Genomic DNA, 139,506 nt, shown 5'->3' on the forward strand with positions numbered 1-139,506 from the left:
ATCTCTTCAATGTCCCATTTTTATTTCCTTTGGATATAAGGAAATAAAAGAAGTGGAATTGCCAGATCATATGGTAGTTCTATTTTTAATATTTGAGGAAACTCCATTTGTTTTCCATAGCAGTTGCACCAGGATTTGGAATTTTACTCCAAATATTACTGGGAGGAAAGTACTATGTGAAGGACAAGATCTAATTTACTTTTGTAAAACCTCCTCCTACCTGATTAATGGAAATATTATCATAGGGGCCAGAAGTAGAAATCAGAGCTATATGAATATCTGGGGAAAAGAGCATTCTAAGCAGAGGGAACAGCAAGTGCAAAGGCCCTGAGGCAGGAGCATCTCTGGATTATTCAAGGACCATCAAAGAAACCAGAATGAGCACAGGAGATGAGATCAGAAATGAGAAGGGAGGGACAGATTTGAAGGTGATTGTCACTAGGTCTCTTGCAGCCTTAAAAAAATAACGCTTTTCTTTTAATGTCAATAGCATTGTACAAGGTGCTGAGTCCTCTCTTAGTTTCTACTAAACTAACAGAATTAAAATTAAAAGCAAAGTCCTAGCTCTTATAACCCTGTCTGAGATTTTTATATATTCAATACCTCTCTGTGTGATTAAGTCCTAGGAATGGTTTAATTGTCCTATTTTTTTATTTTTTTGCAGTACGCGGGCCTCTCACTGTTGTGGCCTCTCCCGTTGCGGAGTACAGGCTCTGGACGCACAGGCTCAGCGGCCATGGCTCACGTGCCTAGCCGCTCCGCAGCACGTGGGATCTTCCCAGACCGGGGCACGAACCCGTGTCCCCTGCATCGGCAGGTGGGCTCTCAACCACTGCGCCACCAGGGAAGCCCCTGTCCTATTTATTTGATCAGCTTAATTTTATTAATATTTGTTCCACAGAGCTGCATGGATATACTTCAATCAACTTCTAGGATTCAATAAGTTTATGTTGTCCTCAAACAACAAATTCATTTTCATAAGAGTTAGTAGAGGACCCCCTAAGAGTTTCCATCCCACACCTGGGATTGATATTTATTTTGTTGATTTTCAAATGGCATATCATTTCTATAATTATCTTACATTTCTCTTCGGTCGTTTTCTTTATTTGCAAGTGTTCAATACTTTTTATTTTTTTTTTTTCTGGAAAGTATAAATTTGTTTCCTTTTTTTAATTTAATTTTTTATTTTATATTAGAATATAGTTGATTTACAATGTGTTAATTTCAGGTTTACAGCAAAGTGATTCAGTTATACACATACATCCATTCTTTTCCAGATTCTTTTCCCATGTACGTTATTACAGAGTATTGAGTAGAGTTCCCTGTGCTATACAGTAGGTCCTTGTTGATTATCTATTTTTTTAATTAATTTATTTTGGCTGTGCTGGGTCTTCATTGCGGTGCATGGACTCTAGAGTGCACAGGCTCAGTAGCTGCATCGTGTGGACTTATTTGGGTATATGGGATCTTTGTTCGCTGATCGAACCCGGAGCCCCTGCATTGGGAGCTCGGAGTCTTAATCACTGGACCACCAGGGAAGTCCCGATTATCTATTGTATATACAGTGGCATGTATATGTTAACCCCAATTTCCTAATTTATCCCTCCCCCTCCCCTTTGGTAACAATACTTTTTATATATCAAATTATTGTCAGCTTTAACAACTGAAACATTCCTTTCTTGTAAGACTGAATGAAGTGTTGATATCCCTGTTAGAACTGCATTTATTAAATCCAAATCCTTAAAAAAAAAAGCACACACATAATTATTTTCTAATGTTAACTCCTTTCTCGTAATTTTTATTGAGAAGAATTTACAAGACTTGACATGATTTTCAGGCTGCTCTTACAGCTGCAACCCCTCAGGTTGTCCATCTGGATCCAAATACTCTTCTTGCTTTCACTTTTTCAATCCCCAGCTTTTTAGATATGTTGGTTTATCCTCTCTGTGTTTATTGGATGTATGGTGGCATACAGAAAATTTTACAGAAAATGTTTAAAGTGTTTCATTTGAATTATATCTTTTTTGAATCACCCAGAGATAACTGAACAAAGAGACTTCAATGAAACCAAATTAAAATATCCAGGAAGTTTTGTAACTTTTGCCTGAAACCCCAAATTTATATTATATTTGTATAAAAGCCAAGAAGATATTCATGTGACTATCTTTCATTGAGAAGACGTTTCTAAAATACCATCTGATCATCTCAGACATCATTTGACCACATTTCAGAGTCAGTAAATGTAATTCTGTTTTTTACTTTTTTCCAATTTTATTTCAAATGTTCTGAAATAAATCACAAGCTCATGTGATCAACAAACTTAAACTACCTTCAAAGTCTTGAATTTCACTTTATAAATAAATTGCAGGGGAAAAAAAGTTAGTGACACTGATGAAACTTCATTGGTAATGGCTGAAATTTTACTGACCTGATGTCGTTTTCCAAAAAGGTATTTTCTCTTTCCAGTAAATGGGTTTTACCACAAGCAGGTGCATGTGTCAGAATGGCAATGTCATGCCTACGTCAAAATTACATTTTTTGGAATTCTGTTAATTATTTCATAACTGAAAAGTCTCAATTACTTTTAACCATACACTAGAGTGTTTTAAAAGTCCTGTATTACTTTCTAAATGCTTTCTGTCTGCTTTACCAACATATAATACTTTGATATAAATTTTTCCCAGAACTTTCTGTTGTTCAAACGCTTTTTAGTGTCTCACTGAATAATGATGTTCTTTTCATTTTTCCTCATTGACCATTACAAATTTTCTTTATTTGAGCCCAAAAGGAACAAAACATGATTGCTATTCAGATGAAATATTTAAGTATGAGCACTTCCAACTTTAATGAATGGTTTTGAATAGCACTTGGACCCAATATTTATATCACCTGTTACCATAAACTACCCATATTTTTATTTTAAAAAATTGTTTTTCATTCCAAAATTATAAATTAAGTGTTACATTTTACAGTGAGCCTTACACAGTAGCAAAACTATTCCAGGTTGCTCAACTTCTGCAGGTATCAGATGTTCCAGGACTGCTATTCACTGTGAATATCATTTCTTTTCTATTCTTCCACAAATACAGCAATATTTAAAGGGAACATTATCCAATCTTTGTTGCCTTTTCATTCTGGATGCTTTCTTTTCATGTTTATTGTAAACTTTTGATTTTATAATTATGAGAACATTGCACACTGACAATTTAGACAAAAACTACAATGCACAAACAATAAAAACCAAAGTAAATCTTAACTATTTAAAACCAGGACCAACCTCAAAATTTGAGGGTAATGATAAACTGGTACTTCTCCTATAGCACAGATAATTTTATAAGCACACAGCCACACTGCTCACAGTGACAGTAGCCAAACTGGCAAAAAGTTTTGCAAATGTTTCTCAGATGTTGCCCATGTTTCAAAGTTCATTACAACATTCAACAACAGTAAACTTGGAAGTGTGTTTATATTATTTGTATTGTTAATTAATTTTACTATTCTTTGGATGTTCTTTAAGGGTATATTCCAGCCTCTGCTGAATCTTTCTAGATTTTAGCAATGGGACTAGTGTGCTGGTGCATACTGACTCTATACTAGCCTTGTATTAGCAATAGGAGGTCGTGGTTGCTCTTGACATGCAAGGACAGGCAATGTTTTTGAGGAGTATGAGATCTAATGGAGCAGAGAAAGGGGAGTTGTAGCAGGAGGGCTATTTGGGACAAAGAAGGGATTCCTTCAAAAATAGAAGATTTTTTTGGAATCCTTGCATTTTAGTTTGAAATCTCCCCAAAGCATGTTCTGAGTCAAGAACTTGAGTGCAGGGCTTCCCTGGTGGTGCAGTGGTTGAGAGTCCGCCTGCTGATGCAGGGGACACGGGTTCGTGCCCCGGTCCGGGAAGATCCCACATGCCGCGGAGTGGCTGGGCCCGTGAGCCATGGCCGCTGAGCCTGCGCGTCCAGAGCCTGTGCTCCGCAACGGGAAAGGCCATAACAGTGAGAGGCCCACATACCGCAAAAAAAAAAAAAAAAAAAAAAAGAACTTGAGTGCAAATAGTTTATTTGGGAAATAATCCCAGGAGACCCAATGAGTGTTTGGAGAAAGGAGGTGTGGATAAGTAGGTTCCCACTCTTGGCAACCGAGGGGTCATCTTTCTAGGGATCCTTGAGAGAACACACCCCAGAACTGCTTCACTCAGAAGTGATGAAGCCGGGACATTCACCCAACATGGCCTGTCCCTCACTGGCCAAAAGTCACTCTTGGGGTGCCAACCCCCAACACTTCCATGTTACCCTGTGTGCAGGCTGAGCCTACTCTGGTGACCAGATGAAACCTTGGGGCATAGAGATACACGTGATGGAAGTGAGAAATGGTCAGTGTGCTTGGGAGCTGTCCACCAAACTCCAGGTGACATCTTGCAGGTGGGCTGTGGGGAATGAATGGTGTGTTCACTGATGGAAATGATGCAGCAAATGGTGGGGGAGGGTCCTGTTGCAGGAGGGAGTGGGAAGAGCTGATGAATGGCTGAACTAACAAGAGGGGATGAGATCCAGGGTGCAAAGGAGAGGCTGGCCTTGGCCAGGACCCTGGACAGCTCCGCTGTGTCATTTCTGATTGATTCAGGATGGCCGTTGAAGGGGCAAATCTCACCCTGGTCTCTGAGTTCCTGTTCCTGGGCTTCTCGGAGGACCCCAAGCAACAGCAGCTGGTGTTCATACTCTTCCCGAGCATGTACCTGGTCACAGAACTGGGGAACCTGCTTATTATCCTGGCCATTGCCATCGACGTCCAGCTTCCATGTACTTCTTCCTGGCCAACCTGGACTTTGTGGACATTTGCTACACCTCCACCACCATCTGCAAGATGCTGGCCAATCACATGTCAGGACACAAAGGGATTCCTTATGCTGGCTGCCTGACCCAGACGTTCTGCTTCACGTTGTTCGCCAGCATCGGCAGCTTCCTGCTGACCGCCATGGCCTACGACTGCCATGTGGCCATCTGTCACCCTCTGCACTATGCCACGTCTGTGATACCACAGCTCTGTAGCCTCCTGGTGGCAGCATCCTGGACTGCAACCTTTGGGAATGCCTTGACCTACACGATATCACTGACCCACCTCTCATTCTGCATCCACAACCAGGTCCCCCATTTCTTCTGTGACCTCAGCCGTCTGCTGAAGCTCGCATGCTCTGACACCTTTCTCAACAATGCAATGGTGTACACCGTGGGCGCCCTGCCCATCATCACCCCCTTTATGGGCATCTTGGTATCCTACACACACATCTTTGCTGCTGCGTTGAGGATCCCGTCCACCAGAGGCAAGCGGAAGGCCTTCTCCACTTGTGGCTCTCACCTCTCTGTGGTGTCCCTGTTCTACGGCACACTCATCAGGGTTTATTTCAGCCCCATGTCCTCCCGCACGGCCCAGAAGGACACAACCGCTGCAGTGATGTACACCATGGTCACTCCCATGCTGAACCCCTTCATCTACAATCTACGCAACAATGACATGAAGGGCGCCTTGGGGGCCCTCATCAGCAGGAGACCAGTTTTTATTCGGTGACCACAGCATTGGAATGCCTGTCCCAATACAGCTCCCATCTGTTCTGAACTTCCGGGCACAGTCCCAGTCTTAGATAGTTCCTTCATATCACTCTTGGTTCATTTGTTTATTACCTCATCCTTCCAACAGATATTTATTGAACATCTGTCACATTTTACTATTTACTGTTTAGTATTTACAGTCTTTCAAGAGTCTGGCAGAGAACAAACAAAATCCCTGATCTTGTGGCACTTAAACTGCAGCCTAAAGGACACATAATGGTTAAAAGGAAGTACTCTGGGGCTCCCCTGGTGGCGCAGTGGTTGAGAGCCCACCTGCCGATGCAGGGGACAGGGGTTCGTGCCCCGGTCCGGGAAGATCCCACATGCCGCGGAGCGGCTGGGCCCGTGAGCCATGGCCGCTGAGCCTGCGCGTCCGGAGCCTGTGCTCCGCAACGGGAGAAACCACAGCAGTGAGAGGCCCGTGTACCGCAAAAAAAAAAAAAAAAAAGGAAGTACTCTGGAAACGAGAGAGATCAGGATTCAAGCCCCACATTGGGTTAAGGGTCAGGTTAAGCTGCTATAAGAAAGAGACCCAAGGCAAAAGCCCAGAAGTCATAAGATTTTGCAGACTGAACTCGGAATTTTTAGCAACATTGTTGCTTCAGAAAACTTAGTAGACATCTGGTCTAGTTGCTTCTAGCTAGTTCCATTGCTAGAACATTCCGTGTTCTTTTCTAGCCAGAGTTCTTGTGTCTATTTAATTTGCAGTATTTGCTTCATTGAACTATCTACATTTTTGTTATTCTCCATTAATGGTCATCTGAAACAGCAGCCTTGGGCAGGCTCCTTGTTTATACTGTTTAGGGGGCGAGGAAGCTGTTGGTTCTTCCAAACTTGTGATGTTCCTGACTTTGAAAAGTGGCCCATTCTTGTGTAAGAGCATCTCTTTCTTGTGATTTCTTGCTGAAGGCAGCAAGGAGCATCCCACTTACAGTGACATTCTAACACTTTACAATCTTTACAATCACTTCTAGAAACACAGGCTTAGTAGACATACGATCTAGCTTTCAGGTAGGTGATCGCGGGTGATGACATTACCAAATGTTGTTCTTTGGCATAATGAGGGTCAGTTATCCAGTCTGCAATATTTGTGACCTTACCAACAGGTCACTAAGCTAATGCAACTAATTTTTTTTTTTTTTTTTTTTTTTGCAGTACACGGGCCTCTCACTGTTGTGGCCTCTCCCGTTGAGGAGCACAGGCTCCGGACGTGCAGGCTCAGCGGCCATGGCTCACGGGCCCAGCCACTCCGCGGCATGTGGGATCTTCCCGGACCGGGGCACGAACCCGTGTCCCCTGCATCAGCAGGTGGACTCTCAACCACTGCGCCACCAGGGAAGCCCTGCAACTAATTTTTGATTTTTGTGATTGCAACACCCCATTCCTGATACTAATTTTTGTATTAGGTAGGATGAATAGCCTACCTGCTGTATTTGGGCTTCTATAACAAAATACCACAAATTATATGGCTTAAATCACAGAAATTTATTGTCTCACAGCTCTGGAGACAAGTCTGAGATCAAGGCATTAGCAGGTTGGTTTCTTCCAAGGCTATAAGGGAGAGTCTGTTCCATGCCTCTCCCCTCACTCCTGGTGGTTTACTGGCTATCTTTGGTGTCCATTGACTTGTAGATATCTGCCTTCATCTTTACATGGCATCCTCCCTGTGGGCATGTCTATCTCCAAATGTCCCCTTTTTATAAGGAAACCAGTTACCTTGGATTAGGAACTCACCTTACTCTAATATGGCCCCATCTTAACTACTATATGCAAAATCAGACACATTCTGAATACTAGAGGTTAGGATTTCAACACATAAATTTGGGAAAGGGATGTAATTCAATCCATAACATTTGCTTAAACAAAAGACTAAATGAATAATGGGGACACCCCCCTGGTGGCACAGTGGTTAAGAATCCACCTGCCAATGCAGGGAACATAGGTTCGAGCTCTGGTCCGGGAAGATCCCATATGTCACAGAGCAGCTGAGCCCGCGTGCCACAACTAACTACTGAAGCCCTTGTACCTAGAGCCCGTGCTCCGCAACAAGAGAAGCCATTGCAAGGAGAAACCAGCATACTGCAACAAAGAGTAGCCCTGGCTCCCCACAACTAGAGAAAGCCCGCAGGCAGCAACAAAGACCCAACACAGCTAAAAATAAATAAATAATTTTTAAAAAATAAAAGAGTAATGGCTCAAGCAAAGTAGAAGTTTATTCCCCTCTCAACTAACAGTCAGAGTTCTATATCAGTGGGTGACTCTGCTCCTTTCAATCAATCAGAAACCTCGGTTCCCAATGTTCTATTTCTTGTCTATTTCCCTGAACATTATTATTGTCTGTGAGGTTGAAGCTGTGAACTCTAGATTGAAAAAAAGAAGAAGAAAGAAATCAGCGAGCACAGGGGAAGAAAGTCCCTGATCTTGAAGTGTCACGTACTTTTCGCATTCCACACTGGGTAATACCTAGCTGCAAGAGAGGCTGGGAAATATGGCATAGGTGGTCAGCCATGTTGCTAGGCTGTGATTCTGTCATTACAGTAAAAGGAGAGAGTAGATTTTTGTGGAGAGCTGGCAGTCCACATTCCAACCCTCCAGCCACCGAATACATGAAAGCATGCTTCTCCCCACCCATAGAATCCACTTATACCCTGCCCTGAAGAAGATAACCTAAAGTCCCATCCAGTGATGCTTTCAGCTCAGAGTCCAAAATCTCTGCCTGATACACAGTCTTCTTCAGCAGAACAGAATGTTTATCCCATGATCTAATAATTTTTAAACTAGAAGTTTATTTATCTGGCCCTCCTCTCACCCATAGTACAATATGAGACCAGCTACTGGTCCATCATAACGATCAAATCCCACAGGGCAGAATCTATTTAAGATTTCCCTGCTTATGAAGTGGAATAAGTTCTTTGGCTGTAGAGGGGAAACCTCTTTGTCTGTTATTCACTGCAGTCTCTGGTTTTGCCATCTGGGATATTCTTCCTTGTCCATTACCCTCTGTGGCCACCGTCAATGAAAAATGAATCAGTTGATCTAAGAAAGAAATGGAAAATTTTATTTGAGCCAAATTTGAGGATTATAACCCAGGAAGAGCATCTCAGAAGGCTCTGAGAACTGTTCCACCTGTTAGAAGTCAAGGCACAGTTATATAAGTTTTTTTGAGACAGAAGGCTGTACATCAAAAGGTGTATTATTGACAGTTTACATAATCCAGATCTAAGTGTCATTGTGGTGGGTCACGTGACCCCTGATAAGCTCAAGAAGAAATGCTATCTTTTTTTTTTTTTCGCGGGCCTCTCACTGTTGTGGCCTCTCCCGTTGCGGAGCACAGGCTCCGGACGCGCAGGCTCAGTGGCCATGGCTCACGGGCCCAGCCGCTCCACGGCATGTGGGATCTTCCCGGACCGGGGCACGAACCCATGTTCCCTGCATCGGCAGGCGAACTCTCAATCACTGCGCCACCAGGGAAGCCAGAAATGCTATCTTTGAAGGAGTTCTCTGGTTGATGCTAGGAATATGTTGCTCTTTACGGCAGGTATTCCTGCCAATGGGGGAGGTTTGATGATGAATAATGCACATACACAATGCACAGTTCGGCGGAGAGACAAGGCCAAAAAGCAGAGGAGAATTTTTACGGTTGAATTTTGCTTGTCTTGCCATAAAGTATGAATTTTATTTCACACCACATTTGAAGTAAACATAGAAGGAAATACCCTTCTTGGGAATTTTACAGCCATCATCGCCTGATTCCTCTAATGCAAATTAGGGAACCTGGGAATTTTTTTTTTTTTTTTTTTATAGCTGCTCTGGATCTTCGCACGGCTTTCTCTAGTTGCGGAGAGCGGGGGCTACTGTTCGTTGCGGTGCGCAGGCTTCTCATTGCGGTGGCTTCTCTTGTTGTGGAGCACCGGCTCTAGGCACGTGGGCTTCAGTAGTTGCGGCACACAGGCTCAGTAGTTGTGCCGCACAGGCTTAGTTGCTCTGCGCCATGTGGGATCCTCCCGGACCAGGGCTTGAACCCGTGTCCCCTGCACTGGCAGGCGGATTCTTAGCCACTGCGCCACCAGGGAAGCCCGGGACCTGGGTATCGTTTTAAGGCTCAAACAGGCACAGACTGGGTGCATGGTTTCGAAATAATTCTCTGGAACACTTCACAGGCTATTTGTTCCCAGTCAGTAACCATACCGGAAGCGGAAGCTTTTTCCCAGCCTAAGTTTTTGCATTCCTTGATTTACCCGGGTCTCTTTATCATGTGAATGGTGGCTACCTGAGGTCCTTTGAAACAAAGGTCTCGGGTGAGAAGGTGTGTCAGTCTCAGCTGGGAACACCTGGGGTCACCCACCTGGACATGTAACACTTGTAGGGACCCCCACAGACATTTCCGCAACCAACCAGAGCCAATGGTGTGGCTGGACTAGCCCTTGTGGTTCTTATGATTTCAAGACACCTCAGCAACAACCATTGGGGAACTTTGAAAAAAAGATTTCTTACAGGTCCTGGAGGGTACAGGACACACCGAGGGCCACACAGTGAGGTCACAGGTAGAGAGACAGCACAGACCTGGGGTTCTGCCTTTATTAGGGTCCAAGTGTGGGGTGCCTGGGGCGTTGCAGATTCACTCTTTATTGGCTAGTTTAAAGCCTAATAACAAGAATTAGGGCACAAGAAGGGAGAAGTAGGGCCACGCAAGTGGTCAGTTATTTAGGTTACCCAGGGCTTTCTGAAAGGAGAGCCTCATGGGTGGGGCAGCCTAGTTCCTTATCTGGTTGTTTATCTGGTCCTTATCTGGTAGCTGTATCTTACAGCTGCCGATATGTTTATTCAAGATGAATGAATTACTATTTGGCCATAAAAAAGAAAAATTCTGCCATTTGTGACAATTGGACCTTGAGGGCATTATGCTAAGTGAAATAAGTCAGACAGAGAAAGGACAAATACCGTTTGATGTCCTTTATACAGTTATATGTGGTATCTAAAAAAACAACAGCAACAAAATGAATTCATAGATACAGAGAGCAGATGGGTTTTACCAGAGGCAGGGAGTGAGTGGTAGCGTAAATGGGTGAAAGTGGTCAAAAAGGACAAACTTCAGGTTATAAACTAATTAACTCAGGAAGTGTAATGTACAGCGTGATTTGTATAGTTAATAATACTGTACTGTGTATTTGAAAGTTGTGAAGGGAGATCTTGAAAGTTGTGAAGAGAGATCTTGAAAGTTCTCTTCACAAGAAAAAAAAATTGTAACTATGTATGGCGATGGTTGGGTTTTTTTGTTTGTTTTTATTAAAGTATAGTTGATTTACAATATTGTGTTAATTTCAGGTGTACAGCAAAGTGATTCAGTTATACACATATATGTATACATCTATATTCTTTTTTTTATTCCATTATAGCTTATGGTGATGATTGTGCACTAGACTTACTGGGGTGATCATTTGACAATATATACAAATATGGAATCATTATGTTGTGTACCTGAGTGCTGCCTGGGATAAGTCATTTCACCCCTCTGAGTCCCCATTTTCTCATATGTAAAATAAAGGTAATAATGCCTAGTGCAAGGGATGTTAGGAGGATTAAATGAGATAATACAGTTCATGAATGACTGGCAAGCAAGATGACTGTAGATGTGAAATGAGGACTCTCCTGGCAGTCCAGTGGCTAAGACTCGGTGCTTCCACTGCTGGGGGCGCAGGTTCCATCCCTGGTCAGGGACCTAAGATCCCATGTGCCGTGTGGCAGGGCCAAAACAATTAAAAATAATTTTTTTAAAGTGTGAAATGGATAAACACATTTTACTTAAATGTGTAGAAAACACAACTGGTACCTCAACCCTGCACTATGATGAGGCCAAAGAAGTTATTTGAGTTTTTTTTTAATCGTCAGCTGGTAATAACAACATAAGGGTAACAATATGAAGAAATGTTTTAGAACCACACTCCCAACAAAGAACACCTAAAAAAAACAAACTGCGTTGCCTTCTCAACAATTTCTCACTTCACTGGTCATTTCTAGCTGGAGACACTTTTTTTTTAAGTTTTTAAAGTCATGTTTATTGACGTAGAATTTACATTCAGTAAAACTCACTCTGACGTTTGACAAATGCAATGACCACCATAACCAAAGAGTAGAGCAGTTCTTCAGCCCTGCTGACTTAAACAATATTCACAACCTAAAAGCTGAGAGTCATGTTTTATTCGGCGGGAATTTTTAGGACTTCAAGCCCGGGAAGCAGCATCTCAAGTAACCCTGAAAGAACTGCTCTGGGGAGGCCAGGGGGAAGCCAGGTTATACAGGCGTTTTGCAACAAAGGGCAGATGGTCTGAACATCGAAAGATTGTTAATTAAAGAAAACCAGATATGTCAAGTTAAGGAATTTAGTGCTTTTCTACGTATAGGAAGATACAAGAGTCTGGGCTCACTGAAATCATTATTTTGATATGCACCTCTGTTATGTGGGGCCAGTATCCTGTGTTTTCACATCCTGAGTTTCCACAGGGCTCACTGTGGGGAGGGGCTGCAGTCTGATGGCTGCTAGATGGCAGGTATTCTTTCCTTCCTTAGTTCCCTCAGGGCTCACCGGCTCACGTCGTCGGAGGACTGCAAGCACTGAAGACTGTGACATCCTTCGTTTACTGATACGGCAGGCAATATTCCATTTATCAGCCCTGACCCCCCACCCCAAAATCCTATGCAACAAACTCTTCCTGATCCTTAGGAACGCACTGATCTGTTTTCTGTTGAAGGGGTTAAATTTAATCAATAAAATGATCTACTATAGAAAAAAATTGTAAGCACAAAGAAATAAGTTTTTAAAAGGATGCTTTGAAACAAACAATCTTTAACATAGTCAAAAGAATGGAATTTAAATATAATCTCTGTAAATTAAAGCAGTTGACAGTTCTCTTAAGATAGTTGTAGAATAAATAGCTAGTCTAGTTACTGTGGCAAGCTTCAGGCTGGGGCCAGTTAGTAGAAAAACTATTTTATTGTATTTATTTTTTTAAAAACATTTTTTATTATTTTTTGGCCCTGTCAGGTCTTAGTTGTGGCACTCGAGATCTTCATTGCGGCACTCGGGATCTTCGTTGTGGCATGTGGGATCTTCCTTTGCAGCGCTTGGGCTCTTCATTGTGGTGCGCGGGCTTCTCTAGTTGCAGAGCACAGGCTCTCTAGATGTGGTGCATGGGCTCTAGAACGCGCGGGCTGTAGAACGTGCAGGCTCAGTAGTTGCGGCATGTGGGCTCAGTTGCCCTGAGGCACGTGGGACCTTAGTTCCCGAACCGGGGATAGAACCCCATCCCTGCATTGGAAGGCGGATTCTTAACCACTGGACCACCAGGGAAGTCTCCTAGAAAAACTATTTTAACTAATGGAATTGAATTCTACAGAAATTCTCTCAGGGGCAGATATACGTTCTTAGATATTTGGCACCTTCTCAAAAGTTTACCCTGCTACCACCATGAAAGGGACAAAGAAAGCAAAAACCTTTATTCTATAAATATCAATCGTCACATGTTCAAATACACTTTAACTCCTTGAAAAGCTTCTTTCAAGCACCAAAATTCTGTCTTTCAAGCACCAGCCCTGAAGTTTGTCAGCATCTTGAACTAGACTGAACCGAGTCACGTGCCATGGCCGAAAAGTTCTAGTTGAAGATACTTTGTTTTGTTTTGTTTTAATTTTATTGAAGTAGAGTTGATTTACAATGCTGTGTTCATTTCTGCTGTAGGACAAAGTGATTCAGTTATACATATATATTCTTCTTCATATTCTTTTCCATTATGGTTTATCACAGGATATTGAATATAGTTCCCTGTGCTAGACAGCTTGTTGTTGATCCATTCTCTATATAATAGTTTGCGTCTGCTAACTCCAAACTCCCATTCTAATAGACATTTCTCCAAAGAAGATATACAGATTGCCAACAAACCCTTGAAAGAATGCTCAACATCACTAATCATTAGAGAAGCGCAAATCAAAATTACAATGAGGGGGTCAGAAGGGCCATCATCCAAAAATCTACAAACAGTAAATGCTGGAGAGGGTGTGGAGAAAAAGGAACTCTCTTGCACTGTTGGTGGGAATGTAAATTGATACAACCACTATGGAGAACAGTATGGAGGTTCCTTAAAAAGACTAAAAATAAAACTACCATACGACCCAGCAATCCCACTACTGGGTATACACCCTGAGAAAACCATAATTCAAAAAAAGTCATGTACCACAATGTTCATTGCAGCTCTATTTACAATAGCCAGGACATGGAATCAACCTAAGTGTCCATCGACAGATGAATGGATAAAGAAGATGTGGCACATATATACAATGGAATCTTACTCAGCCATAAAAAGAAATGATATTGAGTTATTTGTAGTGAGGTGGATGGACCTAGAGTCTGTCATACAGAGTGAAGTAATTCAGAAAGAGGAAAACGAATACCGTATGCTCTCACATATATATGGAATTAAAAAAAAAATGGTTCTGAAGAACCTAGGGGCAAGACAGGAATAGAGACGCAGATGTAGAGAATGGACTTGAGGACATGGGGAGGGGGAAGGGTAAGCTGAGACGAAGTGAGAGAGTGGCATGGACATATATACACTACCAACGTAAAATAGATAGCTAGTGGAAAGCAGCCGCATAGCACAGGGAAATCAGCTCGGTGCTTTGTGACCACCTAGAGGGGTGGGATAGGGAGGGTGGGAGGCAGATGCAAGAGGGAGGGGATATGGGGATATATATATATGTATAGCTGATTCACTTTGTTATAAAGCAGAAGCTAACACACTATTGTAAAGCAATTATACTCCAATAAAGATGTTAAAAAAAAAAAACCCTCCTAATCTATCCCTCCCCCATCTTCTTCCCCCTTGGCAATCACCCGTCTGTTCTCTACATCTGTGAGTCTGTTTCTGATAAGTTCATTTGTGTCATATTTTAGATTCCACATATAAGTGCTATCATATGGTATTTGTCTTTCTCTTTCTGACTTATTTCACTTACTATGATCATCTCTACGTCCACCCTTGTTGCTGCAAATGGCATTATTTTATCCTCTTTTATGGCTGAGTAATATTCTAGTTGGAGACACTTTGGAGCAGAGTAATATTACCTCCTTTGAGCATGATCCGCCCCAGGTGTTTTCCTGACTTTGTTTTAGAATGAATCCCTCAGCATCATCTGATATAAGGTTTCTGTACTCATTAAAACCAATGATACAGCCCTCTATCTGCATACTCACTTGCTCATAAAGCTACAGTTGAGGGACTTCCCTGGTAGCACAGTTGTTAAGAATCCACCTGTCAATGCAGGGGACATGGGATCAAGCCCTGGTCCGGGAAGATCCCACATGCCGCAGAGCAACTAAGCCCATGCACCACAACTACAGAGCTCGCACTCTAGAGCCCGCGAGCCACAACTACTGAGCCCACATGCCACAGTTACTGAAACCCACGTGCCTAGAGTCCGTGCTCCGCAACAAGAGAAGCCACCGCAAGGAGAAGCCCATGCACTGCAACGAAGAGTAGCCCCGGCTCGCCACAACTAGAGAAACCCCATGCGCAGCAACGAAGACCCAACGTAGCCAAAAATAAATAAATAAAATAAACTTATACTAAAAAACAAATAAATAAAATAAAGCCGGACTTGAATCCGAGATCTCTTTTGCAAGTATCTGAAAATGATGGGGTGCACTGTCACCTTCTGCACTTTTTGGTTCTGACCATGGTACCCCATGGTGGATGCTCACAATGACTAACCCACCTGAGATTTTTTTTTTTTTTTTTTTTTTTGCGGTACGCGGGCCTCTCACTGTTGCGGCCTCTCCCGTTGCGGAGCACAGGCTCCGGATGCGCAGGCTCAGCGGCCATGGCTCACGGGCCCAGCCGCTCCATGGCATGTGGGATCTTCCCGGACCGGGGCACGAACCCGCATCCCCTGCATCAGCAGGCGGACTCTCAACCACTGCGCCACCAGGGAAGCCCCTGAGACATTTTTAAATGATAGATTTAAAGAAAAAAAATCAAGGAAATGATAGAACCTTTGGTACACAGACATGGCTTTAGCAGCCACTGTTGGTGACCTCTCCCCACATTCCTTCAACACACCCGTAGTTCACCTGCAGACAGTTCCCATCACATGCCAACGACTTCTGATACAGAGTGTTCTTGGCCCGCGTGTGGCAGACCAGAAGCTGCAGGGTGTTAATGCCCAGGGTGTAGCCATCAATCTCTGAGGGTCAAGAGTTGGTGGGCAAATACCCCCAGCATCCTGACCTTTCAGTTGGATGACTCTAAGATGACTTCAGAGTAGACGTCAGAAGTGTTCATAAGATCCCTAGTGGAAACAACCCCTGGTTGCCCGCAGCGGTAGCCACTCATGAACGTACCTCCTCTCCCTGTCTCCTTTCCCCACTCTCTCACCAGGCTTCCAGGAACCACCTCCCACAAACTCTTGTTTGGGGGTCTACTTTTGGGGAAACCCAAAGTAAGACATGGGCAAAAGGGTAGAGGTGACGTGGGGATAACTAAAGTTTGTAAACTCTGAGATACTGCATCTAAAACACACGGGGCCTGGTGCATAGTAAATACTAAACAGATGCTATTGGTTGTTTTGTTGTTGTTACTTTTTTAAAATTGTGGTAAAATACACATAACATAAAATTTACCATCTTAATCTGTTTTCAGTGTATAGTTAAGTAGCATTTCATCTCGCAAAATGGGGACTCTGTCCCCATTAAACACTGACTCCCCATTTCCACCCCTCAGCCGCTTGCACCCACCTTTCTACTTTCTTCTGTCTCTGTGAATTTGACTACTCTAGGGACCTCATATGAGACGAATCATACAATATTTGTCCTTTTTGTGACTGGCGTATTTCATTTAGCATAATGTCCTCAAGTTTCATCCACATTACAGCTTGTGTCAGAATGTCCTTCCTTTTTAAGACTGAATAATATTCCATTGTGTGGGTGAACCATATTTTGTTTATCCATTCGTCCACCAAAGGCCATTTGGTTTGCTTCCACCTTTTAGCTATTGTGAATAATGCTGCCATGAACATGGGTGTACGGTGTTGTTGTGACTTTTTATCATTTGCTTGTTAACTCATTCATTGTTCCAAAGTCACGAGACTTCCAATATGCCAGTGTTCATACTGAGAGTAATCTAGGAATCATTTCTATATATTGATAATTTGGGAGTGGAGAAGGATCTCTCTGAAAAATAGACTCCCTAAGACAAAGAAGGCAGCTTTTTCTGTTGCCTAAGCTGTCGGTCCTTCCTAAAAGGAGTGGTTCTCAACAAGGAGGATGATTTAGGCCACACACCAGGGGGCACTGACAATGTATGGAAACATTTTACCTTGTCATGGCTGGGGGTGGGGTGCTAATGGCATCTAGTGAGTAGTGTCCAGGGTTGTTCCTCAACATCCTACAGTGCACAGGACAGCCTTATACTATAAAGAATGATCCAGCCCAAAATGTCAACGGTACCAAGGTTGAGAAATCAACCTGAAAGAATGACATGCTTCACGTCATGTCATGCCTCACGTTCCACTCTGCACCAGGTCAGAAAGGCAGCAGCAGAGGTGAAACCTAAACAGGTTAAATCCAGGATCCCTGGTGAGACATCTTGGTGACAGGTGGCATCATAGAGAGAGCAAATAGGTATCTAGGACTGTGAAGGGTCTGAGACTTTACCTGTAAGCTGACAATTTAACCTGCCAGTTTCATGGATGCTGGCAGAAGATACGAGACTCCAGGGTCAGAGACACAGGACTTTACTACTCACAGCACAGCAGGCAGTATGAACTTCATGTTTTTGCTGGTTCCTCTCAAATGCCACAGAGACAATGCAGGTGCACGTTGGGTTTGCACCACAGCTGAGTAACTCTGAGCTCAGAAACTCCTGTCTTTTCTAGTGGACTGTGAACAAACCTTTATCTCAGAGGGAAGCATTAACTTGGTTACATGGACAGCAAACAAACCTGCCCTCTGCCCCAGAGCAAGAAATTCTCTCTATCTTCCGGGGCTGCTTGCTACACGAACATTCTTGAAAAGACAGCCAGAACGAAAGCTGTTCACACCCCTGCTTGTGAGTTGTATGGAAACACCCGGGACTCACAGAGAATCATCTCTCAGTAGTGGTAGCTCTGACACCCAATGGGAAGCAGCTGTCATCTGCAAAGGTAATTTGGGCTGGAGGTCAAGCAGATGAAGCTGTTCAGGGCATAGTACAGAGGTTCAGGGTGTTAACTCTGGAGTCAGACAGCCTGAGTCCAAATCTTGATTTTGCCATTTTCAGCTGTGTGGCCTTGAGCACGTTTCTTGACCTCTCTGTGCTCCAGTTTCTCCTGATGTAAAATGGGAATAATAATAGCCCCATCTCATAGGGTTATTGTGAAAATTAATATATGAGCTTATATATGTGAGGCATTTAGAACAGCGCAGGCAGATTGAGGGAAATGTCAGTGTTAACCATAATTATTATTAATTATTATGATGATGCCATAAAGCTTGTGGTCATGCCTCTTTTTCAGCATTTGTGGGCAAGGTCTGTAATCCACACAGTTCCTTGGAGTCTGCCTCAGAGAATTTGGGGAGAACACGGGGCCCTTTGCTCCCTCCTCCCCACACTGGCTCCTTCCCTGGTGATTCTTAATAAACAGGGCAGCAGGGCTGGAGCAGTGGTGGTTTCAGGGTCAGGGGAAATCAGACAGATTCAGGTTCAAATCGTGGCTTTGGCACAGTGCCAGCTGTGTGACCTTGATAAGCAACTTTCCTGCTGAGGGGACTCCAAGTACACACTGCACAAGGGTCTCAGTGAAGGGTCGAGTTCCCCATCCCCGCCCACCCCTTGCCCACGTGCTGCACGTGACCGGCTCAGCACATCTGTTGACGCTCTGGGTCATCTTTAGCCAGTGCCATGTCGATTATCATCCTTGTTATATTATTATTCAGTGAGCAAGATTCCATAGGATGCAAGCTGAGACCATCTTTGCTCTTTTCCTCCAGTACTCGGTAAATTCACTCTGGCCCCTCGGTCTCTCTGCATGCCTCAAACTCCAGGAGAGATTTGGAGCAGGGGAGAGGCAACCCCCTTACAGTCCTCCTTCAGCCCTCACCTCAATTGCCACCTCCTCAGGGAAGCCTTCCCTGATTTCCACCCCAAATTAATCAGGTCCCCCTATACCAAGGGCTTTCTTCTTCCAGCACCTATGCATGGTGGGGTGCGGGGGTGTCTTTCTCCAGCTGCTGAAGCTGGTGGTGGCCCTATATCAACACCCCAGGATCAGCCTTCAACCGACAAGGATGGGAATTGGTAGATAAATACCCCAGCTCCTTCACCCCTCAGGTCCTCAAACTCTGAAGGGCATGCTCTCTGCTGCCCCCCAGAGGTCCCTGGTGGCACTGTGCTCCAGACTTCCAGAGTGGTAACGCTTCTCACTTCCCCACCCGCTACCTGTGTCTCTTTGGGTAGCTTCCCAAATAAATTACTTGCTCTCGAATTTTTGTCTCATGTTCTGCTTCTGGGGGACCTCAACCTAAGACAGCAGTTTGCCTTATCCTAACAAATTCCACAGGGGTTTGCAGGTATTGGTTGTCTCTCCCCACTGGGCTGAGTCATGTCTAGCATCATGTCTCCGAAGCCTGCACAGTGCCTGGCATGTAGTAGGTGCTCAATAAGTGACCCTGAGTCTCAGGGCTGTGAGGTGGCCTGATGGCAACACAGAGCTCTTCCCCCACCCCGGTTCTCAGAAGTCCCCAGTTGGAGAATGACGGTGCAGGAGGGCAGCCCACTCCTTCTGAGCTATAAATGGCAGGCTTCATCCACCTCATGCCCCAGGCCACGCAGCCTGGACAGCTGGACCAGAGTCCCCAGGGGCCAGGAACCCCAGATGACCCTTCCAGTCCTGGCCAGGAATTCTGGGGTGTCCCTGGGGCAGATACACAGAGAGAGCATAAGGTTACAGGGCAGGGGGCACAGCTGGGCTCTAACACCATTCCTAGCCGCCTTCTCCCCTCCCCGGCATCAGATTCCACCTCTGGGAGCTCCCTGAGCAAGAGGCCATTCCAGGGACAAGGGTCTACCCTACAAGGACGTGGAGCGAGCCCGCATCTCCTGGGGGAGGGATCCCTTTTTGGAGCCGGTGGTGTCAGGCCTGGAATTAGCCACACCACCTGCGATGAGGCTGGTTCCAGGGTCTCCTGGGGGGACATCAGGAGTGGAGAGAGCTGACCTCTGATGACTCAGCCTAAGATAGTCAGGGGATGGGAGTTGGGGGGCAGGAAAGCATGGTGGGAGGTGGGGTCTTAGAACTTCCCTCCAGCTCTGTTCTAGAGTCAGCTGGGTCGAGTGTCAGCTCTGTCACTCACAAGCTGGATGACCCCGTGTGGGTCACTCTGGGCCTCAGGTTCCTTTTCTATAAAATGAGAATAAAAACAGTCCACTACCTCTTAGGGTTCAGGGAGGCTTAAGTGAGATGCTGCGTGTCCAGTGCTCAGTGTGGTGTCCCTCACGTGGTACTCGATCAATGAACAGTATTCCATGGTCTACCTAGTGTCCTTTAATCATCACTGACATTCTTCAAGATGCAATTATGACACCCTACTTTTATCATAAGAGGAAAGAGTCTGCACAGCCAGGGCATGGGGCGGGGGTGAGATGAGGAAGGCGGACGGAGAACTGAGCTGGGGAGGGGTCTAGGTTGAGCTTTCTTAGCTCCTGAACACGGGGAGAAACCAGTATCCTTGGAGTATGGGGCTGGGGGCGGGGGTGCAGGGGAGGTGTTCTCACCATGACAGAGAAAAGGAAGCTGGCTTAAGGGACAGTGAAGGAATCAGGAGGGGGCAGAGAGGTGCTGGGAACTCTAGATCTCACCCCTCATACTCTCCAGCAGCGCTGCCCACTGCCCAGTCCCTTTATCTCACTCCCTCTGCGGCCTCAGGCAGGAAACACAGAAGCCTCACTACCTGCACTCCATACCACATAGAAGTCTTTTTTTTTTTTTATAGGTCTGGGATTTTTTTAAATTAATTAATTTTTATTGGCGTATAGTTGCTTTACAATGTTGTGTTAACTTCTACTGCACAGCAAAATGAATCCACCAGACCTAAACATACAGCCCCTCCCTTTTGGATTTCGCTCCCATTTAGAACGCCAGAGTGCATTGGGTAGAGTTTCCTGTGCTATACATATGTTCCCATCAGTTGTCTATTTTACACATAGTATCGATAATGTATATGTGTCAATCCCAATCTCCCAATTCCTCCCACGCCACCCCTCTCCCCCTTGGTGTCCATATGTTTGTTATCCATGTCTGTGTCTCTATTTCTGCTTGGCAAATAAAGTCATCTGTACCATTTTTCTAGATTCCACATATATGTGTTAATATACGATACTCGTTTTTCTCTTTCTGACTTACTTCACTCTATATGACACTCTCTAGGTCCATCCATGTCTCTACAAATGACCCAGTGTCATTCCTTTCTATGGCGGAGTAATATTCCATCGTGTATACCACATAGAAGTCTGGATGCAGGGCTAGGTCTGGGGCTCTGTCTAGGAGTCCAAGAGGGTTTCTTGGAGGAGGGAGGCATCTGATCTGAGCTTTGAAGGATGAATAGAAGTTTCCTAGTTAGAGAGATGGGTCTGTGTGTGAATGTGTGTGAGAGAGTGTGTGAGTGTATAGAACGAATTGTTCATTTTAATTTACAAGGACTTTCTGATCCTCTGGGGGGGTGGGTGCATTCAGGGCACCACAGATAAGACCCAGGCACAGGCCTGCCCCAAAGCTGCTGATGGTCCAAAACAGATGATCAAGTAATAACAATAATAGTAATGGCTCCCACATTCCAAGCCTGTGCTTCTGGGGCTCAGCACGTGAGAGGTATTCTGTGTTTCTCAAGTGAATGAATGAGTGAATACATCTTTCTTTCTTTTTTTTTTTTTTTTTTGCCATACGCAGACCTCTCACTGTTGTGGCCTCTCCCATTGCGGAGCACAGGCTCCGGACGCGCAGGCTCAGTGGCCATGGCTCACGGGTCCAGCCGCTCCGCGGCACGTGGGATCCTCCCGGACAGGGGCACGAACCCGCGTCCCCTGCATCGGCAGGCGGACTCCCAACCACTGCGTCACCAGGGAAGCCCTCTTTTTTTTTGAATACATCTTTCTGAAGGCAGTGAGTCCCTGCTCCAGTTGCTGGAGGGAAGGCAAAACAGGCAGAGGGGACCGAACATGCAAAGGCCTGGAGGAGGGGAAATGGCAGCCCTGCCTGGAAAGCAGTGGAAGGAGCTGAGCTGAGTGTGGGGAGAGCTGGGGGTGGGGGTGAACAGGAGTCTTGAGTGAGAAGCTAAGCCGCCTCCTGTTCCTGCCGGTGCTGGGGAGCCGGAGCCAGATTCGGAGTGGGAGAGGGAGGGGGCAGGATCTAAGGAAGGCATCAAGGGTCTGGTCTGGGCCCGCCTTGGCCTCCCAGAGTTTCCGAAAGAAAGACAGCCCGGGTCCATCTCGCCCCTGTGGGCCGGATCCACAGGGGCAGGTGAGATGACAGAGAGAGACAGAGACATAGAGGAGGAGATAGAGAGAGAGAGAGAGAGATACAGAGAAAAGGATACAGAAAAAGTCTGAGAGAAAAAGACCATAAGAGACGGGGAGACAGAGAGAGGGAAATGGAGACAGACACAAAGAGACAGAGAGATGGAGAGAGACACAGAAACAAAAAGAGATGGAGAGAGACACAGAGACAAAAGAGATAGAGAGAGACAGAGACAGTCACTGAAAGAGAGAGGGAGATGATGAGACAGAGACTGGTCAGACAGGTGGGAGTAATCCAGGGAGTCCCCCAGGGGTGGTAGCAGATGGGATGGGGTCCTGACCCCCCAATACCTGGAGGGACCCAGAGGGGAGAAGAAGGGAGGACAGGAGCCCCGTCACCGCACCACACCCCTACTCTGCACCCCCCCACAAGCCCTCTTCAGCCCACCCAAGCACAGATGGGGAAACAGACCAGCCGGCAGGCCGCCCTCATCCTCCTGGGCCGGCGCCGTTCCTGCTCGCGCACGCGGGACCTGTGTCACCAGGTTAAAAACGGAAACGGGTCGGGCCTTTTTTTTTTTTTTTTTTCCTTTGAGAAAATCCTAGACCCAAATAAGGCGAGGGCTGTGGGGAGGCTGGTGAGCTGGCCAAGTCCTCCTGAACAAGCAAGCGAGTGGTGGCTGGCCCAGCCGGCCTGAGCTTGGGCCTCCTCCAAGACTCGCCCCGAAGCAGGGTGGCGCACCCTGGGGAGCCTATAAGGGCCTCTCCACCACCCTCGCCGCTCACTCGATCCCGCAGCCCTTCCTGCGCCTTCGCCCCCCGACTGCCCAGCCATGGAGGCCATCAAGAAGAAGATGCAGATGCTGAAGCTGGACAAGGAGAACGCCATCGACCGGGCCGAGCAGGCGGAGTCGGACAAGAAAGCTGCGGAGGAGAAGTGCAAGCAGGTGACGGACGTGCCTCTGCTGGGCTGCGCCGGGCAGCCCAGCACCCTCTCTGAGCTGGCGAGCTTCTGGGGCCGACGGTGGGGGTCTGGGAAATCTTAGTACTCGGAGGTTGGGGGAGACACAGGGGGTGATGCTCCGGCTGAGAAAGAGTGCTGCTTCGTCTTCCCTGGAGGGGTCTCTGGGCTGGGAGAGAGGGGGCCAACTGGACCCACTCCCGACAAAGCCAGTGGGAGCAACGCGAATGAGAGAGAGAGAGAGACTAAGAAAGCGTGTGAGGAAGAGAGGGGTGTTTGTGTGGGCTGGTTGTGTGTGTGCAAATGTGAGGGTGTGCGGATGTGTGTTGGGGTGAAGGCATCAGTGTTGGGGGGTATCCTAGAGGGGGTGGTTTGGGGATGCTGTGTGTGTGAAAGGTATTTGTGTGTGTGTGAGCATTTGTGTGTTCACATGTGTTGTGTGTGTGTTTCAGCTCTCTGGAGGGGTGAAGGTGACTAAGAATGTGTGTGCAGAGGGAGGCCTGTGCGTGCAATTGTTGGAAAGTGGGTGTGGAAGAGTACGGCTATGTTTGTGAGTCTGCGTGTGTTGTTGGTGGTATCAGCAGGGGTTTGGGTGTATGGGGGAGAGGCTGGCTGTGTGTGTGCTTGGGCAAAAGTTGACATGACATTAATGGAATGTGCGGGTGTCAGGGTGAGTGTGTGTGTGTGTGTGTGTGTGTGTTAAGGTGACTGTGTGTTTGGGCTGGCGTGCGTGCATGTGTGTCAGGGTATGTGTGTGCCTGTTGGGGTACCTGTGTCAGTGTGGGTGACCCGGTGCCCGTGTCAGAGCACACTCAGGTGTGACTGTGCGTGACAGTCCGAGGAGAGTGGCCAAGTGTGGGTGCATGGTGGGGCTGGCTGTGACCGACTGCAGGGGCAGCTGAGTGAGGGGCTGGGGGGCTAGGGCGGGTAGAGATTTGAGGGTGAACCTGAGAATCTCAATGTGTCTCTGTGTATCTGGGGAGCCCTTGCTGTGAGCCTGGCAGGGGAAGGCGGGGATACCTGTGGAAGGCAGAGGCCCCAGACCCAGAGCTTTGGGGACAAGGTTCCCGGGAGGCCCAGGCAGCCAGGACACATCAGAGAGCTAATGGAAGTGTCCTGGGCTGTGCCGTCCCAAGGCCGTGGCTTGGGACACAGCAGAAGTCAGCTGTCTGTGTCTGGGTGGCCAGAGCCGCCAGGGAGAGGAGGGAAGGGGGTCCTGAGCCCTCCCACAGTGCCCTGCCCCCCACGGCTCATCTGCACCCTTGGGGTCAACTGCCAAGCCCTCAGGAGCGTCAGGGTCTCGAACCAGCCCCAGGAGGCGCTTAGGACGGTACCACCAAGGGCCCAGCCCTGCCCATCCCAGGAGTCAGGCCAGCTCAGCAGGTAAAAGTGCGGGCTCTGAACTCAGGCTGGCCTTGCTCACAGCTTAGTCACTGAGCACCCTGGAGCAAACACCTTCACCTCTCTGTGCCTCGGTGGCTACCTGTGTGAAATGGGGAAGTGAAAGTGATGCCTTCCTCACCACCATGGGAGGACGAGGGGTGACTAGGCAGGTGGAGCCCTTGGCCTGGGACCCGGCACAGTGTAAGCGCTCAATAAACCCAGGATTCTTTCCCGCCCTGCCCTACCTCCCCTTTGGGCCTCCCCATCCCCCAGTGTCCTGGGGCTGCCCTAGGCGCCTGTGACACATCCGCACAGGACAGCCCCACCCCAGTTCTCCCTGCCATAAACTCTCCTCCTCCCTCCCTGGCAAACACAAACACCCATCCTGGGCTGGCCCTGAGCTGCCGGCTTCCATCCATCATTTAGCCCTTACCAAGAGGGGCTTAGCTAGGAATTCAGAAAAAAAGCAATTCTATGGCTCTAATTTTCACTAAGGTGTGAGTGACTGATAGAGCACACTCTACCAAGGCGCACACAAGTTCAAAAGGGAAGGCTCCTCAAAGCATCCAGCCAGCTGCACGGCCAAGGAGGCAGGGACAGGTTCTCTGGTCTCCAGCTGCATTTTCATTCTGTTCTCTTTTTTTCCACAAAGCTGCCCACTGGGGTGGACTTGTGCTCAAATCCAGGCCGGATCATCTCCTAGCTCTGTAACTCAGGGCACATTGCTGCCCCTCTCTGAGCCCTCAGTGCTCTTATCTGAGAAATGGGGGCAAACAACGCCTTCTGATGGCAGGGCACCCAAGATTCCAGAGGTCCAAAGCAGAAGTCTGAGCCCCATAGCGCAGATGGCCATTTCTGCCTGGGGCAAAGGCGGGAGATGGTGAAAGACTCAATTTATCTGGACTGCCTTATGCTTCAGGAGGCCAGAGAGCATGGGTCTTAGGCCAGCCTGACCCTCAGGGAACCTGCAGTAAAGTCCCAATTCCAAGCCCTCTCTCTCCAGTATGGAAATGGGACCAGGAGGCCCAGCCTGCCCACATCCTGCCCGCTCCCCTCCCAGGGCAGCGACATCCGCCCCAACTGGCCTTTGACCCCACATCCTGCCTCAGCCCTGCCCAAAGGCCCCATTTGCCGGGACTATGGTACGCAGCCCATGACCCTCCTGGCCAAAGTTTTACAGGCAGGGAAACTAGGCCCCAAGAAGGAAGCAACTTGAGGGAGACCTTGCAGAGTCAGTGCAAGGCTCAGCGCCCCCCCCGCCCCAACCCCGGCAAGGCACCACGCACCCGTACACACTTTGTGTGTGGAATTCGGACAGAGGGAAAGGAACCCGATCTGTGTCCACTTTATTTATTTTTCAGACCCAGCTCCAACCACTGAGGGGTTTGCAGTTGTGTCATTGATTCATTCTGCAAACTTCCCCCGGGGTTCTGTGGCGAACATCAGGCCCAGTCCCATACTGGGTGATGCTGGAGCCCAGACTGACCTCAGCCCCAGGCCTGTCTCGCAAGGAGCCCCAGGCTGGGGGAGACAGAACCAGACACGGAGGGCACCCCCTGCCTCAGGGGTCAGGGTTGGGCGAGAGGGTGGGACAGGGACTGGGGGCCCAGGGCAGCAGTGCAGGCCACCCAGGGGAGGGGGCTGGGTGTGGAGGGTCAGTGGGAGGAGGGCGTGATGGGCAGTGGGCACAGTATAGCCTACCAGTTTTGGAATCAGTCTGACAAGGGTTCCAGTGCCCTATCCGTATGGCGTTGGGCAGGTCCCTTTCTTGTTTAGGGACTCAGTTTACCCTTCTGTGACACGAGGCTTCAGGGGGACGGTATTTGTAATGTGTCTGGCACATTCTAACTGCTTCATAGGACTCTGCCTCCCTTATCACAGTCCCCACTCCTTGTTGTCCAAACTTTGCCAGAAAAAGTCGTCAAAAACAATCTTGACACCCAAATGAGCCCGACGCTGCAGAACCTGCCCTCACTTTTTCATGTTAAAAGAGCGTTGTGCCTGGCACACAGTTGGCACCTAGGAAATGCTCTACCACACAGATCTGGAAGGAAGTCAGGTGGACGCTGGGTCAGGCTGACCTGTCTTTAAGGAAACTGGCTCATTTTCTCAGTGAAAGTGGAAGTTCAAAAGCAGTAGCCAGGGCGCTCAGAGACCACCACGTCAAGGCTTCCATTTTGCAGATGAAGAGACTGAGGCCAGAAAAGGGGACGGGGTCATACAGCTGGGATTTGGAGTCAGGCTTCCGGGCTCCTTGCCTAGAGGTCAAGTCAGGGTCGGTGGACCCTGTCTTAGGCAGGAGCTGCGGGAGCTGCAGCCACTCTCCTCCTCCTCTGATCTCCCACCCTCTTTTCCATTCCCCAGCTCAGCGGTAGGACACTCAGTAGCCCTGGAAATGGGAGGCTGGGTGGGAGATTGGGATAGCAGCCCTTTTAAGAATTTGCACACATGCACGCGTGCACGCGCGCGCACACACACACACACACACACACACAGAGAACCTGGCACATCTTGCACATTGTCTCAGGCGTGAACATGAGCAAGTTAGGGAGGGATGCAGAAAAGCAGGCCTGTTACGAGGGCCTGTTCAGATGTGGGTTCAAATCCTGTTCTGTGTGATCCGTGGAAAGTCACTCCACCTCTCTGGGCTTCCTGCTGTGAGGAGGAGGAGGATGCAGGGCCCATGGGGGCTGCCTGCCCACGTTGGGAGCATGAACAGGACCAGGGGTCAAACCACCTGAGACATGAAATCAGATCAAAGCCTGATCTGGACTGACCACCCCAGCCTAGAGTTACTGCAGGGGAGGGAGGCGCACAGAGGGAGGGAGGGAGGGTGCTGAGAAAGCTTTCTGAGCTGACCCTTGACTGGTGTGGTGGGGGGTGATGGAGAGGTGAAGGGGTCTGTGGTTTGTATCCCACAGACCTGACCTTCTCAAACTGGGGGTGCCAGGAGGCTGGCAAGACTCTTGGGATAAACAAAAGAGGACTGAAAATGTGGGGAATGCAGGAGACACTTTTATTAAAACGAACACAAGCCAGATTGCAAGAATTTAAGAGATTTAACCTGAGCCTTCCAGGAAAGTGATCTTTAAGGAGTAGCTCTCTTCTAGTAAGCCCCCAAAGTCCAGGAGTGGGGGGCGGGGGCGGGGATTGAGCCTGTCAATCCTTCAGGGTATTTTGTGAGAACCACTCTCTTGGGCAATAGGGAACCATGGCAGGTTCTAGACAGAGGGAGGGTAAACATACTTAGGAAGATCCTCTGCTGCCAGTGTTGGGAAGGCTGAGGGTAGAGGGATGGTCCAGGCCCAGAGTATGAGACTCCCCTGAGGAGGCTGCAAAATTGAACGCGTGTTTGTAGGAAACTTGTCGGGACTTGTTTCTCAAAAGCTGTGATCCATTCTGCAAGAGTATTGGGGGACTCCAAAAAAAGATAAGCACAGCTGGTCCCAGGATAAGGAAAGGATGTGAAAGTCATATTAACAGGTATGAGTGGTGCGTTTATTGAGTGGTGCGTAACATTGTTACCCCTGTTTTACAGATGAGGAAACCTGGACTCCTATGAATGCGGGGGACGCCCCTGCGCCGCGGGGACGTGGCCCCCAGGCTGATGCGTCCCCCTATCTGTCCCCAGGTAGAGGAGGAGCTGACGCACCTCCAGAAGAAGCTGAAGGGGACGGAGGATGAGCTGGACAAATACTCCGAGGACCTGAAGGACGCGCAGGAGAAGCTGGAGCTGACGGAGAAGAAAGCCTCCGACGTACGTGCCCAGTAATGGGGGCGCCCGTGGCAGGGCCGGACAGGAGCCCCGGGGCCGGGCGGGCGGGAAGCGCTGGAGGAAGAGGAGGAGGAGGAAGAGGAAGAGGAGAAGGCGGTGCCTCCCGGCGCTTTCTCCAAATAAGTCCCGAAAGAGGGCACTTTCCAGCAGCTGCGGCCAGCGGTGCCGACGTCAGGCCCTCCCCCAGCGGTGCTGACGTCGGCTGCCCGGCCGGGTGACCTCATCGCCCCGACAGCGGCCGGGCCGGGGGCGGAGAGAGGCGGGGGCGGCCCTGGCGCAGGCAAAGGCTCTGGGGCCGGGGCGCGGCTGCTGCAGCTCTCGCCGGAGCCGAGCCGAGACGAGCGCCCGCCGCTGCCCGCCGCCCGCTGCGTGCGCCTCCGCGCCATGGCTGGCCTCAACTCCCTGGAGGCGGTGAAACGCAAGATCCAGGCCCTGCAGCAGCAGGCGGATGAGGCGGAGGACCGCGCGCAGGGCCTGCAGCGGGAGCTGGACGGCGAGCGCGAGCGGCGAGAGAAAGTGAGAGCCTGCGCGCCGGCTCCTGCACCCCCGGCTGCGGCGCGCCCTCCTTTCTTCCCTTATCCCGGCGCCGCCCGCTTCCCGCGCTCCCTGCGCGCCCGCCGCTGTCGCCCCCCATCATCGCCCCCATTATCCCACCTTTGCACCCTCGGGCCCCGGCGCTCCCGATCGCGGACCCGCAACCTGGGACCCTCTGCTGAGACCCGTTCCTCCATCGCCATCCTCCTTCCCTAGCCTGGGACGGGGGAGGGGGCGCCGCATCCGGGTCGGGCGGGGCCGGCCGAGCGGGAAATGGGGGGATGGGGCGGAGCGGGGGGGTGTACGCGATCCTGGAGTAGGGAGAGGGGGTAGGGGGCACCCTGCTGCCTTCCGACTCGCCGCTGGCGCCGGGGTCCGGGCGGGGGAGGGCGGGGAGCTGCTGCTCCACCTAGGAGCGGGAAGTGAGAGTGAAAACGTTGAACTTCCATTGTCTAGGGTTGGACAGGCCGAAACCGGGAGTGGAGCTGGGGGCGTCGCACTTTCTCGCCTCTTACGAGGCTTCCCGGTTCCTGCCGAACTTTCCCAGCTGTTCCCAGGGGCGCGGCGGCGACGTGTCTGCTCCAGACTTGGGGCGGAAGTTCAGTCCCGAGCCGCGGGCCTTTCCCTCCCCAGCTGGTCCCTGTGGGAACGCGGGCCGCGGAACCCGCCTTCCTCTAGAAGACCCTTGGAATGTTAGCATGGGGCCCCCGACCCAAGATCGTTTTGTGTGCGGCCGCTGCAAGTTGCGGGGCTTGAGGCAGATAATGGGGCTGAATGAGGAGGGGGCCTCACCGCCCCCTCTCCGCCCCCTGATTGCCCCTTGGGACGGGACAGGTGGTGGCCACCAGTGGGGCTGGAGAGAGGTCTGTATTGGTGTACTTAACTGCTAGGAGCGTGTCTCCATCTACAAAGTAGGGATGACAATAATGCTGACCCCAAGGATAGTTGGGAGGGTCTCAGGAGTAAAACCTCCCTACATGGCAACTGGCATATAGTACGAGCTCTATTACTGGACTTTTTTCTCCCCTCGTTCTACCCCTAGAGGAGCTCACAGCCTAGTGGGGGGGGGGGGCAAGGAGAGTCAGACAAATAAGGCTGATTAACATTGTGGGCGGGGTGTGTCTGCGTACTGTTATGGGAGCATGACAGAAGTAGAGAACCAGTGGGGTAGGCTTCAAAATGGAGGTTGAACAGTCTTATAGAATAAATAAGAGTTTTCCGGGACAAGAGACTGTGCAAAGACTCAGAGGAAAGAAAGTTGGGGGAGAGGGTGGAAGCCCAGGGTCCCTGAAAGCTGGAGTGCTGGGACTCAGGGTGGGTACCCCAAAAGTGGAAAAAGTGCCCAACCAGATGGAGCTGCCATGTGTATTGACAGGTCTGGGGAAGAGCCCCCCAGACTGTTTCTCCGCTGGCCAGAGTCAAAGCATTTAATCCTGTAAGGGCTGCTCTGGCGTGAAGAGGCCTCAGAAACCTGGTGTAAGCCTCCAACAGTAGCCAGTTTGGCCTCTTTCGCACACGTAACCGGCATAACCCTCCCTCTGATCTCATCCCAAGTCATCTCTGGAGGACAATTACTTCTGCTTAAAAATGGCCCTCAGCCGTGAGCCAAGACTCAGGAGCGGGACAGTCCAATATGGGAGGAGAGATGTTTTTGGAAAGTTTCGAACTTCTTAAAAAGTTCACTTTTCAAGGCATGCTTCTCTTGATCAGGAAAGGGGAAAAGCCTTAAGAAGGTTCCTGGGCAAAAGGAATTGAGCCCAGGGGGGAAGGGGGGGGCACTTTTTCAGTCTCTTGTAGAGAAAGCCAAGAGCCGGCGTGTGGCAGACTTCTGGGTCTGCCTCCCAACAGCTGGTTTCGTTTAGATTTTTGTGTGATTAACCGACATCTTCCTGTTCCTTTGCCACATGTATCTAGCAAGCCTCTTTTACCTTATAAGGGAAATCCTTTGTAGCGTGTAGAAGCTTTGATTGCAGGAAGGGGTGGAACCGAAAATGACTAGCAGTGACTAGCAGTTTTTCAAAAATACATATGTATGTATGTATGTATGTACATATATGAATGTATCTCAGAACTGTCTCGATTCCAGATAGTTGAAAATGTGCCCAAAGCTTGGTTGTCGGGATTCAGAATCCCCCACGTAAAGAGGCAGTGTTTTGTTTTTTTTTAAGACTACTCGTGAATCAAGCACCTCTGCATGATCTAAAACGTCCGTTCCTTGACTACTAACGGGTATGAGGGTTCTTTTCGGGGTGACAAAACGTTTGGAATTAGATAATGGTGTTGGTTGCACCATTTTGTGAGCGTACTAAAAAACACGGGGTTGGGGGGAAGTCAGTTCCTGCCCCAGTTGCTGAAGGAGTTAAGATTCATCTCATTTAAAAAGAATAAAAAGCACCCACTCGTTGGAACGAGTGGGTGACATTTCTTAAAATAGTTCATCAGTGGTTTAAATGGATTCCCCAAACTGATGTTGCAGAGGAAGTTGCAATCAAAAACACCTGTGGGAGCTTCTGCTCCCCCTGCTGCTAGGACTCCGGAGCTAAGAAAAGTTTCCTGACTCTGTGCTTTTCAGCAACTCTGGCCTTATTCTATTACTCCACGGATTTTTACAGCCTTCCCCAGTTCGGAGATTCTCGTCTTGTTATGAAGAAGCCAGGGTAGCTTTATATTTCTCCCGTCGGTTGAGCTCCATTTTACCAATTTGCAATATTCCTAAGTGTGTGGCCTCGAAGCCCCTGCAGGACTCAGAGCACAGGTTCGGCGAGGGAAGAACCCTGGGCTGGGGCTCAAGAAGCCGTTCCCTACCAGCTCTGTGACACTGAACCAAACTACTTCGCCTCACTGGATCTCTCAATTTCCCCAGCTGTAAAATGGGTGAGATACGTGAGGATTAAATGAGGTGAAACCGTGGCAGTAAGAACTGCACTTTGTGGGACTTCCCACACGCCAGGTGCAATGCCATACCCTTCCTTTACAGTCCCCACAGAGGCGCGAAGCAAGCAGGCCCTGGGATAGGGAGGCTCAGAGCAAGCCGTGAAACGACCTGCCCAATGCCACGTGGCTATAAACTGGCAGAGCGGGGATTCTGACCCAGCACACTGTGATCCTGGAGTTCTTGCTTTTATGCACGCCACCATATTCCCTTCCTTGTAGGTGAAAACATCTTGAAAAGCCACTAACAACATTCTGACATCCCTCCCATGCCTGTAACCAAGTTTTCTTTCCTTTCCTTTCTTGTATCTTTTTGTCCCAACATCTCTCAGCCAGGCTTGGTTAAGGACGGCGTTCCAACTGGGCCGCCCCCAGCCTCCCTCCCAGCTGTATGGCCAACATGTAACTGAGGCGTCCAGATTCTTGCATTTGTCTTGCCATTCAGGTGGCTGGGAGCAGACCTTATGTGACAGGGTGAGCTGGCCACTGGTGGCCTTGCTCTCTAGCAATACCACGGAGAGGCCAGCACCGTCCTCTTGGAACATACAGCTTACTTATCTCTCTCTCCTGTATTGACTTGACAGACTGTCCTATTGTGGTAGATGTTTGCTGACATTTGGGGGAAAGATCATATGGAAAATTCACATTCTCCAGATGAGACAGAGTGTGAACTCCTTATCACCTGGATTCCTGGGTGGGCTTTGGCAGGGGAAGCGGGTTAGCTGGGGGAAAGGGCACTGTGTGAGTGGAGGGCTCCTGCTGCTAGCTGACCCGTTTCCTTCTTAACCTGGCTGCACCTCTGACCTCCCTAGGCTGAAGGTGATGTGGCAGCTCTCAATCGACGCATCCAGCTCGTTGAGGAGGAGTTGGACAGGGCTCAGGAACGACTGGCCACAGCCCTGCAGAAGCTGGAGGAGGCAGAAAAGGCTGCAGATGAGAGTGAGAGGTAAGGACGCTTTGAACCCAGTGGCATTAGCGCTTGCTTCTGGGAAACGGGGATCGTGTTGTAGAGCGGACCTGCCAGAGCTGGGGTGAGAGTAAATGAGATCACACAGACCTGCACGTGTGCACATACGTACAAATGCGTATGGTGTGTACGTAGGTGCAACGCCTTGTAAACCATCATGCTGTAGGTAGGGGCATTTGATGTGGTGGCTCCAAAGGAAAACGAACAACAGGCAGAAGAAGGCAAAAAATGGACACGTATAAGATTGCAACTGCAACTGTCACTGGCAATCAGTTTGCAGAACGCTGCTTCTCACATTCTCCCTGAAAGTCGCTGTGCGTCTCGTCATCAGTGTTCTCAAGACATCAGTTTCCAGGGTGATGTGAGAAGGCGGGGGATGAAAATTTGGAATAGGCCATCTACATAGATGTTCGCTGGCAGTGCTTCAGGCTTTGGGCTACTGGACAGCTGTGTGTCAGGGACATGCACGAACCAGTCCCATTAATATATTTGCCACTGACAGAGCTACGCTGCCTCCAGAAGGGTACTGTGTCCTCCAGAGTGGGCAAGTTCTCTGGCACGCCTTGGCGCAGGCTCTGGAGGACTGAGGGCAGATTGTGTAATTCACAGAAGCAGCTGTCTCTGTGTGGTGGTAAATGGGTTCCTTGTGTGGTCATGGTGTGGGCTGGCCCATTGGGCCTCGTGTATCTGCCACATCTTCACAACAGAATTCTCACCGGACCCATCCACCATAGTTTTCTGGTATATACTCCTCCCAAGGGTTCATTCCCGATTGTACTGTTGTGACCATACCCTGGAGAAGCAGAACCAACCGGGGAATCTTGGAGATTGACTTTTCGAGCTGCCCAAGTGGGAAATTTCTTCCCGTGCAGTGGAATAGTCCTACCCAGGGCACAGATCTCTGCTTCAGCCACTTAATAGAGGGAGAGGGTGGCCGCTCAGGGCAGTCACAAGGAAGTGTGAAGGATCCAGTCACAAGTTGCTCATGGCTGTGCCTGGGGCCTAGATTAGCTGCTACCGTTGTTCACAGTCAGACCAGCCTGGCCAGATTGTCTCACTTCTGTGACCTCCCCAAGGCAAACCACTAGAGCCTGGGAAAGCCCCTCACTTATTGGTATCACGTTACCAGAGGCCTTTGATGGTACCCCTGTTAGACACTGCTGTTTAGGTAGAAAGAATCTTATACTTGGGAGATGGAGAATCTAGATTTAAGTTCTTCCAAAAAGCCACTGCCATTTACTGTGTGGCCTTGGACAAGTCACTTTGATCTCTCCACTGCTGCAGAGGGTTTTCCAAACTTGACGATCTTGAGGACTGGTACAGGCATGGACAGTGTTTTGATAGTCAGCTGAGAATGGTAGTGATAGTCCGAATGCAAGTATTTGTTAGAAGTATATGGTGGGGGTTGGGGTGGTGTGATGAATTGGGAGATTGGGATTGACACACGTACGCTAATATGTATTAAATGGATAACCAATAAGAACCTGCTGTATAAAAAAATTAAATGATTCAAAAATTCAAAAAAAAAGAAAAGAAGCATATGGTCCTCTGCTGTGGGCAGGCACAACACACGTCGATACGTTATCCAGCGCTGGCCTCTTCTTTGGAAGTATCTGATCTTACCTTGTCCACCCCAAGCAGTGCAGGCTAGAGTGAGCTCCATTTCATGGTCAAAAGTTGTAGGAGACTTCCAGCCATCCCCAGGACGCTGTCCTTTCCAAAGTGGACTTCAGTTCAGTATCCACTTCAGTTCAGGCCTTCCTCACCCATCACTTTGTGGGTACCTGCCTCTTACCTGGTCTTCCCACTGCAGTCCATCCATCATTCTAGTTTCCACTCACTCCTGCTTTTGAAACCCTCCTGTGGTTCCATGTCCCCTTGGCATAAAACACTTAGTGTGTCGTTCAAGCAGCCTATGGTCCAGCCACCCTGACCTCCCTGCCATATTCTTTCATTCCTCTGGGGCTTTCTTGTACAGCCCCGTCTCACTGAAGAATACCTTTCCCCTCCTTGTTCATTTGTGGACTCTCTTCTGGGAAGTGCCTTGTCTCTCTCTCTCTCTCTCTCTCTCTCTCTCTCTCTCTCTCTCTCTCACACACACACACACACACACACACACACACACACACACACCACTTCACTGCAGCAGAATTCATCATTCCAACAGCCAAGCTGGGCCCAGACCTCCGATCACATCGTGGTAACTGCTGGCGTACAAGTCCCCCTTGTTACTAGTTAGTGAGAGACTCTATAGGATGGGAGCGTGGACTCGAGCCACATCACCAGTTTGAATCCCAGCTCTGCCACTTACTGGCTGTGTAACCTTAAGCAAGTTATTTGCTTAACTGAGTCTCTCTATGCCTCAGTTTCTTCCTCCGTGAAATGGGGATGATGTACCTACTCTGGGGGCGGGGGTTGTGAAGTTTGAGGCACTTAGTGCCTGGCGTTTGGCAAAGATGAAGTGAACGTGAGCAGCTCTACAATTTCCTGTTTGGAGTACGGTTCTTGGTAGATGTCAGAGAAGTGTTTAGATGAGCAGATGCATGGAGGTGTGTGATGAGGCGGTAATGTATGGAAGTAATGACGAGGTTTGCTCCTTGCAGAGGAATGAAGGTGATAGAAAACCGGGCAATGAAAGATGAGGAGAAGATGGAGATTCAGGAGATGCAGCTCAAAGAGGCCAAGCATATTGCTGAGGAGGCTGACCGCAAATACGAGGAGGTGAGTTGGGGTGAGTGGGGCTGGTAGATGGCAGCAGCAGGAAGTGGGGAGGAAATGGATCTGTGATAGGGAGAACCCTGGGGCCGCCTAAAGGAAGTTCTTGGTCAGCTCAGCTGTCCTTCTGTGTCCACATCTGTTTTCCTAAGACAGCCACTTGGCTAGGAAACCATATCTTCCACGACGCCAAAAGTCCTGGGAAATTCTGTGACACTCAGACAAGTGGGGACTTAGACTTAATGCGGAAACCAAGTGATCAGATCCCTTTTTTGTCCTGCAGCTTGGTGTTAGGCTAACATGGGGAATTGTGGTCCCCAGTCGTGGGTCTTCAGGCCATGAAAGCTCAGTTGCTCCTTCTGCCTGCCCTCATGGTCCCATCTCTTCCTTCACTTCCCGGGGCCTGAGGGAGAGAATTTAGATTTTCCCTGGGACTGTCTGAGTCGGAGAAGCAGCTGAAAGCCCCGCGTTGCAGATGGTCTGGGCGTGGCCTTGCTGTCTGCACGGGGGAGGGCATTGAACTAGACGTGGCTCTCAGGGGTCAGTCTTCATCGATCCTTCCTGTCTCTGCAGGTAGCTCGTAAGTTGGTCATACTGGAGGGCGAGCTGGAGAGGGCAGAGGAGCGTGCCGAGGTGTCTGAACTGTGAGTGGCAGAGCAAGGCTGAGTGGCGCCCAGCTCAGCTCCGGGGCGGGGGTGGAGCTGGGAGGGAGTTGGTTGTGTTGGGAATGGATACCGACCAGGGCCTCTGGTCAAGTGGACGGGCATCTGAGACTCATTGCTCAGTGCCTCCTCTTTGCCTCCATGGCTGACAAAGAATGATGGGCAACTGTTTGTTCTTACTGCCCTGGGCAGTGCTGCCCACGTGTTGACTCTTCCCACAAAGGTATTGGGAAAGATGAGTGAGACAGGGAGAGCAGAGAAGCCCAGAAGTCCGTTTTCCCAGAGAGGATCCCTCAGGAGGCTGTGCCTTCTTTTTTTTTTTTTTTTTTTTTTTGGTGGTACACGGGCCTCTGACTATTGCTGCCTCTCCCGTTGCGGAGCACAGGCTCCGGACGCGCAGGCTCAGCGGCCGTGGCTCACTGGCCCAGCTGCTCCACGGCATGTGGGATCCTCCCCGACCGGGGCACGAACCCGTGTCCCCTGCATCGGCAGGTGGACTCCCAACCACTGCGCCACCAGGGAAGCCCTGTGCCTTCTTAAGGAAACACTGAGGGCAGGGTGCCATGTCAGTGTTTAAATGCCTTGTTCTTGATGTCATTGTTGGATTGGGACACATTCCTGGGGGGAAAGGTGAGAAGGTTGACCGGAATCCCCACAAGCTCCCCACCAGAAAACCAAAATGCCTCCCCCCTCGGACTTGGGTGAGGAATCCAGCTCCCCGGAGCATTCCTGCTGTGCTGAGAGAGATCTGGTTTCGAAAATCCGCTCCAACCTTGCTTCCTGGAGTGTCCGCTGTAAACTCCGATTGCTCCCAGCCCCCATCTCATTCTTAAACACCTTCCGGAGTCAACCACATCAGTCATAGATTTCACAAGTCCCTGTTGCCTCAGACTTGGCAGGAGCCCAGGAGTGCTTTACAAACCTTCCAAATACTCCTCGGCCTGCCGCGCCTTTGCCTGGCATGATAGGGTTTTGATAAACACACAGCGCTGTGTCTCAGAAAAAGCCATTAACATTTTTCCCCCCCGCATTCCTTCTGGGGGCCCCTGGAAGTGCGATTCCTCCTTTTGAAAACTTCTTTTAGGGGAATTGCCTGATGTAAGATAAGACACAAAAATCCCTTGTCTTTGGGCAGAAAATGTGGTGACCTGGAAGAAGAACTCAAGAATGTCACTAACAACCTGAAGTCGCTAGAGGCTGCATCTGAAAAGGTTGGTGGTTGGCTTGAGCTGGAGGGTGATTTGCCGGACTTTCTTCTTTTCTCCCCGCAACGTACGCAGGAGCGTGCTAGGGTATCAGGGATCTGACCTGTATTTGCTAACAGTAGCTTTGGTGCCCAGCAGCCAGGTTTTTCCCCTACAGAAAGAGGTGTCCAGCGGCTAGATTTCCCCCCCTTTTAAGATGGGGTCTTAGCACCATCTTTTATCTCTACCTCCCGGAAGGTGGAGATGGAATGAGACTGGGACCTGGCCAGGCTCCTCTTAGGTAGATCTGAGGATCATCATATAGATACAGAGCCTACAGAGCCTCACTCTCAACTGAATCCCTGGGTTCCTCCAGAAATACTTTCTAGAAGGTCGAGCGGCAATCAGGGGTGGAATTGGGCTTTATTAGCGGAAACAGTACCCAAAGCAGTCATTACAGGAGAGAGCATTAGGAGCAACGTACACGCTCTTCCATGGCCTTCTTCCCACCCCCCGCCAACCCCTGCATCCTCATCTCTTCCTCATTCTCCCTCCTCCTACTCCCCTCCAGTTGCATTGAACTTCAGTTTCACAAACATTCCATGTGGGTCACCTTCAATACCTTGAACCTGCTGTCCACTCAGCCTGGGGTGGCCTTCCCTTTGCTCTCTGCTTGGCAACCCCCTATTCATCCTTTAGGCCCCTGCATGAGAGGCCCTCCCTGATTGCTCACCTAGGTTAGGTGTTTCTCAGCTGTGTAGCCCCACCTACTTCTTTTCCTATCATGATGGTTGATCACATCTATCAAAATTAATTGCATGCCTTCCTTGCTAGATTGTAGGTTTTAAGGACAGGGACTATGTCTTGTTTAGAGCTGTGTCATTAGTCCTAGCGTTGTGCCTGGCGTATATCTCATACTAGGATAGGTGGTGAATAAATGCAGACCACATATGTATGCCAGATGCTGCCCTGGTCACGGGGAGAGATGCTACAGTGATGGTACGGCTTCTGTTCTTGAAGATCTTGAAGTCTAGCTGAGTAGAGGGGTTGATAAAGTAACAAAGTGCAGTGGGGCTTCAACAGGGGGACTACACAAAGTTGGGAAAGGTGTCACGAGGAGGTGACGTTAGAAAAGACCGTAGAGCGGGATGCTGGCCAGGAGCTCAAATTCCAGAGTCAGGTTCCAGTCACGGCTTGGTCACTTCGTAGCCACGTGACCCTAGACAAATTAGCTAACCTGTCTGTTACTCTTTACTCTTCTGTAAATTGGGATTGATGATATCTAGCAACATAGCAGGCAGTTAATGAAGGTTTGCTACTATTCATCTGAGTCGAGCCCTGAAAGACAAACATAACTTCTGACAGATAGTAATGAGGAATGGAACATTCCATGCTGGGGGGCCCAGTTGTAGTCAAGGGCTGGAGACCAGAGAACACTCAGAATAGGGCTAGGAAGTGGCCAGCACCTTGGGGAAGCTGATGGGAAGTGGGGTTGGAAACATAGGTTAGGCCAGCTGCTGCGGAGGGCCTTGAGTAGCCTATTTCCATGCAGTCATCTGCACCATATTCATCACATGTGTATCCTGAGTTGTCAGCTCAGGTCTTGAGATCAATACCAACCCAGAGGGATCTCTCCCGGATTCTCTGAGTTATGCACACATTTCTTCTGCCTGGGAAGGTGCCTGTCTCCACTTCTTAGGCAGGTTCATAGCTTCAAGCACACACTTTTCTCCGAGGAACAGGGAACATGCATTCTTTGTGCTTTTTTTCCCTTCCTTTTTTAAAAGCAGTGTTTTGGTCTCTCCCACAGTATTCTGAAAAGGAGGATAAATATGAAGAAGAAATTAAACTTCTGTCTGACAAACTGAAAGAGGTGCGTGTGATTTCCATCCAACTAGTTCAGGTTTCTCCTGCGGCTGGTCTTAAAGCACTCATAGTGACTCCTTTCTTCTGCCCTAGGCTGAGACCCGTGCCGAATTTGCAGAGAGAACAGTTGCAAAACTGGAAAAGACAATTGATGACCTGGAAGGTATGAAATTACCATATAATTATGTTTGCTCTGCCTCCCTCTACACGACACATCCCCAGACAGTTGGGGGGAATCTGGAAAGGCTGATTTGGGCTTCGTCCACTTTAGGATAGCAAAGTGCAGAGTGATGTCACATGTGGAAGTCTGGAGCCCTGGAATGGAACAGTGCAAATCAAATTCAGACTAGGGTCGCCATTTTTCAAGAACTAAAATATTTCTGCTTAATTAGCTCCACATGTGAGTAAAGAGACCCAAATATGGCTGATTCTTTTCAAGTCTTTAGAATTTCCTTTAATTTGCTCATTTCTGACACGCCTTGCATTTTTTAAATGCCTTGCATTTTTACAGAAGCTCTCTCCCAGAGAGTGCAAAGCTTATCACAGTATGAGAAAATGGAAATTTAGAGACCGTGGAGACCTGAATTAAGACTCCAGTCTGTGAGTCTGCTGCCCACATATCCCAGAATTTCTTGAAGAGTTCCAGCTTTAAAAAAAATTCTGTCCCATGTTCTTCATGAAATAACCCAGAACTTCCAGAATCTTGGGGTTCAAACGAAATCTCCCAAACTGCCTGTCCCACCCAGAAAGGGTACAGAACTCATTCCTCAGACCATGTGTCCCAATGTTTGATTTAGGAAGTGAGGTTTCCATATAAGGGAAAATGCCCCATTCCAAAGTACAGCCTTTGGACTGGATGACATCATTGAAAGTCAGAAATAACCTGGGGTGGGAGATTGGTGGGGAGAAGCTCTAGCCATTTCTAGTCACCACTCTTTTTAAAGGTTCATTATGGCTAACCCCCTGCAGAACTTCACACCACTTAGAAATCACTCCATAGATCTTTTGCTTTCTCTTTTGTGTTACACAGGACACGACTTTCTCCTAGTTCATGCTTTGTTTTCTCACTTTTTTTTTCTTCCTCTCGTTGCTCATGTGTGGCACTCCATTCCGACCCTCGCGTTCTGTACCCTGTACCTCTTCTTCTGAACTCTCTCCCTGGGGACCTCCGCCCTCTAGACGAGCTATATGCTCAGAAGCTCAAGTACAAAGCTATCAGCGAGGAGTTGGACCATGCTCTCAACGACATGACCTCTCTCTAAGAGGCGGCTGGGGCGCTGCCCTCTGTCCTAGCAATACTGAAGTCTGCCTTCTCACTGTGGTGCCTATACTCCTGTGGGCTTCTGGAAGCTAGAAGCTCCAGTTTCCTGCCTCCTGGTTTGACCTTTCAAGCCTTCTTCTGCTGTGTCTGTGACTGTGTGACAGAAATAAAGACAGGCAGTCCTCACCTTCGTGCCCTCTCATTTTCATTTTCTCCACTTGCCGCTTTTGAGCCATAGCTATGAGGCCCTTGACCATGATTGCAACCAAAAGTGAGTGGTTCAAATGAAGAGCTCGTTTCAAAAAGAAAATTATGCCCACATGATTCTTTTCTGACAATGTAAAAACAAAAGCCAACTTGGCCTGAGCTCTCAAATGTATTAGCTAACTGTATCTGCATGCCAATAGCAGTTTTTCCTTAAATAGAAATTATGTTGAATGGAGACTCATCCAACCTCCTGAGCAGCTTAGTAGAGTCAGCAGAACTTGCAAAAACCAGCAGGCTTATCGCTAAAAAGAGGCTACCTTTGGATGGGGCTTCATCTGTGGATTCAAATAGCGGCAATGGCATTTTGGTCTCCTTAGTCCTCCTTTTCTCATGTTTTCTCTGTGAAATACTTGGAGAGTGGTGCCTGGGGTTCCCTATGTCTTCATTGTTCACTGAACACCTCTCCAGTTCCCAGTCCTGGGAGGAAGCTCACCTCTATACCCTGCCCTTAGAAAACAACTATACAAGGAATTAAAGGGCATCCCATTAACAGGGCAAGGGAATGGAAGCTGCTGGAATGCCAAACAAAGGAAGTGAGGTGATTCTTTCCTGAGTTCCAAACGAAGTTGCCTGAGATGCTAACATCTATCTCCCCTCATACTTGAGTTAACTAGAGCCAGGAACCTTGGTTTAGTGACAGCTCATAAAATTTGCGTGTGGGTGTTGAAAGCTCACACCTATGGTGACCAAAAGCTCATCAGTTTTCCCAAGAGAATCCAAATTTTAAATAGTCTGTGTGGCTCTCCCCTGCACCCCACCGCTGCCACCACCTTAAATTGTCCCAGAAACACTGACATTTTGATGTCCAAGCCGTCTTCCAGACTGCCCCTTGAACCTGAAAATGGCATGAAAAGCTCCAGTGAGATCATTAATTTTTGGTCACTATAGCTTGTTATTCCTCATCCAGTAATTTTTTATTTAGGTGGGAACCTCTGTCGCAATTCTTTATACTCAGTCCTCCAAAATACATCTTCCCTAAACTACCCATGCCCTTCCACCTCCAACCTTTCTCTGTTCCTAACTGCTGTCCACCCTGAACTTCTACATAAACCACTCCCCTCACATATTCCTATACATATGCCCCTGGAAAGATTAAACTGTGTAGGGGTAGGTGTTTTTTGTTTTCTCTCTCTGCATACTTGTTCCTGGGATTTTTCCAGCCATATGTAGCCTCCACCCTTGGAAATAACTGCAGCCCTGTCTATCCAGTCAGTCTGCATAACTAAGCACCTAGGTGGAACTTCATTTAGTGATTAGGGCTACGGAGATCTACTTCTACCTGTTGACAGCGTGGGGGCCTGTCCCATTCTCAAGGGCAATTAACACTTTAGGGGAAAGTTAGCCTCAGACCTAATGATAAAGTAGATGCCAGGGGATCCAAGTGGCAAGGTGTGAAGTGAGGTCGAGATTTGGAGTTGGGAAACCTGGGTTTACATCCCAGCTCTACCATTTTAGCTGTGCAACCCTGAACAAGCTGCTTAGCTTTTTTGCAAAAACAAAAGTGATAGCTCAGTGGTTGAGGATTAAATAAGGTAATGGAGAAATTGGTTCACACATAGTAGGCCCTCAGTTACTTCTGTTAATCCAGACTGGACAGGCCCAAGTAACTGTCCTCTGAGAGAATCCTCCCAGGTCATAGTCACTAGATTAGATTTTTAAAAGTGCCACATCAAATGAAAGGTTCAGTAGCTCTAGTTGAAAGGCTGCCATCTTTTGCAGTCACTTTTATTCTTTCTGAACATTTCCAAGCTGATCATATCACATTTTATGAGGCATCTTGCTTTCCTCTGGTATTTGAATAAGTCTTGCCCTAGTCCTTATCAGCCATCACTCATTGCAAACCAGTTCTCTCTCATGCTCTGTCATGCACAGCCCTAGATGGCATCTTAGATTTTTGGGTTTTTTTTTGTTTGTTTGTTTCATCACCTCAATTACTTCATAATGTACCTATAGTCTGGCTTAAATTTCAGTCATGTTGCATTTACCTGCAGTTTGACTACACTGCTATGGACACATAGAAACAATAACACAATTATGCGTGGAATTTAAACAGCCATTCCCAGAAGCTCCAAAGGAAAGATGGGTTACAGGATTATCTCTCCCTACCATAAGCTCAAGGATTAATTAACCAGCACTAGGGAGAAAATGTATTAAGTCATCCATATCTTAGACTAAAATCTGTGTAGCATTTCATAAGTTCTGAAGCATTTCTCATTTGTGCCTCATAATAACCCCCATGCCACACAATGGTATTATTATCCCCATTTGATAGATGGGGAAACTGAGACCTAGAAAGGTTAAATGGCTTACTTCATTGGCCCAACTGGGGCTTAAATCCAGGTGTTCTGACTCTAGGATTGCCAGATTTATCATATTAAAATATAGGACACTCAGTTAAATTTGAATATCAGATAGGCAATGAATAAATTTTTAGCATAAGTATATCTCAAGCAACATTTGGGATACACTTGTGTTAAAAAATTTATTCGTTGTCTATCTGAAATTCAAATTTAACGGAGCACCTGTATTTTATTTTGCAACCCTATCCGGCTCCCAAACTTGGCATTTAGTGTCTGCTAGTCCACGGTGTTCTGCTATAATTAAAATGTAGAGTACCTTCTCTGCTCTTTCACTCTGGCAATGTGGAGTTTAGAAACCTTTTTTTTTTTTCCTTTAACAAAGATGCTTATTAATTTATTTTTCCCTCATTCTTAATTCTCACCAGAAAAGCTTGCCCAGGCCAAAGAAGAGAATGTGGGCTTACATCAGACACTGGATCAGACACTAAACGAACTAAACTGTATATAACCAAAACAGAAGAGTCTTGTTCCAAAAGAAACTCCAGAGCTCCGTGTCTTTCTCTTCTCTTGTAAGAAGTTTCTTTTGTTATTGCCTCTTCGCTTTGCTGGAAATGTCAAGCAAATTATGAACACATGACCAAATATTTTGTATCAGAGAAGCTTTGAGCACCAGTTAAATCTATTCCTTCCTTTTTTCAAATGGCACCAGCTTTTTCAGCTCTATTTTTATCCTTAAATTGCATTTATTCCTAAGGTAGGCAGGGTATTTCATATTGAGCATACTCTCTTAAGACTGAGGGCATTTGGTTCCTGGGAGAATAGACAACCTCACACTTTCGAAACACAGATTCCGATATCTAGTCATGGGTCAGTTTAAAAGGCTGAAGAATATTCACCATCGGTCACACTATAGGAGGCCAGGGACCGTCACATTAAAATGGGTGGGGATTTTCCATCCAGAGCAAAAAAGGGGGGTGGGGGTGGGATTACTATGGGAAGTCATAAACCAGAGAGGTTAACCTGATCGTCCTGCCTCTTTTCCACCCTCCACCGTGCAGAACAAACATCCTCTGAGCAGTCAGCATGAGAATGCCTGGAAAAGAGTCATAATAATTACCCAGATGTTTTCGGAATAGATGATTGATATGCTCTTCTCCATGCTTCTTTCACTCTAAAGTTGTTCTCTGAGGAGCTAATGTTTTATTCCAATAATGACCCATGCTTATCTGCTCCGATATGAGGCCATCCACTCAGCAGGAATGAATGTTGTAGAATTCAGTCCTATTCAGAGAAGCCGTATCAAAAACACTGCTAGCATCAATAATTAAGACTCTTTTTCTATAAACAAATATTGGGCAGAATGGCGCTCTCTGACATCAAAGTAAAGATGAAAAAGTAAGTGGCCTAACTTCATCTCCTCTATACTCCAGGGACTGGCAAATTGGAGATTTACTTATCTGGAATTTTAATTCCTTCTTCAGGACGAAGTTAATCAAAGACCAAGAAACTCCTGATTAAACTGGATATGGAGTATTTTGTAGACAGGGCTGCACATTTTGTCTTTGTTAGATTTCTGCTTTCTCAGTTAACATCTCAGAGCTGAAACATTCCACATTCCCCAGCAGTGTGGGAGCCAACTCAAGTTTACAATTCTGACTAAAAATCACCCTGCTTCTAGCTTATCCAAATCCTCTGCCCCTCACTCCTATTTATTAAGCATCACACTACCCAGGAGATACACTAGCAAATTGTGCAACTGAATAAAACCCACACTTTTCATTTAGATTCTTGCAACTGTATCATATGTAATAGTATCACTTTTTCTACATTTTGGTCAAATAAATTTTTACATAAACTACAATTTGTGTGAATTTTAGTGTGTGGGGACATACACAGCATTATGGTTTGACAAATGTAAATGGGATAGAAAGGAAAGATAACTGTACCAAGAACTCAGCAAATGTTATTTATTTGCTGTCTACCATGACTACCTGATATAAGGATTATGATCTCTATATTACAGGTGAAAGCTCTTTGCCTTAGTAACTCAAAGCTCCTGTCCTTTGTTATCCCCAATCCTGCCTGAGCCAGACTAAAAGAATGAGGAAGATTTTAATAGACAAGATAGGAGCAGGAAAGATGGTCCCTATCACTTGAGTCACGAAAGCACAAGGCCTGGCTGGGTAAGGTTTTCTCTGTGTGACATATAAAAAAGAAAGAAGTAGGAAAGCTGGAAGGTAGGCGGGGTCCACACTGATGAGAGCCTGAACTTAAATTAAGTTGGTCCGGAGTGGAGAGCCACTGATCAATAATCAATAAATAAAAGAAATAAATTAGGAAAATCCACTTAGCATGCATTGTCAGGAAGGACTAGAGTGGGGTAGACTAGAGGCAGGAAGATCAGTTAGAAAGGTATTTCAGTTAATCCAGGACAGTGCTTGCCAGACTGGAATAAGAAGGAAGAAGTGATCTGAAGGAAAGTAATCTTTAGACTTGGCTTACTGGATGGCAGGAACTTAAAGAAGAAAGTGTCAAGGGTGGCTGCAGTTTCACCACCTGAATTGCTTTGAGGTTTGCCTTAAGATCTGATCTTGGGGAAGGGGGTTAGGGAATCCAAAAGAAATGAAAGCCTTTAAGACATGAATGCAGTATGCAAACAATTTTTTTTGTTACCAAGTACAGTTAAAAACATTTCCTTCATTTTAATTCAACATTTGGCTGACACTGTGAGCTTGTTTAGGTGGTAGAGGCAGGGAATGTCCATGAATAAAGTATAATGCCCCCCTCTAAGTGCCCTACCACTGCTAGATTGAAGTTCCTCCTCTCCCTCCTCCTCACCCCCTTGGGCTGTAATCTAATCTCAGTATACTGCTTTAGTCATCCTGGTGCCTCAGCACCTATTATAAGTATTTAATGTTTGTTAAACTGACATGTCTCAGCTCTTGGGGAGTTCCCAATCCCATGAAGTGTGGGTGGGACAAAAGGTGAGGTTAGGACCAAACTGTGAGGAATTTATCCTGCCAATAGACCATGGATGGATATTGGATAAATGTTTTAGACTAAGCTCACTGCAGGGTGGAATCTGGATTAGAGAACGATCAGGGAGAGCAGTGGAGAGATGTGATGATCTGACGAGCAAAAGAAATAGAAGAGGGCTTCCCTGGTGGCGCAGTGGTTGAGAGTCCGCCTGCCGATGCAGGGGACACAGGTTCATGCCCCGGTCTGGGAAGATTCCACATGCCGTGGAGCCGCTGGGCCCGTGAGCCATGGCCGCTGAGCCTGCGCTTCCGGAGCCTGTGCTCCGCAACGGGAGAGACCACAACAGTGAGGGGCCCGCGTACCGCAAAAAAAAAAAAAAAAAAAAATAGAAGAGCAAGGAACTTCCCTGGTGGTGCAGTGCTTAAGAATCTGCCTGCCAAGGCAGGGGACACGGGTTCGATCCCTGGTCTGGGAAGATCTCACATGCCACAGAGCAACTAAGCCCATGTGCCACAACTACTGAGCTCACGTGCCACAACTACTGAGCCTGCGCTCTAGAGCCTGTGAGCCACAACTACTGAAGCCCGCGTGCCTAGAACCCGTGCTCCACAACAAGAGAAGCCACCGCAGTGAGACGCCCATGCACCTCAAGGAAGAGTAGCCCCTGCTCGCTGCAACTAGACAAAGCCCGTGCAGCAACAAAGACCCAGTACAGCCGAAAATAAAATTAATTAATTTAAAAAAAACAGAAAAGCAAGGTTTCAGAGCTATTTAGAACATCCTTAAAAACCAGGCTGTGAGGGATGAAAGAAAATACGGTGGCTTAGGTCTCAGAAAAGTAATTCAAGACAAGCTAGTGTGAGTACAAGATGACAAGTTCAGTTGTGGACATGATGAGTTTGAAGTATCTTTGACAGATCCAAAGGTAAATGCCCAGGAAGTAGTTGGGTCATGGAGGGATGGCTGGGCTATGGGTTCTCTAAGAACTGAGAATCACCAGTATGGAGACAGTAGGAGCCAAGAAGTGAATGAGATCACCCAGGAAGCAAGAACAGATATAGAAAGAGGAACACCAAGCAACCCCCCCCCCCACACACACACACGCAAAACTGCAATGGAATCTGGAGAAGCAGCACCCAGAGAAGGGGAGGTATAGGTAATAAAAGAAACAGGCAAATAAAATGGGAAGTGTACCAAGAAAAGGAGAACTGCCAGAGAAGGTGGTCAAGAGTATCAAATGCCACAGAGGCTGAAGCCAACCAAGTGGTCTATGGCTCTGGTTGAAGCTTTTCCTAACCGGAGCCAAATAAGCAGAAGAATGTGCTGCAGTTGGAGGCAGGGGCCATCTTTTGTAAGATCCTTGGGCAAATCTCCAGGACTGACCCCAGAGGGACACATAGCGGTGACGCCACGCAGGTGGTGTGTGGCCCGTCTCTACGATGCAGGAAACCAACATGATCAAGACCTCAGCCTCTGAAGCTGGTCACTTTGAGTTCAAAAACCAACTTGCCTGGGAAAGTCACTTAACCTATTTGGCCTCGGTTTTCTCACCATAAAACGGGGGGCGGGGGGGGGGAGGACAACAATACCTACCTCAGTGGGTCGGGGTGGGAATAAACTATTTCATGTATTTTTTATAAGTGCTAACAACACTGGCAGGCACAGAACCAACGCTCGTAAGTATTCCCTATAATTCTCACTGTGCTAACTACCTCGGCAGGTTTTAATTCTCACTGTGCTAACTACCTCGGCAGGTTGCGAGGCCCCCGGGGCGCGCCTGAAAGGGCTGAGGCGGACGAGACTCTGGGGTAAGACCCGAACAACCTCTACATAGGTTCGAGGGCCCTCCAGGGGAGTCCTGCGAGCCTCAGTACATAGCTTGGTGGCTGGAGCCTGGCTATCTCTAGGTAGGTCCCCTGGCCAGCGCCGAGGTCCCGGAGCACGTCTCGAGGGGACCTCGCTTCGACTATGACGGCGCCCCTATTCTCCTTTTCTCTTTGGTTCCCCCTGGCCGGACGCGGAGACCGCTAGACTACCAACACAGCCACGCCGCCTTCCCGCGCTCGTCCCGGTACCAACTGAGGCTGCGCGGGCCTTGAAGGGCGGGAGCCACAGACCACACGCGCGTGCGCCCTCTGCTGGCGCCCAACGGTCTTCCCGGCGCGCTTGCATATGCGCCCCAGACCCCGCCCCCGGGTTGAGGGAGCGCGGAGCCGTTGGCCAAGCTCCCCGCCCTCCCCCTCCCATCGGGGGGCGGGGCCGCCCCAGAGTGGAGGGCAGAAGGAGGGGACACGGGCTGCCACGCCTCTGCCCTGTCCCCATTTGAAGCCCCTCGACTCCTCACCGCTGGCCAATCACAGTCCGCCCTGTCCTGAGCGCCGGCCAATGAGCGGCACGCTCGGGCCGCTTCCGGCTCCGTGCCCAGCTCGCCCCTTCCCCACGTCTTCCCGAGACAGGCGGGGCGCGGGGGCGGGCGTCGGCCGCGGTGACGCGCGTCGGGCCGGGAGCCAATGGGGAGGTGGGATCGGCGCTGATGGACGGGCCCAGGGGCCAGTGGCGAGGCGCTGGCAGCACTTCCCGTCGGGGAGAGAGTGTAATATGGCGAAGACCTACGATTACCTGTTCAAGCTGCTGCTGATCGGGGACTCGGGGGTGGGGAAGACCTGTGTCCTGTTCCGCTTCTCCGAGGACGCCTTCAACTCCACTTTCATCTCCACCATAGGTAGCAGGGCTGGGGAGCGGCCGGGGGCGCGGGAGGCCCGGGCCGGGCGCGCCCCTGAGGGGCTGGGGCTGAGGGAGCGGCCGGGCCGGATGGGGAAAAGAGCAGAGGGTCGAGGGAACTGGAGGGGAAAAGAGCAGTCGCCTGCACCGCCGTTTGGCGGTTCCCGGGCCATGGGCGGGGTGGGCACCAGGTGCCCATTTTGCAGATGGGGAGACTGAGGCACCAACCCTCAGCCTGCTCAAGGAGTGTATGGCTTGGACGAGGTCTTGGCGCCCGTCATTTTGTTCTGTCCTCGCAGCATACCTTGAAGCAGTTCTTTGGGGTCCTCGTCTTACAGAAGTGGAAACTGAGGCACGGAGAGTTGTCCATGGGGAAAGGACAGTGACAAGTGACATCTGATCTTACTGAGCATTTACTGTGTGCCAGGCGCTTTATGTGCATTACCACACTTTCCAGTCCTCTGTGTCAGGTGCTGTTATGAGTTCGTTTCACAGTGGAGGAATTTGAGGCTCAGGGAGGATACTGGACTTGCCAAAGGTCACTCGGTCTACAGGTGGCAAGGATGGTATTTGTACCTGGGTGTGTCTGACCCAAAACTCAAGGCTCAACCATCCCAGAGAGATGCGAGCACGGCTGATCCACTTTGAAGCCAGGACTCCAACGCAGACCTCTCCTGCTCTTTCCTCTGGAATGTTCAGGGGTTGAGCCCCTCTCCCTGACCCTGTTTCCCCCATGAATGAATTTCTTCTGGAAGGAATGGTGAGAGGGAGTCCAGACACTTCTCCTGCGCGGACTTCCATCTCACTCGAGGGTGACAGAAATGGCAAGTGACAGCCGCCTGCCCTGGGACCTGTCATCCGGAGGAGTTGCCAGATAAAAGCTTCAGTGAGAAACCAAAATCAGCGGCTGCCACAGACAGCCCTGACTTCCCTATCGCTAGGCCCAGGACACCGGTTGTCACTTCGCAGAACAGCCTTTCCTGCAGGGCCAGCCCACATTGTGGTTGAGCAGAATTGGCTTGTTGCTTCCCAGTTCTGACATACACAAAAGTGGAGCACACTTCTTCCCACACCACAAAAACAGCCATTGCCCACATGAAGAGTTTGACTTGGAAGTAACACCCATCAAGCAGAGTGGCCTGTAAGCTACGCAGTCTTCCTCTGGAGTGGGGAAGCAGGAGAATGGTCCCCAAGCCCAGGAGCTGGAAAAAACCTGGGGGAAGGGCTTTGCTTTACCCCTGTGTACCTTATCTTCCTAAACCCCACAATTAGCTGCTGATTCCATCCTTGCCATCCTCCAGGAGCTGCACTTTGCAAGACACTTAGCTGCCAGATGTAAAGAGAATTGGGCTGGAAATCATCATGCCTGGGTTCCAGCTGCTGTTTGCCCTTGAACAAGCACTTCGCCCCTCCGAGCCCTGTTTCTTCAGCTTAGGAGTGGTGTTCTTTGCTTTGGCTATCGCCTGGATTGTGGAGGATCAGAACTATCCAATGAATAGGGGGTTGTCACCACTGCCAGAGACCATGGAGAGGAAGCAGAATGTCTCTTGTAGTGACCGCATCCTTCCCCTAGGCACATGTCTTTCTGATTCCTCCCCTTCCCTAACTCCAAGGTCAAACTTTGGGATAGCCCATGCGTCCCCACCAATCAGGAAGTGATATTAACTCCTGGTAGACTGTGGCTCGCTCTCAAACCCAGACCTCAGTTTCCCAGAGTCAGAACGTTCCTAGTGAGATCAATTCAGGGGTTGAGTGGTTTGTCTGTTTTTTAATTCTTGACCAGGAAACCCAGTCTAGTCCTTTAAGGCTCTGAGGAGGCCAGCCTCCACTTGCAGATGAGGACATAACTTGGGCGAGGTCGTCTAAGGAGGTGGGTGTGGCACTCAAACCCAGGTTCCCTCCCTCCCATCCCGGGATTCTCATTACATTTGTAGCCTTCCTGCAGGCCTCTGTCTTCTAGGAAAGTTTAATTCCCCCTGACCTTGAAGTTATGGCCTCATGACTCTTAGGCCTCGTAAAGTTTACACTTCCTAATTAAATTTGGTGTGTTAATAAAACCCAGGAGGAAGATAGAACAGAGTGATGCTTTGGGTTCTGTGGACTGAACAGTGCTTCTTGATTTCATATGTCCTGTGCATCTGTGAGAGGAGCGGGGTATGTTTTAGGAAGAGTTAACACTGGGTGGCTTAGTCCTGAAATACATTCTGATGCATAGAGGTGATTCTGTATGGGCACTGAGTGTATCTCTGTATTTTCTGTATAGATCAGGGATTAAGTGGCTGTTCACTGTCTGCCCAGGTTACATTTTGCCGAAGCCTATTCTCATAGGCTCCGTCAATCAATCATTTGTGGTGTGAACTTGGCCCCGTGGCTCCTGGAATTGGCTCTCCCCAGCCTGGCTCAGCTCCCAGCTCCTCCTCAGGGCCCCATTCATTCATTCCTTCAGAGAAGTGGTTGATGTACGTGAAAGTGCTTACTTGGTAAACTGTGCGGCACCACATAGATCCCGTTGCACTTTATTTTTTCATCCAGCCATCTTTCCCCAGTGCCTGCTGTGCACCAGGCATCCGCCTCAGTGCAGGGGCTGCAGAGACGACTGGGATGAATCAGAGGGAAGCAGAACTGTAACAAAGCCTGTAGTCAAAGTGTCTGTGCAGGACGAGATGATCGGCTTCTAGTAAATACGTACTCAGGCCCTGCCATGCATTCATGGAGATGCAACCATGAATAAGACGTGTGAGTCCCTGCCCTCCTGGAGCTTATGTTCTAGGAGACAAAACTCAAATACAGGCTTATATTCCCTGTGGTCCGCAGGACAGCTCCTGAGGTGGGCAGGGATGGAATTAGCATCCTCATGCCGTGTTCTGAGGGGGTCAGGCCAGGCCTCAGTCTCAAGGCTTCACAGGCGGAGATTTAGAACCAACTCCTGGGGGCAAAGGCTGGATTTGGCTCTTACCCCTCCACGCAGGCCATTCCAGTTGGCAAGTTTTGCTCCCATGTGCATGGAGCAAATACGCAAATCTACGACGTCAGGGATAGTGCGTGAAGAAGATGCAGCAGGTGAGGGGAGAGAGGATGGTTAGGAAGGCTCCCCTGAGGAGGTGACTTGAACAGAGACCTGAGTGAAGGGAGAGGGGAGCCAGATGGCCATGGAATGAAAGAACATTCCAGGAGGGGAAGGAGCAAGCGTAAAAGCCTGAGGCTGGAACACGCTTGGGCATTGTGGCCGGAGAGGAGGGCAAGAGCCGTGGATGCTGCGGTGACCAGGTTAGGAGCACTCAGGCAACTGTTTTCACTTTATTCTGGGGCCCAGGAGGCGGTGGAAAGGTTTTTAACCGATTAACGGTTTTATTGTTGGGAATTCCCAGGTGGCCTTGTGGTTAGGATTCCGGGCTTTCACTGCTGTGGCCCAGGTTCAATCCCTGGTCGGGGAACTAAGATCCCACGAGCCACGTGGCGCAGCCAAAAAAAAAATTACGAAAAAAACCTCAAAACAGTTTTATTGACGTATAATTCAACTCACTCATTTAAAGTGTACAAGTCAGCGGCTTCAGGTATATTCACAGAGTTGTGCAACCATCACCACAGTCAGTTCTAGAGCATTTTCATTATGACAGAAAGACACTCCACACCCTTTGGTCAATCTCATTAATCTACTCACATCCACGCCCCAGCAACCACTAACCTCTTTTCTGTCTCTCTGGATTTGCCATTCTGGATATTTCGTATGAACAGAATTACATACTGTGTGACCTTTCACGTCTGGTTTCTCTCACTCAGCATTATGTTTTCAAGATTAATCCACGTTGTAGCATGTGTCAATGTTTCATCCCTTTTTATGGCTGAGTAATATTCCACTGTAGGGAAAGACCACATTTTGTTCATTCACTCATCTGTTGGTGAACACACTGGAAGGTTTGGAGCAGAGCTTAGCTTGGTGACATGGTTGAGTGTGTGTTTTGGAAGCTGGGGAGGGGATTGAGGGGACAACGGTGGGAGCCTGGAGAGCAGCCGGGGAGGCTGAGAGCACCCTGGTCCTGGGGAAAGGGGACTAAAGCCAGAGGGCGGGAAAGAGGAGGGCAGGGTCAGGAAGGCTTCTTGGGAGGTGACCTTCCAGCAGGTCTTAAAGGAGGAGAAGTTTGCCAGGCTGACAGGTGGGCAGGGTAGGGACCACCCACAGAGAAGGAACAGCACGTGTAAATGCTAGAGGCCCACCTGCATCAGGTACATCTCGGGGCCCAGCGTCCCGTGTGCTTGGAAGGCCGGGTGCAGGTGGCTGGAAGCGTGGGGCTCTGGCCCGAAAAGGGCTGTGGAGCCTGCTTCACGGGGCTGCCTCCCGGGAAAGGGAGGAGAACACGGCTTTGGCACCTGAGCTACCTGGGTTTGCCTGCCAGCTCTGCCCCTCACCAGCTTCACTCTGTGCAGCTCCTTTCTGCCCTCTGAGCCTCAGCCTCCCCTTCTGTGAGAGGAGAAAGTTCGCCGGGTGCCTCCAGATTTGTTTGCGGGATTCAGAGATTCCCACGTGCTCGGCAGATGCTCCAGAAACCATGACAGCTGTTACCTGCACAGGTTGTCAGCATTCGTCCTAGACACAGCTTGGGAAATGGACTGACACTGATGTGCATTTTTTTCTTTTCTTTTCTTTCAGGAATTGACTTTAAAATTAGGACCATAGAGCTCGATGGCAAGAGAATTAAACTACAGATATGGTAAGATTCGTTTCCTTCATCAGCCCCTCACCCAGCGAGTGCTTTGAGCCCGAAGCCCCTGGTGCCCCGCCCCCCCCCCCCCCCCCCCCATGACCATGGCCTCCATCTCTCTGTGCCCAGCCCGGACACATCGGGCTTTCTTCAGAGGCCCCAGGAACGGTGCTCTGCTTTCTGCTGGGGCTTAGAGTCTGTGTCAACCCCTTCTGAGGACATAGCTACCAGTCCCAGTTCCGAGGTGGGCACAGTCTGGGCCTGGGCTTCAGAGCCACCTGCTCCCATTGAACTTGGAGAGAGCCCTCCTGGTGGCGGTCAAGGCTGCCAGGATAGCAAGATACCACAGCCCGGCATTTCCTTCTAAGCCTATCAGCTCGCTGAAGAAGGCCTGACATCGCTTCCTCTTTTGTCTCCTGGGGACGCCCAGGCCTCACTTCCTAATACAGAGACCTGAAATCCCAGAACTGAAAATAAGCTGAGGCCAGGCCCAACAGTGAGACCTGTTTCTGTTCTGCTCACCTGGGGTTGACTTCCCATGCTACGTAAAATCAGGGAATTTGTGAGTCCCCGTCACGGATGGTGACTCTGGTCTGCAGCCCACTGCGCTAGGAAGGCTGGGCTCAGATGGTCAGAGGGTAGGAGAGTCCTACCCTGCAGCCACATCACTTGCAGGGAAGCACGAACCCTGAGCAAAAGAGAGAGAAGTCACATTTGGGAGAGTGGCTCAGTCCTTCCGGTCCAGGCACGTGCCTGCGGGTGGGAGGGCTGCCGTGAGATGGACTGTGAAGCCTCCCTCCCAGCAGCTTGTCTCCCCAGCTCAAATCTCAGAGCCTGGACACAGCCCCGCCTGCCCAGCAGGTCCCCTTGACTTCAGTTGTATCTGCCTCTGAACCTGGCTTCAGAATCGAAATCTGGGTGTGGCCTAACCAATCCTACTGAGCTCCGCCGGCAGCAGCCAGTCTCTGGCTGCCTCGTAAGTTACAGGGCCGTAGAAGTTCCTCTATTTACAACACGTTGGCTCCCCAGCAGTCTCAGTGCCCAAGTCCAAGGTGACACTATACCAGCAAGCAGAAGTTTTTATTTCTTTTCCTCCTGTCCTCGTGCTTCTGCTCTTAGCAGTCGCAGTGGGGTTAATGACTCTCTTAAAATTCTTCTAGAACAGTCATAAAGTAATTGGTCATAACCCCTAACGTCACCTGCTATTGGCAGCAGAAAGTCTACTTAGCCCCAAATGAGGTGTGTCTGTACAGTCCAGACGTGCAGAGCCCTGCAAAGGGGGAGGTGCAGGGTCAGAGGAGGAGCCCTGGGCCCAGAGACAGAAGACGTGGTCTTGCCCTGGCTCTGCCACTGACCGGTTGTCACCTTTAAACCAAACACTGAATACCCTCCATGCCAGGAGCTGGGCTAGGCATGGGTGCGTGTTACCCAGGTATCTCCACCGTACCCACGAGGAAGGACTTTCCCCCGACCTCCACCAGGATGGCGAGTGTGGAAGTGCTTCCTAAGCCCCGCTGAGCTCGACCAGCTCAGCCCACCAGCAAGGGCTGTGTTCCCGTGCCATGTGACCAGCCTCTTCCACATACAAGGCTCCAGGTTTTCACAAATAATAACATCCAACCTTGGCTCTTCTGTGGCCCAGAAACTCTGGGGAAAATCCCCAGGACGACAAGATGTAGCAGAGGAGTCACTGCCACATCCCCAGCCAGGAGACATCAGACACCTGCCCAAGCCACAGTTTCCTTCTCTGTAATAATGGGGGGCTGCCCCACAGCAGGATGATGAATCAGGAGATGACCTATGAGAAAGCTGGGCGTCCATACTGGGTAAATGCCCCTCATTCTCACTGTGATGATTGTTCTCTTTCTGTGTCGCTAATATCCCTTTTTCTCCTCATCGTTAGGGACACAGCTGGTCAGGAACGGTTTCGGACGATCACAACGGCCTACTACAGAGGCGCCATGGTATGGATTGGTTTGGCGTGGGGGGGTTGTCCTTTTTCTTTTTTTAAGTCAAAATGAACATCAGTGCCTTGGATACCAAAATCTGGATGTTTCTGAGGAGCCCGTGCTCTGGCTTCTCAGGGGTCCTTGGTCCCAGGTTAGTTTTAGGAAAAGGCTGTGTGCCCCACCTCTGCCTCCTCGTCCTCCATACCTCCCCTTCTGGCTCCAGAAACAATGCAGGGTTCAAGGAAACCTAATTCTCCGGGAATGAAGAAAGACACAGGAAGCCGGTTCTTCCAGGTGAGGTCAGAGAAATCAGAGCCAGCGTGCCCCAACACTTCGGAGCGCTCACGTGGCCCGTGTCAGCCTCTGTGGAACTTGCTACTGAAAACTTAAAAGATCATCCAGGAGCTGACTTGCTCAGGGCTGTTGGCTGTTAACATCCATTGCCTGCGCCTGAGGTGGGGTCATGTGATAGGAAGACTCGTTCATCATCCCTCAAATTTTTTTTTATATAAATTTGTTTATTTTATTTACTTATTTTTGGCTATGTTGGGTCTTTGTTGCTGCACGCGGGCTTTCTCTAGTTGTGGTGAGCAGGGGCTACTCTTCGTTGTGGTGCGCAGGCTTCTCACTGTGGTGGCTTCTCTTGCTGAGCACAGGCTCTAGGTGCGCGGGCTTCAGTAGTTGTGGCTCTTGGGCTCTAGAGCACAGGCTCAGTAGCTGTGGCACACAGGCTTAGTTGCTCTGCAGCATGTGGGATCTCCCCAGACCAGGGCTTGAACCCGTGTCCCCTGCACTGGCAGGCGGATTCTTAACCACTGCGCCACCAGGGAAGCCCATCCCTCAATTTTTTTTTTTTTTTTTGCGGTACGCAGGCCTCTCACTGTTGTGGCCTCTCCCGTTGCGGAGCACAGGCTCCGGACGCACAGGCTCAGCGGCCATGGCTCACGGGCCTAGCCGCTCCGCGGCATGTGGGATCTTCCCAGACCGGAGCACGAACCCATGTCCCCTGCATCGGCAGGCGGACTCTCAACCACTGCGCCACCAGGGAAGCCCATCCCTCAAATATTTTTACCGAGCACCTTCTCCAGGCCAGGCCAGAACTAGATGCAGAGGGCAACCTGGATTGGGCCAGGGTCCTGTCCTCGAGAGCCCTGAGCTGGTCATGCACCTGCGAGGGGTAGACAGAGCAGGGTGCTTGGGGGCCACGGGGAGTGGGAGGCAGATCCTCAGGACCTTGTTCAGCCCCCTGGGTCACCCTCTGAGCTTGGTCTCCTTACTTGGAAAGTGGAACAGAGAACAGGAGTATGCTCCAGGCAGCTGTGAGGATAGATGGCCAGCTCCCCATTTCCAGCTCCCACTGCACTCCATCCTTTCCATGATGCACTCCATCCTTTCCATGATGCACCCCATCAATCAGCTATAGACCCGTTTCCTCCACTAGGCCATAAGCTCCAGGAGGGCTGGGCCACCTTTTGGTCCCTGCCACATGCACGGTGCCTGGGACCATGCTGAATATGCGGTAGGAGCTCAGGAAATACTGACAGATAGCAGAAATGAATAGAGGCATTAAGTATTTAGAGCATCCCACACAGTGTCTGAACATAATAGAAACTCAATCATGTGGGTTGCAACCTTAGTGCTCCTCATTAAAATTAATTTACTAATTTTCCCCTCACCTTGCTTTGCTCTGGTGGGGCGGGGGGCCTTGGGGCACTGGGGTCCTGGGGGAGCTTCTGCATACCATTCTGATGTATGGCCTCAGGTAGGCCCAATCCCTCTCTGGGTTGAAATAGCACCCCCTGCCCCATTCACCAAGCCCTTCCCTCCAGCAGGCAGTGGCCCCAGGTCTTGGCCATAAAGCCCTGAGTGTGGGTGCCATATCATCCCCATTTTACAGATGAGGAGGCTGAGGCTTGGCACCATTCCAGGCCCTGCTTAAATTCACACTGAGGGTAAATGTCTGGGCTGGTAGTGGCTGGCCCTTTCCAGCTCCCACATCTCAGCCAGCCCCTGACGAGGCTGGACTGAGCCATCGGTAAGACCTTGTCCAGCCCCAAGATGATTGTATTCTCCTAGACCTGCGCTAACCTGTACAGAAGCCTCTGGCTGTGTGTGGCTATTTGAATCTAAACGAGTAAAAGTAGGACATCCAGCCCCTCGGTCGCACTGGCTGCATTTCAGGTGCCCCGGAGCCATGTGCAGCCAGTGGAGACCATGTAGGACAGCACAGAGAACATTGGCAATGTTGCAACCCCGTCATCATCTTTGTCCTTGTGGCAGTGGACCCTTGGGTCCCAGATTTGGGGAGCATCGGGTGTCTGGTGTCTTTTTGTGAGCTTGCAAACAGATATGGGGAGCTGTGCCCAGACTGGGGCCAGGAAAATGGTCACTTGGAGCCCCGAGGGGAGCTTCACGGAGAACCTGGAATAGGGTGACACTATGTTTTCCAGGGACTTCTGCTCTTTCCTGATAGAGAGCTCTATTCACTGCCCCCAACACCGCAGAGGTAAAAATCTGGGACCTTGGAATCTTGCATACATGGTGCCAGCCTAGTGGCGGTGGTGGCAGAATCCTGGGCTGTCAAAAGGGCCGGTCCCTGGATAAAGGGGCAAAAAGCCCTCAGAGCCCTGTGGCATTTCTTGCCCCTGACAGTGGGAGGCCAGCTGCTGCGCAGAGGCCCCAGTGATGCTCGACTCACAGAGTCCATCCACCAGTGTCTTTATTCACTCTGGCTTTGGCTGGAGCATGTCACACATCACGGCCACTAAAACTCCTCCAGGTCCTCCCGTCAGCAGTCTCTATTCAGTCTCCCCAAGAGACCACTGAGTGAGGGTTCCCAGATGGCATTTTTGAGGGGTTGTGGCTGTAGCAGGCTCTAAGGCGGCTGTGCGTATCCCCAAGGTCACAGCGGGGATTTGGAATTGCAGCGGCTCGCTTGCCCTGTCTGTGTGGTTTTGTCACACACCCTCACCCCTGCGGTTATCTGCCCAGCACACAGGGCCCGGGTTCTTACTCTGCAAATTCAGGCAGCCTCAGAGACGTCTTGGCCAGCACCAGAGCTTGTGGATGGAGGGCTGGGCCCTTGGAGCAGGTAGAGTGAAGGAATGGAATGAGCCGGGCCTGGGCAGGACAGCTGGGGCCTTGGAACCCCGGGGCTGAGCCGCACCGGGGCTGGCGATAGTATTGCTGCAGGCTGGCTCACCACGCGTGCCCTGCGGGGATGTCCAGGGCAACACGGGGACTGTCGCAGGGTGGCCCTGAGCGTTGCTTGATCCTGATGAGGACCCGGGGAGATTCCTAATGGGAGCCAGTGTCATCAGCTCCTTTAGAGCTGGGCTAGAATCTTAAAGGTCACCTCTTTCTGCACCTCAGTTTCCCCTTTTATCAAGTGGGGATATTTGCCTTTCTCCTCGGCAGTGGCGAGATTGTGGGCTCAAGCAGAGATGGGTTCACTTTGCAGCTATTTCAGAACCCATGGACCGTCTCCCAGCTGCTCACGCATTGGTTATGGAATCACAGAGGCCTCAGCGCTGCCTGCCCCAGTGCTTGAAGCCAGCCCCGACTCCGGTGGGGTTGTTGGAAGGCACGTGGGCATTAGGGTCTGTCCCCCCGGGCTTAGACCTCAGTTGTGTCCTTTACTCTCTGTCGTGTGACTGGGGACAGGGACCTAACCCCCCACCCCCCAGCCTCAGGTTCCCCATTCTCACAGTGCAGACAGTGGGACCACCCGACCCAAGCCTGTGAGGCTCAGGGAGACCCAGTTGCAGTACCTGGCTCATGGTAGGCACCAGATGAGGGGTGGAGCTGGGGCGACCAGTGGAGGCGGCCCTGGCTGAGCCCAGGAGATGACTCAGGGCAGGGTGGGGGGCGAGTGAGAGTTTGGAAGAGGCTGGGCATAGCCAAGGGTTGGCAAGAGGGGGAGCCCAGTGGGCATCAGGGCCATGGAATACAGCCTGCAGAGCAGGGGGCTGCAGGATGCGAGGCTGAGAGGTTGGCCACTGGGACCTCGCTGGCTGCCGAGACACACGGGCCGTACTTATCCTGCCAGTAGTGGGGAAACAGCAGGGCTCCTTTGTAAGCACAGGTATGGTAGGGTCTGGTCTGTGGGGTGAAGGGTCACGTCAGTGGCCGAGGAGCAGGGGACTGGAGCCTGGGACACCAGAGAGAGGCTAGTGGTGGAGCCCAGCAGAAGGAAGGACCCCGGGGATGGTGTCCTGTTGGGGTCCCTGCTGCCCACCTTGCTGGGGCGTCCCCCTCAGAGGGCTCGCGGCTTGTCCAGAGCGCGTGTCTCTGTCTCCCTCTGCTTATTAGGGCATCATGCTGGTCTACGACATCACCAACGAGAAGTCCTTCGACAACATCCGGAACTGGATTCGGAACATTGAGGAGGTAAGGCTCGGGGACCCCTCCCATGCACAGGAACCTCCCACGCATCCTCTCCTCAGCCCTTACCCTGGAGCTTCCTGGTTTACACATGAGATCACTGAGCCCAGAGGCACCTAGAAGTAACTCGCTGGGAACAGTCAGGGAGACGGGAACCCACGCAGTCAACCCTGGAGAACACGCTGGCCCGGCCTCATCACAGAGCAACCCTGAGAGCCCATTTCCCCAGCCGGGCTGTCGGGTTTGGGCAATATCGAGGTGAAGGAAGAAGGATATCCAGTCACTGTGAGCATTTGGTGCTTTCTAGAGAAGGAAGGTTCTAGAGTCAGCATGACCTTTGTATCTGGTGGGTGTGGTGAGGGCATGTGTCAGGTTGGACTTTGAACTGCAGCGGAGCAGGGTTTGAGCTGGTATGAGCTCTCTGTGCCCATGCTCAGGCCAGCAGCGGCAGCTGCCTGTGGAAGGAGACCTTGAACCCCGAGGGAAGAGAAGGCGGCCAGCGCCGCCTCCCTGTCCCAAAGCCAGTGTCGTCACCTCCCCGCTCTCCACAGAGCTTACCCTCACCCTCAGAGCCTCCCTGGACAAGGTGCTTGTGGCTTGTGATGACTCACCAGGTGGGGTTCATGAAGACACGGCAGAAGGTTACATCCCAGCCGGCACCTGTGAGGAGTTGCACTGGGCCACCTCCTGATGACCCCGTTATTTCCTGGCAGGAGGCTGCACCTGGCCTGAGGAGGGGGTCCTCACACTGGTCTCTGTGGAACTTTTCTGTTCCGGCCGGTAGGCGAGAGAGCCTTCCAGTTAGTAGAAAGTTAGGGAGCAGAGAGGAGCGCGTTTCCCTGAGACCAGATCTGAGCTGCAGCAAGAAGGGCCTTTCTGATGGTCCAGTCCTTCAGGAAGCGAGGCCCACTGGGTTGAAATGTGGGGGCGGGTTGGAGGAAGGGACCATTTTCAGGTGTGAAGGTAGAGTTAAGGGAATGCCAGGGCACAAAGGGCTGGTGGCGGCCGAGGTCTGCGCCCACCCCCAGCACAGCCTGTTTCTGGAGCCCAGAACAGGGGCGCTGAAGCAGGGCAGAAGGTCCCAGGACAGCAGCTGGGGTCGCCAGCAGAGGAGCCGGGGAAGGAGGGAGGCGAGCAGAGGTCAATACCCCAGCCCCACTTGCCTCCCATAGGCCAGACCTGGCCGGGAGTCCGAGGACAGCCGTGGTAGCCTAGTTGGCGTGGCCCATAGAGAAGCTGTCCTTGGCAGCCAGAAGGCGTGCGCTTGGTCGGGGTGGCAGCCAGAACCCTGAACTCTGTCCTGGCACTGGCTCAGTGACGTAGGACAGGCCTCTCAGCCTCTCTGAGCTTCAGTTTGTCATCTGTGCAGGGTGTGCCTAGCAGTCCTGACACCATCACTTTGATCTTGGGGGGTGGGCTACCAGTTGGTTGGTAGTCCGGTCTGACCTTACCTCTCACCTCCACCATCTGCCCCTCCCCTCCAGCACGCCTCTGCAGACGTCGAAAAGATGATACTTGGGAACAAGTGCGACGTGAACGACAAGAGACAAGTTTCCAAGGAACGGGGAGAAAAGGTAGGCATGGTGGCCGGCTTGGGCCTGGCACTGCCAGACACCTCGGGGCAGAGGGACCTCAGCGTCGGGTTCCCTGCATGGAGGCCAGCCCTGCCCTGCCCCAGAGGACCCCCCGATTGCTCACTGATGGTGAGGCTGAGCTTTTGGGGAGACTCCCTTAACAATCTTTTTGAGCATGAGATGACCCATCTTCTGGGATGCAGGGCTTGGCTGGGCACGCAGATGAGTCGGTTGTCCAAGTGGGGCACGTGCCATGGGAAGGGAAGGTGGAAAGCACACGCCCAGCCGGGCTTCAGGCTAAAGACCGAAAGCAGCGAGGGCCTCTGGGTGTGCTCTGCTTGCTTCCGCACAGCGTCTCGTGGGGCCCGTCGAGGCCACAGCGGGCGGAGAACAGAGCCATGGTTTGAGCCAGGCCCCTTCGACCCTCCTGCCACGGACATTCACCACCTGCTCTCCACTGGTGGCTCGAGGGAGCAGGCCCCACTCTGTCTGTCTGTCTCGGCCCCCCTCAGGGCGCTGTGCAGAGGTCTGGGTACCTGGTGGCTGATGTTGCGTGTTTATCTCCCTCCCTCGCAGCTGGCCCTGGACTATGGAATCAAGTTTATGGAGACCAGTGCGAAGGCCAACATCAACGTGGAGAACGTGAGTCCCGGGCCCACAGCGCCGGCCCATTAGGGCTAAGGATCGGGCCACACCTTCCAGGGAGGCTCTGTCGCAGGGACTGGTCACAGCTTCGGCTGCCTCTTGGACAGACGGCTGAGAGGCACTTCTTGGGCAGCACCATGTGCCAGGCCTCTTGCAAGGCCCAGGGGGCCTGGGGGAACCGCCCCCATGTTCTGACATCAGCAGGTGCCAGCCCCAGCTGGGCACCTAGGACATGATCTCACTGGCTCTCACGCAGCCCTGGGGAGCAGGTGCACTTTTGCAGGTGGGGAAACCGAGGCTCAGAGAGTCTCTGCGCTGGCTGGCGCCCAGGCCTGCCTCCGGGTTTGTGCTTTCGTTCACGCCACCTGCACAGACAGGGTCACAAGCCCATACAGAGTAGGGCACCCTGACCGAGCCTTGGCCCAGGCCTCCTCCTACTGTCCACCAGCAGTGCCAGCCCTGCAGCTCACTTGCCTTCTCCTCCTTACTGCCACTCCCGTGGTCTTTCCAAAATGGATCTTCCACGCCACTCCCAACCTCAGCCCCTGCATGAGGCACAGAAGGCCCTCCCTAGCTGGCCCCAGCCAGTGTGTGCCGCCCACAGCTCAGGCCTCGCCCACCACTCTCCGTCCCTGGCCGCCTGTGCCTCACCTTCCTCCAGGCCTTTGCCACAGTCCCTACGCCCCCACCTTCCCATCAGGGACCAGCCCATGTGGCCCCTTCCCGAGGAGGCCTCTGCCGTTCCCCAGGCCCTGAGGCCCACTTTAGGCATCTGCAGCACCCCGAGATACCCTCCGCGACAGAGCTTTCCACGTCACATGGGTGTTTGCTAAGACTCTGCTTCTCGCCGAACCAGGAGCCCCTCGACTGCAAGTGCTGAGGCCAGCTCATCTCTGTATAAGGCCCGGAGTAGGGTTGGTGCCAGAGTGGGGTTTATAAGTGTTGTCCAGGTGGGGGAGGGAAGAAACGGTCAGGAGCCTGTGACAGAGGCAGCAGCCTGGGGTCAGGCCTTCGCCAACCCTTGAAAGATGAACCTTTCACCCTACCTACCAGGCCTTCTTACTGGGCGAGGACCCAGAATGAAGCTCGTTTGGCCAAGGAGCCACTTGTCTTTCTGCCCTGCCCCTGACTGTTAGAAGCGAGGCAAAGTGGGCAGATAGAGCACAGGGGTCAGGGACGGAGAGCTCGATCAGTCAGTCAGCCACTGAGTGCCTTGAGACAAGTCACTTGGGCACCCCCTCTCCAAGCCTCAGCTTCCTCTCTGACCAGCCAAGGGTGATCCCACCTTCCAGAGTCATTGGTTTAGGGGAAGTGGTCCAGGTGGGTGGGGGTATCCCTGTAGGGGCAGGAGGTGGGGCTGAACAGGTGAGACCCATGCCCAGGTCTCTGTCCTAACACTGTTCCCCACCCTGGCCCTACTGTTGAGCCACACCCTCTGTGTGGCAGCGTCTAGGAACCAGCAGGCCCCCCACCTGCTTCCCACTCCTGGGCTACTAACTACGTGCTTATTCCACAGGCATTTTTCACTCTCGCCAGAGACATCAAAGCAAAAATGGATAAAAAATTGGTGAGTGTGTGTCCTCCCCGGATCCCCACATGCATCCCTGTTGGAGCTGGCTGGCATCGCTCTCAGTGGTGTGATGCATCCCCGGGCAGATCCTGCTTCTTAGGGCCCAGGTGCACCTAGTAGGGCATCTCTAGGAAGGGGGGTAGAGTTATCGGGTGTGGTGGGGACATCCACCCTGAACATGCCTCTCAACTTGATCTTTCCTCCGTGGCCCAGAGCTGCTCAGTACCAGGCGCTGCTCACTAAGCACACAAGCTAGCTGGGGACACCGGACCCTTTCCGTCCCTCTTGGGAGCCAAGCATGCACGAAGGTAGAGGGCCTCCTGCAGAAAAGCCCCCCAGGCAGGCCCAGAACCACGGTCCACCCCGTAACAAGGCCCCCAAGCCAGGCTCGTGTCTGACAGCTGCCGGCTTTCCATCCTGATGAGTCCAGCAGGTCGATAGCCTTTTTCTTCCTTCCAGCCCCAAATTCTGCAGGTTGTGACAACCTTCAGTGGGTGCCGGGGCCCTGAGGCCTCCAGGAGGTCCTGCCTGAATCCCTCCGCATCCACCCTTTCATTCATTTCTAGCCTTTCTGTTTACCACGTGAGCAGTTTCACAGTCCCCAGCATTCAGCATAACTAGTGCTTTCTTGGTAGGGTCTGAACGCTGAGCTATATTTTGGGCACGTTAGCGGCTAAACACTGTCGTGAGTCTTACTCCAAAGCCTCTGTTCCAGTGACCACTCTTCCCGCCAAGTGATGCTCCCTGTTGTCTGATACGAGAGCATAAAGTACTCTTATTTGTGACCTGTTCTATGTCTGTGCATATAGGACTGCTCACACTATACAAAACGCCATTCAAGTAGTTCACATCTGACTTAAAATGAGTGTCATTTTCATAATTCTAAGATGCTGTGAATTGAATTGCAAGGCACACGATCAATTTAGTAGTAGCTGTTCAGCCAAAACAGAAAAGAGTCTGTAAAACCACTGTACTTTTAGAATTTTCTTACAATTGTAATTTTCTTAGAATTCTTTCCTCTTCAATAGAACAGTAAAATTTTGATTTTTAACGATCCTGCTGACTCACTCATGCCCACCGGGAGTTACACGGAGCCTCACGGCAACACTTTGCCTGTGCTGTTGATACCGGCCTGTTGATGGCCTCCAGAATGTGCCGTGTCCTTCCAAGGCATAGACTGTGAAGTGCTGATGTTCACCGTAATCCTTGCAGTGTCTCTTTTTTTCTTAACTAAGTTGCAAATCACCAACAGTTAAATTCTATTCATTTCCTACCACTTTTGTTTATGTTCAGAGTCGCAAGCCCATACCACTTCTATCAGTCTTCTTTTTTTTTTTTTAATGTAATTGACATAGGACATTGTGTAAATTTGGCACCGTGTAGACATTCAGCAGTTACTGTTGAATAAATTCAGGTTTTATCTGAGAGCTGAAAGATAGAAGGAATTAGTCAAAGAAACAGGGCTGAACCTTTCCAAACATGGTGATGTGAGAGAAAGTAGGATTTCAGTTCCCAGGGTAGGCAGGGATCAGAACAGAGGCTTCAGATGCCGGGCGACAGCACTGATGGATTTTCAACAGGGCTTGAGTTTAGGGCTTACCTCACCTGCAGCAGGGTGGAGGGTGAACTGTGGGGAAAGGTGGGGAGCCAGAGCCTTGGCACAGGGGCAGGGAGACCAGCCGGGTGAGTGAGTGGCACTGGGACCTTGAACCCAGCCACTCCAAATCCCAAGAGAGTACCTTTCTGCTGCCCTCAGCTGCCTCACTGATAGGTGCTCAGCACAGATGGGTAGATGGATGGGAAGGAGGGAGGGGTGGGTGAATGGAAAGAAGGAAATAGGGAAAGAAGAGAGTGAGATGGGTAAATAAGTGGTTGGAAAGATGCTGAGAGGGTGAATGGAAAGGGGTGGTTAGGTACGTGAATGAGTGATTAAAGGTATGAATTGTTGGAAGGAGTGATGGGTAGTAGATAAAAAGCAGATCTATGGGTTTGTGAAAGATGATTGTTAGTTGGAGGGGACAGTTGGATGAATGGGTGGATGGTTGGTTGGAAGGGGATGGATGGGTGATGGATGGGAGGGGATGGATGGATGGTTGGTTGGAAGGTGACAGATGGATACATAGGCTGGCGGTTGGTGGGTTAGTTCATTAGTTGACTGGCTGGTTGGTTAAGAGACATAGAGCTCACGTTGCTCAGCCGTAACCTCAGAAAACCTCTTGTGATTTCAGGAAGGCAACAGCCCCCAGGGGAGCAACCAGGGAGTCAAAATCACACCGGACCAGCAGAAGAGGAGCAGCTTTTTCCGATGTGTTCTTCTGTGAGGAACGCCGCCTTACCCTGAGCCTCGCTCAGCCGAGCTGACTGTGCCTGTCCTGAGTGAGCCCCTCACTCAGCCGGGGCCCTCCCCCCCACCACTCCCCGCCACGCCGCGGCCCCCGGGCCCGTGGCCACCAGAACACAATCGAGAAATTGTTTATTTTGGTAACTGATCTTTTTCAACTCTGGAGATGGAAGAAGTTAAGAATCTGCTACCTTTCCTGCGACATCCACTGAATGGGTCCACGCACCGTGTAAAGCTAGAGAGAGAGGTGGAGCCGCGGCACGGCCGTCAGTAGCAGCCCACACGGCAGGCCTCCATCTCTGGGCCTCGACATAGCTAGAGCCCCGCCGGAAAGCCCGTGCATGTCCCCCGCGGCAGAAGCGAGGCCCCCAAAGGCCAGTGATAGCTCCAGGGGAGCCCGTCTCTGCACCCTGAGCGAGGCAACTCACATCAGGCCCGGGAAGCGTCTGCCCAACAAATCCAACACCCGCTTTCACCTCTTCTCTCAGTTTTTGGACAAGTGACAGAAACCGTTATCTACTCCCCGCCCCCCCCCCCCCGGCTCCACCCCCTCACCCCCATGTTAACTGTCAAACCAAAGGGAAGCACAAATTAAGGAAATCCTGAGGAAAGAAGCATAGAGTGGCCTTTCCTGTTTACAGCCAGGTTTGGTCCCGTGGTCCAGCCAGGCCTTGGGCATGGCCAGTAGGTCCCTCCACAGTCCCCACCTGAGCACTGAGGGGTCTCCGTGCATGCCACGGTGACCCCAAAATGCAGTCACACACGGCCCACCCTCGATCGGGGCACCTACTCCTCTTCGTCCTCCCACTGTCTCCAAATCGGACGTTCTTTTCTAGAGATTTTTATTTTTCCAGATCTGTAGTGTCAGGAGGTGATTCTCTCCTTGATTTCCAAGAGCAGACCCAGGTGATCGGGAACACACGCACCCCCCCCCCCAACCTCTCGGATGTGGCTGAGTGTGGGGTGGCCTGTGGGGCCTGACTGCAGAGCAGTCTGGGTGGGTTTTTAACTGCCATTGCTCAGTTCTGTTTTGACATCTCTACCTTCCCGTAGAGACTGCGGTTGGGACCAGGTAACCAGGTCAGGGGGGGTGTCACCAGGGAGCCTTTCTTTTTCTTTTTTTTTGAATTAAAACCAACATACCAGCAATTGTCTGCTCTCCCCTTGGTATCTCTTAACATGCTCTGTTTACATCGATAAATGCACTTAAGGAAAACAAATTAAAGCTCATTTTAAAGTTAACGGATTTTTATGTCCACATTCTCTGTAGGTACACAGATGTGGCCAGATGTTGGGTTCACAGGATGCCCGCTGTCAGCAGGGGCCTCAGGTCTGGACAAGATCAAAGTAGAGGTGGCAGGTTACCCCAGGCTGGAGGAGAAGGTCACCCCAAGCTCTGAGGAGGTGACACATTATCAAAAGACTGACGGGAGAATAAGCTTCCCAACCTGCCCCCTTCCCCAAACACACGCAGCACAGAAAAACAAGGAGGTGTCCCTCCCTGCAGCACCACTTCATACACCACACCCCCTGCTTAACCCGCTCGGTCCACATGACGGTGGCACCCGTCATGCCACCAAGTTTCTCTCGTCTTGGTCCCTACTGCACCCATTTTGCCAAGTTGAGTGATCCACTCTGAGCCCCCCCTCACCTCTCAGGAAGTCTCCGCCCCATGATCCTGCTTCAGACCCACGGCACAACCAGGGGCTGAGCCTCACTTGGGCATGATCATGGTTCCCACCTCATAGGATGGCTATGAAGATCCCGTGAGGGCGCATCCCAAGCTAACTGCTATCACATTGTGTCATCATATTCATATCCATCGTCATTAGCATCATTATTTGTCTTGTGCCCCAAGAGAAAAGCTCATCTCTCTTTTTACACCGTGTCTCTAATGGGGAACAAGTCATCCAAGTAGCTTACAGCTTTGAGCTGTAAGTATTTGCCCCAACATTCCACCAGTGGCCCCCCCCAACCAGGTCAGGTGGCATCCTTGAACTCCTCACTCCAACCTTGTACCAGCCTCTTGCTCAGAGAGTCATTACTATTCCTTGTGTCTAAAGACTTTGATGGGGTGGCAGGTGGGGAAGCAGCTCCTCAGCTACCATCCTCTTGTACCGAGACAGATGACACATTGGCTCTTTTTCTAATAACAGCTTTATTGAGATGTAATTCACACACCGTACAATTCACCCACGGAAGTGTGCAATTCAGTAGTCTTTACTATATTCACAGCATTGTGCAACCATCACCAGAGTCAGTTTTAGGACGTTTTTATCACTCAGTACCCATTAGCGGTCACTCCCCATTCTCCCTCCCTCAGTCCCTGGCAACCACTAATCTACTTTCTGTCTATGGATTTGCCTGTTCTGGATGTTTCGTATAAATAGAATCGCACGCGATACGGCCTTTTGCATCTGGCCTCTTTCACTCAGCATAAAGTTTTTGAGATCAGTCATGAGCTTTCATCCCTTTTTATGGCTGTGTAGTATTCCACTGTGTGGATGGACCATATCTTTTATGTGTTCATCCACTGATGGATGTTTGGGTTGTCTCCACCTTTTGGACACTTTGCCTATTGTCTGTTTCTCAGGTGTGCCTAGTTTGTTCCTATCCCAGGGCCTTTGCCCCTGCTGTCTCCTCTTCTGCCAGCCTCTCCCGCATGTGGACTTCTGTGGCATCAGTCTCCCCGTGGAGTATGAGCTCCAGCATGACATGGACAGGGCCTGTTTTGTCTTCTGCTTCATCCCCAGCATCTAACATGGTGCCCACACTTGGGGCTCAGTCAGTTTTTGTGGAATGAATGAATAGAATGGAGGCATTGGAGAATGAGAGAACTGTGAAATTGCGTAAAGCCCAGAGTTGACAGAGCCTAAGGGCTTCCCCACCCCTGACATCGACAGCCCCAGCATATCCCTGGGCTGAGACACCACTGTGGCCACCTACCCCAAGAACCACCCCACACAGGGGCCAGTGAATGTCCCACTCACCAACTGGGGCTTCCAGAAGCCCAGACCTGACTTTGGAAGGGTAAGGGGCTGACTTCAGAGGGGCAGGGGCCTTGGAGTCTCCCAGCCCCACCATCTCCCTGCTGGTCCCCTTCTGGAATGTTCCTCTGAGGGCCATGTTCAAGGGCCACAGTTCATGACTGTGGCCACCAAGAGATGGGTGATGATTCTGTTGTGACAGTCTCAGGGAGGACATTAGTTTGGGAAAGACCACATCCCCCCCAGGCAGGTCAGGCTAATCAGGGTGGTGCCCTCTGTGGTTGGGCCTCAGGGGGACAGGCTGGAGGTGAACTGAAACACCCCATGTTTCTGGAGACTGAACTCTATGTAAATGAGATCCCCGATGGCCAGACTTTCTAAGTGACAAGGGTCTCTTGGACAATTCTGATCCCCTGCCCAAAGAATTGCTCTTCTCCTCGAGGTTGGGACCTGGTCCATTGGGCCGTGGAAGGCATGGAGGATCAGAGAGGTGAAATGAGTTGCCCAAGGCAGCCCAGCTTGTGAGATCAGGAGGCCAAACTTGCATCTACCCCAGCCAGGCACAAAGGCATCAGCTTAAGTCACAGGGAAGAGTCCTAATATTTCTCTTAACTGAGCCCCATGCTGCATGCTTGAAGGTTGTCTTGCCTAATCGTCGTCACCTGACTAAGGAGGGCTATCTTCGTGCCCACTTCACAGATGAGGAAACTGAGGCCCAGAAGAGTTTGAGTGACTCACCCAAAGCCGTACAGCGAGTGAGTGAGAAACCAGGTTCCATGTGTCTCCTGTTTGAGCCTTACTGACCCGCAGGCTCCAGACAAGGCCAGCACCACCACCCCCAACCCCCGTCAACAACCCCAGGAGCAGGGGATGGTGATGGCATCCATCTTGAGCCTGCAATGGGGGGCTATCTATACCAGCTGCACCAGGGTGATAGGTCTGCAGGGAGGCCCCCAGCTCAGCCACAAGGATCTGGGCCGTTTCTCTCTGAAAAGGGAGGAGGAAGTGGTTTTGCCTGTGTGCCGGGGACGGGTGAGGCAACCAGCACGCATCTGGGACTAGCTGATGTGTTAGGCAGGGGTTCCCACACTCAGGGCCCACAATGTGTGTAGGGGCCCCCAAAATGTTTTAGTGTTTTAAAATCAGGAGAAAAAAAGTGGATACAATAATAATGAATATATAAAATAAATCCAGCCCAGGATACGTTAGTCTTGATATCAAGGAGGTTATAAAAAATAATTTTAAATGGGTGTGTTCTTTTTTTTGTTTGTTTTCTTACAGAGGAAGTCATAATGTAGCCCTGTGGCACGCAGTGAGGCCTCAGCCTGTCCAGGCTCAATCCTGCCTCAGGGATTTTGCTTGTGCTGTTCCCTCCCCCTAGAGCACTCTTTCTGTGCAACAACCCGGCAATCAAGTTGACTCCTACCTGCCCCCCCAGCAAGCCCTTTCCTCCAGATCAGTTAGGCCCCCCTCTGTGGGGTTCTTGCAACTCCAGTTGCCCCTTCCTGACAGGCTGTCCACTTTGAAACAATGACATTAATCATTTCTCACTTCTCTTCGTTTCTCACCAGGTTATCGATGCTGGGAGGGCAGGACCTATGCCTGTCTTGGGGTCACCTCTTTTGTTCCCTGAGGATCTGGCACACAGTAGGTGCTCAATAAAGGCTTGTTGAGGTCTGGATGGAGCAAGGGTGTCTATCCACCTGCATGCAGCTCAGCAGCTCCATCAGACTGCAGACCGGGCGGGGGGCAGGGAGGGACAGCGGTGTCCTAGTCCCCGCCCAGGGCTCACCTACTTAAGGAAACAGGAACCACTTGGGGCAACGCCCCACCCCGCTGACGTGCAGTCCCTGAACAGAAACCTAGGCTCCTGCAGGTGCCGGGGCACAGCCAGAGTGAGGGCCTCTGGCCCCCCCACAGGGTTCTCCCAGGTACGTGCCTATTTCTGTACCCACCCCATGCTGAGTGAGACCCGGGCCCCTAGACCCTGAGCCTCATCTCCACCCTTGAGAAGATAGCACATGGGAGCCAGGCTGGGCCAGAAGGAGGGACAGGGCTGGTGGGGTCCAGAGAGGCAGGAGGAATTTTCTGGGGGCACTGGTAGGTGACCATTGGAAAATAGAGCTGGAATTAGGGAAAGAACATTCCTGGCAGGGGCACAGCATGGGCAAAGACATGGAGAGGAGAGACAGCTTGATCAGTTTTGGGTAGAGTAAGGATGTGGGGATGAAGGGGTGAGGGAGGCCTCAATGCCAGGGTCAGAAGCTTAAAACAGTATGACTTCATTCGTCAGCCAACAGCCCTGCACCCTCCTCTGTGCCCACCCAGTGCCAGGTGATGCTGGGGACTCAGAAAAATCCAAAAGAACCTAGCCCTGGACCCAGTCCTCAAGAGCTCCTAATATGGGGAAGACAGAGCCAGACAGAGACACTCCAGCTCCATGAGGCAAGGCTAGACCAGAATGGTGGGGAAGGTGAGGGACAGAGAGGGATGCCCAGGGCTTTGTCTTAGAGAAGAGGCAAGAAAGCTGCCTGGAGGGGGGATATTTTTGCTGACCCTTGAAGGATAAGCAAGAGTTCTTCCTGGTAGAAAAAAAGAACAAGCTTGTAAACATTACCTCATGCTAGGTCACTACTGGATTCATGAATGTTCATTATATACATACAGTGCTTACTGCTGTGCCAACTGTATCCTCTCAGGTAATTACCATCATTAGCCCCAAATTGCAGATGAAAATTCAGGCACAGAGAGGTTAAGTGACTTGCTCAAGGTCACACAGCAGCTAATTGAGGGAGCTGGGGTTTGAACCCAGGTTGCCTGGCTCTGATTGGGCTCAACTGATTTGTCACGCTGCTTCATTGAACATTTTTTAATGGATCTATTTAATTTCACTTGCTGCAGAATTCCTTTGGGTCGTTCCCCAGAGGGTGTGCTTGGTGTCTGTCTTCTGGCAGGAGAAAGTCAATATTGACTGGGTTGATAAATACATCCCCTCCCTGTGGAAACAGCTTGGTAACAAAGACGTTCTGAGATATTGAGAAGTTAGACCAGTGGGTGGGAGGAGAAGGGGCGAGCTTCAGTTTGGGGACAGAATTAAGGGTAAAAGTGAGGGGTCATGTGTAGACAGCCCAGCAGGGCACAACGCTTTTGCTGGTTTTTCACTGACTTAATACTGTTTTGCAAATCGCTGCTGTTTTCTTTCTGTTTTCCAGCTCTGTTTTCTCTGTCTTGGCTCACGAAGTCCTGTGGTACCTGAGCTTAAAACTGCTGAGAATGAGTGTGAATTAACCATGCACCTGACAAGTTATAGGTGTGCCATCGGTAGCCACCACTTATGGTGACGATGGTGACAGAAGCAACTGTTTGGGGCCACATCTCTGTAGTGTTTAATGAAACCATGGCAACCTTTTATGGCACCCACTGTGTACCTGCTGTTTCATTCATTCACTTATCATTTTGCCATCTCCACGTCCCTCCCAGGACAGTGATAGTTACTTAATATTTAAATAAACTCAGTTCTTAAATACATATATTTTTAAAAGGGACTTTCTAATACTTGTAGTAATGACATAATAAGAATAAAAGGAAAAGGAAAAATCCTTGGGGGGGGTGCGGTTTGGGACAAGTCGATGAATGAATGTGCATAAAGTGCCAGCACATAGTAGGTGCTCAAGAAACTCAAGCCGACTTCAATCCTGTTGTTCTGTCCAGCCTGGAGGACTTCTTATAGGAGGAAACACCATGAGCTGCATGAATAGAGCAAAGGTGCGAGGTGGCCCAGGCTTGACTCTCTTTCCTCCCTCCCATTCCCAGGTCACCCCTCACCCCTGGAAGCCATGACAGAGGCCAGAAAGCTGCCCCCACCACTGCCTCCAAGACTGGACTGGTTCGTGCAGACTCAGGTGGACCAGCTGACCTGTGGAGGGGTCCCTGAGTGGTTCCATGGTGCCATCTCAAGAGAGTAAGGACACACCCACACCTTCCACCCTGCCCTTCACCCTCTTCCCTTGTCTTCCCCGACTCTAGGCAGGTTTTTACTGCAGAATTCTGGGCTTAGCTCAGCTAAGTGTGTTAAGAGGGTGGGTGAAAAGAGCTCTGGAGTCCCAGACTTGAATCCTGCCTCCTCCATGGACTCACTATGTGACCTTGAACAAGTTACGGGTCCTCAGCTTTCTCTATACAAGTGGCCACCAGACCAGTACTGCCAGGGACCTGACAGGCCCCTGCCCCCCACCTCACCCAGGTGGGGATGCAACCTCACCAGTCAATGATGGCAGAATGCAGCCTCAGAATCTTTCTTAACACAGTGCCCCAAACAGCTGCTCTCAGTCCATCAGGGATATAACCAACATACACTTCCTACATCAGACTGAGCTCTGAGGACATGAACAAATCCACCTAGTCACCCCTAGGGGCTGGCTCTAAATAAATGGCGAATAGAACATTTATTGCCACATTCTGCATGCAGGAAGTTGAGGAAACTGTGAAAGCCACAGAGAGGAGGAACTGGACATGGTTTCTCAGTTCTGGGGTGCACCAAAAGAAATACAATGTGAGCCACACATTACAATTTTAAATCTTTTTAGTAGTTTTGTTAAAAGAGTGAAAAGAAACAGGTGGAATTAATTTTTATCATATTTTTTATTTAACCCAGTATATCCAAGATATTCTCATTTCAACATGTAATCGGCACTAGGTCCTCAAAATCCAGCACGTATTATATGCTAAAATCACATCTCAATTCCCACCAGTCATATTTCAAGGGCTCAGCAGCCACACGTGGCCAGTGGCCTCTGTATTAGACAGCTCGGGTCCAAAATCCCCATTCTGTCTCCTAGAAGGCCACATTACTCTTTGTGAACCCGGGATAAGAGTAACAATAATACACTAAGTCCCCTACATACGAATGAGTTCCATTCTGATAGCGTGTTCGGAAGTCCAATTTGTTCCTAAGTCCAACAAAGTTAGCCTAGGTACCCAGCTAACACAATTGGCTATGTATTGAGTTGGCCAAAAAGTACGTTCGGGTTTTTCATACGCTCCTATGGAAAACCTGAACGAACTTTTTGGCCAGCCCAACAGTAGTGTACTGTAAGAGGTTTATAATACATTCGCATCTTTGAAAGTTCGCATCTTGAAGGTTCATATGTAGGGGAGTTACTGTAGTGAGCATCTTTGTGGGTTCTTACCAGCTGGCAGTTCCCACACTCACGCTGCATGCACGTCATCTGTCCTCAAGTGGGCCCTGAGAGTAAGAGTTTACTTTCGCCTTAAGGAAGCTGAAGGTCACAAAGGGACTGACCCTCACCAGGGGTCACACAGCTAATGAAAAGCAGTGCTGGATTTTAAAATCAAATGCATCTAAGAGCAGCTCCTGCTTTATTACCTGTGACACCTCGATCTACCCAAAGGTGCCTCTGGGGGGTGCCTTCCAGGCATTGGGAAGGCAAGCAGGGGCTCTGAGAGATGGTCAAGGTCATCAGAGGCTTCCTGCCAACTCTGGGAGAACACCCCTGTCCCTGAATATCCCAAGCTCTGAAATAACCAAGAAAAGAAGGGGTTTTAGGCTGTTTGTTTGAAAACAGAAAAGTACAGGCCTCTCTGACTCAGGGGCACCAGTACAGGGATGACTGGTATACCGGACATCTGGCCAGTATGCTTAGCCATCTCTCTCCTGTATTTGCCCTTCCAGGGATGCCGAGAACTTGCTGGAGTCACAGCCACTGGGATCCTTCCTCATCAGGGTCAGTCACAGCCACGTGGGCTACACGCTCTCTTACAAGTAAGGCCGGGGCTAGGGGCCAGGGCAGGGACAGGAGGGCTCTGGGGCTTCCTTGGAGGAGCAAGTGGTGCTTCATACAACAACTTCTCAGTGAGCAACCAGTGCGAGGGTCTGGCCAGATCTAACTGAAGAGTAGGCAGTTGCAGGTCTGGCTGTAACCAGCAGACTTGGGCCTGGCAGTAACTGAGACTGTGTGTCTGAGAACAGGAACTGCTGAGGACTCAAGAGTGGCAGCTGCATTTCCCCTTACTACCCCTCTCTCCCCTACCATTTAAATGTCACCTCCCTGACTTCACTCAGGGGGACATGTTAGGGGAAACCAGGGCAGCCCAGCTCCTTAATTTCTCGATGCCTGATCCAGCATCTCAGTTAGAGGATTCAGCAGCGCAAACTACTTTTCAAAAGGATTCCAGGCCAAAGGAATTTTTTAAATGGACCTATTACAGAGTTACCCATAGAGGGAAAAGCTTAGGCTTTTAGTCACGCAGTCCAAGGCTTGGCTGTGCCACTTAAGACGCTGTGTGATCTTGGACAAGTTACTCATCCTTTCTGTTCCTCCCTCAAAGTCCTCATCTCGAACATAAGAATGCTAAAATTAATTCAGAGTCATGATGGGAGGATTAAATGAGACGTAGTAAGCACGTAGTGGTCCATTAATAAATGCATCCGTTCATTAATAATGGAGCATTTATTCAGTACCTGTACCAGTTTTCATTGTTGTCATTTCTATTGATCATTTACCCCTTGCCAGGCACGGAGTTAAGCTTTTACCTGCAGTAGCTTGTTCTATCTTCACAAGAAGTCCTGACGTCAGCCTTAGTAGCCCCATGTGATAAAGGGGGAAACTGAGGCACAGTGCAGTCACCTGCCAAGTGTCACATGGCTAGTGAGTGGAGGAGCCTACAAGGGAATCTAGGCAGATGGGCTGTAGCCATGATGCTGCCAGGTCAAGGGCTGGGGGGTGGGGACAGAATGATGGGGAATGAGATGGCAGTGTCTCCGCAGAGCTCAGAACTGCTGCCGTCACTTCATGGTGAAACTTTTGGACGATGGGAGCTTCATCATCCCTGGGGAGGAGAGAGCCCATGCCTCTCTAGTTGCCTTGGTCACCTTCCATCAGCAGCAGCCGTTGCGGCCACACGGGGATCTGCTGACGCAGCCCAGCCAGCAGGTGAGGGTTGGGACCCCCAAGGGCCATAGCGCTCTCCCAAGGGCCAAGCCCCCCAGACTCTTTTGCTCCCTCAGCCCCCTCAGCCTCTTGTGATTCTGTCATTCTTGCGGTCCCCGTTTCTCTTGTGGCCCCGCCCCTCCTGGTCCTTGTTCCCTGGCCCGCAGGCTGATTTTTTTTACAGGAATTCATGTGCCAGGTATAACCTTGGCTGATCTACAGGAATAGCATATTTCCTTATAAGACTCAGTGGGTGGGGCCCAGTCCTCACAAGCTGCTGTGGGAGGGGCATATCTCCTTATAAGGATTGATGGGCGTGGCCTAGGCCCTCAGAAGGGGCTGTGAGTGTGGCATATTCCTTATAAGGCCCAGAGGGCAGGGCCTAGCCCTCAGTAGCTGCTGTGGGAGGGGCATTCTGCCTTACAAGGTTTGTGGATGGGGCAACCTCTGAGCCCCCATTTCCAGGATCTGGGACCACAGCCCCATCCCTGTACCCTCCTTGGGACTAAGCTGCATGTCCCCTCTGCCCCGCAGAAGGATCCAGCAAATGCGGATTATAAGGATCTCTTCCTTTTCTCTGACGCATTGGCTGAGGAAGCCACCAGCTCTGCTCTTGGCCTCAGCAAATACCAGAATCCCTCCTCTTGTCCCATGGACCCACTTGAAGAGGTATGTGACAGAAAACTGGCACCTTCAATCTGGAAGGTGGGAGGTGGGGCAGGGGGATGCAGGAGCAGAGGTGGCCAACAGCTGCCAGAGGAGATGTTCTAGAATGAAGATTAGATCCCGTAGCTCCAAGCTTAAAACTTTTCAGGGAGACTTCCCTGGCCGTCCAGTGGTCAAGACTCTGTACTTCCAATGCCACGTGGGGTGTGGCAAAAAAAAACCCAAAAACAAACAAAAAACTTTTCAGTGGTTTCCCAAGGCACTGAGATTAAAATCCCAACTATGATCTCAGGTCCTGCTACCCATCACCAGCCCAACTTCAGCCCCTCTGCCAACCCTTCTGCTGTTCTGACACATCAAGCTAACCTCAGGGCCTTTGCATGTGCTGTGTGCTCTGCCCCCAGATTTCCCATGCCTGGCTTCTTTCATCACTTCTTCTTCAAGTATCACTCTCCCCAGTCAGCAGACCTAAAGTAGCCCCTCTGCCTTCTCCATCACATCACCCTGTTCACTTGCAGCAGAGCAGTCTGTAAAATTTGAAAAGTCTTGTTTATTTATGAGTTTTCATGTTTCCTGCCTGCCTCTCCCATCAGACTGTGAGCTTTGGGAGGCCTGGGAATCTGACTTGTTCACCACTGCTTCTCCTGTCCCTCAGAGAGGCCCTGGCACATCAGTGGGTTTGCAGGTGAGGGTGGGGGAACAGTCAGGGAAGGCTTCCTGGAGTAGGTGGCATAGAGCTGGGACATTCAGGATGAAGAGGAGCCAACCACACACAGAGATGCAGGGAGGGCATTCCAAACAGAGGAAACAGCACATGCAAATGTCCTGAGGCTCAGGGTGAAAAACAGAAGAACCACAATAGCCAATGTGTGGACAGAGTGGAGTGAGCAAAAGGGAGATTGTTGGGAGGTGAGGGGCCAGAGTCGGCAGGGGTCATTCATGCAGGGTCTTGGGGCCAGGGTGAGGTGCTGGGATCTATTCCAGGTGTGCTGGGGAGCCATGAGAGAGCTTGAGCATGGTGGGACTGATGGTGTTCCCTGTGGCTGCCGGCTGCAGAAGCGGCTGTCTGGGGGTGGGAAGGAGGCAGGGACAGTATCCACGTGGGAGAAACTAGAAAGGGAGCCCTAAAGGTGGATCCTGCTGATGGCTTGGAGGTGGAGGGTGAGGGGAAGAGGGACAGTGTCATGGTTTGAGTCCCCCAGTCATCCATTATTTGGGAAGTGATCCCAGGAGGTACCATGAGGGGAGCAGGAAAGTGGGTCAGGAGAGAGAGGGCCACCAAAGGAGGCTGCTGTAGTGAGGGGGTTACCCCTGTGGACTCTGTGGAGCACGCACGTCAGTTATCCCACCTTAGGACGAGGAGCTGTGGTACTGATCTTCCCTTCCATCAGTCATTAGTCAAGCGCTGTCTCTGGGAGGTTTTAATTCTCTGGTACCTCTGGTCTGCAAAGTGGCCAAAGAAGTCCCCAAGGCAGAGTCCCCACTGCTGGCACTTGGGAGTGGAGCTGGAGGCACCAAAATGCTCAAGACAAAGGGATGTGGATGGGGCATGGACAGCATCTGCCACAAATGACACCCAAGTTTGGGGCCTGAACAACCTGGTAGATCAGGGGTTGGCAAACTACTGCCCAAGGGCCGCATCTGGCCCACTGCCTCCTTCTGTATGGCCCATGAGCTAAGCATGACTTTTATGTTTTTGAATGGCTGAAAGAAATCAAAAGAAAAATCGTATTTCATGACCCTTGAAAGTCAGATGAAACCCACATTTCCGTGTCCATAAAGTATTAGAGGAACACAGGCACGCTCGCTCACTGACGTATGATCTCTGGCTGCTTTGGCCCTACAACAGCAGAGGTGAGTGATGAAACATAGACTGACCTGCAAAGCTGAAAACATTTCCTCTCTGACCCCTTACAGAAAAAGTTTGCCAACCACCGAGGGAGACAGTGAAGCCCTTTACTGAGACAGGAAGGGTGGGTCGTGGGATCAGGCTTGGGGGTTCTCTTTGGGACTTTCTTGGCCCCAGGACATCTGGGTGGAACCCAGATCCCAGTTTCTGGGGCAGATTCAGAGCTGTGGTAGGCGGGGTAGCCCCAGGTCTCACCTGCTCTCGGTTTCAGGCCTTCACAAACCCAGTACTGCTCCATCGGCGAAAAGAAGGGAAGCCATTGGCAGAGCCGGACGGGGCATCCACGGAGAAAGCTACTTCCTCCTGCCCCCCGAAACCTCCTCTTGAGGAGGCCCGCCAGAAAATCTGGAGGAATCTCAAGATACTCCCCCGGACGGGCAAGAAGGTCCAGCAGGAGCTGAAATCCCAGCTGGTGGCTGCGAGCTCATCGCTCTGGGACGCCAAGCCGTTGGTGGTGACCCGTGGCTCTGGAGCTGGAGCAGGGGACTCAGCCTGGAAAAATAATGTCTTCACAGACCCCCAAGCTCCAAGAAACAGAGATGAGCCCTCCAGGAAAGCCTCAAGGTCAGCCAGCTGGAGCGAGACAACCTCGAGGGTCAGGGACTGGCACCAGGCAGTCGTGAGGGCCCTGTCCTCACACGTGTCCAAACCGGAGCCAAGGGGCTCGCAAGAACCACAGGACTGTCTCCCCGAAGAGTACCGCTCACCGCCACCCTTCGCCCCTGGGTACTGCTAGGTTCGCCCCGGCTCTGGGACCCTCTCTGCCGGGGGCCGTTCACACCTGGACCTTTTGCTCTCTGCCATGACCCACTAGCCCTCAGGGACCTGAGGAATGTAATAAAGACATTGCTTGGGTCTGGTCCTGCGATTGCCAGTAAGGCGACCTGGTCATTTTAATAATAATTAGTAATAATAATAATGTTACCGCAGTGGCGTCTAGGACACCTACTCTGTGCCTAGCCTCACACCAGACCCTCCATGTTCATTATTTCTTTTATGCCTCTGAGCAGGCCCATCAGGTAGGTTCATTCTGCACTTTTTTTTTTTTTTTTTGTGGTACACAGGCCTCACTGTTATGGCCTCTCCCGTTGCGGAGCACAGGCTCCGGACGCGCAGGCTCAGTGGCCACGACACACAGGACCAGCCGCTCCGCGGCATATGGGATCTTCCCGGACCGGGGCACGAACCCGCATCCCCTGCATCGGCAGGCGGACTCTCAACCACTGCGCCACCAGGGAAGCCCCCATTCTGCACATTTTAAAGAAGAGACAGGAATTTCCCTGGCGGTCCAGTGGTTAGGGCTCCATGCTCTCATTGTCAAGGGCCTGGGTTCGATCCCTTGTCGGGGAACTAAGATCCCACGAGCTGCGCGACACAGCCAAAACAATTATATTAAATTAAAATTAAAAAAAATAAAGAAGATCCAGGTTCAGAGAGGAGAAGAGGTGTGGCCAAGGTCACATGGCTGGGGTGTCAGCACCAGGATTCGAAGCCAGGTCAGTTTGAGCCCTTTCCCCACGTAACCTAGGCACACCTCATAGAGTACAGCCTTGTCTGTAACAGGGCTGTTCATGCCTTCCTCTCAGGGTTCTTGTGCAAATGGAGATGAAACTTGTGGAGGGCTTGGCACACAGTAAGCACTCCTGACATCAACGGCAGCTTTAGGAGAGGCATAAGAGGCCCTTTCCTTTAAAAAGGGAGAGGCAGCCTAGGGCTGTGGGTGGGGATGGGCTCTGGAGGGAATCTTGGGTTGTGGGGCTGTGTGACCTTTGGTGAGTCACTAGACATCTCTGGGCCTGTTTCCTCATCTGGAAAATGGGGAGAAGAGCAGTCCCTCTTTCTCAGGATGAACCAGCAGAATTCAAATAAAACCTAGGGCTTTAGCGCACAGTAGGTGCTTAATAAATGGGGGTTAGGGCAAGAGTGGACACCCTAGAAATGATACACAGTGGAGGTGTCTGGGAGGGTCCCTGGGGGGCTTGTCTCTCTTGCAGGAATGACCACTCCTTGGATTGACTGGGGACATGGGATGGGCCCCCAGGCTGACTATAGGTGGACTGGGTATGGGGGTTCCCAAATCTGCAAGATGTAGAGGTCTGGGATGTGCAGTGAAGTGGGCCTGGGTTCAAGTCCACCTCTGCAGATGACTTCAGGTGTGGCCTTGGGCAAGTCACCCCGTTGCCTCTGAGCGAAGTGTGAGTTCTCCTCAGCCAACCCTGCTGGGATGTCACAGGCAGCCAATGTGATGAAAGAATGGCAGGTGTTTCCTGAACTGTAAAGCACTGTGCCAGCCTCAGTGAATAACATTCCTGCCACCACACCCTCTCCAGAGGCCTCCTCTGGCGATTCTAATGAATCAGTGAGGAGGTGAAGCTTTAGTCCCCTTGAGGAATTCGGGGATTGAGGGGAGAAAAGGCAACTTGAGCAGTCGAGGGTTGGGCCTTGGGAGGCCCTGAGCTGGGACAGCATGGGCCTGATCTCCACACCTCGCCTCCGCCCACCGAGACCCACAGTGAGGCACTTCCAGCCCTCTCGGTGGAGAGACATCCAGAAGTCACCCCTTTCCTTGTACAAATGGGGAGATTGTGGCCCAGAGAGGGTGCAGCCACACCCAGGATCACACAGTGAGGACAGAGGTTAGATCCTTGGCTGCCTCCCTCCTGTCTGCCAGGTTAAAGTTGGGAAACATGTTTTCAGAGCAGCTGTGACTCAGTGATGTGTGTTTATTCCCGGAGCCCAGGGAGACCAGATTCTACATTGAGATGAGGGGTCGCCCTGCCTTCCTCTGGCCCGGCTCCTCCGCAGTACCCTCAGATGCGGATGTGGAAGGTGCTGGGTGCAAAGAGAAAGGGAGTCTGTCAGCAGGCAGAGGGTACCCTTCCTTCGTCCTTCTCCCCAACACTCCCGCCAGGAGTCCCCGAGGCATGCAAGGAGCCGCAGTGGGTGGGGGAGAGATAGACCCCCTCAATAAACCCCAGGCCGTGGCCTTCCTGACCCCCACAGGGGTTGAGAGCACATCACTTTGGATCAGAGTGTACATCCTGGCTCTGCCCCAGACTCTAAGTGCGCGGCTACCCCTCTCTGGGCCTCAGTTTACTCCCCTGTAAAATGGGGATAAGCTGTCCCTCCTTCACTGTGCTGTAATAAGGGCTAAAAAGAGCCCAATGTACAGGGCGGGACATACAGTAGGTGCTCAATTAGTAGCAAGGGATTCATCCTGGTGTCATTATTCGTGTCTCCGTGGCGGGAGACCATCCTTGCTTATCCAGGGTAGAGGAAGGAGGCCCTCTTGTCATGAAAGGATACCACCAATGATAACAGCCACAACAGCAACCATAAAGCAGTTACTGAGCACCTACTGTATGCCAGGCACTGCTCTAAATTCTTTGCGTGTACTAGCTCAGAGGTCACTCAACTTTTCTCGGCAAAGGGCCAAATAGTTGATATTTCCAGCTTTGCACAATGACTCAGCACCACCATGTAGCTCAAAAGCAGCCGTAGACGCTATGTACACAAACAGGCAGGCTGCGCGCCAATAAAACTAGCAATAGACACGGAAATTTGAATTTCCTACGGCTTTCATGTGTCGTGGAGTATGATTATTCTTTTATTTTCTCCCCCAACCATTTAAAAATGTAAAAACCATTCTTAGCTCACAAAAAACAGGTGGTGGGCCAACCCCTGTATTAACTCATTTAACCCATGCTATCCGCCCTACAGTGGAAGCACTGATTCTCCCCAGGGCTGCCAAGTGCTATGGTACAGTCTGTTCACTACAAAATGTTCAAGCAACTGAGGGCTGAAGTCCAACCATATTCCACTCACCCAAAGAGCTGTGTCCACCCAGAGGAGGTGTTCACAAGGTCTCTAATTATCCCCATTTTAAAGACACAGGGACTGAGGCTAGGGAGGTCGGGAAAGTTCCCCAAGGTCACAAATGAATGAACAGAGGGATTTTCACAAAGGGGGTCTATGAACCCTTTCCATAAGAGCCTCTCTCATACATGGGAACGGATTGTGCAGGGTGGAGAGGAATGTCACCTGAGGAAGTCCGGCGCCCGCAGGATCATGTTCTGGAAGTCTTCCAGGGACAGTCGCCCGTCGCGGTCCCCGTCGGCCTCATCCAGCACCTTCTCACACACCAGGCTCACCTCCTCAGCGCTCAGCTCTCCCCGCGTTAGCTTGGTCACCGTCTGCTCCAGGTCCCACACACAGATGTAGTCATCGTTGTTAAAGTCTGCGCAGCAGAACAGGTGGAGCTGTGGTGGTGAGGGGACACAGGGGCAGGCAGGCTGGGCCAGTCATGGGCACATCTTTTCCCTGTCTTACAGAGGAGGAAACTGAGCCACTGGAGGGAACCCAAGACCCTAGGGTTTTATCTGGATCTTGCTTTGGAATTGGGCAGGGACCTGCTGGGAGGTCATTCATTCACTCAAGTATTTATTGAGCACCTACTACGTGTCAGGTGTGTGATAATTGTTATTCATTCCCTCTTTCAATAAGTATTTATTGAGTGCCTGCTGTGTGCCAGGCACTGTGATAAATTTTCATTCATTCATTCATTCAGCAAGTATTTACTGAGTACCTACTATGTGCCAGGCACAGAGACAGATGGTGAACCAAAAAGACACTGTCACTGCCCTCGTGTCTCCTCAGAGAGAAAGTCAATAAGGAGTGAACAGATGAATGAACAAGAAATTAAGCAGCATTGCTCCATGCAAGGAGAGAAATAGGCTGTGGCATGGAGAGTAACTCGGGGGCATGGGTTACTTTTCACCAAAATTTCAAGGTAAGAAGAAGCCAGGGGAAAGGGCACAACAGAGGCAAAGGCCTAGAGGCAGAAAGAGTTTGATGTGTTGGGGAAACAGCCAGGCCATTGTGGCTGGAATGGAGTCAGTAAACGGATGGGGTGGGGAGGTACCAGGGTGAGGTGAAGGACAGGGCCACGCAGGGCCTCGGAGCCCTTGGGGAGACATTTGTGATGGCAGGGCAGCCCCTGGCCCGACCCGATCTCATTCCCGTTTCCCCACCCCGGGTCCCCGCACACACCATAAATTTTAAAAGCGTAGTAGGCTTTGAGGTCGCGGGGAGCCATTTCACTCATCACAGAAAACATGTCCAAGAAGTTGTCCAAGGTCATGTGGCCATCCCCATCCTCGGAGAAGACCTGGGCGATCCTCTGACGGAAAGGGTTGTCCTAGAGACAGGAAGCAGGGAACCAATCCCTGACCAGGACCTTGGGGGGAGGGCTCCGCATGGTTTCCCTCTCAACACTCACCTTCCTGGGAACCTCCAAGTACCCCTCACCAAGACTGTCTTCCTCCCATGATCCCTGGAGAAGACTTCAGGCAACTCCAATCTCCACCCCAGTGGTCTGGGTGTCGTTAACCCCATTTCCAGCTTCAGAGGCAGTCACATGACCCGAGTGAGGCCAATCAGGGATTTCCATTCACCTGGCAACCGTGATTGCCTCTGGGATGAGCATATGACTCAAACTTGCCAATCAGAGGCTGCCCTGGGAGAGTTGCTGAAAAGTTGGGGTGGAGGAACCTTATTTCTGCTTGTTGCAGAGCTTATGGGAGGAAATCTGAGGCAGCTGGTGTTTCCATTCACTACCTCAAAAGAACAGGCTTCCTGAGACTGAAGACTCTTCCTGGGAGAAACTGAAAGATGGAGGGAGATTCCCAAGCATATCCTCAGAGACCCTGGTTCCAGCTGTACGTGATGCTAAGCCTTTCCCTGCATTTTTTGCTCATATGATCCAACCCATTCCGTCCCTCTTGAATGAAGTTTCTGTCCCCTGTGATAAAATAATCTCTATTCACAGTCCCTCACCCCAAGAGTCCCCTCCAGAGTCACAAACTATGTGTCAAACAACCAGCTGAGAAGAACCCACATTTAATAGCTCCTACTATGAAAAGAAAAACTAATGTTCCCTGAGTACTTGCCATGTCACAGGCCCTGTACTGAGCCCTTTACCTGCATTATCTCATCTCATCTTCCCAACAACCCAGGGTTTAAATCCTGTCTATGTCATGTCCTAGCTGTGTGATTATGAACAAGTGTCTTAACCTCTCTGAACTTCAGTTTCTTCATATGTAAAATGGAAATAATCACAGTACTCACCTCATAGGAATGCAGCAAGGGACATCCCTACTATTTTTTCCCTGCCTGCCCCATGGCCCAGGCATACCTTCAGCTCAGGCATGCTGCCAATGAGCTCGTAAGGAACCTTCACATCAGGGTAGCTGGTATAGTCGAGAGGGACAAGCTGGGGGGCAAGGTCCTGGTAGCGATAGAAGAGCCTGGTGTGGGGACAGAAACAACGAGAAGGTCTGGGAGATGGGTGTGTGTGGCTTTGTCCCTACTCTCTCACTCTTGCAGCTGCTTACTCTACACTGAAAGATGCTGAGTCCCCAAGAGCCATTAGCCGTGGGCCTAAGCCTCACACACACAAAGCCAGACACAGGTGCCTTTATCGCCCTGGGGACAATGCCAAGGTAAAGAGAGGACTCCAGAGCTAGGGAAAACTAGAGTGCAGGAAGCAAGCCAGGGAGGAGGAAATTCTTCCTGGAGGAGGGGGCATTGATGCTGGGTTTTGAAGCATGAGTAGGAGCTTACCAAGCAGATGGGGTCGACAAAGGGAGAGTGTTTAAGGCAAGGTCATTCATTCATTCCCTCTTTCAACAAGTAGTTATTGAGTGCCTACAGTGTGCCAGGCACTGTGATAAATTTTCATTCATTCATTCAACAAGTATTTACTGAGTACCTACTATGTGCCAGGCACAGAGACGGATGGTGAACAAAACAGACACTGTCACTGCCTTTGGGTCTCCTCCGAGAGAAAGTCAATAAGAAGTAAGCAGATGAAAGAACAAAAAATTAAACAGCATTGCTCCATGCTAGGAGAGAAATAGCATTCACATTTAGCATTCAGAGAATCTGAGCCAATCTATGTATCTCTGGACATTATGACATCGTTGGCAAGGCCTCTAACGGCCCACATCCTCACACTTTCCTTCTCTCCCTTCATAATGGGGGGCAGGGTTCTCTCAATGGGGCAGAGCAAACACAAAAGTCTAATATTAAGGTTTTTCAAAAGGGTAAATGAAAGACATTTTGCAAAACACCAAATGCCATACACACTACCTAGATGGTAGAGCCAGCTCTCCACCCTAATGCCCTCCCCTGGTGACACCATACCATCATTGAGGCATGCTGAGCAGTAGCCTTGTAGAGACCATCCTTGATGAGTCAGAGGTCCCCAGGCTGCTAGGGACTGTCTCTGAGGGGGACAGGAGCCCCTCGGTCACACGATGGCTAGGAACTCGAGGAGGAGATATCTGGAACTTCAGTCCTGGGTTCCTTCAGAGAATAGCCTGGGCTTGGGTTTGGGTTTCTGTATGGCCTTGAGTAAGTCCCTCTTCCCCTCATCCCCCTTTCCCCTCAGTAGGTCTGTCTGACAAGCGAGAAGCTTGAGGCAGACAAAATGTTAGTCTCCAACTCCTTGGGGCTCTACCCATCTACCCAGGGGCCTGGGGTCAGCCTCCCTTGTCTGAGCCTCAGTTTCCCCATCAGTAATCCAATCGTGATGGCCAGGATGACCTTGCAAGCTGTCCTCACCCAGACAATGGGGCTCACTGGTGAAAGGTGTGTCCATCAATAATGGATGTCCTGTGCCCACACAGTTGGGGCCTTGGCCCCTATCACTCTGCAGCTAAACCCCAGCCAGCTTCAGTTTCACAGCTCCAAGTTCATGGGTCGGGGCCTCTGGATGACAGCTCCATGGGATGAGTGATGATGTAGAATACCCATCTATGCCTGGCTCGCTCACACCAGGGACCTGCAGCAGCCTGGGGCCACCTTCTCACTCTCTAACATTGATGTCAACCCCACAGCCCAGAACTGGCTCTAGACTCTGCCCCTGGCCTCCCAGCCTCTTCACACTGGCCTCAGGGGGATCTTTCTAACATGCTGATCTTCATCTGCCATGCTCACACACTCTCTATGGCTCCCCGCCACCTTTGGGAGAAAGCCCAAGCTTGTCAGCCTAGAGACATGACAACAGGACCAGATGTGACTTCTCAGCCTTCCCATCTCTGCATCCATCCACCGACCACGCACGCAATCCCCCCATTGGTGCTTTAACCCTTATGAAGCATTGAACGTGGTCAAATTGCAAATCAAGCAACGTATAGCAAGTTTCCACCTCTTCCTCCCTCCTCCCTAGACTGACCTCATGATTTCCTTCCTCGTGAAGAAGGTGCAGTCCTGCGGAGAGAGATGTTGGCTTGACCCAGACCCTTCCTGGTGGGGGGCCTCCTTCCTCTCCCACAAGCCCACGTCCATCGCTGCCTGAAGCCACACACAGAGCCTCCCCAGAACGCTTGCTGACTGCACACCCAGGATGAAGAGATGCTGTCCCCATTTCTTGGGCCAGTAAACCAAGGCTGCTAAACCCACCGAGGGTCCGGCCCATCACGCCTACCTGATATGCTTCCAGCTGCTCATGAGTAAAGACTGTTTGCTTGTTGCCCATGGTGAAGACCACTGCCAGGACCCTGGGACAAGCTCCCAAAGCCCCCAAACTCCTCGGGGCCACACCGGTCGGCAGGCTGCTGTGTACCAGTGTCTGGGCAAATCTCCCTGCCCTGGTTGTCACCTGCCCACCCTCCACATCACCCCCGGCCTGGGTGAGGCTCAAGTTACAGCCGAGCTCTCTGGGCAACAGCCTGAGTATGTCCACAGCCACCAGAGCAAGGAGAAGGGCTTTGGGAGGTCACAGGGTAGCCCTCAGTGGGGAGAGCACACCTGCCACCACCAGGTGAGACTGAGGGTATGGGGCACCTTGGAGAGATGGGCAGGGTGGTGGAGAGGCTGCCAGCACACCCCAGGTCAAATTCCATCTCTTTACCCACTAGCTGTGTGGCCTTAGGCAAGTCATCTGGCCTCTCTGAGCCTCGTTTGTAAGATGGAAATTATATTAGTACCTACCTCATAGAGTTGTTCTGAAGATCTAATGAGATCATTAATACAACACCCCCAAAAATATTTGACCACTGGATACAGGCAAGCTCTAGGCACATAATGGTAAACAAGCTAGATGAGGTATGCATTGGGGATGAGGATGAGGCTGATGCTGTGGCTTGAGAAGAGCAATCCAATGTCTAAGTTTGGGTTAAATAACGCCAGAGTTCTTTATTGCAGGACTTGTCAGAGCCTTTAATATGTTAATGTGCACCATACATCCTCAAGGGGTAAATACAATGTAGCAGCTCCCAACCTTATTAAGACTCAGAATCCTCTTGGGCAGAAAATCTGGGAGTTGAAAGTTCCCAGCCTGGCACTCCCTGCCCTTCTCACTCTGGATCTGGCCTCCTCCCACTTTCCTCTCCTGCGCAGCCAGTTTCCAGCCCCATACCCCAGGCCCCCTGAATCACTCTTGAGTCTTCCCCTTCCCTCATTCCCACTCTCCCTGGCCTGGACCATTGCAGTTCCTCCCACAAGGCTCCTCTGGCCCCTGCCTCAGCATCCATACTTTGCTCCAGTGTGTGAAGCCATCCTGTAAAATATGACTATGATCAAGCTTTAAAACCCCCCCTGAGGGCTTCCCTGGTGGCGCAGTGGTTGAGAGTCCGCCTGCCAATGCAGGGGACACGGGTTCGTGTCCCAGTCTGGGAAGATCCCACATGCCGCGGAGCGGCTGGGCCCGTGAGCCATGGCCACTGAGCCTGCGCGTCTGGAGCCTGTGCTCCGCAATGGGAGAGGCCACAACAGTGAGAGGCCCGCATACCGCAAAAAAAAAAAAAAAAAAAAAAAAAAAAAACCCTGAAGATGATTTTTTTTGGGGAAAAAAACTGACAATACCAAGTGTTGACAAAGACATGGAGCAACTGGAACTCTTATACATTGAGGGTGTGATGCAAAATGGTACAGCCACTATGGAAAATGGGTTGGCAGTTTTTTATAAAGTTAAACATACACTTACACATGACTCAGCAATCCCACTCCTGGGTATTTGTCCAGGGGAAATGAAAACCTATGTGCACACAAAAACCTGTACGTGCCCATGAAATAGAGACAATATTTGCAAATCATGTAACTGGTAAGGGACTAGTCTCCAAGCTATATACAGAACTATTAGAAGTTTACAACAAAAAGACAAATAACCCAAGAAAAAAATGGGCAAGTGTTGGGGGGAGGGAGGGAGGAACAGGTGAAACACAGAGGATTGTTAGGGCAGTGAAACTACTCTGTATGATACTATAATGATGGCTATGCATCGTTATACATTCGTCCAAACCCACAGAATGTACAACATGAAGAGTAAGTTCTAATTAAACTATGGACTCTGGCTGATGATGGGTCAATGTAGGTTCATCACCTGTGACAAATGCGCCACTCTGGTGGAGGATGTTGGTATCTGGGGAGGCTGTGCATGAGTGGGGCAGGAGATGTAAGGGAAAACTCTGAATACCTTCTTCTCAATTTTGCTGTGAACCTAAAACTTCTCTAAAACCAAAGTCTATTAAAACAAAACAAAATGGGTAAAGGATTTGAATGGACATCTCTCCAAAAAAGATATACAAATGGCCAGTAAGCACGTGAAAAGATGCTCGACATCACTAGTAATTAGGTAAATGGAAATCAAAACCACAGTGAGATACCACTTCACACCCACTAGGATGGCTATACTAAAAAAGACAGACAATAACAGGTGTTAGCCAGGATGTGGAGATATTGGAAACATCATACTCTGCTGGTGGGAATGTAAAATGGTGCAGCTGATTTGGGAAACAGTCTGGCAGTTCTTTAAAAAGTTAAACTTATAGGGCTTCCCTGGTGGCGCAGTGGTTGAGAGTCCGCCTGCCGATGCAGGGGACACGGTTTGTGCCCCGGTCCGGGAAGATCCCACATGCCGTGGAGCGGCTGGGCCCGTGAGCCATGGCCGCTGAGCTTGTGCGTCCGGAGCCTGTACTCCGCAACGGGAGAGGCCATAGCAGTGAGAGGCCTGCGTACCGCAAAAAAAAAAAAAAAAAAAAAAAAAAAGTTAAACTTATAGCTACCATATGACCCAGCAATTTTTATTCCCAGGTGAAGAGAATTGAAAATATATGCCCACGTAAAAACTTGTACATGAAAGAAAAGTAGAAACAACCCAAATGGCCATCAATGGGTGAATGGATAAAGAAATTGCGGTCTATCCATACAATGGAATATTATCCAGTCATACCAAGGAATGATGCACTGATTCATGCTATGACGTGGATGAACCTCAAAACCATTATGCTGAGTGAAAGAAGCCAGACACAAAACGTCACATGTTGTATGATCCCATTTATATGAAATGCCCAGAACAGGCAAATCCACAGAGACAGAAGATAGATACACGGTTGCCAGAGGCTGAGGGAGGGGGAATGGGGAGTGACTTCTAATGGGTATGGGGTTTCTTTTTGAGGTGATGAAAATGTTCTGGAATTGAATAGTGGTGAAGGTTACACAACATTGTGAACGTACTCAATGTGACTGAATTGTGCACTTTAAAGGGTGACTTTTATGATATGTGAATTGTATTTCAGCTTAAAAATTTTTTTGTACATAAATTTTTATAGCAGCCTTATTCATAACCTTCAAAAACGGGAAACAACACAAATGTCCTTCGCCTCGGGAATGGATAAACAAACTGTGGTTTGTCCATATGATAGAATACTACTTGGCCATAAAAAAGAATGAACTATTGATATGCACAATGTGAATGGATCTCAAATGCATTACGCTTAGTGAAAGAAGCCTCACTTCTTTCAAGTGATTCAAGAAGACATCTACTAGATGATTTCATCCACTTATGTGACATTCTCAAAAAGACAAGACTATAGGAACAGAAAATATATTAATGGTTGCCAGGGGCTGGGAGGTGGGAGGAGGAACAAGGGAATTTGGGGGGTGATGGAACTGTTCTATATCTTGATTGTAGTGTTGGTGACATGGCTGTATTCATTTGTGAAAACTCATAGTACTGTACACAAAAAGGGTGAATCTTATTGCTTGTCAATACATTTTTTAAATGAAGACAATAACAAAACTAATTTTTAAAGACCTCCTTGTTCCCCATTGCCTCGTGGTTGAAGTCCAAATTCCTATGCCTGACCCCATCAAACACTTTGTGATTTGGTTATGTAACTCCCCCCCCAATTAATTAATGTTCAATTAATGATTGAACATGTACTGTGTGCCAGGTGCTGTCCTAGGTCCTGGTAATACATTTGTGGAAAAAAATGAGTTCCTGATCTCATGGATCTCACATTCCAGTGAGCAAGCAACCAAATAAACACATAATTAGTCAGGAGGGCTAAGTTCTAAGAAGAAAAATAAAACAGGGCAGAGATAGATAGAAATGAGGTTGAGCTATGTAGATTAGGAAGGGAAGGCACCTCTGTTGGGGTGACATATGAGTAGTGACTGGAAGGAAGTGAGTGGGAAGTAAGCTGTGTGAGAAGAGAGTCCTTGGCAGTGGGAACAGCAAGTGCAAAGGCACTGAGGCTGGAGCAAGCATCACACAGTTGAGAGAGAGCAAGCCAGCCAGTGCTGTATGTAGGGGCTCAGCAAGCACTAACTATGATTAAGTTAATTAATAACTGTTAATTAAGCTGCTGCTCATGTCTGCCATTAGAGGCTGCTTCTCTGATACACCAGCTCCAATGATGGAATTTTTTTCTTTTTTGCATTTCCAAGAAATCAGTTTTCATGGTATAAATAAATTAATTTTATCTTGGCATAGATCAATTTCAGCTTTATTATGTTAAACTATATGCAACAATACCTTATAGTATATCCTGGACTTCAACCATGAGGCAATGGGGGACAAGGAGGTCTTTTTAAATCTCCTTATAATATAGGCTATAGGACTTCCCTGGTTGCACAGTGGTTAAGAATCTGCCTGCCTATGCAGGGGACACAGGTTCGATCCCTGGCCTGGGAAGATCCCACAGGCCACGGAGCAACAAAGCTTATGCGCCACAACCGCTGAGCCTGTGCTCTAGAGCCTGCGAGCCACAACTACTGAGCCCGTGTGCTGTAACTACTGAAGACTGTGTGCCTAGAGCCTGTGCTCCGCAACAAGAGAAGCCATTGCCATGAGAAACCTGCACACTGCAAGAAAAGTAGCCCTCTCTCTCCGCAACTAGAGAAAGCCCACGTGCAGCAAAGAAGACCCAACACAGCCAAAAAAAAAAAAATAATATAGGCTGTAGAACTCAGAATCATAATAACAATACTGCATGTCACTAATCACCAGGGAAATGCAAATCAAAACCACAATGAGATATCACTTCACATCTGCAAAAACAAAACAAAACAAAAACACACAAAAAACAAGTGTTGGCAGTGATGTGGAGAAATTGGAACCCTTGCACACTGTGGGTGGGAATGCAAAATGGTGCAGCCTCTGTGGAAAACAGTATGGATGTTCCTCAAAAATTAAAAATAGAACTACCATATGATCCAGCAATCCCACTTCTGGGTATAAATCTAAAAGAATGTAAATCAGGACTTTGAAGAGATGTTAGCATTCTTATGTCCGTTGTAGCACTGTTCACAGTACCCACAATATGGAAACAGCCTGAAAGTCCATCAATGAATGAATGGATAAAGATGTGGTATATATATAAACAGTGCAATATTATTCAACCTGTAAAAAGAAGGAAATTCTGCAATATGTGACAACATGGTTGAACTTTGAGGATGTTTGCTAAGTGAAATAAACCGGTCACAGAAAGACAAACACTGCATGATTCCACTTATATGAGATATCTAAAATAAATTCTTGGAAGCAGAGAGTAGAAAAGGTTGGCAGGGACTTGAGGGAGGAAATGAGACGTACTAATCAATAGGCATAATATTTCAATCATGCAAGATGAATAAGCTCCAGAGATCTGCTGGACAACATTGTATCTCTAGCCAACAATAATGTAGTATACACTTTGTTAAGAGGGTAGATCTCAAGTTAAGTGTTCTTACCACAATAAAATAAAATAAATAAAATAAAATAAAATACATTCAACTACCATACAACCCGGCACTTGCACTCATGGGCAACCCCCAGAGAAATGAAAACTTATATTCACACAAAAACCTATAATGGCTATTTTATTCATAATAGCCCAAAACAGGAAACACCTCATTTGCCCTTCTTCACTGTAATTGAACCAAACTTGGGTCTGCTTGCCTGCATGCAGCAAATCCAATCTACTGACACCAGGTCTTGCTGAAGGAAAGTTCAGTGTTTTTTGCAAGGTGCCCAATGCAGGGCCAAACAAGAAGAATGGGCAGCTCATGCTCAAAAGACCTGAACTCCCGGATGGCTTTCAGGGAAGTGTTTTTAAAGGCAAGGTGAGGCAGAGGGTCATAGGATGCGGGATCAGCTCGTGTATGTCCTTTTGATTGGTTGGTGGTGAGGTAGCAGGGCAGTGTTTGGGGAATCTCAATCATCAACCTTCTGGTTCCAACCGGTCTGGGGTCTACATGCTGGTGGTCAGCATGCAGTTAACGTCTTCCATCTGGTAGGGGTTTTAGTATCTGCAAAACAACTCAAGGATATGACTCAGAATATTATCTATAGACCTTGAGGAGGAACCAAAGGTCCCTTACTTTGTTTAATGGCTAAACTATTATTATTTTGTCTCACTTGATTGTTTTCTTTTGTTTCTGCACCTTCTCACTTCTCTGATTAAGTTTGCTCTTTGGAACTTGGGGAAGGCGTAGGAGGCTAAAGCTTGTCTACAAACAAGAGGTGGAGGACATGGGGTGTGTCTCCAGGAAGGCCCTGCAGGGTCCTGCTCAGTTTCATCATCACATCATACCAGGAGCTATACCATGTCACCAACAACATTGGCTTTGATCACTTGGAAGGCGATATGTCCCATGTTTTCCCACCATACCCTATGTTTTTTCCCTTTCCATACCCTATTCTTTGGAAATACTGTGGATTGTCTTACAGAAATGCTTCTTACAGGAGTCCTTGATGGCTCAGAGGGAGATGTGATAAAGCACAGGCATTGACAACCTAGAGTTGGAAAGTGATTTTGAAGAGTATACTCTGAATATGAAGACATTTAGGAAGCCTTAACTGATTCACTGGTTTTCTCTGTATGTATACACAGCAGTAGCATATAATGAAAATCTCAAGACTCTTCAAAAGGATATAAAATAAACATTTTAAGGGATCAAAAGCATTGTGTCATAGTTCACTTGTCACATTTTCCCTCTCAGAACACAAATTATCAGTGGGGGTAATACTGCCCCCAAGGGGGTGAAAATTGGTTTGCGGGGAGGAGGTGACAAAAAAAATCTTAGATATTTCAGTGGTTTGTGGTCCTCCAAAGCTTAACCCTCCCTGGCAAAATCTTATTCATCAGCATTTAACTTCTCTAATTAAATTAAATTAAAATGGTCTCTTTAGGGGGGAATAAGGGGGGAAAAATGGTTGAAAAACACTTTCTTAAGGTTTATAAAACAGTGATGCATCTAATTTGAGCGGATGGCCTCATAGTGGTTGACAAAAGCAAGGATCAAACACTACTCAGTGTGCGTTGGATTATGCCTGTGCCTCAGCTTCCCGACCTATAAAATCAGGATGGTTTACATAATAGGGTGGCTGTGAGAGTAAATTAGATGATCTCCATATGAGTCCATATAAAGTATTAGCTGTTATTGTTATCATCATCATCACTCCCATTTTATAAAAGAGGAAAGAGAAGCTCAGAGAGGTCAGACCACTTGCTCCAGGGCACACAGCCTTGGAAGTGCCAAAAAGGAGCTCCAAGGCTGCTGGGTTGGCTTGGGGAAGACAGATGTCCACACCTGAATCTTTCCTGTCCCTCCCTGCGGAGTTGATTCTGTCGTGGACAGCCCCACAAGTAAGCTGGCGCCACTTGGTCGCCCCCATTCACTGGCACAGGGAAGCCCCTTCTTTCTTTTTCTTTTTTTAAAATTTGTATTGGGGTACAGTTGATTTACAATGTTATGTTAGTTTCAGGAGTACAACAAAGTGAATCTGTTATATATATATTTACATCCACTCCTTTCTTGGCGATCTCATCAATTCCGGTTCGCCAAAGGTTGAGCCTATGGCTGGAGAATTGGGCAGTGGTTTGCTGCCCCCTGCAGGTAGAATGGGAAAAGGCAGGCATCGTGCCCTCCTTTGTCGACCCCCTCTAGATTTGGGGGCGCTTGCTTCTCTCTTCTTTTTTCTCCTCCACCCCCATAATGCCCTCCAAAAAATGTCCCTGGCACAATTTGGGCGACAGCAGTCCAAATTTAAATGCACAAATGCACATACTCTTGGACTCAGCAATTCCACTACTACAGATTCAGGCCACTTGCAAAAGTCAGATAAGATTTGTGGGCACCTAGGTGGTCATTGGTTGGGGAGGGCTTCACTCAGCCACAGGACATCCAGCTTTGAGGAAGGTGGGGTGGAAATGTACCTGCTGTCTCGTAAAGAGCTTCAAGACATTTTGATAAGTGAAAAGCTGAAGGCAGAAATAAAAGAACATCGCAAAGATATATATATATATATATATATATATATATATATATACATACATATATATATGTTGGCATATACACATTTTGGGCTGCAAAGAATCAAAATGAACTTGTTAATCGCTTTGGAAGGAGGTGAGAAGGGAAGCTTCTACTTTTTCGCTTTCCTTTTTCTTTCTTTCTTTTAACCATTTTTTTTACTGTGTGGTTTTCTTACACAGAACATGTGGATTTATACATATATCTTAATGTCAGCAAAGGATTATGGGAGATTTGGGGCTTCTTCCCTGTTTCTCTCAGTGTTAAAATCCCAATGATAAAATTTTTAACTCAATACATGAAATCAGTCACAGTATTCTCATGGGGCAAGGGTCAGTGACAAAGCAAGTATAGAATAAGATCCCATTTTTATTTTTTTAAATTATAAATAATAATAGACTGAAATAGAAATCAAAACACTAACAGATTTTTTTTTCTGGATGGGAGCGATTTCTACTGTCTTCTTTGGGTTTCTCTGTATTTTTTTCTATTACGTATTCCACAATTAATGTTTGTATATCTTTTGTAATCTGAAAAAAGATAGATACACAGCATTGTGAATGCATTTAATGTTGATGAGTGGTACAATTTAAAGTGGTTACAATGGTAAATTTTATGTTTTATGATACTTACCTGGTTGGTTATTGCAAGGTTACTTTTCTTTAGGGGATGGTAGGAGTCTATCAGGCAGATGACCTAACTAGTGCTAACCAGGCAATTCCTGATTGACTACTTTGAGATTCCATTTCTGGAAAAGCCAAAACTGTAATTAAGTCTCAGTTGGTGATGTGGCACTTAGTATAAGTGACTCCATTTGAGGTCTTTCCATTTATTGATTCGAGGCTTATTTACTACATAAAGTGAGTTCCCTCTATGTTCCATGAAAAAATGAGAGGAGAGACATGGGGCTGACAGCATTTTCATCCAGGGCAGAGGAAGATGATCCACATTGAAAAATATAATGTTTAAAAGAATGGAAGGGAACAAAGATAGAACTGTGTTTTGGTTATGACAATAGTTCTGCTTATTCAACAAACAAATTACTTGTGATATCAGGGAATTAAAAGCCCAACTCACTGGAGTCCCAAGTGTTATGACACTATTAGATCAGGTTTTTTGGTACACCTTCTGCAACTATTTTCTCTTAACACAGCCTCAAAGCCAGAGTGGCTGAGAATCAACATTTTATTCTGAGGAAAACCAAATCTTGCTACAATTCTACCTCAAGAAGCAAAGGCATCTGGAGTGAGCCCAAGAGAAGTGAGAAATATGTCCATACAAAGATATATACTACGTTCACAGAAGCTCTGTTCATTATAGCCACGAACTGGAAACAACCCAGATATCTATCCACAGGGGAGTGGATAAGCAAGTTGAATACATTTATATATAATTGTGCTACCGAACCAAACTTGGGTCGCTTGCTTGTGTGCAGTAAAGCCAACTTACTGACACTGGACTGTGGTGAAGGAAAGTGTAGTGTTTATTGCAGGGTGCCAAGCAAGGAGTCCAGGTGGCTAGTGCTTAAAAGGCCTGAACTCCCTAAAGGCTTTCAGGGAAAGATTTTTAATGACAGTGTGAGGAAGGGAGATTGTGGGGTATGTGATCAGCTCATGGACCTTCTTCTGATTGGTTGGTCAGGAGGCAATTGGGAGTCAACATCGTCAATCTTCTGGTTCCAACAGGTCTGGGATCTATGTGCTTGTGGTCAGCATACAGTTAACTTCTTCTACCTGGTGGGGAAACCCTCAAAGGGTATGGCTCAGAATATTATCTGTAGCCCTTGAGGAGGAACTGAATGTCCTTGACTTTGGTTTTGTTTTTTAAGTATTTATTTTGGCTATGCTGGGTCTTAGTAGCGGCATGCGGAGTCTTAGTTGCGGCATGCATGCAGGATCTAGTTCCCCAACCACGGATCGAATCCAGGTTCCCTGCATTGGGAGCGCAGAGTCTTAGCCACTGGACCACCAGGCAAGTCCCCTTGACTTTATTTAATGGCTGACCTATTATTACTTTGTCTTCCTTTCTTTCTCCATGGTTTCACTTCTCTGATTAAATTTACACTTTGGAACTTGGGGACAGCCTAGGAGGCTAAAGCTCTTCTACAAACGAGAGGCAGGCAGAAGACATGGTGGGTGAGTGGGTGGGGGAGGGTGTGTTCCAGGAAGGGTCCTACTCAGTTACAACGGAATAACACTTACCAATAAAAATGCAGTACTGTTATACCCAACAACAGGCAGAATCTCAAACACACTATGCCCAGTGCAAGTACTCTAACTCAAGAGAACACATGGTTTATGATTCCACCTATATGAAACTTTAAAAAAAGACCATTATGACCTATCGTGAGAAAAAACAAATTTGGAGTTACCTGGGGAAAGGGATGGAAGAATTAACTGTAAAGAGGAACAAAGGAATTTGGGGGTGAAGGAATGTTCTTTATCTTGATTCTGAAGGTGATTACATAGGTGTATAAATGTGACTACACTCGTGGAAGGCTACAATTTAAATGGGTGCATTTTACTCTTTATAAATTGTACCTCAATGAAATCGATTTTTATTTTAAATACCACGAACATATATTTCACATACTACCGTCATTTACCAAAAGCTGAAAAACTAAGGAGTACTTATTAGGCTTACAAAATTAGGTTATCTATTGAATCCTCAAAATATGGCAATAAAGGAGAACAGAACATTCAAATAACGCGCAAAACACTCAATAAAACGTTGGGTTTTAGGAAACCGGTGCTTTGTCAAAAAGGCTTCCCAGATCTAGGTGCCCAAGGCGGGGGAAATTGGAAGTGGGCGCCAAAGCCGGAAGTGTGGCAGGAAACAGGATGCAGAAGGTGGGGACGCGCTTGACTCTCTAAGTCCCGCCCTGAACCCGGAAGTGTGGCCCACGTCCAGGTGCAACTACGCATGCGCACAGCCTAGATCGGCCAATCAAAAGGAAGGAAGGCGGGCGTTCGGGTGAAAATCGGGAAGTGTGGCCTTTTTACGTTCCGGACGTTAGCCGAGCGCCATGGAGGCCTACGAGCAGGTCCAGAAGGCGCCCCTGAAGCTGAAAGGCGTGGCAGAGCTCGGAGTGACTAAGCGGTGAGTCCCGAGAGGCTGTCCCTTTGAGCATCTTCCTGAGACCCCGGAGCGTAGCCCTCTGACCCGCCGTTACCCCGTCTCCCCTCCCAGGAAGAAGAAAAAGAAGGACAAAGACAAGGCGAAACTGCTGGAAGCGATGGGAACAAGCAAAAAGAACGAGGAGGAGAAGCGGCGCGGCCTGGACAAGCGGACACCGGCCCAGGCGGCCTTCGAGAAGATGCAGGAGAAGCGGGTAAGGCGGGTGGGAAGCCTAGGGATGTCCCGCATCGATGGCCTGGGTCTCCTGGGGTGGATTCAGAGGCAGGACCCGGAGACCCGTAACCAGGGTCTACCCCAGAACGCTCCGGGGAGGGCAAGCGGTCAGTGAGGACCTTAATTCCGGGGAGAAGATGCTGCGTGAGTAAGAGAGTAAGAGTCCACGGTGGGGGAGCTCCGAGGACAAGAAGGTATTCTGGCCGGATTGGACTGCAGAGGGGAGAGCTAGAGACCCGGCTTTGGATTCCAGCGCTGTCGCTCGTTTGACCCGTAACACTGGTCAGTGACTCACCTCTTGATGCCTCAGTTTCCACACATGTAGGGGTCAGGATCATGCTTTCTCCTAAGAGGAATGGAACTTTGGATGAGGTAACGCGGGCAAATGGCGCTCAGTCTGGCATAAAGTCAGTGCTCAATGGATATTAGCTGTTGACATTAAATGGGCTTACTTACCGCTGTAGGTCACCACGAAGTGTTCCCATGACGACTTTGGCGGCTTCAAATACGTTGTATGTTCAGGCTCTGAAAAATGATTTCTCTTAATATAAAATACTTAATAAATTTGGGTGGCGAAGGGTAGGAGAGGTCAGCGTAGGATAGATACGTTCAGCCCATTACGTTTGGGGGGAATAATCAGTCTAGGTCAGTGGTTCTCAACTGGGGGCCATTTTGTCCCCCACCTCCACCCCCAAGAAGACATTTGGCAATGTTTAGAGACATTTTTGTTTGTTACAGCTTGGGTGAGGCGGGGGTGGGCAGGGATGCTGCTCAACATCCTGAAGGGCTTGAGACAGTGTCCCCCAGAGCAAAGATTGATCTGGCCCAACATATCAGTAGTGCCCAGGCTGAGAAACGCTAATGGTGGTCTTGGTGATTTGGTCCAGTAACGTCAGGAAAAAGTTAACTCGTTACTCCCAGGCCTAATTGAGTCATAGGAGAGAAAAAGGAGAGAGAGAGAGAGAGAGAGACTTACTGGCTTTGACACGACAGACGTGCGTCCCATTCTGTCTCTACCACTGTTGGTGGTGTAACTCTGGACAAGTTGGCTCACCTCCCACACCTTAATTTCTTCATCTGTAAAGTGGGACTCAAGTCCCAACCTTATAGGTGGTGAGGATTTAACAAGTGAATGCGCTCAAGCCCGTTCCTTAAGATTATAGTCAGAGGCAGGGCTGGGATTTTACTGCTGGAGTTGGGGTGGAGAGGGGGAGAGGCTCATGCAACCATCAGAGTGACTAATAATGGCCCCTCAGAGTAGGGCAGCAATAGTGGAGGTGATGGAATGTATCGGGTTTGGGATAGGTTTTGAAGGAAGAACAGCCAGATTAGCTGATGGGCTGGGTGTGGGCTGGGAAAAAGGAATCAAGGATGACCAAGATTTTTGGTGGGAGAAGCTGGGTGAATGAAGGTGCTGTTTTACTGAAACAGGAAGGACTGTAAGTAAAGCAGGTTTCTAAAGTGGGGGGAATCAAGATCTTCGTTTTAAAAGTTAAATTTGAGGTGCCTGTTAGAAACCCAAGTGGAGAATTCTCATGGACAGTTCGATACCTGAATCTGCAGTTTAGAGGAAAGGTCTGGGCCCAGATCAACATTGGGGAATTGCTCTGGGGACTGCATGAGATCCTTTGAGGAAGGATAGTGACAGAGGAGGTCTAGGATCTGACCCCTGGTGATCAGAGGGTGGCAGAAAAGAAATTGCAAAGGAGCACAGGACGGAGGGATACCAGGAGAGAGTGTGTCCTTAGGAGCCAAGTGGAGAAAGTGTTTCAAGAAGGAAGACGTGATCAATTGTGTCATATGCTGGCAGGAGGTCTAGGCGGGTGAGCACTCAGAGCCCTTAGCTGGCATTTGGTATGAGAAGGAGGAAAGGCTGATTAGAGTGGATCCAAGTGGGGGCAGGGAAAGGCAGAGATGGAGACAAGGATTAGAAATTAATCTTGGGAGATTTGCTGTCAAAGGGAATGGAGAAATGGGCCTCTAGCTGGAGGGTAGAAGGTCAAGGTGAAGTTTTCGTTGTTGGCAATGAATACCAGAAATCCTCCTGAGGGTTTGGTTTGACCCAGCGGAGGGAGAGAGGGGGGCAGGAAGAGAGAGAGAGAAACAGAGGGGAAGAGAGGGAGGTACATGAGATGGATGAGAGAGAAGGGAGCAGGTGTGGACAAAGCGAGGTGCAGTTGGGAAATGCAGATTCCCTTGTGGAAGAGTGTTGGATTGAGCACAGTGGGCTTTATAGGCTGGACAGCTGGAAGGAAGGCTCCAGCCTGGTGGAAAGGATCAGAGCTTGGCATTTCCAGCCCCATCACCCACTGTGCACTCTGGTCCTCATTCTCTCTTGTCTGTGAAGTGGGGTTTACAACAGCACCCATGACGCCCTCTGAACTTGGTGCGTGGAGTGAGAAGAGGGAGGGCAGAGCCCCCCAAAGTGCCTGGCATTGGTGACAGCTGCTCAAGTCAGTGTGGCCTCTCGTGAGGAGACACGGGCCTCACGTGGGCTCACAGCAGCAGGAAGGGGCAGGGATGGACAAGGCAGATACTTCAGAGGGAGAGGGAGTGTCAGCCAGGTGGGAGCTGACTGGACATAGAGGGAGATGAAGAGGCAGTAAAGGAAAGAGGAGGGAAAGGGAGGGGCAGTCTACAGTATATCTCATGCTTCTGTGGGTTGCCTGGGCTTAGCTGGCTGGTTCTTCTGCTGGCCTCCCTTGGAACCTGGTGCAGTCAGATGGCAGCTGGGGCTGGAGGCCCATCTGGGCTGGAAATCCAAGATGGCTTCACCATCACGTGTCTGGTGCCTCATTGCTCCTCTATGGCCTCCCTCCCCACATGTCATCTCATTCTCCAGGTCCTTTCTTTGCAGCAAGGTCATCAGACTTCCCGAATGGTGGCTAGCTTCCAAGAACACAAGGCAAAACCTGCTAGGTCTCCTTACAGCTTCAGCCCAGCACTGGCACTGCATTCTGTTAAGTAAACCGTGTCACAGGACCAACCCAGAGTCAGTGCGACAGAGGACTGCACCAGGGCACCAGTACCAGGCAGCTCGGTTCATGGCGGGGGTGGGCACCAAAGTGAGTCGGCCACAGTCACCCAGCTAGTAAGTATGGAGCCAGGTGCGGCCCCAGGTCTGCGTGGCTCTGCATCCCATGCTCTCACCTCATACCAGGTATAATTGGTGTTAAGCATGAGGGTAGGTCATGGTGGTACAGGGTGCATGTTCCAGCATCATACTTGTCAAGGCCATCTGGGTCTTGTAACCCTCTTGGCTCTGTGTCCTGTCACTCAAGCACCTACTCTGTGTCAGGCTCTTTACCTTCCTCATTTATTATCCTTCCTCAGACCCCTTCTGAGGCTTTCTTTTTCTGCAAACTGGGAATGCAGTCAGTTGCCCAAGGATGCAGGAAGCACATGTACAGCTCCCAGCGGAGTCTCTCTCCTTAAGTCAGTGCTAGGACGTTTCCCACCACTCAGACCAAAGGGCAGCTGATGTGAGTTCCCACCGGGGTGTGTTATGGTCAGGCATCCCTGCTGGACCCACCTGAGTGGAGTTGAGGGAGGGGCGAGGTGTTCACCCTGAGACCTCCAGCCATTCTAACTGTGAGAGCCAGGCTGGCTGGGGGCTCTCCTCTTCCATCGTGTGCTGGCCTGGGCTGCATCAGGCATGTGACTCACCTCCATTTCTCTCCTCTCTTCAGCAAATGGAAAGGATCCTGAAGAAAGCATCCAAAACCCACAAGCAGAGAGTAGAGGTAAGTCATGTGCTGGTGGGGGAGACTGAGCCATGTAGGGACCAGGCTGGGCCCAGAGGCTAGGAGCCTGGTAGAGGAGCCATTGGAGTGTTGGTGGGGGTGGGGGGGGGTGCTTTACCCAACCTCCCCAGGGTCATATAAGGGCAAGACCAGGGTTCAGGCATCTATAATGCCTGGCAGGGTGGCTTTGAGAGGAAGGGGCTCACTGAGGAGAGACAGGATGTGGAGAAGTGGGAGTGGGCAGTGCTGCATATCCCTAGTGCCCTGCTTGGGTCTGTGCTGACATGGGCTTTCTCCTCGGCTTTTCCAGGACTTCAACAGACACCTGGACACACTCACGGAGCACTATGACATTCCCAAAGTCAGCTGGACAAAGTAGCCTCCCCTCCTGGGGTATGGAGTGGCATCAAGGAGAAGCAGAAGGCAAAGTTGGGGTTATATTTGGCGCCTTTGGTATTTTCTAGAAACATTCTTTTACACACATCCTTGCATCATCTGCTGAGACAGTGCTTTTCAAAGCTGTACGTCCTCATTCTGGAACTTGATTAAAATAAGACCGTCCTTTTACTCTATTTTGATTTCTCAGTAGCACATAGAAGAGAAACATTTTTAGTTTGGAAAGCGTATCCAGAGATTAAGGTTATTTCTGTGTAAGTGCCATGGAAAAGTGGTTTTACCCCCGAGTTGTATCTGACTCTTTGACAGCCAGCCAGCTGGCTTTGCCTGGATGAAACCGACTCCAGAGGACAAGGAGCTAATGCCAGCATGGCCTGCAGCATGTACACCCCTGTAGGGCCCTGCACAGGCTGCCCTTCAAGCTCCCTCTAGATTGGGGCTTATGCTCTCCCATCCAGGGGTTGGGGAAGCCACTTGCAGCTATGGTCTTCAGTCTGCCCCCTCAGCCTTCTGGCCAGTGAGACAGCACAGCCTGGGAAACAGAACAACCACCTAAGGCAAGGATGGAACGTACACCTTGTCCCTTTCTAAACCTGTGGCCAGCATGTAGCCTCTTCTCCCAATATATCCCCATTCCAGACATGTCTAGTGGGTGTTGCCGTGGCAGGCATTGCCAGTCAGGCACAGCATTCTTTGTGATGGAACCCAGGCACAGCCTGCCATCTTACCTTCAACCCTGGGCTCCAAGCAGCCCCCCGTATTTGTTCAGAGTTGGCACATAACATGTTTGGCGTTACTGGCCTAAGGACATCTCGAGGGTGATGGGACCGAGGCAGACCCCCAGCACAGACAGACGTGAGTGTAGTCAAAAGGAAGGACTCAGGTTCCCGTGCTGGAGAGCCAGGATCTTTGAAGGCCTCTGTATACCCACCAGATAAGGATCAGATTGCATATGCTGTTGGGAAAAAATGTGTTGACATAGGTGCGGAGAGAATAAGAAAGGCAGAAAACAAAACCATGTGTTGGGTTTGGGACTGTCATATGTGAAATGCAGAATAAAACAAAAAAAAGTTATTAACTGTGAGTCTGAGTATCATAATTACAGGCTGTTTGACTACCACTAGAAACACTGCCTTTAGGATTATCACACACAAAGAATGTGCGTACCACAAAACAACTATTCTCCCTCAATTTGGAGAAAATTAGATGACATGTGTTTCCACCTGGGGTTTGCAACCCACCTAAAGGAGGTGACATACTCTCTGGTTAGCATGGCTCCTTGCAGTGGATTCCCCCACTGACTGGTAGAAAGGCACTTTCAGGCCTTTGCCATCCATGAGTCAGCAGTTGGGGTCTGTGAGCATGATGCGGTGGCGCTGTGAAAAGCCTGCTTCAGTAGTGGGGAAGACAGCTACTCCAATTCTCCCTGCCCATCAGATCGCTCCAAAACTGAGTGACTGAAAACAGTGGAATTTCTCTCTCACAATTCTGTGTATTGACCATGCTCATTCAGCTGGATGGTTCTGCTCCACGAGGTGTAGTTTAGTTCGTGTGTAAGTTACATTGACTTGCCTGGGGCCAGACCATCCTCCAGAATCTCCCTTTACATAACCTGTTCCATCACCAACACAAGTCATTGCCAGACCCACTCTGGGAGGGAATTACACAGGGCACGAACATCACAAGATGTGGTTTATTGAGGGCCATCACTTACAGTCTACCACAGTGGTTCTCAAAATCTGTAAGTTAGGCTCTCCTGGGGAGCATTAAGAACTACTGATGCTACCTGGGGTGGGGTTCCGTCATGAGATTTTTCAGAGCTCCCCAGGTGACCCCAGCATGCAGCAAAGTTTGAAAAACTCTGGTCTAGCACAATCAGTATGGTCTTTTCGGAGACGTCACAGAGGTCAAATCTGACTTATACATTAACTGCCAAGAATGAAATTCAGATATGATTCAAATTCCTTCGCATATGGAGAAAAGGAGGTTACAAGTAACTTATGTGTAAACAGTGTTTACTGTGACAGTACTGTTGGCACTTGGAAGTCTTTGTTTCCTCAAAAGACTTTTGTCCTCCTAGCCCCCCGATACTGTATTAAACATTTAAAATGCCCACAGCAAGCCTGAAAAGAAATCCTCCATAATGGAAAGGGTTGCCTCTCCTGGGTGGCTTTTCTTTTTGCCTTATGCTTTTTGGCATTTCCTCAGTTTTCCTTCAGTGAGATGTACAGTTTTGTAGTTAGAAAAAAGACATGTTTTTCTAAAACACTGCAGTAAATTGGGCAAGGTATGAGGCTAGGCACGGTAGGATTTCTTGAGAGAGAGTTGATGTCAAAAAGCCTCAGTTGGCTGCTTTGTGGAAGAATTCTTCCAGCCCAGGATTCACTTGATAACCTTTAAAGATTCCAGTTTTCTTCTCTGGATTTTCTTGCATTTACATCTCTACCCCAAGTAGAGGATGTATAACCACAGAGTTGCAAAAACTGTCTTTGAAAACCCCAAGTGGAGGTAGTAGAGAAGATAAAAGAAGAGAGAGGCAAGCAGCCTGGGTAAATGGTTCTGATACTGCAGGACTGGGCCCAGGGCACTGTGATGGTTCATTGGGACAGAATGCAGGCATTTCTCCAAAGGCCGAGTATTCATAAAAGCAAATGAGATATAATTCAATTAGATTAATTAGGGTCACAGTTTGCATTACCCACAGTGACCACTAACTACAGAAATAAATCACCTGCTTTTTGCCTAGGTTCAGTGGGGTGTGGCTTTCAGGAGATCATTTCAGGCAATAAACTGAAACACTTGTCCACTGACAAACGTTGACACTGACAGGTGACAGGAACTGACTGTTGCTACGGCTCAATTGCCAGAGAGTTTAACTTCTTTCCAAGTAACCACCACCTTACCCCTCCCTATAAAGGGTATCACAGTTGGTGACTGTATATTTGTTTTCGACTTCCCCACCAGGCTATGAGTTCCATACGGCTGGGCCCCAGGTGGGTTCAACCACAAGGATCTCTTACCTAACTTGGCCCACAAAGTAGGGTTTTCAGCTGCAGGGGCTTCGCCCAGTCAGGCAGCTAGAGTGCCCTGCCTCAGTCGGCCCGGCCCCGCCCCGCCCCGCCCCTCTCGGCTTACTTCCGGGATGCTTGAGGGAGGAACGGGAAGTTAGGGCGCATTGGACTTACTGCGCCTGCGCGCCCTGCGCCCTGCGCCGGCGCATTCTTGGCAGCTCGTTCCCGGCCGGACATAACGGTCCGCGCGAGGTTCCCCGGACCGGAAGTGGAAACGAACTGTCGCGGGGCGCACCCGGCCTGGCTCACCGCCTGGCAGTCCCCGCTGTCGCCGCCGCCCTCGGCCAGTGCCGAGGCTTTCCGCAGCCACCATGTCCGCCAGTGCCGTCTACGTGCTGGACCTGAAGGGCAAGGTACCGAGGGCGCCCCACCTTCCGCGTTGCCAGGCAACTGGCGGGGGCCTCGCCCCATGGGGACCCACCCTGTTGCTAGTTAACCGGCCAATGGGAGCCATCCTGGTTTTAGGCAAGGAAGCCGTTTGGCAGAACCTGAGGCCTCCACCCTGTTGCTAAGTATCCAGGAAGAGGTCTTAGGTCCGCGTTAGCCCTGCCTCGTTGCTAGATAACGCAGTGGGCTGCCGCCGTTGCCAGGTAACCGGCTGCAAGACCCTCATCCCCCACCCCTGTGGGCTGGCGGCCCAGGCCTCCGTGGGGGCCGGGGAGCGCTGGCCGCAGCCCGCTTGGAAGCCAGGCCTGGCGCCGAGGGGCTGCACGACCCTTGACCAGAGGTGGTGAGGCGTTGCGGGGACAGTGTGCCCTCGGGCCAGTCCCGCCCTCTGGGAGCGCAGCAGCTTATGTTTATTCAGCGATTTTTCTGTGCCAGTCCCTGTAGGGATTTCTTAACGTTCACTGTGACATTGAGTTACAAGGGTCAGGTGAAGTGGGTGGTGGGAGTGCCATTTAACAGAGGGAGAAACTGAGGCACAGAGAGGCGATGCAATCTGCCCAAGGTCACACCGGTCACAGAGAAGTGGCAGGTCTAGGAGTTGAACCCAGAATCAATTGTTCATTCAGCTGATATTTGAGGAGCACCTACTAAGTGCCAGGCAGGGTGCTAAGCTTTGGGCTGCCTTTGGGGAGCAAAATCAGAAATCAGTCCCTGTCCTTCTGGAGCTCAAAATCTGGTGGTAGAGGGACACTGATCTCAAAAAGCACAAATAAATATAAATTGCAGTGGTGGAGCAGTGATGATATAATAGGGAGAGTCAGCCTCTGCTGGGGGTCAGGAAGGGCTGCCCAGGGGGAGTGACAAACCCGGCTGAGACATGAAGGAGGAATTGGACATAACTAGGCCTTGGGTGCCTTTCCCAGGGGTTTTTGGGAAAGCTTCATAAAGGAGGGATCTCAAAACTTTTCAGAAGTGACCTGCTGCCTTCCCCCAAGTCCATCCCAGCTAGAAGCCAAGAGACCTCTTGCATTGGGGAGTAACAAGAATAGGGCAGAACCAACAATATTAAACAAGCCCCACATCAGTGAGTGAAAGAAACACCGGTGTCGGGCCTAGGTGAAGTGGGCAGGAGTTAGCTCAGAAGCAGCAGGGAGTGAAGAGGTGAAGTGACTGTCCCTTGCTGCTCCATTCCCCACCCCCAGCACTTTCCCAGAGTCCCTTAAGTGGGTTGCCTGCCTTGGATGCCACCCAAAGTCAACAGCTAGTGAGACCCAGTACTAGGCTCCCTTCTTCAACCTTCTTGGAGGCAAAGAAAGACACAGGGCACACCAGGGGCTGGGAGGGTGCAGTGTTCCCCAAGTCTTTGTAGCACGTGTTCTTGTTTCCTCCCTGGCCACTGTGTCACCAGAGGTCCTACAGGCTGCCTACTCAGATCACTCATTTCTTCAGCAAACATTTCATGAGCACCTAGTAGGCACCAATTCCAGTACGGACCATCGCTCTGTGACTGAGGAGTTAGGGCTGAGCTCAAAACCTGTCTCTGCTGCTCAGCTGCATGACCTAGGGCGAGTGTGTGAACTCGGTGAGCAGACACACCAGGCAGGCTCAGCACCACCCATGGTCCACAGGCCATGTTAGTCCCCACGGACCTTGAGCTCCGGTAGGGGAGGTGCATGGAAGCTGACAGATCCAAGCAGACACATGGATCCAAATGGTCAGATCCCATTAGCCACAAGGACAAGGCCCCAGGTAATGCAGTTACCCAGCCTCAGTTTGGGCTGGCGGGAGGAGAAGTGTTTACGAAGGCTTCCTGGAGGAGGGAGATGCCAGAGCTGGGAAGGTGACCAGGTGGCAGTCAGGTGAACGAGGAGGTGTCACAGTGGGCCCGCTGGCGCTGGCAAGCCAAAAGTCCTGGGTAATGCTGGAGCCTGGAGGATGATACCAAGAGGGCCGTGGGTGTTGAGGATGTCCAGATGGGAGAGCAGGACAGAGGGAACCACTTTGATCCCAAGAAGGAACAGCCACCATAGGAGACAATAGCCTGGAAGAAGTATGATTATACGTGCCTTTCAGGAAGCTCCTGAGGCAGCTGTGGGTTTGCCTCCCATCCTCAGTGACCATCACACCATTTATTATTCCACTCCCCATGGACCTCATGTTTTGAAAGTTTGCCTTCTGCGCAGACTTCATTTAATAAAAAATAAAGTCAGGAAATTCACAACCGCATATCTGCCTGCCAGCCAGAGCCTCTGATCACCAAGGAAACCAGCGGGGCCACATTCAGCTGATAGAAAGCCCTCCATGGATATCTCTCTGCCCTTATCTTTCTTGCTTCTTTGCAGCTTCTGACACCACTACTATGCTCCTCCTCAGCAGGCTTCTGTTGGCCTCGAGGTTGCTGTGCTCTCTGTTTTCCCCGTTTCTCTCACTGACTGCTGCCCCTCATCTTCTGCCCTCCCCTTGGACGTCAGCTCCTCGTGCTTGGGCCTGGCGTGCCTCCCGTACTGTTGCTCTCCTTGAGGCAGACTTTGATTTATGTCACTGTGCCAATGACTCTCAAATTTGTTCCAAAGTCCAGAGCACTTATCTGGAGATCCACAGGCCTCCAGGACACCTTGGAGGTCTCACGGCCACCGCAAACTTGGCATTTCCCCAGATGAGCTCCCTGCCGCCTGCCAGCCCTGCTCTCTCTCCCCATCTCAGTGATTGACATCACTATCCATGCAGCTGCCCACATTGGAGACATGGGCATTATCCTGGCCTCCTTTTCCTCACTGCCATGTTCACTGCACAGACTTCACTGAGCAGCTACTATGGGCCAGGCTCTGTTGTGGGTGCTGGGACACAGCCGTAAACGAGACGAAAGTGGTCACTGTTCTCAGGGAGTGTTAGACTCTGGTAGAAGCGACAGATGATAAATGAGGATATGAATATATAATGCAGTGGTGATGTGGGCAGTGAAGGTGAAGTGGGCTTGGGAGTGGAAAGGGGCAGGATATGATCTTAGCCAGGGTGAGCAGGGAAGACTTCTTGGAGGAGGTGCCATCTGAGCTCAGGTCTAAGAACCGAGAAGATCTAGGCCAGGGCATTCTGGGCAGAGGGAACTGCAAGTGCAAAGTCCCTGAGGCAGGAGCAAATGTAGATTGCTTAGAGAGAGCTAGGGTGCTGACCAGGATGGCTGGAATGGGGTGAGTCTGGGGAGCATGGATGGAGAGGCATTGGAGGGGCTGTGAAGACATGCCATGGGGATGGACTTGCAGTTTGTTCTGTATGAGGGGAGGCTGGGGTAGCAGCAGTTTAAACAAGAAGCAATCTGATCTGATTCTGTTTAAGAATGCCTGTCTCACTGTCTGCGAGGAAGGAATTGTGGGGTCAGGATCAGCACCAAGGGTTGAGGATTGTCCCCTCGTTGCCTGCCTCCCTCCAATCTGTCCTGTCTCCTGCCTTTGTCCTGACCTGCAGCCTGAGCTCCGAGGCTGCCCCTACTCTACCTAACCAGTGCTCCTAGGTGTGCCCACATGGGCTGCACCCTTAACCCCATGGCTTTAGCCACACTGGTCCCTCTGCTTCTATCCTGCCTGTCCCCTCAGGCCTCAGTTTGAAGGTCATACCCTTGCAGAGTCTCTCATTTCCCCCTGACCAGCTGTCTCAGTGCAGGGACCCTGTTTGTCTTGGTCACCCCTGTGTCTCCAGGCCCAGCATGATGTATGGTAGACGGTATGAATGAGTGGACCTCTCTGCAGCCTTGGTGATGAAGGTGAGCAAAATAAATTGCTCCCTGCTCTTTCCTTTGAACACACTGGGGGCCCGGGGACTCCATGCCTGTGGCATCCCCCAAAATTGGATACATGGGGTAGAAGGTGGGCTTGGGAAGCCCAGGAAAGCAATATTTATCAAGCAGAAGTGGCCCTGAAGGGAGTGAGAAGTGGGGTTAGAATCCTGGCTCACCTTTGTTCGCTGTGTGACCTCAGGCAGGTGGTGCCACCTCTCTGGACATCACTGTCCATCTCTTTAAAAATATCAGTCCTGCTTCATGGTGGGGGGAGTATATGAGGCAATATATACTCCTGGCAAAGAATATATGAGAGGGTATGTGGGAATCCCTGTGCCAGGGCCTGGTCCAGGTACCCATAAGCTCACCCACTGGGTGCTGAGTCTCTAAGAGGCCTTCTGAACAGCAGTGAGGGCACAGGGTCCCTTGCCCATAGGCCACAAAGGAGAAACTAGAAAAGGAAGGTTCTCTCTCGCCTGCTCACTCGCCTGCGCGCGCGCTCTCTCTCTCTCTCTCTCTCTCTCTCTCTCTCTGTCTCTCTGTCTCTCTCTCTCTGGCTTGTAACAGTAAGACAATGTATCTTATGAAACTACAGGTTCTGAGGCAGGCGGCTCCCAGGCTGGTCAGCTCTGTGGTGTCATTCTCAGCATATGACTGAGTTATACTGCCAGCTGTCCTCATGGACACACAAGAGTGGCAGCAGCTCTAGGCGGCATCTCCAAATGGGGCCTTGCTCAGAATGGCATAGCTTCACACCTCCTTTTTCATTCCTTCAGGGAGGTGTAACTTCCATGTAACAGACTGTGTTTATTTAAAGCATATAGTTTGATGAGTTCAGTCATTGTGTATACCCAGGAAACCATAAACACATATTCTATCACCCCCTAAAGCTTCCTCACACCCGTCTGTATCCAGCCTGTCCCCAGGCAGCCACTGATGTGTTTTCTGTTACCATTTCCCAGGATTTATTTATTTCAGTGGAATCACGTAGATATGTTCTTCATTGTCTGGTTTCTTTCACTCGGCTCAGTGATCCTGAGATTCTCTCATGCTGTTGCCAGTGTCAGTAGTCATTCCTTTTCATAGCTGAGGAGTGTTCCATGGTGTGGCTGGACAGTTTATGTCTCCATTCACCTGTTGAAGACGTTGGCATTCTCGCCAGCCTGAGTCTATTTAAAATAAGCTGCTGTGAACATCCATGCATGCATCTTCATGTGGACGTATGGTTCCTTTCTCTTGGGTGAATACCTAAGAGAGTAATGGCTGGGTTATAAGCTGGATTAGAAGTTTCTGAGAACCTGTCAAACTTTACCACAGTGGTTGTCCCATTTTCCTTTCCTATCGGCAGTGATGCTTCACATCCAAACCCACAGGCCGTGAGAGAGAGATGAGGAGAAGAGCTTCTCTTCAGGCCACAGGCAGGTTCTGGTAGATGTGAACACTTAGCAGTGTCCCTCTCCTGACACAGACAGAAGAGCAGGGCTCATTAGCACAGAAAGGCTCTGAGAAGATCTGCAATGAGAGCCTATGGGACATTGTTTAACCTGGCATCTCCCGAGTGACGCGGTCCTGGACTCTTGCCCCATAGCCCCCCTCCACGCTCCCTCTGGGAAGATTCCCACTGGCCCCTGTGGAAGTTCACTTGGCGAAATGCTTTCCTTGAGGAATCCCCTGGGGGATGGAGATCAGATGGCCCTTTGATGGACAGGTGTGTTTGGGGTCCCTGGAGGGAAGGAAGCTGGTGCGTCTCACCCGCCACCCCAGCCATCCAGCTGGTGGAACTCAAGGTGAAAGTGTCTTCCCCGTCTTCCACCTCCACCCAGGTGCTCATCTGCCGGAACTACCGCGGTGACGTGGACATGTCGGAGGTGGAGCACTTCATGCCCATCCTGATGGAGAAAGAGGAGGAGGGGATGCTGTCACCTATCCTGGCCCATGGGGGAGTCCGCTTCATGTGGATCAAGCACAACAACCTGTATCGTATCCCTTGGCTAGGGGGCTCCCAGGGGGCCCCGTGTGGACATGTGTGTGCATTCACACACACGTGCAACTGAGGGCTGCCGGCCCCTGACCCAGCCGACCCAGGGCTGGCTCAGGCCAGTGGGGCGCATGAGGCACAGCCCTGTCTTTCTGGAGCTCCCTGCTGCCCAAGGATGACCAGTGTGACAGAGGTCCAGGGAGCCAGGAAGGGTTCCCTGAGGAAGTGACATCCTGGAGGAGACCTGCAGGAAGGCCAGGTGTCTGCCAGCCACGGGAGTTGGCCGGCACGAGGAGCACTAGCCCAGGCGAAGTCTCATTCCGAAGCTGTAGTGGGGGGTGACGAGCCCTGGAGGGGGTTGCATGGTAGGAGCAGGGCCCAAGTGGTCAGCAGGGTGTGCACTGCAAGGCCTCATAGGAAATCACCTTAAGTGTGTTGGGAAGTCTTCGGAAGGTTTCAGGCAGAGGGGTGACACGGGCACGTTTGCATTTTCTGAAAGTCTCTGGCTGCTGAGTGGATGCCAGACTTCAGGGATCAGAAGTGGCCATAGGGCGGGGTGGGGAGGCGGAGGTGGGCAGGGCGGTGGCCTGGATCATGAAGGGTGGTGGGATACAGAGGAGGGGAGAGATTCCTCCCAACCCTGCCCAGATCTCAGAGCCCCCCGTGCTCAGGCTCATGTGGAGACCTGGCTGAGCCAGTTTCCATCCGTGAGGTCTGACCAGCCCCCCATGGCTTTGGTCAGGCACATTCTGGTATCCGCACTGCTGCAAGAAGGGCGTGGCTTTGCCGCACACAGCCCTGTTCAGACCCAAGCTCCAGTAGCTATGTGACTGGGGGCAAGTCCTCACCTTCCCACAGTCCGGTGCGAGCAGGACTGTTAGGGTCCGTTGAGCTGGTGCAGATGCATCACACCCAGCAGACATGGGTTCTCTCCCCTTTCCCGTGTTCATGGAGACACACAGGACCTCGCTAGTGCAGGTGTGGTCCACGGGCCCGAGCATCCCCTGGGAGCCTTTTGGAAATGCAGAATCCCAGATGCCATGCAGCCTTGCTGGGTCAGAATCTGCATTGTAGCAAGGCCATCCCTAGTGATTTGTGTACATGTTACAGGGCGGGAGGTGTTGGCCTGGGACCTTCACCCAGTGCCCTGAGGTCTGGCTCCCTTCATCGTGCCTCTGTTTCTTCACACCTCTCTGGAAGGCCTCAGGGGCAGCTCTGTAGAGTATGGTAGGTGGCCTGTGAGCCAAGAGTTGGCTATCTTGGAAGCTGCCCTGGGTCTGGGCAGTGGTTGCCCGGGTATGGAGAAGAGGGAGGGGCAGTTGTGTCAGCGCAGCAGGAGCCGTCAGACCAGTTTCCAGTTGGGCCCCAGTGTCTCACGCATGGGCAGCCAGGGAGGAGACATCGAGGGCTTGCCCCTCTGGGTGCCAGTGCCCAGCACACCCTGCCTGAGTTCCAGCCTGAGTTCCATTGTCAGGTGGCAGTTTCCAGCAAGGCCCAGCCATGAGGGTCAGAGGTGCCCTCTGCCCCTCCTTAGAGAGCACCTGGATGGCATGTTGCCCGGACTAGAGGTGGGAAGCCAGCACTCCTTTGACTGGCCCAGCTCCATGTCCTGGGGCCCTGCGCTGGGCCAGCTGAGGCAGGAAGTGAGGTAGAGGCAGTCCCTTTCTCCCTCCCAGAGCTCACAGCTTGGCACTGGAGTGGCACAGGCTTGTGAATGGCCAGGGCGCAGTGCACAGGAACTGGCCTCCCTGCGTGGCTTGAGGCCCTTTAAGGAAAGAGGAACAGGAAGTGCCCAGTATACACTGACCCCAAGAGGTGAGGACATACCCCGCCCCCCCCGCCGTCCCCCCCCCGCCCATCAGAGGAAGTGTGCCAGACACTTTACATACATCACCTCAGTAAATCCACTCTCAGGCCCCCATCATACTAGTGAGAAAATGGAGGCTTCATTCAAAAGGTTTGCTTCAGGGGCAAAGGCTCAAAGAAAGGCTTGAGCTAGAATTGGCCCCGGCTGCTTCCGCCGGAGCCTGCCTGGGGAGCCCTGGACCTCAGGAGGGTCACGTAAGCGATGGGCTTTGGAGAAGGGCCGACTGTGCTCCTGCTTTCCGCTCCTGGATGACCCACACTACCTCCTCCTGCCCCAGGCTGCTCGTCCCACCTGAAGTGCCCTCTACCACACCCTGGGCTTCAGCCCTCAGCTCAGGCATCACCTCCTCAGGGCAGCCCCCGCTACCCAGCAGCTGGGGTGGGTTCCCTGTGCCCCCTGCTGCCCCTCTGTCAGCTGAGCGCTCCCTGGGAGCCGGGACCTCCTCTGGCTGTAACTGCTGTGTCCCAGGCCCAGCTCAGACCAGGAGGTCGGAAACCCGCTGAGGGCCGAGTCATGGCTTGGGGTGGCTCCAAAACATGCAGTGAACTGGGGTCTGTGGGGTGGCAGCCCAGGCCTCTGACCGCTCCTTGACTGCAGCCGCCATGCAGTGGTCGCCACCTCTAAGAAGAACGCGTGCGTGTCACTGGTGTTCTCCTTCCTCTACAAGGTGGTGCAGGTGAGTTGAGCCACAGGGGAATCCGTCACCCTGGCACTGCAGTGTGCCTCCCCATACCAGCCTCCCGAGGGCTGCAGCATCCCTAGGGAGTTTGGAGCTGGAACCCCAGAAGTGAGATGGGGGAGCTCCACGTGATCCGTGAGTGGGATTCTGTGGCCTTAGTTGCCCCTCTGCCTGGTGAAGAGAGGAAAGCGAACGGGAGGTGGGGCTCAGGCCAGGTGCGCCGTGACTCCAAGAGGGACAGGTATGCCCCCTAGCTGGCTGCGGAAGGGTGGAGGGTAACCAGATGAGTCAGAGATTAGGAAGGTGGGAAAAGCAGGAGGAGGGCGGAGCCAAGTTCTGTTCGGAATCTTGTGGGGGCGGGGCCTAAACACAGAGGCCTGAGGCCCTACCTTGGAGAGAGGTGACACACAGCAGGCCCAGCTGACAGCTGGGGAGGCAGAGAGCAGCACATGCAAAGGCCCTGGCGGGGGAGTGCACGTGGTGCAGTCAGGGAACATCAGGTGGGCCAGTGTGCTCGGGACAGAGTGTGGGGCTGCTATCAGCAAGGTGACAGGGCTAGACCATAGGGATGGGCGGGGTGGGCAGGGGCGGGATGTACAGGGCCTAGCGAGGAGTTCAGATTTCATTCCAAGTCTCGCGAGAGATGGTGGAGGGCACTAAGCAGGAGACTGACAAGACCTGGTTCGAGGTAAGATCATCTCTGGCTGCTGAGTAGAAAAAGCACTTGAAGGCAGCTGGGAGGCCAGGCCGATTTCCAGGAGACAGATGGAGGGGCGCGGCCAAAGTGGGGGCTGTGGGGTTGAAGAAAGCGGGCGATGGGCCCAGGAGGCCTGGGGTGGGCCCAGGAAAGCTTTCATCCCTCAGATGATGCCCTGTGCAGCCCGATCAGGAGCCATCTACGCCAGACGCTGGGGAACAGGCTGGTGTGGGCAGTGAGGACATGGGGGCAGGAGAGCAGCATGTCCCCCGGGGAGGCCCTGGGTGCAGGCTGAGGAGTAGGCCTGCATTCCAGAGCTGTTGCAGGCCGGGCTGCGCTGCCTGTGATTTCAGAGGAGAGGCCCAGCGGTTGCAGTCCTGGGGTGTGGAGACGGGGAAGCGGGAAGGAGGAAGGTTCTCCTCCCTGAAGTGTGTGGCATTGCCTTTCTGCTTCAGTGTTTGTGCTCATGAAAGAGCTTCGACCAAGCTCCTCTTCCCTTTGTCTCCTTTGGCATCCCTGCTTTGATCCTCTTAATTTTCTGTTGAAATGGGGCAGATTCGTCTGCAGGCACAGCTGTACAGACTGGAGTTCAGGGAGGCCAGAGGAGGCTGGAAGAGCCACTTGTCCCCTCCACAGTGGTTCTTGTCCCTCACCTGAGTCACTCCTGGCTCAGAGGCAAAGGGTGATAGTTACAGTCAGGATTAAAGAGAAGATGGGAAGGGGCCCCAGGCCTGGGAGTGTCTGTCAGGGAGGGGAGGAGAGTGGGCCCGCTGGGGTGGGGCTTCTGACCAGGCCTGACGCCTGTACTCCCCCAGCCTGGTTCCTGCCTCATAGGCGGCCACTGCTGTCCTCCTGCCCACATTCCTGAGCCCAAGGCCTCGTCCATAGCACTCTGGGAAACGGGCAAATGCAGCTCGTGGACAAAAGGGCTGTTAGCAGGGGCCTCAGGGCACGAAGGGCAAATGAACTTGTGCAAGCGTTCATCCCGTCCTCATCCTTCCTCTCAACGATCTGCCCCCCACGCAACACCACAGGTATTTTCGGAATATTTCAAGGAGCTGGAAGAGGAGAGTATCCGCGACAACTTCGTCATCATCTACGAGCTGCTGGATGAGCTCATGGACTTCGGCTACCCCCAGACCACAGACAGCAAGATCCTGCAGGAGTGAGTGGGTGGGATGGGGCCCGGGGATGGGGGGCAGGGGTCAGGCCCCTCCTGGGTGATGTCACAACATTGATGTCGTCAGCAGGTTTGGAGGTGGAGGAAGCAAACGTATGTTCATGTTGTTGGTCCCCCTGCCCTGTCTCCAGCCGCACCAGAAGTTTACTAAGTCACTGGGACAGTTGTGGGTCCTTTTTCCACGCAGCATCCGTGCGTAGCATGAGCATTTTTCCTGTTGCGAGGTCTTCATTTCCATCCACAGAAGTGTGCTAAATGGCTTGTTATTAGGGAGTCACCTGCCTTTGTTTTTATTGTCATAAATGAAGCTATGATGAAAAATCTCCCTCCTTTGGAATCCTGCCCATCAAGTAACAGTCACCGTGGATTAAGCACTTCCTGTGAACCAGGCCCTGTGCAAGCGCTTTTTTCACTCCATTCACAATCAGGGGTGCTGTCTTCCCATTTTACAGGGGAGCAGAGGGACACTCAGAGAAGCCACATGAACTTCAGCACATCTCACATCTGTTGTTCCCCAAGTGGAATCAGGGTCACCAGGTTACACCCCTAGGAGGTTGGTCCCTTCTGCACCCCCAGCAGGGGAAGCACTTCATGCCCACTTCTTGTTTTCCTCACCAACGCTGTCTCCTTGGCTCCCTAAAAGTGACCACTCTGCACTCACTGTAACTGAAGAGTTTGTTGGAGGCTTTGGAAATCGTAAGATATTCTTGTGTTAAACAGCCTCAGGTGAAACCAGAGCCTGCCTTTCCTGGCGCCTGCTACAGGGAGGGGCTGTTTTGAAGAATGTCTGTGCCTGAGCTGCTTAACTGTGAGCCCGGGCCCACAGGTACATAACTCAGGAAGGCCACAAGTTGGAAACAGGGGCCCCACGGCCCCCAGCCACCGTCACCAACGCAGTGTCCTGGCGCTCTGAGGGCATCAAGTACCGGAAGAACGAGGTGTTCTTGGACGTCATTGAGTCCGTCAATCTCCTGGTAGGCTTCCTTTTCTTTTTTTTAAATTTTATCTTCTCCATGATTGGAAATAAAAGCAGCTCTACTTTTAAAACTAGCAAGGCCCTGAGAAACAGGTAGTTTCTGTGTGATAGCAGATCAGCGGGATTCAGGTTGGGCTGCTCATTGCAATGTGAGCTTGTTTTATCTTCATTAGTTTCTGTTCTTATTTAGAGTGAATGCATGCACATCATTAAAAAAAAAAAAAAGCAGTGTATAGACTTTGAAAGTGAAGGGCTTTGTAATCAGAAAGGCCACATCGCTTAAGGATTCATTGTCATCCTTTGGGACCTCGTGCTGTAGATATACAGACATACATTGTTTTTCTGTGAAACTGAGAACATAAGATGTAGTTCTCCTGTGACTTGTTTTTCGGGTTTTTTGGTTTTTACTGTTTTGTGTATGTTCGTTTGTTTTTTAATTTTATTTTTTAAGTGACTATTTGGTAATTGACCATATTTTCTATGAATTTTAGCACATGTACAGATTTGTGTACCCATTATCATAACCAGGAATCAGAACAAACTCCATCACCTCAGAAACCTCCCTGGATGCTGCCTCTTGGTAGTCACACCCTCCTGCCTGTTCCCAACCCCTGGCAACTGCTGATCTGGTCTTCATCACTATAGTTCTGTCTTTTTGAGATTGTTGTATGAGTGGAATCATACAGTGTGTGTCACTTTGAATCTAGCTTCTTTCAGTATAACGCCTTTGAGATTCATCCAAGTTACTCTGTTATCAAAAGTTTATTTCTTCTTATATTTGTTTATTTTATATGTTGAACTACAGTATGTTTATCCATTCACCCATCAAAGGACATCTGGGTTGTTTCCAACGTTTGGCAGTTGTTAAAAGAGTTGCTATAAACATTTCATGTATAGGTTTATGTGTGGACAGAAGTTTTCATCTCTCTACGGCAGATACCCTGCAGTGGGATTGCTGGGTCATATGGTAAGTGTATGTTTAACTGTGTAAGAAACTGCCAAACTGTTTTCCAGAGTGGCTGTTAACATTTTTGCATTTTCACCAGTAGCAGATGAGAGTTCCGGTTGCTCCACATCCTTGATCAACATTTTTATTTCTGTCATCCTAATAGGTGTCTCACCATGGCTTTAATGTGCATTTCCCTAATGGTTAATGATGTTGAGCATCTTTCTATGTGCTTCTTTGGCATCATTATGCTCTTTGGAGAAGTGTCTCTTCATACCTTCTGATCATTTTTGAGTTGTTTGTTTTCTGATTGTTGAGTTTTGAAAGTTCTTTATATATTCTGGATAAAGTCTTCTGTCACATGTGTGATTTGCAAATATTTTCTCCTAGTCTGTCACTTTTCTTTTCATTCTATTGGCATTGTCTTTCACGGAGCAAAAGTTTTTAATTTTGAGAAAGTCCAAATGTCAGCTTTTTAAATTGATTAAGCTTTTGGTGCCATGTCTGAGAACTCATTGTCAAACCCAAGGTCACATGGATTTTCTCCTAAATTTTCTTCTAGAAGTTTTATAGTTTTACATTTAGATCTATGATATTTTTGACTTAAATTTTATTTGAGGTGTGAGGCATATATCCATTTTTTTGCATATTGAACATTTTTTTTCATTTGTTATAAAATCATTTTGGAAAATATTATCCTTTTTCCATTGAATTGCTTTTGCATTTTTGTCAAAGAACAATTGGCCATATTGTGCAACTCTATTTCTGGACTCTGTTCTTTTCCATCGATCTGTATATCTGTTCCTTCACCAATAACCACACTGTCTTGATAACTGTAACTTTATAGTAAGTCTGAAAATCAGATAATGTGACTCTCACAACATTCTTCTTTTTCAAAATTGTTCAGCTCTTTAGTTCCTTTGTGTAGAGTTTTAGAATCAGCTTGTCTGGGATTTTGATTGGTGTTGTGTTAAATAACTCTATTAATCAATTTGGGGAGATTTGATATCTTTAGTATATTAAGTCTCACAATCCATGAGTGCAGTATGTCTCTCTCTATATATTTAGGTCATCTTTGATTTCTTTCATCAGCATTTTCTAGTTTTTACCATGTACAAATTTTTTGTTAGATTTATACCTAAGTATTTCATTTTTTGGAAGCCATTGTAAATTGCTTATTTTTAATTTTATTTGGTAGAATTCACCTGCAAAACTATCTGAGCCTGGAGATTTATTTTTCAGTACGAATTTCAATTATTTAATGGTTATAGGATTATTTGGATTTTCTGTTTCATCTCGAGTGAGTTTTGGTAGTTTGCTGTTTTTAAGAAATTGATCTATTTCATCTAAGTCACTGAGTTTCTATGCACAGTGTTGTTTATAGTATTCCCTTATTACCTTTTTCATGTGTACAGGGTCTGTACTGATACACTCTCTTTCATTTCCGACATTGGTAATTTATGTTCTTTCCTTTCTCTTTGTCAATCTTATGAGAGGTTTATCTGTTTTATTGATTTTCACAAAGAATCAACTTTTGATTTCATTGATTTCCTCTATTATTTTTCTGTTTTCAGTCACAGTGATTTCTGGTCTTATCTCTAATATTTTCTTCCTCATGATTTTGGCTTATTTTGCTCTTCTTTTTCTAGTTTCTTAAAGTGGAAACTAAAGATACTAATTTGAAACTTTCTTCTTTTCTAATATAAACATTTAATGCTATAAATTTGTCTCTAAGCACTACTTTAGCTGTATCCTACACTGATATGTTGGATTTTCATTTTTGTTCAAAATATTTTCAAATTTCCCTTGAGACTTTCTTTTTGACCCATGGCTTATTTAATAAAAGTGTTGTTTAATTTCTAAATGTTTGCAGGTTTTTCTGTTATCTCATTGTCATTGATTTTTTTAAAAGATTTATTTATTATTTATTTATATATATTTTTTATGATTTATTTTTGGCTGCATCAGGTCTTAGTTGCAGCATGTGGGATCTTCATTGTGGCGCACGGGCTTCTCTCTACTGTGGCGTGCAGGTTTTCTCTTCTCTAGTTGTGGCGCCCAGGCTCCAGGGTGCATGGGCTCTGTAGTTGTGGTGCGCAAGTTCCAGAGCACGTGAGCTCTGTAGTTTGAGGCACACAGGCTCTCTAGTTGAGGCGCACAAGCTCAGTAGTTGTGGCACGTGGGCTTATTTGCCCTGTGGCACGTGGGATCTTAGTTCCCTGACTAGGGATCGAACCCACGTCCCCGGCATTGTAAGGAGGATTCTTTACCACTGGACCACCAGGGAAGTCCCTGTCATTGATTTTTAATTTAATTCTATTATTGTCTGAGAATATAGTTTATATACTGTCAATTCTTTAAAGTTTGTTAAGGTCTGTTTTAATGATCCAGAATATGATCTATCTTGGTGAATGTTCCATGTACCCTTGAAAAAAATGTATATTCTGCTCTTGTTGGAGAGAGTGTTCTGTAAATACCAATTAAATCCAGTTGGTTAATGGCATTGTTCAATTCTTCTAGCAATTCTTGCTAATTTTCTGTCTACTGGTTCTACCTGTTACTGAGGAGCATTAAAATCTCCAGCTATAAATTGTGAATTTGTCTGTGTCTTTGCTTCACATATTTTGAAGTTCTGTTATTAGGTGCAAATGGATTTAGGATTCTTCTGTTTTCTTGGTGAACTGACCCCTTTATCATTATATAATGTCCCTCTTTATTCCTGATAATTTTTTTGCTCTGAGGTCTGTTTTGCTATCAATATTGTCACTCCAGAATTCTTTTGATTAGTGTTTACATGGTGTATGTCTTTCTATCCTTTTACTCCTTTTTTTTTAATCCTTTTACTTTTAACTTACCTGTGCCATATCTTGTAGAAAACATATAATTGAGTCATTTTTTAAATCCATTCTGACAGTCTCTGTCTTTTATATATTTAGAGCATTTATACTTACTGTAACTGTTAATTTGCTTGGATTAAAATATACCACTTTATTACTTGCCTTCTGTTTTTCATTCCTTTGTTTCCTTTTCCTATCTTTCTGTGATCTTTTTGAACATTTGTAGTGTTCCATTTTGTTTCTTCACTCTATCTTTTTTTTCTTCGTATAGTTATTTTAGTGGTTGCTATAAAATACTCTACTTAGAGTTAATATTTTACAGCTTCAATTGGAATTTAGAAACTTTACTGCCCCATCATAGAGTTGTCCTGTATATTCATCTATATACATTGAAAACCATATCAGACAGTGTTAAAATTTTTGCTTTCGATTGTCAAACATACTTTAAAGAACTCAAGAGGAGAAAAAGAAGACTCTCGACCATATTTACCCAGATATTTACTATTTCTGTTGCTCTCCCCTCATTTCCAATTTTCCAGGTTTCCTTCTGGTACAATTTCAGTTCCATCTAAAAAGATTCTTTTAGCAATTCTTTCAAAACAGGCCTACTGGCTACAGATTCCCTTCATTTTCCTTCATCTGAGAATGTCTTTATTTCATCTTCATTCCAAAAGGATATTGTCACTGGATATCAAATTCTGGGTTAACAGTTCTCTTTTAGTACCTTAAAAATGTTGTGTCACTTCCTTCTGGACTCCATGGTTTCTGATGAAAATCCACAGTCACTCGAATCGGTATTCCCCTGTAGGTAATGTGTTGTTTTTCTCTGGCTGTTTTCCACATTTTTTCTTTGTCTTTAGTGTTCAGCAGATAGCTTATGATGTGTCTAGGTATGGATATCTTTGGATTCCTAATGTTTGGGGCTTGTTCAGCTTCTTGGATCTGTAGATTTACAAATGTACTTTACCAAACTCGGGATGTTTTCATCCATTATTTCTTAAAATATGTTTTCACCATTTCACTCTTTCTCGTTTAGTGACATAAATGTTAGACATTTTGTTATTGTCCCAAGGGTCTCTGAGGCTCTGTTCATTCTATTCCATCTTTTTTTTCTCTCTGTTGTTTAGATTGGATAAGTCCTATTGATCTGCTTTCAAGTTCACTGACCATTTCCTATGTTATCTCCATTCTGCTATTAAGCTCATTCAGTGATTTTTTTGTTATTGTATTTTTCAGTTCTAAAATTTCCATTTGATTCTTCTTCTTATAGTCTTGTTTCTTTCCCAAGACTTTCTAGTTTGACATTTGTTGCAAGAGTGTTTGCAGTTTTTATCCTAGCTATTTAATGTCTTTGTCAGATAATCCCAATATCCATATCATCGTTGGTGTCTGTTGATTGTATTTTCCATGTGAGCTGAAATTTTCGTGGTTCTTTGTATGCTGAGTAATTTTAGATTATATCCTGGGGTAAGATTCTAGGTCTTATTTAAATTATACAGAAAATGTTGATTTTGTTTGTTTTAGCTGACAATTGTCCTGGTTAGGTTCAGGCCACAAGTTTCAACCCCCAGTCTATGGGCCATGAGAATCGGTTCAGTTTTCAAAGCCTTTGTGCCCTTTGCTATTTAAATCTATGCCAAATATGCACTGCCCAGTGGTCCATCAGGGACTGGGGAGAGTTTGGTTCTTGATGTCTTTGGCGTGCTAATTAGGATTATATCCATGCATGCCTGGTTCTAGAGAGATCTGGAGACATAAACAACTTCATGAGGTTGCTTACCTGAACCTTTCACTCTCTGCTCTCTACCTGGTGCTTTCTGGCTGGGGGCTTCCCTTTTTGGTTCTGTGGCCAAAAACTCGGGGCTCTGGATCCCTACTCTAGCGCTTGTCTGCACTTGGGCTGAAATCCTGGGTTTGCCCCACCCTCTCGGAAAGGCAGCTGAATTGCCTAGGGCCTGGGACGTGAGAAAACAGAGAAAAGGGGGTAAATGAGGGATTTCCATACTCCTTCTGAGCGGCAGGAGTTCCCCTTCTGGCCCTGGAGCTAGAGCCAGAGGCTTCCACAAGCTCTGACTGCACCGTACTTCTTGGTTCCACTTTCAGGTTTCTGCTGCACTTTCACATGGGTAGGGGGGTAGGGAGGACTGCTCATTCAGTCGGCTCCTCCCAGATCCACCTTTTCAGTCTTCCAGTAGTTGCCCATGCATCCTGCCCAGGTTTTATAGCTGTAGTCAGTGGTAGAGAAAGGGTGATGCAGGCCAGTCCCATGTCACCTGCAGCCTGCCTGTCACCTCTCGGGAGAGGGCCTCACTCCCATGACTTGGGCAGACAAGGATTGGCTGGGCCAGTCCAGTCATGTGGGCCACTTAGGTGTGCCCATTTCTGACTGTTACAGCCAGTGCAGAAATGAGCATGATTGCTCATCCTCAGATGTGTGTTTGGGCATCTCCCTTATCTGGGCAGGATTTCTGGAGGGCCGAGTTCCCAGACATGCAATTGCTAAGTAACAGTGCTTTTCAAAAAGATTCTCCCAGTGGACTGAATATAAACGTATTTGCTCTCTTACTTACTAAGCCATGAGGCAAGACAGTGGCCTCACTCACTGCATTCCCCTCCTGCCTGAGGACCTTCGTCTGAATTGTTTACTGAGCCCAGAACATGGCTGTAGGGTGTCCTAAGGTGGAGAAGCAATCCCAGGGAGCAGCTTATAAACAACTGCCTGGGAAAGTGCTGGGAGTTCAGGGGCGTCCCAGCCGCAGTGTGTCCCTACACATGGCACTGCCCAAGGACCCCTGTTCTTCCATACGAGGGGCAGCAAGAGGCAGGTATGGACATCCCAGTCATGTTGGAACACACCTTCCTAAGTCTGATTGCAGAACTGGCGGCCTTCAGAGTCAACATTGGCCTCCAGGTTCTGAAAATCTTGTTGTACTAGTATAATTAGGCAGCCGATCCCCCGGCAAACATCTCCTCCATGCCCACCCTGGGGAAGGCACCAGCTTTGGGCTGCCAGTCACGCCTCAGCACCGTCCTGGTTGCTGCCCAGGTGGCCAGGATTAGCCTTAGAGGCTGCATGGCTTTTGTCTCCACTTCCTGAGCCTTCTTTCGCATCATTCAGCTATAGAGGGTGGTGCAGTCCCAACTCCCCAAGGGGAGATAGCCCCCCAGAGAAGGGGGTCTAAGGGCAGACTGTTGGGGGGGAACACGGAGGACCCGCAGAGTAAGGCAGGTGGTAGTGCCAGCTGCCCAGAGCCCAGGGGCGAAGGGCCATGTCTGCACGGGCTCGCCGAGTGCCCGCTGCCCCAGGCACTGTCCTCGTGCTGGACCCAGCAGTGAGCAGCCTGACATGACCCCTCACCCGAGCGTGGACAGGATGGATGGACAGGCAGACAGGGCTGGCAAGAGGCAGAGGAGGAAGCAGCTTCTGTGTGCTGTGGGGTCAGGTTGCTGCCTGATGAGGCGAGGACAGTGAGAGGCCAGCATGGTCAGAGCATAGTGAGCGACGGGAAGTGACGGAGCCACACCCCGCAGGGCCTTCTGTCCTGTTTTGTGCCTTTCTCGGGGTCATCGTCCACATGGCGCCTCAGTTCTCCACTTCCCTCAGATGCGAAGGGCTTTCATGTGTGCACGTGTTACTTGCAGACATCTGAGTGAAAGACAGGACAGATTTTCCTGCTTCTCTGCAGAAATCGGAAACTCAGGCCCTCCAAGGAACGGCCCATATGGCCCTAGGGCCTCTGAGTTTGTAGTCCTCTGTTTCACTTGCTGGTGTGGATGTGGCCTCATGCAGAATGGCACTACGGGGTGGTGGTCCAGGCTGTGGCCCCAGCACCTCTGCCAGCCACTCTGTGCCCTCGGCGTGTGGCATCCTCTCTGTGCCTCAGTGTCCTCGTCTCTAAAATGGGCCCAAGGAGAGGTGCTCCAGCAGCCTGGCCCCCTGAGGACAGTCTCCGGGTTTGCCCATCGTCCTGCTGTGATTTTTAGTTGCACTCTCAGATGCCTTCCGGTTTGCACAGGAGTTAAAAGGTAGCCCAAGTCACAGCCCCGCCCTGTTGAGGAGGAGCTGCTCAGTCAGTGTTGTAGCTGTGATTGTATTTGCTTACGTGTATTGTTATTTTGGATCGGTGGTTATCAGACATCAGGGCAGCCCTGGGAGCAGGGTCCAGGAAGCTCCGTCTTCAACAAGCCCTAGGGACTTTGCCAGGCCCCACATGGAGAAACAGATTTCCAGGAAAGTCAGTCTGGCCTGCTCCCAGCAGATGAGCAGACCTGGTAGAGTCCCTGCCCAGGCCAGCCGAGCACACGGCCTCAAGCCACCAGGTCTGCCCCAGGCATCCCAAGAGCAACTTAGAGTAGAGCCCTCAGAGAGGATTCCAGGCACAGTATCACCTGGCCCATCTGCGAGGGAGGAGCCTAGTGTGGCCTGAGGACTAGAAGGCGGGACCTGTAAGTGTCTGCCTCCCTGGCCTGGCCTGGCCCTGCCTCCCCAACTCAGGGGACAGCGAGAAGGGCTTCGAGAATGGGAGTGGCCAGGAGGGTCACACAGCGTGGTTGGGGGACAGTGACCGGTGCGTGGGGCCTCCCCTCACCCCCTCCTCGCCACCCCCTAGGTCAGTGCCAACGGTAACGTCCTACGCAGTGAGATTGTGGGCTCCATCAAGATGCGGGTCTTCCTGTCGGGCATGCCTGAGCTGCGCCTGGGCCTCAACGACAAGGTTCTCTTCGACAACACGGGCCGTGAGTATGCCACCGGGGCCCAGGTTTCACCCCTGGGGCAGCTGAGGGACTGTTCACCTGCGTGATGAACAACAAGTTCATCTCAAGCACTTGGCTTAGAAACATTTTCACGTTGTTTACAAGAACTGTGAAAACGAATAAACTAACACCTGGACTTAGAGGACATGGGAGAGTGAAAATACTCAAGTCAAGCCCCCTTGTTGCTCCGAGGGCCAGAGGTGCAGGTGAGCACCTTAGGTGCCAAAGCACATGTAGCATCATACAACAGGTCCGCAACTCCACCCTACTGGAAGGTACTGCGGGCTCGCTCTCCCCTCCCAGACCCAGTTTCTGCCCTCACCTCTGGCGTTGGGTCTGGGCTGTTCAAAAGCCACACACAGTGGTTCGAGCATGCGCTGCCTGGCCTGGATGTAGCACTTCCCATGGTGGGGCATGGCCAGAGCGGCCTCAGGAGCCCAGGGTGGCTGGGGCTCCGTGTTTGCAAACTGGACCACCAGCCTCCCCGCCAACCACAGGTCCACCGGCGGCCGGAGCAGTGGCGCTTGTTGTCATAATTACGTCTGCAGCATCGCTAGTGAGGGCCTCTCTGACGTTAGCCCATCAGAGCAGCTCCCCTCTCAGGACTGAGCTCAACCCACACAGCCTCTCTGGGCTGGGAAACCAAGACAGGACCCCAGGGATGACAGGACCGGCGCCCTCAGGGAGCCCCAAGCCATCGCCGAGCACCTCCAGTGGGGTCTGTTAATCATTCAGCAAACATGTCCCAGGCAGCAACTCTGGCTGGGGACTCATTGTGAACTAGGCCTACTAGCCCTGTCCTCAGCCCAATCTTGGGACGTAATGGGGCTTCCAGCGGGGTGAGGAGAGATGGGGCGTGGCTGCCTCAGAAGCCGGCCCCCTTGGTGTTCGTGGCCCAAGATACTCTCACAGATCTGGGGGCAGCTCTGCTCTGCTGTGTCAGGAGTGAACCCTAGACAGTGGGAGCATTGCTGAGAGAGTGGCCTGGGGGGCCTAGGGACTGTCCCGCCCTCACCCCCACCTCCCCTCAGGTGGCAAAAGCAAGTCCGTGGAGCTGGAGGACGTGAAGTTCCACCAGTGTGTGCGGCTCTCTCGCTTTGAGAACGACCGCACCATCTCCTTCATCCCACCCGATGGCGAGTTTGAGCTCATGTCCTACCGCCTCAACACCCATGTGAGTGCACCAGCCGCCAGCCAAGAGGGCCCCCAGGCCCCCGCCCCTGCTCCTCCCCTGGGGCAGCCTCCCTCCTCTTCCCTGCTGGCTGGGAGCCGTCCCCGTCCACAGCGAGTCTCACGTCTTGTGAGGTGATGCCCAGGATGGGCACAGCTCCCCATGAGCAGCCTGGGCTCCAAGGAGCCTGTTTGACAATGCAAGGCTCTGAACTTTCTGAACTGAGGGGCCAGACCCCTTTGACACCACTGCCCCTTTCCCAGGCATTCCCCACCAGAGCGTCCTCGGTGATGTTTTCTGCATTTTCTCTAATGCTCTGACCCATCCTGGCACCAGCTGTGGAGCCCCGAGCAGCAGTGTGCTGGGCTCACACCTGGCCCTGTGGTCCCTTGCCCTCAGTTTCCCCTCTGTGAAACAGGGCTTTGTAAAACGACTGGTTGTGAGCGCCATCTTCACTCTCCCCGACAGGTCAAGCCCTTGATCTGGATCGAGTCTGTGATTGAAAAGCATTCCCACAGCCGCATCGAGTACATGATCAAGGTGTGTGTGCATCCTGCACGCAGCATCAGCCAGGCGTGTGGGGCATAAGAGGGGGCATTTGGGCTCCCCCGCCTAGTGCAGGCCTTCTGGTATCTCTGGCCTGTCCGGGGCCTTGGGCACAGAGAGGACACACTGCCCAGATCTTGTGTGCGGCCACCATGGCAGTGGCCTGTGACCAAGTGTCCAGGTGGAGCACTTCTGCCACTCAGTGACCTCACCTAGCCCAGGCCAGCCCTGGTCACACAGACCTTCTCCCTGGAGGCCAGGGCCAGAGGGAGGGATCGGGAGTCCCAAAGACCAAGGGGACAGGAGGGCAGAGACTGACCGTCCAAAGTTGAGCTTAAGGAAGACCTCAGGGGGTGGGAGAGGGCGTGGGGGTCAGCTCAGTGCTGGGAGTGGGACTCCCAGAGGCCAGGCCAAGGGGCATGTGGCCCTTGTGGGAGCAGGCTGGGTGGGAGCCAGGCTGTCTCACCTTCGCCCACCGCAACCTTGGCCACATTGGCCTCGTCTCCAGGCCAAGAGCCAGTTCAAGCGGCGGTCAACAGCCAACAACGTGGAGATCCACATCCCTGTGCCCAACGATGCCGACTCACCCAAGTTCAAGACGACAGTGGGGAGCGTCAAGTGGGTCCCCGAGAACAGTGAGATTGTGTGGTCCATCAAGTCCTTCCCGGTGAGCACCCTTCTCGGCGGGGCACCCCCTCCAGACAGGCATGGGCAGAGGCCTGCTCGGCTCAGCCTGGCTGGGGCAGGGGTGGGGCTGGGGCCCAGGGTAGGGGGGCACTCCACCTTCCTCTTGTGTGTGAACCAGCCTGTCTTCAGAGTCACGGCAGGGGTCCCTCTCTCCCTCCTCCTTTCTCCCTCTGACACTCCTGTTTAGAGCTCAACATCCCTCCTGGGGAACAGACTGCCTTGGGGCCAGGGCCTCACGGGAATCCAGCACCAGCTCCAGGAAGGTAGAGCACTTCCTGCCCCGGCCCCCAGGCTGGTATAGCCACCTGGCTCGTGTTCAGGATTTTGAGCACTTGAGTCTGGGTTTGTGTGACGAGTGCCTTGGGACCGGAAGATGGGTAAGCGGCTGCGCCGACTCGGGGTGCGGCCCATCGCCCTTCTCATGAGAAACAAGATGGAGCACTTTTTCACGTCTCAGAGGACTGTTTGCGCTTCTTTCTCGGGAAACTATAGTAGCTGTCTCTTGCTCACTTCTCTGTCAAGTTTGCTCATTTTCTTCTTAGTTTCCAAAAGCTGTTTACACATGGGCAAGATTAGTACCTTTTCTTTGATATCAGTTGCAAATGGTGTTTCTCAGTGTTTGGTGTTTGTCTTTTGACTTTGCTTCTGGTGTTTTTTGCTGTGTAACCTTTTTGATTGCTTCTTCTTTTAATTGTTGTTTAATGTAGTCACATTTCTCAGTCTTTCTTTTATTGTGTTTGGATTTTAAGTCATGATTTGAAAGGCTTCCCCATTCCAGGCTATAAAGCAATTCACCCATGTTTGCTTCTAGAACGAGTACAGTAGTATTTTTCACCTTAGGCTTTAGGTCCTTTTGGAGCACAGTCTGGTAAATGGGTGACATACAGATCCAGCTTTATCTTTTCCCACATGGCTATCCAGTTTCCTAACCTCATTCACTAAAAAGTCCCATCTTTTCCCCAGTGGTTTGAAATGCCGTGTTTTTCAAAAATCAAATTTTCATGCGGCATGAGGTCTCTTTTTGAGCATCCTCTTGTCTGTCTCTCCGTGCCACAAGGCCACATTTTAACTTTATTCTATGTTTTAACATCTGGTAGGGCCAACCCTACCCCTACCGTAACTCCCCACAACCTCACTGCTTATCTGTTTCCTGGCAACTCTTGCTTGTTTCATTTTTCTCATAAATTTTAGAATCAGTTTGTTTGCACTAAATTTGTAAGTTAATTGGGAAGGATTAACACCTTTTTGAGGCCGAATTATCCTATCAATAGCCTTGCCCCACTCTCACCTTTGTGCCTTTTGGGAATGTTTTGATGCTTACCTTATATATACCTCATATGGCCTCTCCCGTTGTTTTTAAAGGTACTTTTATTTAAATATAACATGCAGAAAAGTAACAAGTGATATGTGTACAACTCAGTGAATTTCCTCAGAGTGAACACAACTGAACCGGATAAAAGCCACAGAACACTCCTTGCCTCCAGGACACCCCAAAGATCTCTTCTGGTTTTGCATATTTCTCATTAAGATAATTTTTAAATTGATATTTTGGTAACTGGGGTCTTCTCTTCCATTGTGTCTTACAACAGGTTGCTAACATTTGTGTGGTAATTTTGTGTCCTGGTACCTTACTAAATTTTTTGTTTGTGGTAGTTTTTCTTTCAATTCTCATGGGTTTTTAGATATTCTTCCACACTGTTTGCAGCCAGATGCAGTTTCCCCTTTTCCTCTCCCATTCTTGGGCACCTTATAGCTTCTGGCGTCTCACTGCTTCACTTACTATCTCCATTGCCTGTAAATGGCGGTGGAGAGAGCAGCCTCCTGGCTTTGCCCCCAGCTGGAGCTGGCAGGGTTTCCCCTCTTAAGTGTGTTGCTGCTTTGGGCTACAATTCACTTCAGTCCTACTTTACTGTGTTTTTATTTTTTATTTTATTTTATTTTTTTAATATTTATTTTTATTTGGTTGTGCTGGGTCTTAGTTGGGGCAGGCAGGCTCCTTAGTTGTAGCACACAGGCTCCTTAGTTGTGTCATGCGAACTCTTATTTGCTGCGTGCAAACTGTTAGTTGCTGCATGCATGTGGGATCTAGTTCCCTGACCAGGGATCAAACCTGGGCCCCCTGTATTGGGAGCGCAGAGTCCTAACCACTGTGCCACCAGGGAAGTCCCCTTTACTGTGTTTTTAGCACAAATGGCCAACGAATTTACCCAAACGCCTCTTCAGTGTCTGTAAGTTCCTATATTAATATAGGATGGATCTTGAACCATCCATGCATTCTGGCAAACCCCACTTGATCATGATCTGTTTTCTCTTTAATGTGCTATTAATCCTGTTGGTTAACATCGTATGTAGGATTTTTACATTGAGATCCATAACTGAGATTTATTTTTTCTTTTTTTTGGTACAGTCTCTATCAGGTATCAATATTGTACCCATTTCATTATTTTTTTGTCTCCCTTTTCCATGATGCAGAACAGTTTAAGTAGCCTTGAGATCGTCTTGCCTTGAGAGGATTGGTAGAATTTGGCTGTGTGACCATCTGTATCTCTGTTACTTTCTCTACCTCATCTGTGGAAATTAGACCATTTAGAGTTTCTATTTCTGTTGGAGTCAGTTTAGGTAAATTGTATTTTCCTACAAAATTATCCATCCTAACCAGGTTTTCAAATTTGTCTACACAGAGTTGTAGAAAATTGGTGTCTTTTTTTCCCCTTCTCTTATGACAATTACTTCTCCCTTGTTATATCTTATTTTGCATACTTGTGCCTTCTTTTTTCCTTGATAAGGTTACCTGGTAGTTTGCGTATTTTTTTTCCAGATTCACTTTTTAGTTTATTTGTTGTAATAGTTTTCAGTTTTATAAGTCTTTAATTTGAGTTTCTTCATCCTTTCTTTGCTCTAGTTTTCAAGTTCTGTATTTTAATTTGATTATTTTGTTTTAAAATTTGTATTGATATAAATGAATATTTAAGCCACAGATGTTCCTCTGAACCCTGCCTTAGCTGTATAGCCCATAGATCTGGCATGTAATGTTTGATATTATCTAGAAATTCTGTAATTGAATGGAGAGTGTTTTTTTGTTTTGTTTTGTCTTGTTTGAATTTCCTGGTCAAGGGTTTTTTTCCATTTTGTCTTCACTATAAATTTGGTGCTTTGAGACCAGAGAATGTTATTCATGCTGTTTCTACTTTTAGAATTTATTGAAGTGTTCATTGTGCACTAATAGAAGGTCAAAGTTTGTGAATATCCCATATGTAGTTGAGAAGAAGATAGGGCCTCTGTTATTGGGGTAGAGAATTTGACACATGTGCCATGAGGTCTGCCATGATGCCATGACAGCATCAGTCAGACAGAGAGCTGGGCCAGCTCTGCCTTCCTCTGGTTCTCTTCTCCTCTCTTGTAGCATCTGCTTAACAAAAGTTGCTGCCATGTTATTTGGTGCATAGATACTCCTATCTATTGTATCCTCCCTATGGATCGTAGGAATAGCCTTTAGGATGTGGACTATCATCCTCTGCACCTGTAATTCTTTGCCCTGAATTCTCCGCTGTGGCAGCAGCCCTGCTCTATTTTGTTTGACTTTGGCTGGCATGCCTTCACCCATTCTTTCTACTGGTTTAGCCTTTCTCACTCTGCTTTTACAGTGTGGAGTTGGGTTTTGGTCTGTGAGCCAACCTCTAAGTCTTTCTCATTAATAGGAGAAGTAAACCCATGTACATGGACATGACTGACACAAGGTAGGCTTGCAGACTTCCACCCCCCCCCAGAGAGGGCCAGCCTCTCTGCATATTGTTTTGCTTTCATTTTCCACTTTGCTTTTTCTTTAATTACTACTCTTAACCTTTTTTTTTTTTTTTTTTTTGGACTGCGTTTGGGTCTTCGTTGCTGTGTGCGGGCTTTCTCTAGTTGCAGCGAGCGGGGGCTACTCTTTGTTGTGGTGTGCAGGCTTCTTGTTGCGATGGCTTCTCTTGTTACGGAGCACGGGCTCTAGGCACGTGGGCTTCAGTAGTTGCAGCATGCAGGCTCAGTAGTTGCAGTACATGGGCCCTAGAGCACACAGGCTTCATCAGTTGTGGCTTGCGGGCTCTAGAGCACAGGCTCAGTAGTTGCAGCGCATGGGCTTAGTTGCTCCGTGGCGTGTGGGATCTTCCCGGGACAGGGATTGAACCCGTGACCCCTGCATTGGCAGGCAGATTCTTTTTTTAAAAAAATTAATTAATTTATTTTTGGCTGTGTTGGGTCTTTGTTGCTGCGCACATGCTTTCTCTAGTTGTTGAGAGCGGGGGCTACTTTTTGTTGCCGTGAGCGGGTTTCTCTCTGAGGTGGCTTCTCGTTGCGGAGCACGGGCTCTAGGAGCACTGGCTCAGTAGTTGTGGCTCACGGCCTCTAGAGCGCAGGCTCAGTAGTTGTGGCGCACAGGCTTAGTTGCTCCGTGGCATGTGGGATCTTCCCGGACCAGGGCTCGAACCCGTGTCCCCTGCATTGGCAGGCGGATTCTTAACCACTGCGCCACCAGGGAAGTCCCTCCACTTTGTTTTTATAAGGCTCAGATTTTTGGTCAGGTTGTTGTTTCATACACAGGCTGATGGAGCTGATTTTGTTCCTTTGCTGCCTGCTTCGTCTATTGCTGAGACCACATTATTCTCCCCTCGTTGTCCCAGAATCTGCACTCAGCACATAGCACCGAGTCAGGCAGAGTCCACATTCCTGCACTGATGAGCAGAGACTGACCACTCACTTCATCCCGGGGTGGGGGGAGCATGAGCTCAGCCCTGGGGAGGCATGGCTCTCTCCTGCCCTGCCCTGCCCGAGGCATGCAGAAGTAGCTCTGGTCGGCAGTGACTGCTGTGACTGCTGTTGCCAGAGGCATGGGGATCAAAACCCTCCATGTCCCGGGTGTAATGAGAGCTATGCTCCCCACTCCTCCCTGCTGTTCTGGGTGAGGCTCACCGGGCGCTTGGACAACCAGGCCAAGACTCCTGACTCCTCGTGGCCAAGAGGAGGGTTCCAGTCATTCCTGGCCCTGCTCCAAGCACCATCTCTGGAGTCATTGCTCAGCTTCCAGGGCCAGAGCCACGCCCTTTGGGGGCAAGACCCAGGGCCAGCTCATCAGTCAGCCCCCAACCTTGGTCTCTTATTTTTGTTGCCTCTCCCTGTTCCCTTTTCTTCATTTTGACATGTCCCTCTTGCTTTCACACACCTTCCTGACACTGGGCTCTGGGGGTGTTCACTTGGACTCTGGCCTGGGCAGATAGGGGCCCTTGTCCCACGGCAGCCCACATCTGCGCTGTGTGCTCGCTCTCCCTCTCTGTTCTTCCCTCCCAAGGCCTGTTGGTCTTATTTTCCTTGAAGCAGCTAGGCTTCTGTGCCTGGCAACTTGTGAAATTTTCTCTTCCTCCTCAGAATTCAGCAGTTTTCCCCAGCGGGGCTGGTGGGGGCAGCCTGTGAGGCCTGGAGGACAAGTATGAGTGTTTTGGAGAAGCCAAGGCACTGGGTGACTGCAGGTCACACAGGAGGAGGTTGGTGGCCGAGCCAGCAGCCTGGCATTCTCCAGGGGCAGCTGTTGGCCGAGCTTGCCCGGGGCCTCAGCCTGACCACCTCCACCCTGGTGTTCTCCCCCAGGGTGGCAAGGAGTACCTGATGCGGGCCCACTTCGGCCTGCCCAGCGTGGAGGCGGAGGACAAGGAGGGCAAGCCCCCGATCAGTGTCAAGTTTGAGATCCCCTACTTCACTACCTCCGGCATCCAGGTACATGCGGCCAGGGCTGCCAGGGCCCCAGAGCAGACATGGACAGGCCCAGGGGGGCCTCACAGGGACCGGGACCAGGTGTCAGTCCAGGCTCAGAGGGTTGCAGGTGACAGACATCTGTGCAGCCAGTTAGAAAAGGGTGCTAATTGGCTTGTCCTGGGGCTCCGCGGTGCTCCTGGCTCTGCCTGTCTCCGAGGGCAGCCCGGCCCTAATGGAAAGAGGCCCACGGTTGTTTACCCAGACCTGACCTGTGCTTGAGCTCCAAGCTCAGAGACGCATTCAGTCCCCAAAACTAGAGTTTGAGCCTCTAGCATCCACGCCCTTGCCACCATGGGACCCGTTTTCCTGGGCACCTCCGCAGAAGACCTGCATGGGGAAGAGAACCCTGGACGGGACCCCTTCTCCAGGAATCTGCTGGAGGGCTGTGCCCGAGAGCGCACATCTGGCTCTTTGCCGCATCTTCTAGAAGTACCTCCACCCTCCCTCAGCCTCAGAGAGGTTCAGACAGATCAAGGCCCTTTGCCCCCTCCCTCGCCCTCCTGGTCACAGCCTGGCCCCGGGAGGAATGACTAAGCGGGGACCAGGAAGGGGGATGGGGGTGTGTGCATGCTTAGGGCCCTGGTACCTGTGCCCCAGGTGCGCTACCTGAAGATCATCGAGAAGAGCGGCTACCAGGCCCTACCGTGGGTTCGTTACATCACTCAGAACGGAGGTGCGTGCGGCCCACCCGTGGGGCAGGTCGGGGGGGTGCTGGAAAGGTCCCTGGTGGGCATGCTGCTGTCTCCAGGGTGGTGCTCACGGAGCAGCCCCAGGGTCGGGGCAGGTGGGTCCAGGGTGCAGAGCAGACAACAGACGCCTCCTCCTCACTCCTAGATTACCAGCTCCGGACCCAGTGAGGGGCCACGGTGGCCAACGCTCCCGGCCCGGCACTGGGGCTCCTGGTGGAAGCACCGGGAGGAAGCACCTGCCAAGCCTGCCGGAAGGAAGGGCTCCCCTGGACACCAGCCACCCTCCCGGCTCCACCCAGGGGCCCCTCCTCCTCCAGGCGCACCTGCTGTGCTGTCGCCACTCTCATCCCCCAAGTCCCTTTTCCCAGAAGAGGCTTATCTTCAAGAAGTCTCGTCTCTTTGCCCCCGAGTCAGTTTGAAGGGAAGGAAAGAAATCTTTCCCTCCAGAGATCAAATACAGCCTTCTGTGCTGTTTAGCTCCTAGTCACGAAAAGATTGGGAAACGCTCGCCAGACCACTGTCTGGCCGGGCTGGCAGGGCCACCGTTTTGTTGCCATTCTGTTGAACGTTGTAGGTTTATTGAGTGTTCCTGGATTTTTGTCTTGGTCCGTTGCTGTTTACGTGAACTTCACTGTCCACGCCTCCTGCCCCTCATCCTGAAGCGCTCAGGCAGCACTTAGCGAGGACAGGACCTCCCCGTTCCTCGCCCTCCTCCCCAGCGAGGCTGACGCTGGGTCGCCTTCCCACATCGGGCCAGAACCTGGCACTTTGATCGGAGGCTGCAGCTGATGGCTGTTCCTTGGAGGCTCCTTGGCCTGGACGCATAGGCTTCAACAGAGGCGCCTTCTGAGGGCCAGCCTGTGCCACACGATGCTGTCACTCAGCCACATCAGTGTTTGTCCCCCCAGGGGAGGTGGGGTCCAGGAAGGGCCCCTGGCCTCAGAGGGTGGGGCGCACGGGTCATCCACATCCGTGCTTGGACACCACCCCCTTCAACCCTGTCTGTGTTTGTGTCATGAGTACATTAAATTCCATCAGTTACACATGCTGCCTGCCTTCCATCTGATGCAGCGTGGTACTGACTCCCCATGGATGACCAACCTATGTGTGGCTCCGTGTGGTGTCACCAGCTCCCAGTGCCCCTACATCCCCCAGGGAAGACGGGAACAGGCAATGGGACGGCAGAGCCATTGCGCTGGGCCACCAGGGCCACCCCTTCCAGGGGGGCCACACAGAGGAGAGCACATGAGCAAAATGGATCCCTCTCATCGGAGATGACTGTTACAACCCCCAACCCTCAGATCACCAACAGCTTGCCCCCATCCCTTCCCAGCCCAGTGGTCTTCCTTAGAGTGTGGTCCTGGTACCAGCAACATCAGCGTCCCCTTCGAGCTCACTACAAATGCAGGTTCACAGGCCCACCCTGACCTGCTGAGGCAGAGTCTCGGGATGGGGCCCAGGAGACCAGTTAACAGGCTCTACATGTGATTCGTGCACGCACTGGAGTCTGAGAACCGCTGCCTGGTCCATAGAGGGGATCATGGTGGGCACATGGGCAGGAGGAGCTTGTGTTCCCACTGCAGGCACCTGCACCCACTGTCCCTCCAACGCTGATGGCCCTGCCTGCCCCACACCCTCTTACATTCAAGGACTGTGTTTTCTTCTCCCTCTCCCATATCACCCAGCTCCTCCTTGGAGGTCTAGTGGGCATCAGCCTGAGTGGAAGCTTGGCCTTCTACCGTGTGGAGTAAAGGACGTTGCCCTGGCCCAGGGCTCAGGCCAAAGCCCTTGCAGGCACCCTTAATGCCCCACCCCTCACTCGCATGCCCACATCTGCAGCAAGCCCTGGTGGCCTCCCTCCAGAAGACCCTCCGGAGCCACAATATACAAAGAGACAATGACCAGAATTTTCCAAAATTAAACATTTTACATGTAAAATCTTTACATTCTCAGATTCAGGAAACCATTGAGGCCAAATCAGGATAAATAAATCTGTCTAAAACTGAGAAACATCACAGTCAAAATGCAGAACATTAGAGACTCAGTGAAGATCACAAAAAGCAATGCAAAGAAGATAAAAACACACAACACACACAAAAAAGAAAAAAGCAATTAGGCTGAGAGCTGGTTTCACAACTGCAAGAATGGAAGTCAGAAGATAAAGAATAGGCTCAAGGGCTTCCCTGGTGGCGCAGTGGTTGAGAGTCCGCCTGCCGATGCAGGGGACACGGGTTCGTGCCCCCGTCCGGGAAGATCCCACATGCCGCGGAGCGGCTAGGCCTGTGAGCCATGGCCGCTGAGCCTGCGCGTCTGGAGCCTGTGCTCCGCAACAGGAGAGGCCCGCGTACCGCAAAAAAAAAAAAAAAAAAAAAAAAAAAAAGAATAGGCTCAAATGCTAAGAGAAGATGACTAGTCTGTGATGACCAATTCTGTGCCCAGCAAAAGAACAAAATTAAAAGTTTAACAATAGCAGACCCTCACGAAGCAACTTGGCGTACAAGAAGAAGGAGATTCAGGACTTCCCTGATGGCTCAGTGGTTAAGAATCTGCCTGCCAATGCAGGGGACATGGGTTTGAGCCCTGGTCTGGGACGATCCCACATGCTGCAGAGCAACTAAGCCCATGCGCCACAACTGCTGAATCCTGTGTGCTGCAACTACTGAAGCCCATGCACCTAGAGCCCGTGCTCCACAAGAAGAGAAGCCACCACAAAATGAGAAGCCCGCACACCGCAACAAAGAGTAGCCACCTGCTCTCCACAACTAGAGAAAGCCCGTGCACAGCAACGAAGACCCAACACCGCCAACAACAACAACAACAAAAAAGGATTCAATGCAGGAGGAAGGAAAGAGACTTGAGGAAGATTGCTGAAAAAGCTTGGAAAACATTGGGAATATCTAAACTGTCATTGACTATATAAAGCAGTGGTAGTGATGAGTTAATAATGTCTGAGTAGTAACATAAGTTACAACTAAAATTCCGGACAGCATCCTGCAAAATAGATAGGCAGTTGGCATCCATACCTCCCAAGGCCTTTTTACTGTTTGGGAAGAAGATGGACTAAAGTCTAAAAAAGCTATATATCCTTGTATAACTTCCAAACCAGTGGTTGGGAAACGGTTTAAAGAAAATTTTAACAAACCAACAGGAAAGGAGAGAGGAGCATGAAAAAGCGGGATAAATACAAGGTGTCCTAAGAATCTTTTAATAATAACACTTAAAACTGCACAACTTTTCCTACTGTGCCATAGAAACCGCAAAATAAGATTGTAGAAATAAATCCAAATGTTAGGAATCACAATAAATGTACACGAAGCAAACCTGCTAGTTTAAGATACAAAATCCAGCTATATCCTGTTTGTGAAGTATACACCTGAAATATAAGTACACAACACAGTTAAAAGGAAAATAATGCTAACCAATACCAAAATAAACCTCATGTAGTTATATTAATATCAGACCAAATAGACTTAAGGCCAAAAAAAAAAAAAGTGTACTAGACCTTGAAACACTTTTCACAAATTCCTAAGAATTCTTGGTATTAGAGTCCACATTCTCTAAGGAATTCTCAAGAGAATTAAGTTAGAAATCAACAACAAATGAATTTCTTTAAAATATTTACAAATATAATTAGTTTTCTTTTTTTTTCCAAATTAGCAAAGTTTTACTTCAATTTGCTCATAAATGACTCTAAAAAGCCGATATGCAAGAGGCCGACACGCTGTGGTCTAAAGGCAACGTCGAGGCCACTGAGAATATCCCTCAGACAAGAGGCTCTGCTAAAAATCTCCCCCATCTGGGGTGAGGGCAGCAGAATGGGGGTCTGGGACAGAGGGATAAATACATCGTCTTAGCTCTGCCATTACGGCTGGCAGCCCGGGACCCCAAGCTGGTCAATCAGAGGTCGACTGCTTGGAGCTTCCAAAGCTGCCCGAACGTTTGGGTGTTTGGGGGAAATGCTGAGGCTTTGGGAGGGCCCATGTGCCAGCTGGAAGGGCCCTCGGCCAGCCCCCTCCTCCTACTCCAGCTCCAGGGAGAGCGCAACTCCCTGCTGGCCGGGCCTGCTGTACCCTGGGGTCGAGGCAGCCTCTCACCCAGCAGCCCCTGCCAGGAAGTGGTGGGGAAGGGCATCTCCAGTGAGGCCCAGACAGGAATCTGCCCTAAAGGTGGCTGACAGCGGCCCAACTGTAACAGAGCCCTGCTCCCAAAGGGGCCCCTTGGGGACCAGCCCAGCGGGGTGCCCTCCCAGGAACGGGCAGACCAGGCTGAACCCGGCCGCAGCAGGAGATGTGGGGGAGAGTGGTGTTAACAGACAACAGCGGGAGGGGTGGGTGCAGACAGGGCACGGTGAGTGTGGGGCGGAGCCAGCCCGGGCCCGCCCATCAGAAGGCGAAGGAGCGCTCCTTGGGGTGGCCCACGCTGTCCAGATTGGGCAGGCAGGCATACTGGATCATGCACGGGGGTCCGCACATCAGCACCAGTGGCTCCTCCTCCAGGGGTGGAAGGTGGTCCCAGATCATCTCCTCGTTCACGAAGCCCTGGCTGTAGTCCCAAGCTTCAGGGGCACTGTCCACCATGTACCAGAGCTTGAAGCACTCAGAATGTTCGTTCTTCAGTTCCTCCAGCTCCAGCCGCAGCAGGAGGTCCTTCTCAGTCTGGTTGGCAAAGCGCAGGTGGCACATGGTGTGATCATCCCTGTCCTTCATGATGGCGCGGATCACCTATAGCATTGGGGCGATGCCCGTTCCTCCCGCAAACATGCCCACAGACTTCACCGTCTTGATGACAGGGTTGGATTTCTTGTCTGCACAGATGGCAAACTTTCCTTTGCCCTGGTAGACCGGCAGCCCATTTGGGTCTCGGAACTCAGTGGTGCCTCCAATCTTCATGCTTTACAGGTACTGGGACATCTGGGACATCCCACCAGCGGGAAACTTGGGGTGAGTGTCTTTGAAGTAAACCTTGATGACCAGGTCCACAAAGCCCTTGTCATCGCTGGAGACAGGCATGTAGGGCAGAATGACCAGGTTCCCATTGATTCAAGCCGAGAGGTAGATGTGCTAGCCCTAAGGGGAGGCCCAGGATGTGC

At 50.1% G+C, this 139,506-nt stretch overlaps 7 protein-coding genes and 2 pseudogenes across 14 annotated transcripts in view; 6 read left to right on the forward strand and 3 right to left on the reverse strand.

Annotated features, from left to right (window-relative positions):
- Positions 1-4,621: 4,621 nt before the first annotated feature.
- Positions 4,622-5,562, forward strand: LOC307184948 (olfactory receptor 1f45-like; the record flags this gene model as incomplete). The annotated part of the gene is given in 2 exon segments (XM_079918690.1): positions 4,622-4,793; positions 4,796-5,562. Coding segments are annotated over 2 exon segments (939 nt in total).
- A 9,124-nt stretch (positions 5,563-14,686) lies between these two features.
- On the reverse strand, positions 14,687-15,344 carry LOC307185117 (small nuclear ribonucleoprotein E-like; annotated as a pseudogene). The gene is made up of 2 exons: positions 15,255-15,344; positions 14,687-14,862 (listed from the first exon to the last, which is right to left on the reverse strand). The product of its transcript is annotated as a small nuclear ribonucleoprotein E-like (transcript).
- Positions 15,345-22,885: 7,541 nt separating this feature from the next.
- On the forward strand, positions 22,886-44,808 carry TPM4 (tropomyosin 4). Of its 2 annotated transcripts, XM_079917169.1 has the most exons (9): positions 22,886-23,088; positions 28,117-28,242; positions 32,538-32,671; positions 35,296-35,413; positions 35,981-36,051; positions 37,205-37,280; positions 39,064-39,126; positions 39,213-39,282; positions 43,373-44,808. In XM_079917169.1, the coding sequence occupies exons 1-9, from the start codon at positions 22,975-22,977 to the stop codon at positions 43,453-43,455; spliced, it is 855 nt and encodes a 284-aa protein (XP_079773295.1). In that variant the 5' UTR covers positions 22,886-22,974; the 3' UTR covers positions 43,456-44,808. The 2 variants fall into 2 exon arrangements, with proteins under 2 accessions (XP_079773295.1, XP_079773296.1); XM_079917170.1 differs by lacking the exons at positions 22,886-23,088; positions 28,117-28,242 and adding an exon at positions 28,323-28,776.
- A 3,687-nt stretch (positions 44,809-48,495) lies between these two features.
- On the forward strand, positions 48,496-67,142 carry RAB8A (RAB8A, member RAS oncogene family). Its single transcript, XM_079917917.1, has 8 exons — positions 48,496-48,648; positions 53,296-53,356; positions 55,251-55,311; positions 59,608-59,685; positions 61,164-61,253; positions 61,830-61,895; positions 63,415-63,465; positions 65,697-67,142. Exons 1-8 carry the CDS (start codon positions 48,525-48,527, stop codon positions 65,787-65,789), a joined length of 624 nt encoding a protein of 207 aa, XP_079774043.1. The 5' UTR covers positions 48,496-48,524; the 3' UTR covers positions 65,790-67,142.
- A 3,541-nt stretch (positions 67,143-70,683) lies between these two features.
- On the forward strand, positions 70,684-79,192 carry HSH2D (hematopoietic SH2 domain containing). 3 transcript variants are annotated; one of them, XM_079917541.1, is made up of 6 exons: positions 70,684-70,727; positions 72,610-72,757; positions 74,489-74,578; positions 75,584-75,749; positions 76,281-76,415; positions 78,533-79,192. In XM_079917541.1, exons 2-6 carry the CDS (start codon positions 72,633-72,635, stop codon positions 79,055-79,057), a joined length of 1,041 nt encoding a protein of 346 aa, XP_079773667.1. In that variant the 5' UTR covers positions 70,684-70,727; positions 72,610-72,632; the 3' UTR covers positions 79,058-79,192. The 3 variants fall into 3 exon arrangements, with proteins under 3 accessions (XP_079773667.1, XP_079773668.1, XP_079773669.1); XM_079917542.1 differs by having other exon boundaries at positions 76,284-76,415; XM_079917543.1 differs by lacking the exon at positions 70,684-70,727 and having other exon boundaries at positions 72,643-72,757; positions 74,489-74,540.
- A 1,939-nt stretch (positions 79,193-81,131) lies between these two features.
- On the reverse strand, positions 81,132-86,860 carry CIB3 (calcium and integrin binding family member 3; the record flags this gene model as incomplete). Of its 2 annotated transcripts, XM_079918065.1 has the most annotated exons (6): positions 81,132-81,153; positions 82,363-82,558; positions 83,371-83,518; positions 84,515-84,626; positions 86,558-86,592; positions 86,810-86,860. In XM_079918065.1, the coding sequence occupies 6 exons, from the start codon at positions 86,858-86,860 to the stop codon at positions 81,132-81,134; spliced, it is 564 nt and encodes a 187-aa protein (XP_079774191.1). The 2 variants fall into 2 exon arrangements, with proteins under 2 accessions (XP_079774191.1, XP_079774192.1); XM_079918066.1 differs by lacking the exons at positions 84,515-84,626; positions 86,558-86,592.
- An 11,014-nt stretch (positions 86,861-97,874) lies between these two features.
- On the forward strand, positions 97,875-103,466 carry FAM32A (family with sequence similarity 32 member A). The gene is made up of 4 exons (XM_079918067.1): positions 97,875-98,001; positions 98,092-98,233; positions 101,943-101,996; positions 102,307-103,466. The coding sequence occupies exons 1-4, from the start codon at positions 97,928-97,930 to the stop codon at positions 102,373-102,375; spliced, it is 339 nt and encodes a 112-aa protein (XP_079774193.1). The 5' UTR covers positions 97,875-97,927; the 3' UTR covers positions 102,376-103,466.
- A 2,158-nt stretch (positions 103,467-105,624) lies between these two features.
- AP1M1 (adaptor related protein complex 1 subunit mu 1) lies at positions 105,625-135,500 on the forward strand. 2 transcript variants are annotated; one of them, XM_079918458.1, is made up of 13 exons: positions 105,667-105,816; positions 111,211-111,330; positions 111,446-111,602; positions 114,076-114,143; positions 115,878-116,008; positions 116,850-116,997; positions 125,393-125,519; positions 126,569-126,711; positions 127,177-127,248; positions 127,763-127,921; positions 133,564-133,689; positions 134,326-134,401; positions 134,563-135,500. In XM_079918458.1, the coding sequence occupies exons 2-13, from the start codon at positions 111,301-111,303 to the stop codon at positions 134,583-134,585; spliced, it is 1,260 nt and encodes a 419-aa protein (XP_079774584.1). In that variant the 5' UTR covers positions 105,667-105,816; positions 111,211-111,300; the 3' UTR covers positions 134,586-135,500. The 2 variants fall into 2 exon arrangements, with proteins under 2 accessions (XP_079774583.1, XP_079774584.1); XM_079918457.1 differs by lacking the exon at positions 111,211-111,330 and having other exon boundaries at positions 105,625-105,816.
- A 3,299-nt stretch (positions 135,501-138,799) lies between these two features.
- LOC307184411 (NADH-cytochrome b5 reductase 3-like) overlaps positions 138,800-139,506 on the reverse strand; it is a 901-nt pseudogene continuing 194 nt past the window's right edge. The window contains exon 1 of the transcript in view: positions 138,800-139,506. This exon is cut by the window's right edge and continues 194 nt beyond it. The product of the transcript in view is annotated as an NADH-cytochrome b5 reductase 3-like (transcript).

Source organism: Stenella coeruleoalba (genome assembly GCF_951394435.1).
Source record: "Stenella coeruleoalba genome assembly, chromosome: 3".
Taxonomy (NCBI): domain Eukaryota; kingdom Metazoa; phylum Chordata; class Mammalia; order Artiodactyla; family Delphinidae; genus Stenella; species Stenella coeruleoalba.

Coding starts and splice junctions, on each gene's coding strand:
- TPM4 (XM_079917169.1), top strand. CDS start 22,975: ATGGAGGCCATCAAGAAGAAGATGCAGATGCTGAAGCTGGACAAGGAG. Junction 28,243..32,537: donor CGGAGAAGAAAGCCTCCGAC/GTACGTGCCCAG, acceptor TGACCTCCCTAG/GCTGAAGGTGATGTGGCAGC. Junction 35,414..35,980: donor CTGACCGCAAATACGAGGAG/GTGAGTTGGGGT, acceptor CTGTCTCTGCAG/GTAGCTCGTAAGTTGGTCAT.
- RAB8A (XM_079917917.1), top strand. CDS start 48,525: ATGGCGAAGACCTACGATTACCTGTTCAAGCTGCTGCTGATCGGGGAC. Junction 55,312..59,607: donor CCTACTACAGAGGCGCCATG/GTATGGATTGGT, acceptor TCTGCTTATTAG/GGCATCATGCTGGTCTACGA. Junction 63,466..65,696: donor CAAAAATGGATAAAAAATTG/GTGAGTGTGTGT, acceptor TTGTGATTTCAG/GAAGGCAACAGCCCCCAGGG.
- FAM32A (XM_079918067.1), top strand. CDS start 97,928: ATGGAGGCCTACGAGCAGGTCCAGAAGGCGCCCCTGAAGCTGAAAGGC. Junction 98,002..98,091: donor GAGCTCGGAGTGACTAAGCG/GTGAGTCCCGAG, acceptor CTCCCCTCCCAG/GAAGAAGAAAAAGAAGGACA. Junction 98,234..101,942: donor AGAAGATGCAGGAGAAGCGG/GTAAGGCGGGTG, acceptor TCCTCTCTTCAG/CAAATGGAAAGGATCCTGAA.
- AP1M1 (XM_079918457.1), top strand. CDS start 105,775: ATGTCCGCCAGTGCCGTCTACGTGCTGGACCTGAAGGGCAAG. Junction 126,712..127,176: donor CCTACCGCCTCAACACCCAT/GTGAGTGCACCA, acceptor TCTCCCCGACAG/GTCAAGCCCTTGATCTGGAT. Junction 133,690..134,325: donor TCACTACCTCCGGCATCCAG/GTACATGCGGCC, acceptor CCTGTGCCCCAG/GTGCGCTACCTGAAGATCAT.
- HSH2D (XM_079917541.1), top strand. CDS start 72,633: ATGACAGAGGCCAGAAAGCTGCCCCCACCACTGCCTCCAAGACTGGAC. Junction 72,758..74,488: donor CATGGTGCCATCTCAAGAGA/GTAAGGACACAC, acceptor TTGCCCTTCCAG/GGATGCCGAGAACTTGCTGG. Junction 74,579..75,583: donor GGCTACACGCTCTCTTACAA/GTAAGGCCGGGG, acceptor GTGTCTCCGCAG/AGCTCAGAACTGCTGCCGTC.